This window comes from Balaenoptera ricei, chromosome 15 (genome assembly GCF_028023285.1).
Source record: "Balaenoptera ricei isolate mBalRic1 chromosome 15, mBalRic1.hap2, whole genome shotgun sequence".
NCBI lineage: Eukaryota > Metazoa > Chordata > Mammalia > Artiodactyla > Balaenopteridae > Balaenoptera > Balaenoptera ricei.
The window spans coordinates 44,912,304-45,055,747 of record NC_082653.1 but is presented as its reverse complement, the minus strand read 5'-3'; the positions used below and the strand labels follow the sequence as shown (position 1 = coordinate 45,055,747).

The window sequence follows — 143,444 nt, the reverse complement described above, 5'->3', positions numbered from 1 at the left end:
CCTGCCCTTTGGGGGTATTTGTCAAAATGGTCCAGAAACCAGAAGACTGGGTCTTCCAACCAGCAGTGTGAATCAGGGTCGTCGGACAGGCTGCAAGCCCAGCAAGGAAGCCTTACCTGCCGAGAGGAGAAAGTCTGACTACCCCCTTTCGCTTGTTTACTATTGTGCCAGGCGGGGAGCAGAGACCCCATCTGGACTCTTCACAGGTTTGCTGTCACCAAGGTTTTCCTTCTCTCAGTCACCAAGTGTGTCCGCCGACTGGCCGATCTTTCCCAGCAAAAGTACTGGAAATCATAGCCACATCCTAGGATGAAGAAATGGAGGCACAGAGAGGTTAAGCGACTTGTCCAGAGTCACACAGCTTGGATTTGAACCAAAGTCCCCTACTGCCTGTGGCTGAGGGTGCTTTCACAGGTTCCCTTTCCAGAATTCTGGCTTTCTCCCTGTGTTCGGGCGAAGTAAAGCCTCTGACTGGAAGGGAAGCGGCAGACAGGGCCCTCTCTCTGCCTTGCCCAGGGCACTTCCTCAGGAGTGGTTCTCCCCTCACTCGGGGCACTTCTGACCCTGCTGGAGACACACAGACGTGTCGTGTGGACCTGCTGTCCTGCTCTCTGACAGTTCCTATTTGGGCTGAACACCCCCGGTCACACCCCTTCCCCAGAGCTCACACGTACGCATCCTGCCCGTCTTGACAACCCTCACCTTCCCAGTCTCACTTCTCAGTGTCCCTTTCAAACTGTGGCAGCCAGGGCCATCCTGCTAAATGCATTCTTCTCAATTTGGGGCCAACTTCTGGCTTTTCAAGGCCATTTTTAATCCTGCAAGTTTGTACAGAAAATCAGCCATGCATTTCTGTCCTTCCACACCCAGAATGCGTGTTTGTGTCTAAATATACGTTTGCCTCGGGCCAGTCAGTGGAGACAGTGGACTCAGCAGAGCGAGGAACGAACCTGCGGCACAAGGACTAAGACCCTCCCGCCACCCCAGCCGTTCCCCCCGCTGCTTGCACACTCACACTCACACATATTCACACCACTCGTGGCGCTGTCCCCCCACCCGCTGCCCCTCCTCGACGCCCCTGCTCCTCAACCCTCTCGCACCTCTGCTCTGTCTGCCGTTCCAGATCCTCTGCCAGCTTCACTCAGATTTATCTTGAAAAATGTCCAACACATAACCCACTTTCCAAGGGCAGGTCTAGGAGGGAATAATTGCTGTTATATAGGGCGAGCCCCAGCGGCTCTCAGGAGATGCCCTGGTTTCCATAGAGCCCGTGCTCTGTTCACCCCCGGCCCCACCCCCACCCAGAACCCACAGTTAAGAACGTAGACAGAGACCCACTGTGGGAAGGGGCACCTACCCGGCTGGCGTCGGTGCTCAGAGGGCAAAGTCAGCGGACAGTGCTCATTGGTGATGGGGCCTGAGTGCAGAGATTCTTGGCAAGTCTTGAAAAGTGAAGAATTGTTGGAATTGGGTAGAGTGTATGATGAAGTAGCCTTGGATTGGTGGGTGCAGCAAAGGAAGGGTCTCAAAGGAGTCCCGAAAGCAGAGTATCTGCTGCGGCTCATCTTCCGGGACCAGGGCCCCAGGAGCAGGCAACCTGGCCGTCATTTTGTCTGCTGGTTTGTGTGCTTGGTCCCAGCACCATGTAACACGGGGGCAGGACATCCTGTTGGTTTCGGTGCTCAGTATTAATCAGAAGGAAGGCAAGCTTGAATCCATGCAAAAGGAAGTCTGTCTGCTTAGGAAGGGGTAGATGACAATGCGTATGTTCACGATGAAAGAAGGGACCAGGCAGAAGCAGCGTCCTTGCCGCTCTGAGTTAGCTACTAATTTTTATTTTAATGTTGAACCATTGCATGATTTATAATATAACTCAATCTATTAAGCACAGTTTAATGAATCAATCGGATATTTTTGCAACAAGTGAGACATATTAAGAATATGAATGTATTAGTGAATCAAATGATTTGTTCTAAATAATGCAACATGTTGGTGGTGCATCTAATTAGAAATTAAAATAAGGAACCTGATTAGAGACAATCGTAAAAGTATGTTGATTTTGTTAAATATGCAGAAGGTGGTGGGCTAGGAGAATACACACTGACTGTTTAGAACAGTGCTTCGCCAAGGGAGCAGAAAAAGCAGAGGTGAACCTGAGGCGGTGGTGGGCATCACCTCTGGGCATCCCATGTGGGCATCACCTCTGGGCATCCCATGTGGGCATCACCTGTAGGCATCGCCTGTGCCGCCACCAGAAAGCTCAGCTGTGATGCCACAGCTCCGAGGCTGACTGGGAAGATTTTAGTAAATGCTTTCTCCAAATCCAGCCACAACGACAGCTAACTAACCACCTCACTGAGTCTGGGCACCAAATCAAGTCTTGATTCAGTCCCTTACTCTGCATATTTGTGATGTAATAAGATAGAATCTTCTTTCTGGGAAAAACTTTTATATCATGAAAATATTTACATTGATCACAAAGCTACATGGGAATAAAATAAAACATTATGTCTGCAGGTATGCTTAGCTTTCAATTATTTTAGACCAAATGTTTAATAAAGTAGTTCTTGTGGGTAGACCATCGTCTGACCCCAGGGGCCTGAAAGGGCTGGCTGGGCCTGGGGCCACCCCACCGGTGGGAGGAGCATCAGACAGCATCCCTGTCTCGGCCCCCAGTCCTCTTGCTTGGCCTTTCCTTCATAGCATGCCTTTCTTTGCTCTGCACATTCTTGGTTCTGTCTCCCCGCCCCCAGCCTCCTAGATTATGAGCCTTCGCCAGGCAAAGGCTGTGCTGGAACCATCTCTGTATCCTCTGCGGCATCTAAGGAGACACCCTGAACCACGATGTGTGTGAGGGAACCACGTCACCCTCTGCCCGTTGACCTGGAGGAGGGACAGTTCTGTGGATTCAGACCCACCTCCTCCAGTCACAGCTCCATGGCCGCTCAGGGGTTCCTGCTGGTCAAGGCTGAGGACTCAGCTAGCCCTTCAGGAGGATGGCCTGGCTGGGGATGAAGAAAGAGACAGGAAAACGGAGTAGAAAAGAGCAGTTGTCCCGGCCAATTGAAATTCAACAGATCCCCTGGGGATTCATCTCCTAAATGGCTTCTAATTTCCCTAAGTGTTTTGTCCTTTTCTCTCTTATATTCGGGCATCCAGTGAGCAGGCACTGGTCATAAATTTCTGACAGCCCCTCCCTGGCAAAATCCGGACCACCGAGAGCCAAAAGGAAGAGTAAATGACATCACTTTTGTTTTACCACTGACTCCAAGGATGACTATCTTCTCATTCCCGCAGAGCAGAATCCTCCCTCCACCACGCTTTGCTGGCCAGTGCCTGGTGCCTGCGCTCGGCCCACAGCCCCTGAGGTGGGAGCCTGGAAGGGGCCCTGCACCTCCCGCGCCCGGTGACCCTTTGCAAAACGTCAGACAGTGTCCCCTGATGGGTGGGTCTCTCCACCTGCTCCCAGCCCCAGGCAGCGGGAGGGTGCTCCTCCCAGACACGGGTGCCCGCAGGGCTATGACCTAGGCAGGACAGGTATGAAGGACAGAGGGTTAAAGTGCATTGAATGCCACTGGGAGGCCCCATGCCAAACATGTTACGTGATATGGCATTTAATCCTCCCAACACAGTGAAGAGACCCTGTCACCACCCCCATTTTATAGATTAGACCTGAGGCCTGGAGAGATTAAGTGCTTGCCCAGGGTTTGTCTTTCTTTCTCTTTCACAGACACACGTGTGCACACAGACATGCAGACACACACATACACAGGCACATACACATACACATACACACACACATACACAGGCACACACATGCACATATATACGCACACATGCACATGCACACACAGGTGCATACACATAGATACACACATACACACACGCACACACACGCACATGCACATATACAGCCCTCATAGCATACACATATACCCCCTCATAGCAGCCTCCTTTCATGATCTTGGTTGCAGAGTCTCGGAAAGTTAAAACTGGTAGAAACTCTAGTTCAAGTGAGAAATCCAAGCCCAGGAGCTGGTGGACAGTGCACTGGAGGTCACTCAGGGAAGGTTTGACAGAGAAACTATCGGGAACGTGAGCAAGTCCTGAAACCCAGCGTCTCAGGCAGGGTCTCCCTGAATCGGCCCCGAGATGGGGACCCGCAGGCAAGTGGCTGATTACAGAACAAGTCCTAGTTGGGGGTCAGGAAGGAAGCAGGAGAAGGGACGGGAAGGGAGGCAGGATCTCAGGGGGATCCTACAGAGAGGAGCCTCAGCCGGACCCCCAAGGCTCTGGAGGGCGGGTGACACCTCTGACTTTGTCCTGCATGGAAGCAGGGGAGCTGGACTTTCAGGCCTCGTTCTGTCCTCACCGGCCTCCAGGCAGGACACCACCCAGCTCTCAGAGTTTGCAGGGCAATCAGCCCCTGTGGCCTGAGTCCTCTGAAGAAATTACAGTTGCTGGCTTTAGAAACTTGTTATGGCCATCTCAGTGGAGGGCCCTCAGTGCATCACTAAGCCTCCCTCCCCTCCGTGGGAACAGTGGCAGCGGCGCCAGGCCCTGCCGTGTGCGATCAGCGGCACAGACAGTCAGAGCCAGGAGCAAGCAACAGAGGATCCACCAGGATGACTTTAAATGAGAAGCACAGACCTGTGCCCAGGGAAGGCGGCACTCGCTGCTGCTCAGAGGAATTTCAACACTCGTCCGCTTGAGCAGAATTCATGTTGAGTCAACACAGCGCCATTAGGGGACACCCGAAGCATCCTGGGTATCAGCTCAACTGTTTCTATTTCTTCCAGTCATTCACGCGGCACCTCGCATCGCATCAGGGCTGTGTGGGACTCAGGCCCATCCGGCTTCCAGTGCCCCGGGGTGTGAGGCACAATCTGGGGACAAGCAGCCCCACTTTACAGACACAAACACCGAGAAAGGATGGAGTCACTGCTTCTTGAATCTGGAGCACGAGCAGGTTTTGTGTCTGTCCCTCGCCTCCCATCTCGCATTTCCGCTCTATGAGCAAAGCCTTCAAGGTACTTCATTCCTCTCCCTGCTCTGATTTTTTCCCCTCAGAGTCCTCCAGGGTCAGCGAGCCCAGGTGCAGGCCGCGGTCTGGAGAAAACCCAGACTCGGGAGACCCGGATGCAAGCATCAATTCTGCCACTTGGCAAATGTGACCTTGGGACCCTCAAGGCCATGGGGAGCTCCAAGGGCTGCCCATCCCCACTTCTAGGAATAGGGCCGTGACCCCAGCTGAGAGGGCTTTGCGGGCAGGCCGGTCAGGGTCTGGCCCCAGACCTGCAGGTGGGAAGGGCTGAGGTCTGAAACTGGAACATGGCTCAAAGGCCAAAGACCAAGGCAAAGGGAGGTAAGTAGTGGATGAGTTGCCAGGAAGGTGAAAAGCCAAATGAATCGAGGGCAAAACCGGGCCCGGGGGTGTGGTTCAGAGCCACGCCCCCTCATCTTCCCTCACACACGACAGCCCAGGAACCGCGTCTCTGCACGCGGGTTGTGATGCCTGTGAAGGACCCGGCCTGAGTGCGCAGTCCCGGAGTCCAGAGACCTGCCCAGTACCCAGTGCAGCCCAGCGCCTTCTCCCACCATGGACAGTAGACCCGCTCCTCCACGTGCCCAGTGCCGGGGCTCACCTGCGCCCCGCAACAATGCAGAGCCCGGGGAGGGAAGAGAAGGAGCTGTAGCCCAGCCGGCACTGCTCCCACCACCAGGCCGCCCACCTCAGCCAAGGTCCACCTGCCCCTGGGACAGGGATGTGATTGCAGCCTCCAGATGATGGCAGGAACTGTCGTGAGCATCTGCGTGGGAAGACACGGGGTAATTCTCAGGTCACTATTTTGGTTTGGCGAATAGGTTATTTATAGGACAGTGAGGGCTCATGGATCCGTAGCCCAGGATGGGCTGGAACTGAGGAAAGGCTGGGAAGCATCGCTGGCCTGGCTCTTAAACTCCCGTTGCGCTCGGCCGGGAGGTGAGGGCCAGCCTCCGTCACCGTGGACCCTGGAGGCACTGGACAGACCTGGCTTCTCCTGCTCCTTTCCCCTTGAGCTCCTCGGAAGGGAAGCGAGCTGAGCCGAGGTGACCTGGAGCGGCCGGGGCGGGAGGCACCAGAGCAAAAATAACCAGAGAGGAGATTCCGGAGGGAGACAGACAGGAACACACTGTCTCAGCACAAACGGCTGCTCGTTTTGGAAGGACAGGCAGGCCTGCCCCCCTGAAACGTGGGGAGCCCTCCTCGGCCTGATGCCACCCCCCACCTCTGGCCACCGAGATTGTGCTGGGGCTTCTGTCCCTGGGACCAGCGTGGGCACCAACCTGCCGCCTCCGCCCTGCACATCCCGTCCACCCACACGCTGTCCCAGGAGGACAGGCCCAAAGGATGGGGCGGTCCAGGGGAGGTGCTCACAGGGCCCCTCATCCTGGCTGCTTCTGCAGAACTTGCCTTTGTCTTGCGAATTAGGGGACAGGTGACATGCAAGAAAAAGACATGTTTCTATTGCAAATTGTGTTCTCAGTGTCTTCAGTGAAGCAATAAATTGTATTTTTCTACCTGTAGACTTTTGCAGGGGCATAAAGGGAACTTCCCGACAAGACAAAACACGTTATTGTCGGGTGCACCTGGTTTGCATGCGTCAGTAGGAGGCAGCGGGCAGACTCCCGCATCCCTGCTGAGGGTTCAGAGGCATCTCCAGCCGTGAGCAGGGCTAGTACCCGGTCAGTGGAAACCGCACGACCCAGGAGCCACTGCCAAAAGCCCACAGGGATGAAAACCTCCACAAAATGTTTTACAATTATTTTAATGGGTAATTTAAGTTTTTAATTATCAAATACTTTTGTGTAGGAAGGAAAAAGCCATATAATATACATAAATTCTAGGAAATAAGTAATTTTGCAACAAGAATGTCCCATAGTATTCAAAGTGTGTACATGCTGCTCTCTGATGCTTCTCCGCTCTTACCATGGACAGCGCAGGGGCAGCTGCTGCTGGGACCCTGGGGACGCGGCACAGAAGGTCGGAAGGAAGTGGAACACGTGAGGTGGATAAAGGACAGAACGGTGCTCCGGGCAGGAAGCGGTCCGGCCAACAGAGACAGAGGAAGGCGACGCCCTCCCTGAAGGGAGGATGGGCCCCCAAGGTGCTGTCCCGGGAGTGGGGATGTCGGAGACGGGCCTGCCTGTGAGCAGACGCAGTGCAGCGCGTGTGGGCCAGGCCAGGGGCAGGTGGAGACGCACGCCTGACCCAGAGCACAGGAAAAGCCACGGGAACTTGAGATGCTGCCCTGAACCGGGGGGTCATGGCACCTGGTCCAGAGAGGACTCTTTCCTTGTGCTGCCAGCCCCAAAGTGGGTTATCGCCGTGGCCACGCTTGGCCCCTGCTGTAGGAGGAGATCATCCTGTCCCCTGGTGTCCTGACATACAGCAAACCATGTCTAAGGCACCCTGGGCAGGACCAGCTGCTGATGTGCATGACAGTCGCCCAGGGAGCACAGCCGGGCACAGAGGGCAGGTTCTGGCACTTGCCCGAGGGAATTCCTTTATTCAAAGGCGTTCTTTTCTTGAAATGTGAGTGATAAACTGGGAATCATAAAAATGAAATTGCTTAATTTCGTGGGGTTTTCCCTCCAGTTCCACATCCTGCAAAATTACAGAAGTGGTTATTTTTGCCATAGAATTCTCTCTTTTTTTGCAGAAAAAAAGTGCATGCAGCAAAAAATATATTTTCCTGAGCCAAAAATGAGTTTGTAGGCTTTTTGGGAAATGCCAGAAATCATGCTAATAGTTAATGATGGTGTTTGCATGCTTAGTGTTGCACCAGCAATGTTTTCATGGGCCCCAGCCTCTCAGTTTCTCATTATGTTAGAGCCACACCGGTACACACAGTTCTTTTGTTCAGCAAGAAAAACACGGTCTTCTTTCGACTGAGTGAAGGAGGTGCACTGTCCACTTTGGTGCATGGATCAAAGTGGATTTATGAATCCATTTTTTGAGGCTAGTGTTTCTGAACACATGGTGCAAATTCTGGCCCCACAGTCCATCCTGAAAGCAAGGTTTTGTAAAGCTAAGCTTTTCCTAATTATTTTTCCCTCCAACAGTCCTGGAAATAATCCTATTTTCCTGCTTCCAGCTAAAATACAATTTCTTAAAGACACTGATTATTCTGGTACTGTCCTCTGTCATGATAATAGATATGGGTTATGGATCATTAACTGGATCATGGAAATTAGTCACCTGCCGAGGCAGGTCAGGGGGAGAACAGAGGACCAGCCCTGCTGGCAACAGAGGGGCCGGGTGCTGGAGGCTCTGGTGTGACAGTCTGTGTGGTCACCTGACATCACGTATCCAGGAGAACGTGAGGCCAAATCTGTGTTCAGGTCCAGGAAGAAGAAATAAATTGTCAAAATCGGGAGAGGGAATGGGTGAGGGTGGGAGACCCCCAGGGGAAAGGGTTCACGATAGCATGGAGAACAGGGAGGCCCTTGCACTTGATCTCTTTCCTGGTTGGTCCCGGACTGCCTGGCACGTGTGGGCTGTTTCCTGGGAAAGGGGTAGCGTCGATCCCAGCTGGACAGCATCACCACACCTGCCCGCTTCACTGTCGCAAGTGTGTCCCGTGTGTCCTGTATACGTCCCACGTGTGTCCCGTGGTCCTACACTCGCCGAGCCGTCTCTCCAGACTCTGACTTTAAAGTCTGGAGCAGGGTGGAGCAGGAGCCCACGTGTTCACGCTCCGATAAGAGAAATGAAGGCTGTCCCAGGATGAGAAACCAAGAAATGTGCAGGGGTGGGTCCTAAGCAGCAAGACCCATGGGAGCTGGGGCAGAGGGGACCAGACAGAAGGACCTGGAGGATCTGACAACTGACTTGGCCTCACTCAGCCTCGGCCCCCTTGAAACAAGAAGCACTTGGATGAACGAAAACATCAATCTCCCCTCTCGTGTGGCATCTGAAGGCCTTTCAGCACCAGCATGTTTTGTGCCAAGAATCCAGATTTTTGCCATTCCCCTCAACTTCCCTGCCAAAGGTCCCCAGCAGTCCCGCAGTCTTGCCAACTGTCTTTAAAACAATAACCCGCCGTCCCTGCTCAGGAAACACACCGCACGCATGGAGCACGTCTTCGTCTGTACACGGCCAGGCAGCAGCTACTATAACCATGTTCATTAGACAGGAGGACACCGGGCTCCCTGCATGAGGACAGGACACAGGAGTGGCAGACACCTACCCCCAGGCTCGCTGAGCCCTCACCGTGGTAAGCCTTCAGCCCGCCCCTGACGCACACCCTCTGTGAAGGTTGGCTGCTCGCCGAGCTGAAGACAAGCCGGATCTGCGCCCCTTCCTCACTCACTGGCGGTGAGACCACCGGGCCAAACACTCAACCTCCTCACCTCCTGGGGTCACTCCTGCCTCCCCACTGAGCTCAGATCCAGATTCAGAGAAGTCACGTGCATTAAGAACAAATCTTACTCTCAGCAGCAGCTGATTGCAAAAACAGCTCCAAATGCCTCCCACCCCCATGCATCCTGTCTCCAGCGGGACCTCATGACCCCACCTATCAAAAGCCGGAGGCTGTCTCCCACCTCCTGAACCTGGGCCATGCAACAGCTTTGGTAAAGGAGACCGCAGCCATGTGATGTGGGCTTGGAAAGCCGTGTGCACTGGGCCCACAGCGCTGGGCACCACCAGCTCTGTGAGGAGCCCTGGGCCAGCCCTGGGGGAGCAGCGGCCCATTCCCCCAGTCCACAGCCAACCACCCTGGACACATGAGGAAGGCTTAGGTGGGCAGCTGACCACGGATGCCCAAGGGAGCCCAGGTGACACCACCCAGCGGCTCAGCCCTCATCGCCACCCTCAGAGCCGTGAGCCAATAGAGGGCTGCCGTTTTCAGCCACAATGTCTGGGCTGGCTTGTTTGCAGCAGCGGGTAACTGGTCCACTGCACCACAGGGGTGGCTTACAATTTGTTAACTTCCTGCCGTCCTTGATTCATTCCAAAGTGATATGACAGATGCAGAGCCAGACTGCAAAGTCGGTAGCCCAGACCTGGGCTTCACTCCCCACTCAAGCCACCTGAGAATCAGAGGGCCGTACCAGGAGAGCACCAAGAATTCTTCCAGCTCTGATGATCTGGCGTGCTGGTGTGTCTTTTCCTATTCTAAACTCTCACTTCAACATTGCCTCAAAATTTTGTCTAGGTTTTGAATCTCTCTCCTTTTATTTCTGATACCAATTCACATTTTTCTTAGAGCCTCACCTATCATGTCTACACTGAACATCTGAGTGGTCATCTTTCTGTCCTTCTAAGTCCACAGGATTCTCCTGTGATAAGACATTGCAGCTTTTCAATTCCTGGATGTCATCAATCAAGACAATTTAATAACAGATCTGGGGAGGAGACAAGAAAAAACTGGATGAATGACATTGCCTTAAAATTGGGTACACCCTCTCCATTGTTAGTATTACAACCAACGCGTAACAAGGCTGAGCATTTCACACATTTGATCTAAAGGTGGTTTAGAAGGAGCCCCGCTGAGCTGCCGGCACCACGCAGGGCATGGCAGGGCACTTCATAAGCTCTGCCTGGTGTCTGGAACCTTTCAGTTCACAATGTGTTGAGGAACGTCTCCTACCTGAAGACCTCCAGTCCGTGCTTCCTCTCATCTGGTCACCTGCCTCTGGGAACCAATAGCTTCTCCTGAAAGTTGTCCAGAAGCCTGACAGCTGGCTGGTGACTGAGCGACAGTTCACAGCACAGGAACTGGCCCCAGAGACCTCTCTTAGCTCTGTCAGTTCTGTAATCTCTCCTAAGAGATAAGTCTTGTCGAGAAGGTTACCCAATACCCAGGAGATTTGGTGACTTCCGCTGTCTCCCTCTGCTCAGTACGTGACAGCCCCTTGTTTGCTTTCCTATTTCAGTGCGGCATCACAGCACAACAGTGATGACAACATTCCAAGCAACAACCAGGGATCCAGACTCAAGAGAAACCACCCTATACGTGCAGCTACCTACCATCCCAGACCAGCCAGGTGCCCACCAGGAGCCGTGGGTGCCTTCCCTGAACTGCCACATCTGCCACGAGCAGGAGACACCCTTCTCTTCATCTGAGATTCCTGGCCCTGTCGAGTTTCTTATGCAATGATCGGTAACACCCACTGGGATTGCGGAAACACTAAAAGTTGTGTGTGCATGTTCAGGGTCAGGGTCTAGAAAAGACAACATACTTCTGGAGACCTTGAAGCTATGTGAGTGGCATGGGAGAAATTAATAATAATAATAATAAACAACCTCCCACATCATGAACTTTTCCCTTTTCTTCCAAATTACCCTCTTTCCTCAAAGACATTTAATTGTACCCCTTCCCCCCATCTAATGCAGTCAGTCACTATTTGTTCAGTACCTGGGATGTGCCCAAGAGCTGTATGAGAATAAAACACAGTGACTTAAGGGGCCCACCATATTCATTCCACAATAGAAGACCATGGGAATGTTTAAAGGCTAAATTGAGTGAGGCGTGTTATGAAAACAAAGCCTTAGAAAATGTCAGGAAACGTACCCTCCCCCACCCCCCGCATGTACCCACGCTCCACACTTCACCTGGAAGAGCCGGGGTACTAAGTTCCAAAGCAGCAGCCTGGAACGTTCCAAAGTACCAAGGACACGACACAGAGGCAGGCCCCAGAACTCCACACAGGAGGCCACCGGGAAGGCATCCCCTTCCTTTCACTCTGCAACCCTCACTTTTGGGGGGAGCAGTGCACGGGTAGCCAGTGACAGCCAGGGGTCACGTGTTATGCTGCTCTCATGAGGGCCCACCTGGTATATCATGAAAAGTCCAACTGAAACTGCAAACCATGCCCTGGAGGCACAGGCAGGTCCAGCTGCGCCCCAGGCTGGTGTTCTCTCACGAAAACAAAACTGGCCCCGAAGCGAACCCAAAGCCTAGATACACAAGTGCTCTGAGAGGTGAGAACCCAGGTCAGGCTGCTCCCGAACTCTGGTGGCTGCGAAAACCCCAGGTGATATTTTTCAAAAAGCATCATCTTCTTCATCTGATAAACAGGAGTAAGGATTCTCCACCTCAAATGAGTCCAATGATATCTGCTCAGCTCAGTGGTTCAGATGAGAGAATGTTCTGATCCGGAAAGGATCCAGGGACAGTGGCAAGTTTACTAGGGTAAGATGGCATCTTCCTGCCATCTGAGAAGTTCTTCGAGCCGGGAGGAGTGGACCGTGGCCTTTTCTGAGTGTTCCAGACCACAGCCTGGCAGCTCTGGGATCTGGAGCCAGAAGCCTGGATGTGCTTTGCCACGCTACAGAGATGGAGGGGGGACGGCATTCAGGTGGATAAAGACAGAGCACAGATGGTGCCGGTTCCACTGACCTGCACCTCCACACACCTGCCCCCTTACAGGTGCACTGGGACTTGAGCTTTTTCTCTGGGCTGCTGAGGACCCACAGGAGCCAGTCCCACAAAGGGAACACGGGGAGGGACCTGCTGTTCTGGTCCCACCTCTGACCCCAGCCCTCTGGAAACTCCACCCCAGGAGCCCTGGCAGAGGAAGAGGTGCCTTCTCAGGGCCAAGGGGTTGGTGCCCAGGCAGGGAGAGGCCTCTGCACCAAGGAGGGTTTCCTGGGGCATAACAGACAATGAACACCAGGGTTCAGCCAGTGCCAGCCTGGCTGGGGTACCGGGCACTTCTGTGCCTGTGACAGAAGTGGGCTCACAGATTCTTTTCCTAAATCACTTTTGACTCCCTTCTGGTACTTCTTTCTTCCTCACTTCTTTCTCTATGAAATCCCTACTGAAAACATCACTTCCCCCGCCTCCCTCAACGTTGGAAATGCAGACTATCTTGGGAGGTGCCCTCCCTCGCTCCCTCCCCACTGCCCACTCTCCTCACCAGGCTTATGCCCACCCCCCTTCTCCCGACAACCTAGTTTTCCTCTCAATTCCCACTGCCCAGGGCCAGCCCTGCACGCACATCAGACCGGTGTGACACTGGGTCGAGGTCCCGGAGTCTGGGCCCCGCGCCTGGTTTCACGGGGTTGATTGGCTGGTCAGGATCCTAGGAGATTCAAGCCTATAAAGTGGGTCCTTGGGAACCTCAGAAAGAACGAACCAGAGCCTGGGGAGGCCTCTAGGACCGAGGGGAGCCATTTCTTCTCCGAACCAGGCGGCAAATCCGCCCTCCTAGTCCCCAGTGGATGCCCCCTTCCCCCAGCCTCTGTCACCCACATTCCCAGACACCGGGCCCGGGCCACCTGCCAGACGCGATCCCCCGCGGGGCCCGGCGGCCTGGGGCAAAGTTGGCGGCGCCTTCGCGCGGAGCCATTCCCTCCTCCTCCTCCTCCTCCTCCTTCCTGCCATCCCCAGAGCCCGTGGCCGCCGCCTCCGGCACGCGTGTCTCCAGGCTCGGGAGCCGAGACGAGCGGCGCGCCCCGGGCGCCCCTCGCCCACCCGCCGGCCGGGTGCGCGCCGCGGGAGTCTCCTCTCACCCTCCTCTCCTGGTGGCCGGAGGGTCGGGCTCCGCCCCGCCGCCGCCGCTAGCTCGCTCCAGCCGCCGGGCCGCCGCCGCTGCCCCGCGCCCGGCGCTCCAGTACGCGCGGGGCAGCCGGGGGCGCGGGCGGCGAGCGCAGGGCCGAGCGGCAGGGAGTGGGCGGAAGGGAGAAAGCCGGGCGGCGTGGGAGGGAGCCGGGAGCAGAGGCGGACGCAGCACACCCCGCGCCCCGCGCGCTCGCTGCCTCCGGAGACGCGCGGGCCGCCACCGGGCGCACTAGCGGGTCACCTTGTCCGGGAGGTGAGTCCCGACCGCCACGGCAGCGCGGGCAGCGGAGGGGCCGGCGGGAGCGGGGCGGGGGCCGCGGGCGGGCGGGCGGCAGGGAGGCGGCCCCCGCGCGGGAGGGCGTCCTGGCTCCGCCTCGGAGCGCGCAAACCGGCGGCGTCGCGGCTCCGGGGTGAGTTCGGGTGGTCCGGGCGGCGGGACCGGGGAGGCGCGGGGTCGCCAGGCGCCAGGGAGAGCGGAGCGGACGAGGAAGATGTGGAGGAAGGGGCCGGGCGCCGGCAGCCCGGGCTGCAGCTTGGCGCCTCGCCACCCCAGGCGCCCCGGCGGCGCGGAGGCGCCGCTGTGCAAAGTCGGAGGGAGCTGCTGAGACCAAAACCCGGGAGCGCGGCGGAGCGGGGCTGCCCGGGTCGTTGGAGGCGCGCGGCGGGCATTGGCTCTGAGGGTCCGGGAGACCCCCTCCAGCGACCCAAAGGAGACCGACTGGGGCTGGTGAGCGGGGCCGCCGCGGAGCTGGGGTCCGAGGTCCATCCGGGACAGGGAAGGGAAGCGGGCTTCGATTCGCCGAGCGGAGGGAAAAAGGAAGGCGAGGGTGCGAGCGCGCTGGGAATGGGGACTCCTGACCGACGACCGGGACGGAGACCGAGACGGAGGCCGGGACTCTGGGAGCCCCTCGGTTCCGCGCGCTGTCTGGTCCCTGGCAGCCGCGACAGCCCGCAGCCCTGGGAGCCGCCAGCCACAGCGCGGAGAGGGGAATGAGTGGATGCGTTTGGGGTTCAAGTTCTGGTCACAATTTCCCTGGGTATGATTTCTGCCTCTTAGTGCGCGCTCTCCAGGTGCGGGGAGAGGGAATTGGATTACAGGCAGAATGGGGCATTTTTCCGGGGAAAGGGGCTTTGATCGCGATGCGTTTTCTGCAAGCCTCCAGTGGAGTGGGCGCTTACAGCCCTGCTTTGGGGAGGCTGCCAGCGGGGTCACTTGGCTTTCCTGAAGGACTAGAGAAAGGGGTCTTCTCGTCGCCTTCGTCTGCTTGGGTGCCCCTTGCACGCAGGGGCGTGAGCGCCTATCACCCAGACTTCAGGTGCGCGCAGCCCATCTGCGGCATCAGATGCGCTGGCGCCGCCAGGCTCCTGGCCGGACTCCTGTCTGCGCCTTCCCGGGCCACCTCCCGGGTTCGGGTTTGGTGCAGCGGACACTGGCTGAGGGCTTGGCAGATTTAGGGGCTGGGGGTAGGTGGCTCCGATTTGCAGTTAGAATCAGGCTCAGGCAGTGGGGCGAGCACCTTGGTCAGTGTATCTGTGGGTCCCCCTCCTGCTGGCCAGTGTGTTTGGTCAGAGCCCAAAGGGAGCGGCTTCTGCCCTGCGCAGAACTGCAGCCTGTGGGGCGAGCGGCCTGTAACAAACCCCAGAGCCAGCCAACTTTTCCTTGCTGAGGAGAGATTGCTGGGCAGTTGGCGCTGGTGCTGGGATGTGGTCTCCTGAGGGGGTCTGGCTCCCTAAATGCTCACAGCAGCCAGAGTGGAGAGCCAGCCCGACGATGGGGGCTCATGTCCGTTCTGGCTAAGACAGGAAGTGGCTGGAGCAGATTTTCGGATGAATTATCGCATGCTGTGTGCCTGGTGGTTGCGTGGAGTGTCTTTCTGGAGATCAGACCACAGGTGTGGGTCTGTGAGACATTAGAGGGTGAGCCCTCCACCTCCCTCCCACCCTCTCTCCAACACCCCAGGGCCCCTTTGCCTAGAGCAAACGGTGGTTTGTCACTGATCTGGTGCCCTCTCCCACCCTGCCCCCACCTACTGCATGAAAATGGAATCGTCATAATCAAGAGGGCCTTGTTAAATAAAGGAAAAACTGGGGCAATCTATGTCTAAAGTATTTTACAGTGGAAAATGTCAGTGGTTCACAGAGGTGAGAAGAACAACGCACTGACCCTGCAGTGTGCCCTCATCCACTCTGCTGCCCTTCCCTCCTGTTTACCACCCTCCTGCGAGTTTGGGAGGCCCGTGTCTGAGGAAGGATTTGGAAACTTATTCCCAGCTCACTCACTTCACTGCTAAATGCGGCCCATGAATCTCCAGCTGATGACATTTCATTTCGTTTTCACATAACCATCAGCAGAAACAACTTCTTTGAATGATGCCATTAGAAATAGGTGATGTTAAAATAGAAACGAAGGTGCCCCCCTGTCCATCTGGGGGTAGAAAAGAAACCTGCTAACATTCCTGCAGGCACAAAGAGAGGGGTTGAAGGAGGAGAGGGAAATTCAGACCCTGAGAAAAGAGACATCTGAAACAATTGCATTTGACTCGTGCCAGCGGACGTGCAGGGGAGAAACAGATTCCAGCTGAACCGATACAAGCAAAAGAACATTTCTTTTTTGGTTAAAAAAAAAAACAAAAAGACTTTAAAACTCAATTCCTAAATCATAAGCAGTTCATTTCTTCCACATTTCGCATTGGCAGAAATTTAAAGTGCTGCACTGACTTGCATCCCTCTCTCATTAGCTCTAACGCGTATTTTCTCAGGAGTTATTACTATTAGAAGAGAATAAAAAGATATTTTCTTATGTAAGTTTTCTATGGGAGACACTAGTTGGTGCTATTCTGAGGCTCGTGAGAGTGCTGACATTTCATCTCTCAATGAGAGAACGTTTGATCATCACCTGGTCACATCTGGAGACTCTGCTCCCTCAGATGGGTTCCGAGTGTGGAGTTTCTTGGCTGGAGAAGGGAGCCTGGGACCGGCCTCCAGAGGCCGTGGGAGGGGACCCCCATCCCTACGTGCCCCCCCCCCCTCACTCTGCACACCTCCGCACATTCTTTTACAGAAAAGCTGCTCCTAAAAATTGTCAACGACGTGCTTGGAGGATTTGGCAAACTTCTGAATACCTTGATAAGGTGCACTCTTTAATGGCATCCTTGGCCAGCCTCTTGTGATATGAATAACCATCCTGTAGGCCAGCACCTTTATGTCCTCCTTCCCCCAAATAAAATCAGCGTGACCCCTAGCTCCTCCTTTTGGCCTCTGTGGGGCCCGTGCACATTGGGGATCCTCACGGCCAAACGGGCCGGTCGCAGGGCTGTGACCTATAGTCTCACCAGACTCACATCAGCAGCAGCACCCTCGGACTGAGGGGGCACAGGTGCAAAGATTGAAGCATGGGGTGTTGGGTTGTCAGCATAAGCACAGCCTGGGGCTAATGAGAAGCAGAAAGGCCTGGTCCTTCGGTGCGAAGTCACATGAGGCCGTTTGGGGGGAAAGGTGCTCATAGGGAGTGACGCTGGAACCACAGCTTTGGCCCAGCATCCCTGCACTGGAGGCGTTGTGCCAACATGTCAAAAAACAAAACGTGAAAGGTGTCCAAATATTAAATATTCTGAGCATTGACCGTAGGCTGACCTGGATCCTGCCCATGTCAGCAGAATTGGAGTAACGTAGGTAGTAGTTGGTAGTTTCAACAAATGTGATTTTTCTACATTCTCTGTGCAATTTCAGATTTTTCCTGAGAGCTTATAACCATGTTTTAAACAGGAAGAGCTGTAACTCTTTTAGGCACTGGGCTACAGTTCAGTGCCCTCAACATGGCTTAGTTTAGATCAGGCAGCCTGAGGACCAAGGCTGGGAGGGAGGAGGGAGGGGGCTGGGGGGAGAGAGGAGGGAGGAGGAGGGAGGAGGAGGGAGGAGGAGGGAGGAGGAGGAGTCTGGAGACACAAGTGGCTGCCCTGCCCCAGGACATCGTCTGGCATTCCCGTGCCAAGACAGGCCTCCATCTCCGGGCTCTTGCTGCTTACCTGTTGAATGATCTGAGATCACTTAACTTTTCTGAGATTCTCTTTCCTTCCATCCATGTTCCTTCCAGGATTTTGAAAACAAAATGTTTATGGTTGCCCCAGTTTTTAAAACGGGGATGACTCTGGTTTAGGAGCACTTTAGTTAGAGTCTTTGGATGTCTCCCTGGGTGAAGTTTGTGTCCTCATGGTTCTCAGGACACAGTGTGGGCCCCGGCCCATCCTTGCCCCTGCATCCCCCAACTTCTTGTTGGCAAGAGTCAGTGTAACGTCAGGGGCACCTGTCCACGTGGTTGTGTCCTCACGTAGGAGCCACCTGACTGGTGTCAGCATTCCCCTCGGGTGGGTTCAGACGGCATGTGTGGGAAAGGCTTATGAAAGATACCTCTAACACAATTTGATTTAGACTCACATCACATTATAAAAGTTACGTGATGCATGTTCTTTAGGATAAAACGTTTTAGAGCAGGTTCTCAACACACCACAAAGCACCACTTATAATGCATGACGTTTTAAGTTACAAACGTTGTTTCGATCAAAAGTCTGAGTCATCTTAAACCGTGTTATGATAAATAACCTATTAAATTGCACAAAATGAAATAAAATAAAATACTTAAGGAAAACAAAAACAAATAAGAGAACCGTTAGAACTAAGAATAACACAACCAGGAAACAGTATACATGTGTAGAAAATAATAAAAATAAAAGCTGCTTCCTAAAGATCAACCCAGGGGAGAACTCTGCATATTGGCTTGCATAAAAGAATTTACCGAGGAGTTCAATTAACATTATTCCAGAGAGGTGGAGGTTTTGCTCTTGCGGGTCAAATCAATGTTCAGTGTAAAACGTTTTGAGTTTTTAGTTCCCAGTTGGATCTTTTGGTCATCACAGGCATTTTTAAACATAGTTCCTGATAATGCTGTAGTGACATTTAGGGGCTGTGACTCTGAAGGAGGGAACATGAGTGTTTATTGATTGCAAGTTGAGTCTTTCTTGGAGGGCCTGCTTAGTTTAAATTCATAGTTTTAAAACGTATTACTTCTCACACATTTGACCTCATCGAGTAACCACTTTTCAAACGTGCTTCCCATCTGTTCCTTTCTTAATCTTTTCTGTTGGGAAATGTCAGTGTCCAAAACAAAAGCAAAAAGCAAACAAACATTTCAGGCAATTAGAAACACAAAAGTTTTATTCCATTGCCTCAACTTTAAACCAAAGATACTTCTGAAGGGGACAAAGAATCTTACCTCAAATATGTTGAGGCTTCACCCCTGCTCGGGGAAGCAGAAAAATGAGCATATGACATAAACTTCCCGTTCTGCCTCAGGTACAATATGCAGTTTTTAACTGATTCTCCTGACCCTGGTCCTCCCACCTCGGTGCCACGGGCTCTCAGCTGTGCAGTGTCTGAAATAAGAGGGTTTGCTTTTGAGGATTCCAACGTGATTAAGTCCTAGGTCAGGGCTGGGAAATACAGCCCTGAGGGCTGGGCTTAGGCTCTGTTTAGCATCAGAGGGACTCCACGGATGTCCAGGTCATGCCACCAAAGATTGCTAACAATACTTCTGTTTCTGCAGTGTCTCAGATTGCCTTTAAATAAAGTATGTGCATTTCTGCAGCCAACCTTAGTATCTGAAATCTCTGTCTCGGCCCTTTTCCAAGTGTTTCCCTTAGAGGGAACATATCTGTTCCAGTTGGGGTAAGGGTGCTGTGTCCTGTGGGGCAGCAGGAAAGGTGAAATGAGGCAGGTCAGCCGTGCGCTCTGGGTCTGAGACACCGTCTGAGCACAGGGTCTGGCCCGTGCCTGTGGCTCAGGCATTGGTAGATGTGTTTTAAGAGCCAGGCGTCTGCTCCAGACTGTGTCCCCCCGTGTGAACGCAGACAGTGGAAAGGGCCCCGTGCTGGGCAAGCCCACCCCTCCCAGCCCAGCCCCGAAATGCCTTCCAGGGCCTCTCGCCTGCACACGACCCCATCCCCACTTCTCTCTCCTACTCTCTTCCTCTCCCCTCGTGTCCTCCGTACAAGCAGCTTAAAAACACGGGCTCTGAGCGGATGAACTAACATGCTCACTGCCTCACAGCTTTGCTTTTCTACACTAAACCCAGAGACACAGAACACCCGGCTCCGTTCTCCGTGCAGGGTCGTAGCCCCACTCCATCACCAAGATGGATTTCTGTTAAAAGCCAATTTTAAGTAAAGGGAAGTCACCTCTTCTGTTATTTCTAAGTTCATTCTCTGCCTTTCACTCTTGATATTTCTAAAGCTGTGGATGGAATGTGCCACCTGACACGTGGGCACCCACTTCCGTGTTCCCTTTGCTCAGAATGAGATCTCAAGACTCTTGCCGGCATCTCTCCTAACATCCTTTGGACTCAGCACGTACCTCCCGAGCGACCCAGAACAGGAGGGCCCCTGATGTGACCGCATCCCAGACCTTCTGTCGTCCCCTTTAACCCCACTTGGCGAGTCCTCTGCACAATATTCTTGGCAGGATTGCTGATCTGAATGTTCTGGTTACAGGTGCATTATCTGTGAATAGGGACATTTGGGTATATTCGGGGACATCACAGTTTGTTCTAAAACCATGGAGGAAAAGGTATTGTGGACTCAAAGTGTGCAGAATAATGCCCTTTCCTTCCCTGTTGCTGGACTTGAGCAGTGATTTGCCAAGTCCCTGTCCAGGAAGAACACATACTTCAGGCTCTTGGGTCACAGACATGAGTTTCTTCCTGGATTCTGGTCGTCTCTGTGTGTGTGCGGGACAGTCCCGCCCGCTGGGCGAGAGGCTGCCGTGCAGCTGTGAACGCGGGGCTGTGCCCTCCGCCCGCAGGTGTTTGATCGTGGTCCAGAGCAGGGAGGTTTTCACGTGTTCACGTACCCAGCACCAGCACTCCATCAGAAAAGTGGACGCTTTGGCGGCACCTCCGCCCCCGCTTCTTGCTCACCTCTTTGCCCCCGGACTCAGAAGCTCCTCGGTGGGCGCAGGCTGCATCCCGCTGGCCCTGAGCTCATCCCCACTCGGAGCCGCTCTGCCTTCTCCGGCTGCTCTGTGTACCCAGGACTGCGGCAGCCAAGCTTCCAGACGTGCGAGCAAAGGGGCTTCCCGGTGACCTTGATGAGGGTGGGCTCCCGAGCTGTGGCCCACATAGAGCTGCCCACGTCTTGAGCTCCAGCTGCTCCAGGGCCCTGGGCTCCCACACAGGTGCCCGGTGGCCTTCAGATAGTCCATTACCTCGTCCAATTTAGAAGTGCAGCCACGTCCCACTATGGGCTGGAGAAACGCTGCCTGGTGGGAGGGACCCTGGTCTGTCTGTCATCAGCTCTTCTGTTCTGCTCGGGCGCTGGGACATGGGGTGGGGGAGGAGGAGGAGGAGGAGGAGGAGGAGGAGGAGGAAAGGGGCCAACAGCTTTTCCTCATTGGAGCTGTGGTTGTTCCCCTCTCTGCTGTCAGAGAGGCACCGGCAGATCCTTCCTCAGGGCCTTCCCAGGGCACAGCTCCCGCCTCCAGCCCAGGTGTCCCCACCAGCCTTGAGTGTCCCAGCTCTGTCTGCAGAATGGGAGTGCGGCCTCTGCTCCTGCAGCCACCCTGACCTCAGGATCCGTGCTCCTGGCTTATCCACTCAGCTTCCGGGAGAAATCGTATGACCTCTCGGAAACGTGTCCCCAGACCTGTGGGCGTCTCTCCATCCTTGGGGCGAGGGCCTGTGGGCATGTGGGTGCATGCATGCCAGAGGCTGGGGGCAGCATGGGGGTGACGTGGGCCTGCTTCAGGAGTGGGTGAGCACAAGAGGAGAGGGGCGCTTGGGGTGACCGGGAGTTTCTGGACCATGGACATGGCGGCGGCAGAGCCCTGACCGGCCAGGAGGGCAGGGACGGTGAGTCCCATGGGCTCCTGTCCTCCTGGCCGCAGTGGGTCCTGGGTGCCGGGGGAGCTGGCAGCTCTTCAATGGAAACGGGGCCTGTGGGATCAGAGGTGAGCGAGGCCGGGCCCAGGGAGGCCGAGAGCTGGCAGGAAGGACCCCTCCTGCATCACGGGTGGCAGGGGCTCCAGGCCCTTGGGGTCTGGACCCACCTGCAGGGACGCGGTCCTCAGCTTCCCTTCCCCGGGCAGTGGCCCAGCTCTCCACCCTCTCTCAGGTGGAGCTGCTGTGCCCATCTGAGCTGGTGCCTCACCCCAGGACTGGCCTGGCTGCACCAAGGGGACCCCACTCTCCAGTTTCCAGGTGAAACGAGGCGAATTCATGAACTTGGAGGAGTCGAGTCTGAAGGGCCGGACTGAAGCTTTCACAGGTCATCTGCAGCTTCTCCAGGGCTTATTCCGGGAAACCCACAGGAGCTTCTCCTGTTTGCCCCGTACTGCATCTCCCTCCCAGGCAGGAAGGGAGGATAATGGTGGGAAATGTGTATATCATTCCGTTTGATTGCGAGTCCCGATCAAACTTGATGGGGTGAACCCCGGGGGTTCCCAGCCTGATCTGCAGCCTCATGTCGCCAGAGGAAGGGCCCTGCACATGGACCCTTCAGGGATCTGTTCGTTTAGTGTTTGTCTCAAGGTCACGTTTGCCCACCCCCAACCTGGCACTGTGCTTGGTGTAAAACTCAGGACAGCTGCCCGTCCTGTGTCATCACTGGACAGACACGCAGATGCAGACGTTCCATTCTGCAATAGCGGCCAAGTGGGACAAACGTAGCTGGGTCATCTGTCCTTCTGTATTTTGTGGTGGTTTCCTGGGAGGAGAGCGTCCATGCAGGTCACCAAACAGTGACCCAGGGTGAGCAGAAAGCCAGCTGTGGCCCAGCTGGCAGGATGTGTGCCTGCAGCTGTCCAGGAGAATAGAAATCTCCTGCATGACACACCACGGTCAGAGGGGAAACTGTTTCCTCTAATGCCACAGGCCCCGGATGGCACAGAGAACATCCAGATATATTAAACAGGATGGCAAGCTGCCCAGCGAGACCTCCTTCCCGCTCTGGGCACAAGGCTTTTCCCAGAAGATAGAAATGTCCTTAGATACTGCCCAGAAATGCTGGTCTTCCTGGAATTTGTATTCGGAGCTTCAGATATTTCAAAAATATATTTCAGTGAGTTAGACTCTGCCCATTGCTTCCCTTTCTCCTTAAGACTAAACTGGTGCCTTTCTTGGAGAGTAAAGCCAAGATGAACTCAAGTTGTTTCTTGGGGGCACAAATCAGAGGTACCCTGTCTCTACTGGAGTTCAGCTCAGCCCTAGAAAACATCTTGGGAGCACAGTCCTGACCTGCACCTCTCTCTCCTCTGAATCCTTCTTCCCCACCCTGACCTCCTTGTATTCCCCACCCTCTTGGCCAGGATGCATGAGCCTGGCAGGAGCCCACTGTTTTCACCCTCCTCATACTCTGACCAGCTGAACTGTCCTGGAAGCATCACGGTTCTTGACTTCAAACTACATTACAAAGCTATAGTAATCAAAACAGTATGATACCAGCATAAAAACAGACACATAGATTGATGAGACAGAATAAAAAGCCCAGAAATAAACCCATATATATATGATCAATTAACATATGACAAAATAGTCAAGAAAATGCAAGGGAGAAAGGACAGTCTTTTCAATCAGTGGTGTTGGGAAAACTAAATGGTCACATGCAAAAGAATGAAACTGGACCGCTATATTACACCACACACAAAAGTTAACTCAAAATGAATCAAAGATTTGAATGTAAGACCCGAAACCACAAAATTCCTGGAAGAAAACATAGGTGGTAAGCTCCATGACATTGGTCTTGGCAATGATTTTTTGGATTTGACACCAAAAGCAAAGGCAACAAAAGCAAAAATAAACAAGTGAGAGTCCATCAAACTAAAAAACTTCTGCACAGCAAAGCAAACCATTAACAAAATGAAAGGGAACCAACCTACTGACTGGGAAAAAATATTTGCAGATTATATGTCTGATAAGGGGTTAATACCCCAAAATATATAAATGACTCATACTACTCAATAACAAAAAAAATCTTATTAAAAATGGGCAGAGGTTCTTGGGGGCTTCCCTGGTGGTGCAGTGGTTAAGAATCCGCCTGCCAATGCAGGGGACATGGGTTCAAGCCCTGGTCCAGGAAGATCCCACATGCCGCGGAGCAACTAAGCCCATGTGCCACAACTACTGAGCCTGTGCTCTAGAGCCTGCGAGCCACAACTACTGAGCCCACGTGCCACAATTACTGAAGCCTGCACACTCTAGGGCCCATGCTCCACAATGAGAAGCCACCGCAGTGAGAAGCCCGCGCACCATGACGAAGAGTAGCCCCTGCTCACCGCAACTAGAGAAAGCCCGCACGCAGCAACAAAGACCCAATGCAGCCAAAAATAAATAAATAAATAAATTTATTTTTAAATGGGCAGAGGATCTGAATAAAGATTTTTCCAAAGAAGACATACAGATGGCCAGCAAGTACCTGAAAAAGTTCTCAACTCACCAATCATTAGGGAAATGCAAATCAAAACCACAATGAGACATCACCTCACACCTGTCAGAATGGCTATTATCAAAAAGACAATAAATCAGGTGCTGTTGAAGATGTGGAGAAAAGGGAACTCTCGTGCACTGTTGGTGGGGATGTAAATTGGTGCAGTCGCTATGGAAAACAGTATGGAGATTCCTAAAAACATGAAAAATAGAACTACCATACACGATCCAGCAATTTCACTTTTGGGTTTATCCAAAGAAAATGAAAGCACTAACTCAAAAAGATATATGTACCCCGAATTCACTGCGGCATTATTTACAATAGCCAAGATATGGAAGCACTGATAAATGGACAAAGAAGATGTGATATATATAGCTGTACAAATATACACATATATACACAATGAAATACTATTCAGCCATAGAAAAGAAGGAAATCCTGCCATTTGCAACAACATGGATGGAACTTGAGGGCATTATGGTAAGTGAAATAAGACAGAGAAAGATAAATACCATAGGATCCCACTTGTATGTGGAATCTGAAAAAAACACAAACTTTGAACTCACAGATACAGAGAAGAGATTGGTGGTTGCCACAGACAGGTGGGGCTGGGGTGGGGAAAATGAGTGAAGGGGGTCAAGAGGTACAAATTCCAGTTACAAAATGAATGTCATGGGTTGTAATGTACAACATAGTGACTATAGTTAACAATACCGTATTGTATATTTGAAAGAGCCTAGATCTTAAAAGTTCTCGTCACAGGAAAAAAGTTGTAACTGCACCTGGTGATTGATAGGTGTTAGTTAGACCTATTGTGATCATTTCACAATATATACAAATATCGAATCATATGTTGCTCACCTGAAAGTAACAATGTTATATGTCAATTATACCTCAATAAAACAAAAACACAACTGTGGAAAGGATTGCTTTGCTGCTTCTGATGCTCAGGAGAACCCCACCTCTGGGCACGAGCTGTGGGGTGGGTACCAGACGACCCAGAAGCCTGCCATTCAAGAGCCCAGGGGACACGGGTGAGGCCACCCGACTCTGGTGCTTTCCCATCTGTAAAATGGAGAAGGCGCCTACCCACCTCTTTCTTGGAATTACTATGAAAATGCAAATAAAGGATGAAGTAGAGAGAGAACTTACGTAGGGAAAGCGGGGAGGTTCAGTCCTAAAAAAGAAATGAAGTTCTGGAGATCTGTTTCACAACAATGTGAATCTACTTAACAATACTGAACCGCACACTTGAAAATAGTCCATGTGGTAAATTTTATGTCGTGTAGTTTTACCACAATAAAAAAAAAAAGTATATTAATTGGAGCACTAAGGTTCTAATTACTAGCAAATAATTGACGTGGACTTTTTTTTTTCTTTCTTTTTTTTAGTTTATTTATTTAATTTACTTTTGGCTGCGTTGGGTGTTCGTTGCTGCGCGCAGGCTTTCTCTAGTTGAGGTGAGCGGGGGCTACTCTTCGTTGTGGTGCGCGGGCTTCTCCTTGTGGTGACTTCTCTTGTTGTAGAGCACGGACTCTAGGCACGCGGGCTTCAGTAGTTTGGCACGTGGGCTCAATAGTTGTGGCTTGCAGACTCTAGAGCGCAAGCTCAGTAGTTGTGGCGCACGGGCTTAGTTGCTCTGCGGCATGTGGGATCTTCCCCGACCAGGGCTCGAACCGGTGTCCCCTGCATTGGCAGGCAGATTCTTAAGCGCTGCGCCACCAGGGAAGCCCAACGTGGACTCTTCTGATGTAGCCTCAGGAGTAACTCCTGCCACATCCCATCAACTATGTGTGAGTCACAAGTCACATTGTTTCTCAAAAGTATATTCTGGAATGTGATGCTATCTTAGGGCCATAGTCAGAAACTGGGGCATAGGTTAATAGCGCCAATTTTGCACAACACGTGTGTACATTAGTTATTACGTGAGTGAATTCTAGGTCTTGGGAATTTTGTTCAATTCCATCATTCTCCAGTGTTTTCGCTGAAGAGATAAAAGGGACAACTGAGAAAAAATGGAGAAGTTTCATGTCCTCGCAGGTCTATTAACTTCTCCAGATTTACATAGAAATCAGTGGCAAAGCTGATTTGGATCTAACTTTTCTGCTTTTTCACTTCTTATTTTCTTCTTTTCCTTATTTATGTGCAAAATAAAAAGGCCTGTTTAAGTCTAGGTTAGAACACAGGTTCTAACCTATGAACCTAGAAATGAAACAGCAACAATGACAGAAAACCAGGGGCACGGGAGCTGAACTATGGGGGTTATTTTTCTGACATGATACGAGCCTGGAGGTGGGAGGTGCTGAGTTGGCACCTCAGTGGAGTCAGGGCTGCATCTCTACCACCTCCTGGTTCCCAGATGGCTGCTGCAGCCCTGGACATCACATCTGAGATCAAGGCAAGAGGTGGGAGGGGTGGACAGAGCCCCTCAGAAGACATTTGCCCACAGCAGTCTTTGGCCAGAGCTGTGTGTGTGACCACTCTTGGTTACAAGAAAGCCTGGGGTGAGGAGGAGGATTTAACTTTTCCAGCCTCCAGGTGAAGGTGGGCAAAGATGATATCCTGTGGTGGGTTCTCCACTCAGCCAGTGACTGTTGCCCACCTGTCAACGAGAGGAGTTGACAGGGATAGGGGTGGGATAGGAAGACCAGATCATGTGTACCTGTGAACACAAGAGAACACGGTGGTTTGCTCGTGATAAGTTGTGTGTAGTGTGTGTGGGATGGATGGCAGGCAGGTGGGTACAAGGGAGGTGGCAAACCTTGGACTTGAGCCAGGCAGCCAGGACTGAGGCCAAGCAGAGCCGCTCAGCTTGAGTGACCACACGCATCTCCTGGGGGCTGGTAAATGCAGGTTCTGGGACAGCGGATCACGGCAGGAGACCCTGCGTCCCCGCCAGGCACCAAGCTGTTGATGTTGCCTCACTTTGAGCGGCCCAGGTCCAGGTGCTTCTCAAAGTTGGCTGCACAGTAGATTCACCAGGGGATGTTGAAAATTGGTTTATACACAAATAACGTAAAGAATACAAATTGAGTTTAATAATGTTAAAGGAGCAGCTGAGTTGGCTTTTCTTACTGAAACACCTGTTAAAGCCATGCTTGCCAAACTCTAATGCACACAAAACACCTGGGGATTTGCAGATGTTCAGACCCGGGCTCAGCAGGTCTGGGTCGGAGCCTGAGCTCTGCATTTCTAACAAGTGTCCAGTGATGAGGATGCCGCTGGTCCCAGGTCACACTTTGGGCGGGCAGGTGATGAAGGGCTGAGGTGGTGGGAGAGGGTGGGGGCGTGGAAGAGGAGGACAGTACCCCTTGTCCCTGGTCTGAGCCGATGGAAGGTCCCCGCTGCTTAGTGGGAGATGCCAGCCTGCCGACGACAATTACCTGTCGGCTTACGCACCTTACGTAAACTTGCATAGCCTGCATTTGGGGTCAAGAAATAGAATGTGCTTAAAGTTTGTCTTATGTAATATTTGTTAAAAACCAAGTTCTTAGTGTCCCTTTAATTTACACTCTTAGAGGTAGAAAACAAATGCTAGAGTTGGCGACTGCTGTGCCTCTGGGTTTCCTGGGGTGAGGCTCAGAGGGGCCGTCCAGGCCATCCTGCCATCTCTTACATTTCTGCTCTGCTCTCTCCACTTCCAACTTCAGACCAGTGCTGTTTTCTCAAAGAAAGTGATAGAATGTCTCACAAAGGGTCCAGCGCACCTCTTAGCAGGCAGCGGGCATAATAAACACATGAATACATGTCCACATGTATAGACACACATAGTGTGCCTGTATCCATGTATGCATGTGTGCACACGCAGGAATCATGCATGTCTCCTTCCTTCCATAATATCTTGCCTGGTGGGAGGTACAGTAGCTTGTTTGCAAACATGGGCGACAAGGTTCCTCTCATCTCCCCACACCCCCCATTTGCACAGTGACACCCCACCCTCCCATCAAGAGGGGGAGTCTATTTCTCCACCCTTGGATGTGGCCTGGCCGCCTGCCTGACTTTGACCAACACAGTGAAGTGGGAAGGTGATGTGCTGGTTCTGAGAAGCCCAGGCTTCTTCTGGACTCGCTCTTCTGGACCTTGCCAGGCTTGTGAAGGAGCCCAGGTCAGCACATGGTCCAGCCAACAGCCACCAGGAGCCACCAGCCATGCCGGTGAGACTGTCCTGGGCTCCCCAGCCCCAGTGGAGCCCCAGTGACTGTAGCCTCATGAGTAACCCCCAGGAAAGGCCAGCCAAGAGCCAAGTGGCCAAGCTCAGCCCACCTGCTGACCCAGAGGACTGTTAGCAAATAAAACAGCTGCCATTTTAACCTGCTAACTTCTGGGGTGTTTGTTACATAGCAAGTAATAACTGACACGTGTGGCTAGAAAAGACGGGCTGAAAATATCTCCACATAAAAATATATGTTTGTACTGAATTCAACACTGCAGCCCTTGAGCAAACGTCGGATGGGAGTTCAGCAGGGCATTCGCTCCCCTGCAGAGAGGAAAGGTGGGAAGTGACTCAGCCGGGAACCCTGAGCCCCTGCAGGGGACCCTGCCCCACGTGAGCTGCTGCCTTCTCGGCACCAGACCTGGCAGCCGGGCAGACATCGCTCCTTCTTCACTCACACAAAGTGCTCAAAACAGTGCCTTGCTGAGCGACCTCCCCGTCGTCAGCTCTCCGTGTCCCTTGGTGACCTAATTGTGGCTCCACTGCCTGGAGCGGGTTGAGAACAGGTAGACCAGATGGATTAGCACTAGAGCGCGGTGGCAATAATCATCCAGGCTCCAGACCATCCCGCGGGCTCTGGGACCAGCTGAGGGAGGGGCCCGGCGTCCTCTGTGCTGCAACCCGTGGACATGGGTGCAGAGAGCCCACCCCGTGCGCACACTGGCTCTGCTTAGAGAGATGGATCCCTGCTGAGTCGGCCATCGCTGAGGGCGCTGTATTCTGGGCCCAGGTGCCTTATCGACCAGCTGAGTGGGACCAGATGTGAGGGTTTGCAGAACAGGAGTTAAATATGGAGGAAGACCCTCCACCAGGATTCTCAGCTAGAAGCACGGCTCCCGCGTTGGCCAGGGATGCACCAGGGTGCTGCCGGCTCTGGGACGAAAGGGCCAGCGTTTGATCCCCGGGTAACATGTAAAAAGCCTTTCCCTGTTAGTCATCGTTTCTCCTGCAGTGACTCAGCCCTGTTCATGGTTTTGGCAAGTCTGAGCTGTCTGTGGAGGCCGAGACCCCTGCAGGTGCCCTGACCTAGAACTGGAGATCTAGCTCCTCTTAGAAGACAATATTGTCGGCAGACGAATGTCACGTTCCTTCCCCATTCCTTCACACACACGCACGCACACACAGACGTATTCACATGGACAACACTCACATGCATACCAACACACACACACAGACATGCATATGCACACACAGACATAGACACACTCACATACATACCAACACACACACGGGTATATCCACTTACAGAAACACACACTCACACCCTGAACAGTAAACTCTGCCTCCATGAACGTCACTTCTGGAAGGAGCTGCTCCTGGGGGCACCCGGGGGGACAGCAAGCCAGAGGACATTTCTGGGGACACAGACAGCCACGTGCCTGGACTGTGTGAAGACACCTCGTGGAATGCTTTGTTCTTCGCTAGGCGGCCCTCCCTCTAGTGCACCGGAGGCCCCGATTCGTCCAGCTGGCAGATCTGAACGTGGTCCCCAGGGGTGGGTCCGCTGCCCCTGTGCCCACAGATAACAGCAGAGGGGTGGCAGGGTGGGAGGTGGGCAGCCAGGAGCCTGAGAGCACATGTTGGGCGAGGACGTGGGCAAATCTGGGGCCCAGGCTTTTAGGTAAGCGGATTCTTTCCGTTCTGCTCCCGTGATGACCAGTGGCAGGCGGAAGCAATGGGGTTTCTTCTGCTGTGCTTGGTCCTTCTGTGGTTTGGTCTGTTTCCACATGGGGGGAAGAGAACAGTTCCTGGAAGAGTTTATATAAGGCTTGTCTTTGCAGCTTCTTGATTTTTATTTATAGAGTTATTTTACCTAAAATAGCAGTTATGCTTTGCCTATGAGCCCTCGGGATGGGGTTTACTTGTGGCATTTGGGGAATGGAGAGAGGCTGGGCCGGAGGGATGGTGGCAGGGAGGTGGTGGTGCCAAGGGTCTGTGCTGGGGACTCCGTGGTCCGCCTGCCCGGGTCTGAGCCCTGGCCTACACCTGGCCCTTGGCAAAGTTATTCAACCTCTCTGTGCCTCGGTTTCCCTATGAATGAAGAGGAGGCACCAGTTGCCCCCGGTGTTGTCTTGACGATTACCTGAGCTGAGAGGGGGCAGCGCTCAGCAGTGTTAGCCGAAGTCGGGCCAGCTCCCGGAGGCTGGCGCTGCCTCTTATGGGGCCTTAACCTAGAGTGGGCTATGCACGGGGCAGCCAGGTGATGCTGGGAAGCTGGGCAGCCGGGGTTCAGGTGGGCACAGAGGAGGGGCAGGCAGATGCCAAGTCAGCAGCCCCACCGGACACTCTGTAAACTTGGACCCTCTGTGTGGGGCAGAGCCAGGGAGGAGACAGATCCCAGGGGACCCCGGACCACCTCCCTGGCCCAGCAGAGGGGGTCCAGTTCAGGCGGTCCTGGACTTCCTCAGGGCCTGACTGCCGTGTAGACGAGGGTGGCCGTCGAGGACAGGTGCCAGGAGAGGGCAGGTGGAGCCCTTTGTAACACAAGGCTATGGAAGCACAGAGGTGTCCTCACAAAAGTTAGGGAAACCCTGACTATTTTGCAAAAATCATCCTCTTTCCAGTTGCTGTGAAATCAGTTTTGTTGGAAGAATTAATTATACCAGTAAACCTGACCACGCGATCATCCCTGCTCTGAGAATTCGCACATTCATAATTATCTGTAAACCTTGTTAAAGGTTAAATGAACTCACTTCCTACGACGAGTTCCCTTTGGGGCATGAAACCCACGTGTGCACACACTGCCGTGAAAGTTGGTTCCTGGTTTAAGTGGATTTATTTTAACTGGATTTTCCCCAAAATCAAATATCCTTTGGAAACAGTAATCTCTTATATTAAAATAAGTTCTGGAGGTTTTCAGACGGCCTTTCCCTAGAGTGTCCGTGCAGGGCTGAGGTTGGTCTGACCTCCTTGGTCACTTCTGCTGAGCTGGCACTCTGTCCTGGTCCCCACTGAGTCTGCGGTCATGGACAAGGTGAAGCCAGGGCCCTGTAGCAGAGGCATGATGCCCACTCACAACCAGTCCAGGATGAGCAGTGACCAGTGCCTCCTTTCAGGCCCAGCAGTGGCTGGTCTGGTGGTGAATCGTGAACGAGCAGATTCAGGCTCAGGTGTGAAGTGATCGTGGATGTGAATCAGTCACCTGGGACAGTGTGGGCTGGAGCCTTCCAGAAAGACTGCTTTTTCATCCTGCCAAGAGCTGAGCGTTTTTATGAGCCAGGCTCTGATGTGAGTGACCTCACGTGGCCTCAGCTGTCAGGACGTGCATTCCTGGGTGGCGTGGGGACAGGCAGGCAGTCTAGACCGTGGAGGAAGCAGGCTCACGTGACAGGCACACGGGCCATTGGAACGATCTATGTGGTGGACACGGTTGGCATCTGTAAGAAAACGACTTCAGGGCTGAGATCCTAAGGACAGGAAGGATCCAGCCGAGCCAAGACGTGCGCAGAGGGTGTGGACACAGCAGCTGAGTCCCGATGGACCCACGCAGAGAGCCAGCCATGCTGAGGCAAAGGCGGGGCCGCAGGGCATCTCCAGGCGGAGGGGCCAGGGCCAGGCTGTGCTCTGAGTCCATCGGGACCCTCGCAGGTGGTTGGAGCAGGAGCGAGAGGCTCTGGTTCCTGAGGGGTCCGACTCTGCTGTGTCCGTGAAGGGGAAGCAGGCGGGCAGGACATGGCCAGGGACTCCTGGGAGGGACTGGACTGCTGGGGTCGCGACAGGAAGAGGCGAATGGAGGACGGCTCAGGTCTAGGACCACGTGGCTGAGGGGCTTGGACGCCCGTGAGGCAGGGCTCCTATTTGCTCACTGCTTGGTGTCCAGGGCCCAGAAGTCACCTGAATCCCAGCGGGCACTCTGAGCTGTGCAGAGCTGGGTGAGGGGTGGAGGGAGGGCGGGCTCTGCCTCGAGGCTCCGGGAGTCGGGGGCTTGGCCCCCCTGGGAGTGCCAGGCAGGCTGCCCGCTCAGAGGGGGCATGGTGGGTGCCAGTGTGGACACCACCAGCATGTGGCGGGTACTGAGCCTGAGGACTGGCTGAGCCCACCCAGGGGAGAGGCAAGAGAGGGAAGATGAAGGAAGGATCAGGAATCATCCTGGCTTGTGGAGTCTGGAAAGGAGACTCGGGATCAGCCCAGGAAACGGGAATAAGGAGCAACAGACACCGTCGGCTCGGCCCTGTGAGCTCTCAGGCCACGGAGGCCAAGGCTGGAGGGTCTCAACCACCCTCTTCACTTACCAGGTGTGGGATCAGGGAGGCTGGAGGCGGGCAGGGGCTTCGCCAAGAAAGCACAAGGGCAAGGGAATTGTGTGTGTGAGTGTGGGATTGTAACGATGCATCAGAGATCACACTGTGGGATTGGGGTGTGAGGTGATCAGACAGTGAGAGATGTCAAGGTCCGTGGGTTGGAGCTCAGTGCTGGGGGCAATGGTGGAGGCTTGATGCTCTGGCAGGTGAGTGAGGAGGGGAGGGAAGCCCTTGAGAAGCCGGGGAGCTGGGTGGACCCTGAAACCACAGAGCAGTGACATAAGAGGTGGCCGGTGGAGAGACGGTGGCAGGTGTGACATCGCCCATTTGTGAGCGGTTCCTGCAGGTGGCAGGAGGGAGTGGGCAGGGCAGGGCCTGCCAGGACTGGCCACGGGGAGGACCAGGGGCCCCAGGCTGGTCGCTGGCCCCTCTGCTGTACAGAAGCCCAGAGTGGCTGTGCAGGGGAGGGGACCCCAGCGTGGTACCACGTGGTTCTGGCTCTCTTGACACCCCTGGCTGGGGGCACGTGGCAGCGCTCCTCCCCCCCCCAAGCTGGACCCACAGATGCCCTTTATCCCACGGGCAGGTGGGAGGTCCCTCCCAGCGTGCTAAGTTTCTGTGTCTGTGTAGGTGCCCCTGTTAGGAATGGTGTACACTGCTCAAATCAAGGTCCCAGAAATGCCAGTTCTCATTTGCTACATAACACCGATCGGTTAGAAAGAGTTTCTATTTATTGGAACAGTCACTCATGCACCTACTATGATTGTGGTCATTGACATTGTACTGACTACACTTACACTGGATAAATTTAAACTAAGACAAGGATTTGACCTGGCAAAGGACCCATGTATCTGGGTCCTAGCAGCTCCCCTGCTAGGATGGGATTTGCCAACTCAACTCTTTGACCTGTGGAGAGGGAGAGGGGATCCCTCTGAGACGCTGCAGATGACAGGCCTGCGTCTGTGGGCAGGAAACGTCCTTCAGACCCACCCGCCTGCTGCCCAACTTGCTGGAGTTCAGCTACTTGACCGCCTTTTGGGGTTCCCCCCCATCACCTCCTTTTGGGGAGATACAAAGCACTCATCCTTTGTTTCCCCCACCTGCACTTATGTCCCAGGCATAACCCAGTTTATAATCTGAGCCCACATCTTTCCATTCCCCTCGGCTAACTGGTTCACTGAGACAGCAAGCCTGGGTGTCACCTGGGGTGGGACCAGGAGGCAGCTTGGATGAGACTCACCCCATTGACAATCCCAGCCTCAGACAGTGTCGGTCAGGTTGGAAGAAACACGGTAGAGAACTTTCCTTTCTGACAATCTAGTGGGGATTTACTCAGGCAGAACTAGGGCCAAATCCTAAAACCTGGCCCTCACTTTCTTCAGGCGTAAAATAGGAGCAATTCTGTGTAATCCTAAACTTTTGGGGGGATTGATCAAGATCACCTTGGTGAGGTATATGAACCCCTAGGCTAACAGTAACTGCCCGATAAATGGGATTGTTACTATTTTATATTCAGTAACCTTTAGGTTGACCTATGCTGCAGAAGCAACAGGAGAGGAACCCTGTCTCTTGCATTTCTGTGTGCATTTTAGGGTAAGCTTGTCACTTTCTGCCAAAAACCCAGCTTTGTGTTGATGGAGTTGCATGGAAACTGCAGGCTGACCTGAGGAGTGTGGCCATCACGACAGCGCTGTTTCCAATCTGTGAACGTGAAATGCCTCTGCCTTTACTTCGTTCTGTAATTTCTTTAATGGAGTCTGGTAGTTTTTGGTGTACACATTTCAGCTTCTTCTGTTAAATGTATTTTATTCTTCTTGATTCTAAGAGTGTGGTATTTTATGTGATGGAATGAGGGTGGGCTTCCAACAGATCTGGGTGTAAACTCTGCCTCTGTTCCTGACCAGGTGTGTAACCAGCTTCTCTGGCCATCTGCTTCCTCCTCCATAAAGTGGGCATCATGTCCCATGCTGGGGTCGGCGAGGTGATCACCTGTTAATGAACGTGAGAGAACTCAGCACAGTGCAAGTAAATACTAGTTTTACTCCTTCCTTTACTGAATCTGCAGTGAAAATGATGATTTTTTTCCACCTATGACATCTTGCCCCCATACACTAAGTTAAAATACCCCCAACAGAGTCGAGGAAAAAATGATCTGTCTGCTTTTGTACTTAAGATATTTAAAAATATTTTTCACTCTTTTTTTCTTTTTTTTGATTAAAATTATTAATGTGGTGGTTTACATTTTTTTAATTTTTCTTTTTTTTTTTTGGCTGCGTTGGGTCTTTGTTGTGGTGCGTGGGATTCTCATTGCGGTGGCTTCTCTTGTTGCGGAGCACGGGCTCTAGGCACACAGGCTTCAGTAGTTGTGGCACGTGATCTCAGTAGTTGTGGCTCACGGGCTCTAGAGCACAGTCTCAGTAGTTGTGGCGCACGGGCTTAGTTGCTCCCCAGCTTGTGGGATCTTCCCGGACCAGGGCCCGAACCCATGTCCCCTGCATTGGTAGGTGGATTCTTAACCACTGCGCCACCAGGGAAGCCCTCACTCTTTTTTTCTTTTGAGTGATATAATTTTTATCTATTTCTAATTTTCAATTTCTCCTTATCCCCTACCCCTGAAAAATCCCTTTGAGTTTTTTTTGCCCTAGATCCAGCTTTTATGGGCTTACTAAAGAGTCTTCTCTCTTCCAAGTAGCACTAATACAACTTTCGTCATTTACTATCTCATTGCTGGCTCATATTTTCTTAGAAGCATGGAATTTTTATAGGATGTAAGATCCAAGGCAGCATCCGTGTCCAGGCCCTGTGGGGCGTCATGCTTCAGACACGGCTTCACCGTCTGGCTCCGTGAGATGCTTGGGTAAGCACCGCTTTAAAGATGCTGACTCGTAACAGTGTGTCTATCTGAACATCAGTGCTGCCCCAGGAGGAGCACAGGACAGAGGACGTGGGATTTCTATTTAGAAGCCGCTGCTGGGGGAGATGCATTTCCCACAAAGCAGAATAAATTACACTCGTGATCTGCCGCTGCCAGTCGGGACATGCACTCAGGAACCCCGGGTGGGACCCACAGGAGCATTTTCTAACTAGTGAAGAAAATGGAAAGCAGAAACAGATGGCTTACCAACTCTACCACACAAACACTAAAAAACTGAAAAAGAATGAGATTTCCTCAAGCTAGCAAACATCTGGAACGATTTGGAGATTTTAGGAAGAGAAGTATATGTATCTACTGATCTAGGTACATAGTATATTTGCAGATTTCATATATTTAAGTATATTATACATTCTATTTTATACTTTATGGAGTACTATCTACGCTTTGCTTTGAATATGCTTTTATAGATAATATACTAAAACTCTTCAAAATTATTATTTAATCGTGTTAGGGGCTGAGTGTTTGTGTCCCCCAAAATTCATATGTCGAAATCCCAACCTCGATTGTGATGGTATTTGGAGGTGGGGCCTTTGGGAGGTGATTAGGGTGAGATGAACCCTCATGATGGAATTAGTAGCCTTAAAAGAGGAGGAGAGAGGTCTCCCTTCTGCAGTGCAGGCACCCAGGAAAGGCCGTGTGAGGAGGACACGGGGAGGAAGAGGCCGTTGCAGACCAGGCAGAGACCCTTGCCGGAAATACTGGCCCCTTGGTCTCGGATTCCAGCCTCCAGAACTGCGAGAGGATAAATGTCTGTTGTTTAAGCCGCCCTGTCTGTGGTACTTTGATGGCAGATCAGCTGACTTTGCATCATCCTCGGCACCGGCCCTGGGTGACAGCTAAGATGTCGTCTGTGTGATGCAGATTCCAGCCTTCAAGTTTGTTCCAGGCCCTGAGACAGGCTGTAAACAGCCCAGCCGTGTCCGTTTCTGTGCCCGACTGCCTTCCTAATGGGGAGCTGCACAGAGCAGAGGTTGGAGACGGGGCTCTGAGGCCAAATGGGCTGGGTTCAAAGTCCACTTCGCACTTATCAGCTGTCTGACCATCAGACTTTCTGCCTGTGCCCCTCAGTTCCCTCTCCTGAAGGGGGTGGTGGCAATAACAGCACCCACTTTACAGGATGGTGGGGACAGACCGATTGTGAGGAGCTTGCCCACCTTGCCCCCCTGTTACCACCCATCACACTTCGAGTGTACCCACGGAGGTAAACAAGACGGCCTCACGGTCTCGTCCAGGAGTCTCGTGTGCAGGTGCCTCTGCACCCTCACCTCTGGGAGCCCAAGCTCCTTACAGCAAACACCTGCCACTTGCTACCCGCCGCTCCTGTCCAGCAGTGGAAGCCCCATCAGCCTGCACCAGGGCCGGGGAGCGAGGGCCGGGAGCGACCCTTGACCAGTGGTGGATGTGGGTTGGTGTACAGAGGCCCCTCGGGTGGGATAACTCTGCCTGCGGGTTCCGCACGGTCCCCGGGCTCCCCTGCAGGATGGGGCCCAGCTGCCAGCATCAGAAGCGGCTTAATAGCACACACCTTCCTGGTGTGTGCCTTGCTCCCCACTACCTGCCCGGTGTTTCTGGAACCACCGCCCAAATAAACTGCTTACACTCCGGTCCTTGTTTCCAGCCTGCCCGGCAACCTTGGGCATCACCATAGATGTGGAGTCGCAGCCCCACTGAGACGGTGGCACTGCTGGGATTATGTGCTTGTCTCCTGCTCACGAGGTGAGCTCTGTCCCAGGCCGGCGAGGGCAGGGGCTGGGGTGTCACTGGGAGGCAGTGTCCCCTTGGGATGTGGTCTTGCTTGTGCATAATGTCGCTGCTGATTCACAGAGCATCACAGCCTCTCAGGAAGAATCATCTCCCAGGCACAGACGGCAGTGAATCTGGAGGAGACAGAACCTCTCCGGATGCTCACAAAGGAATCTTCTCCTGCAGAGCCAGCTGAGAAAGAATGTGACTTTGAAACAACTATTCACTGGCCTCGGCAGGTATTTTAGTGACTTTTAAGAGAAAGCGTCAATCCATGGACATCCCATCCAGAATCTCTTAAGGACATGTAACTTGCATTTCCAGATCAAACGTACATCCCCACGTACAGCACCACTTGGTCAGGAAGGCGTGAAGACCTGCCGGGCTGTCCTTGGCCATTAAAGGTGACAAAAATCAAAGGTCATAGAAGTAAGAAGAGCGTGCCAGCAATTGTATTACAAAGAAACATGCTTCTGGGGTGTCTGGAAAGCACCTCCAAGAATTTTATCAGTATTTATATTTACTCTGCTTTAAACTCTGACTAGTTAGGGTCTTCTCTGGATATTAAATTAACTCTGACAAAGCTTGTTCCATGCTTCTTCAGAAGTCAGGGCATTAAGCATGTCACACTTGTGCTCCAAGTTTCAAGGACCCTTTATACAGGATGCATGAACCATCCTTTGCCCCAGATTCATGGTCAGGGTCTCAGAAACTCTGTGGCCTTGAAGCAAAGCTGGTGAGCAAACCACACTGTCCCCTCCTCTGAGCTGCTCCTTCCTGCGGGCCGTGGAGCGGGGCTGGCTCCCCTGAAGGAGGAAGGGCTGCTGATGGCTGGGAATCTACAGGATGGGTTATGCGTAGCCTCAGTCACCCAGGGCGTGACAAGGACGCATGGCAGTTAACAAGACTGATTTGCCGACTATCCAGCCCATCCATAGGCGATACTAATGAGGCGAAGAGAAAAAATTAGGGAAAAAGTGAGACAGGACCAGGAGAGAGGTCAGTGCCCCAAATCCTATCACGGTGTCCAGAGCTGGCCGAGAGCTCACAGCAGCAGTGCAAAGAGGGAGACACCGTCAGCAGCATGACTCACGGTGTCCAAGCGGTAAAAATAGCCCAGGCTCATGCGCAGCTTGTCTATTTCTGCTCCTGAGATGAGATGCAAAGTTCTCCTGGAAGCAACAATGCACTGCCACGCGCAGTGTCCCACACACACCCCTGGGTGCCTCCCCACCCCGCTCCAAGGCCCCCTGCCCTGCTCCAGCCTGTCTACGGCTCCCACCCACGTCACTCACGTCTGCCTCCCACCCTCAGGTAGAGCGTGGGCTTCACGAGGACGTGGCTTCCTCGCGTGGCCACGACGTGTGTCCAGCACCAAGGACAGCGTCCAGCCGCCTGTGTTCCTGGCTGAGTGGATTGAAGAACTCTTCCTTTCAGCAGGTCTGATCCTTGCAAAGAAGAGACCGGCCTCCAGCCCAAGCAGCTCCTGCTACAGACATGCTTGGCCTGTGGGTCTCTGGTGGCCTGTTTAGTGCAATGCAGGCTGTGGCATTTCTAGTCCAAGGGTCAGATAAAGATGCCATGTATAAAGGGACCGTGTAAACAAAAAAAAAAATTGTTCAAGGAAGCCCATGGGAGGAAGCTAGGGAATAGAGGGAACTGAGACAAACTGAGGAAACCCATGCAGACCGCCTGTGAGCTGACCAGTCTCCACCTGGCCCCTAGGTCCCCACCTATGGCTGTGAGGCTATTAGGGGGCTGGTCCTCGGGGGGTTATTTTTCCCATTGTGAAGCATGGAAATTCTTAAGTTTGCAGTTTTCTTCAGAGTGGGTCAAGACCCAAACTTGAAATCTGTAGTTCATGAAGAGTAACTTTTACTCCAAGGAAGTGAATAAAGGCCAGTGGGGCTGGAGCACGGAAAGCTGGGTGTGGTTGGAGTTGAGGTGGAGAATTAGGGGTTGGCGTGTGCTGGGCCTCTCAGGCCTTGGTCTGCATCCGGGAGTGGTGTCACTGGCGGGACTTACACAGGGCGTCACCAGCAGCTGCCCTGGCCAGGAATGGGTATGGGAGGAGTTGGGAGGTGGCGGGGGTGGCCTGGGTCAGAGACGTAATTGCAGGACGGCTCAATGACTTGATTTTGACTCAGTGAGGAGCAGATGGCGGTAAAATAGACTCCCAGGTTTGGGGCTCGTACAGGTGGACAGATGGTGGCTGTTCACGGACGCAGGTGGGACGAGAGCCAACAGAGGGCTTGGTGTGCATTGAGTCTGATGCTCTTGAGCGGTCCTGGTGGGGATTCTAGGGGGTCTGGTGGGCAGTGGCACGTGGGTGAAGTTGACACCAGGGGCAACAGGGAGATTACAAAGGAGGAAGGACTTAAACCCAGCATTTAAGGGCTGGAAGGAGGAGGTCGGCCTGGCAATGGGGGTGGGGAGACCTGGGGGTGGGGGCAGAGCAGGAGAGGGGGCCGTCAGGGATATCTCGGGGAGATGGTCTGGAGGAGAAGAGGCTGTCGGGGGCTGTTTCTGGAGGTGGAGGTGATGAGGCATGAAAGCCGCTTCTTGGTCCATGGTTTGTGGGGGCAGGACCAGCTTAGTCCCTGCACATCCATGCCCCAGATCTGCCCCCTCGCTCAGTCTCCCAGCTGGATTCGGGTGGAGTTCAGGCGGCCAGATGTCACACCTTGGGCTTTGTTTTTTGGCAGTGCTGCAGCATCATTAACAAAAGCTGAGTTCAGCGGGATCCCAGGCGGCCCCCACCCATTTTGTTGTGTCGCCCTTTGCCTCACTGAGCTGGCTGGGGTGGAGTGCTGACTTGCAGGACTCTGCGTTCTCCTAAGGGGAGCAGGTCTGGACATGAGAGCAAAGTGGGCTGGGGCTTCTGAGGAGATCCAAAGGCCCAACATGGGAGCTAAGGGCAAGCCTTACCCGCAGCACCTGAAGCAAGGTTTTAGGCGTCTGTGGATGGTGACGTGTCATTCAAAGTTTCCCTCCTGCTAAATGCTATAGCACAGGGGGAGCCAGAGGCTGGGTCTAAAACAACGTGGCTAAAGGAGATGGCTTCCTTTATCGGTCCAGAGTATGTGTCCCAGGTTGGCAGAAATAAAAGAGGGGCTGTGACATAGTCTCAGTGCTGACTCTGAGGGGGTGTGATTAGTCCCACCTGTCGAGCCCTGGCCCCAATCTACCCGCATTGTTCAGCGTGACACACCAGGCTCCGCTGATGGAGCACCTCCGGGGGGAATCTTTCTAGGTGATGCAGCCGTGCTGGGGGCGGAGGGTGGGGTCTGTCAATCCAGGCAACTTGTAAGACCAAGGGCACGTGGGATGAGGTAAAGTTACACCTTTATCCTGAACGCCCAGTGTCCGAGGAGCAGCACTTCCACGGTGCAGGAAAGAAAAACACAAGCAGGGTCACAAGTCAAGTTGTCCGGAAACCGAGCCAGGTTTAGGAGAAACAAAGTCCCCGGAGACATGAAAGCATGACAGCAGCTCTCCCTGATGCCACCAGGGTTAAGGGGGCCAACGTCCTGGTGTAACATCACTTTTTCCCCTGAAAGCTGGAGAAATAAAATCTCAAACTTAAAACTTCCCAAAATTCGGCCCTTCCCTCGTGGCGCAGTGGTTGAGAATCTGCCTGCCAATGCAGGGGACACGGGTTTGAGCCCTGGTCTGGGAAGATCCCACATGCCGCGAAGCAACTAGGCCCGTGAGCCACAACTACTGAGCCTGTTCGTCTGGAGCCTGTGCTCCGCAACAAGAGAGGCCGCCATAGTGAGAGGCCCGCGCACCGCGATGAAGAGTGGCCCCTGCTTGCCACAACTGGAGAAAGCCCTTGCACAGAAATGAAGACCCAGCACAGCCATAAATAAATAAATAAATAAATAAATAAATAAATGAATGAATGTGGTCCTTTAAAAAAAAGAAAAAAAACTTCCCAAAATTCAAGTTTCTTGAAGTCGTGTAACATTAAGGGCTGGCAGGAAACGTCCTGATCCAGAAGCCCCAACGGGTCACAGCTGGAGAAGAGAGCAGTCCAGCCGTGGCCCTGCCTGCAGCAAAGGTGCCTGGTGACCTCACTTCCAGGGAGCGGCTCTCCCCAGACCCACCCAGCTCATTGTCAAGAGTCAGCCCACTGGCAACCAGGTCCAGTGTGCGGGGAGGTCACGGCACCTCGGTCCACGGAGCTGAGGCCACTCCTGGGCCACTGACTCCTTCCGCAGCCCACCAGACACCTGGACCAGAGGGTACCTTCTGCTGCTTGCCGTGATGAGCGCCGCGGGCACACGGGCAGGGGCCGTCGGCATCTGCAAATCCAGGAACGCAAGAACTTTTCCTGATTCTTCATCTTTATTTTCCGGTGGCTCCTGAGGGAGAAGCAAATAGAGGCAGGGTCAGTTTATCCCTGGCTGCTGAGAGCCGGGGCTTTTCTGAAAGACGTTGTTCAGAGTTCAGACCTTCGGCCCCCCCTTTGTATGAAGCCTGCTCCTAGCCTGGCCCTCTGCACCAACAGGAACCCAAACTCGCCACGATCGGAGGGCTGTGAGCATGGGAGCCCCAGGGGAGGGGGCCACGGGGCCCAGAGGAAGCCCCTCACTGCACCTGCTCAGCACACAGGGCAGGTGTCAGCGAGGTGGCAGGTCCCTCCTGTGGCTTCTGGGGACCCCTCTGCCGGAGAAAAGAAAGTGAGCCCCCGGCGGGTGTGAGCAGGGTGCCCACAGCCAGGCCAGCCTTCTCCACCAGGAGGGAAGCAGCCTGCGCTGGCCTCCTGCAGGCCGTCTGTCTCCTCCTGGTCTAGGATGCACTGTGGATGGTTTGCCCAGAACTCATGGATCCCAAGCAAGGAGCTCAGCGCCAAGAAGGGCGGAGGTTAGGCAGGAGGTGTGCTGTTCCCTCAAATCCAGGAAGCCCTAATCAGGAAGGTCAGCCAGCCGTGATCCCTCGTAAGAGCCGCGGCCCAAAGGGGCCGCTCAGGCATAACAAGAGAGAAGGGTCTGGGTCTCCCTGAGGCACATGTGGGCCTAAAAGCAAAGGCCAGTAAAGAAGGAAAGAAAACTGCCTGAGAAGAGGAGGGGATAAAACAGACTAGGGAGGTGAGAAGGAGGTTAAGAGGTGACCCAATGGTTAACAGTGGGGAAGTGGAAAGTTAGAATTAGGAATGATATTTAACTGTCAGATAACTTAACTCTCCAAGGAAGAAAAAAAGTCAATGAGATGAAAAAAATTGAAAATAAATGTTAAAACAAATAAAAAACATAGAGGCAACAAAATTAAGAGGAAATCCTAGAAGTTAAAGATTGAAATTTAAAATAAAAACAAAAACCAAATGAGCACACAAAGGTTAAAACAAGACTAGGAATTGGAAGCTAAATAGATAACAGTTCTTCAAAATGATTTAAAAAAAAAAAAGACATGATTGTTCCAACTCCCAACCCCACCTACCCACAGGCACGCTCTGGAATACTTGTGAGAATTGAAGGAAAAAGGAAATAAATAGAGGTAGAAGTAAGGAGCCTAAAGATTAACTTAAAGAGTATTGCCACCAGGCCAATAAGAAATAAAAACACAATTGCCGGGATGCCAAGTCCCAAAACAGAATGCATTCATTGTGACTTAAGAAAGTAACACGGCGTAAAAAGACCATAAATAAAATGTATGAAGGATTCCAAAGTCTTGCAGTGTAAATCTCTCTCCGGAGTATCTCTTTACTGTGTGATGTCCCTGGGTCCCTGTAATTTTTGCAGAAACCCCTGGCACAGATGCCAGTCGCTCAGAATTTATGACCAGCTGGGCTGCAGACATGTTTTATTCAGCCCCAGAGGGGTTCAGCGATTCAGTGCACACGTGCACACACACACGCACACACACACAACTTCAATTAGTTGTCATTTTAAAATAAATCTGGGTCTCTGGTTTCTTGTGAACTGTTTATTCTTTTTTTCTCCCTCAACTTATTTAAAGGTATAATTTTTATTCATATTGCTAGATACGACTCTTAAGATTTTAATGTGCATTCCTTAATGTACAAACTAGAGTCAGTGCTGTCATCGTCCTTTTCCTCAATGATATAAAGATCTTAGAATCCTCCTCGTGCCTTGCATGATTGTTCAGGATTTCTGTTCCTTTGTGACACCAGAATTCATCATTATTGCTGCATGGTTGCTGTCATCTTCTGTAGTCAATGCTTGTTAATGATTGGTCACATTTCTCCCTTCCTTACGTCTTCATCTCATTTCTGCATTCTGTGATCAATTTCCTTTGGTCTGGAAAACATGCTTCAGTAGCCTTTTCAGTGAAGGTCTGTTGGTGGTTTATTCTCAGTGAAGATCTGTTGGTGGTTTATTCTCAGTCTTTGGCCAAATGCAGTTTGTTCTCATTTGTGAAGAATAGTTTAGTTACTGAATTCTAGGTCCAGAGTGTTTTTGCACTTTCTCTGAGGTCTTTTTGATTTTTTTACGGTTTCTATAGCTGCTGTTGAGAAATCTACTCTTGGTTTGCCTATTTCCTAGAGACAATCTATATATTTTCCTCTTGTCAGGATCATATTTTTTGTATAGTTTTACTCTAAGATGTATAGGTGTGGAATCACCTGCACTATGTGCTTCTGAATCTGCAAATTTACATCTTTCACTAGTTCTGATAAAATCTCAAATCTCTTTAGATGTTGCCTCTTTCCTTCTCAACGTTCTCTGGAATCCCAGTCTCCTCCTGCAGTATTTCTATCAGGTGATTAAGGGACCTTCTCCTTTTATCTTCCTGCCTTCTCATCTGTGTTTCATGTTTCTCACCGTATGCTGAGTACAGGCAGTAACAGCACTGCCATATTACTGTTCCTTAATTCCCTCATCAGATAAGTCCCGTGTGCTCATTAACTCCTCCATCATGTTTTAAATTCAATACATATTTTTACTTTAGGAAATTCCAATTTGCCTCGACTCTTTTGATAGCGTGCTTTTGTCTGTGTGGGTTTACTGCCTCCTTGTACGCCTTGAACATCTTGAAAGCGACTTACTGTATCACCTCTTTCTTACTGTCCTTTATCCAAAGTTCGTGGGAGGCAGCTCCATCCGCTGACGCAGGCACATGGTGGGTTGTTTCTTGGTAAATTTTAGATGTTTATACTGTGATCCATCTCACTGGAACTCTGAAAATTCTGGCTGAGGATTTACTGAGGGGAAGGTGCGTCTGGCAGGTGCCCCGGGGATCCCTGACTCGAGACCATTTTTAAATGTGAGTTTCTCAGCTTGAGGGTTTTCCTGACCACGTGCATGATAACATTTCAGACCTCAGTGCTGCATGATGTGGAGTTTCCAGCAGAGAACGTGCCACAGTCTCAGGCCCTCACTGTACTGTTGGGCAGTGATTCTAGGCAGCGCTTTCACTGCACGTGTCATCCTTCGATGATCCCATCTTTATGTGGGGCCTCAGTCCCTACTCCTCCCGGAGGGACCACTACAACCCAAGCCTTGTTTACCGAGACGGGCCTCTCCCGAGAGAGGCAGCAGCATCAGCTTGTGTTTCAGACTCTGTATTTCACGTCTGTCTTTAACATTTCTGCCCCTGAATATTTCCCTTGCTCTCTTGTCAGCTCAGCTCTGCCTTTTGAAGCATCTGCTGCTATACAATGTGGTCAGATGCCCTGTTGCAGGAGGTTACACATTGCGTGCATAGTCTGCCTCAATGGAGAAAGCAGATTTCTCCCGAGAACTGAGATGATCTGGTGACACCAGGACTGAAATAGGCTAGAAATATGATCCAGCAATTCCACCTGTGGGTATTTACCCAAAAGAGAAATGGAGAAAGCAGATTTCTCAATGGAGAAAGCAGATTGCTCCTGAGAAATGAGATGATCTGGTGACACCAGGACTGAAATAGGCTAGAAATATGATCCAGCAATTCCACCTGTGGGTATTTACCCAAAAGAGAAATGGAGAAAGCAGATTTCTCAATGGAGAAAGCAGATTGCTCCTGAGAAATGAGATGATCTGGTGACACCAGGACTGAAATAGGCTAGAAACACGGGTGGGGCAAGTGCTCTGGGTTTAGCCTCTAATCTGTCACTTGGAATATTATCCTGGTCCCTGTGCTGGTTTGTGATCCAGCCTCATTCGGTGCCTATTTTTTCTAACTTTAAGGCTCACTGTGTCGAAGCCTGCCAGCTAAGACCAGCAGGAGCACAGCCTGGAATCAAATGAAATTGGCCGTATTCAGCCGCTGCCACAAGTCAAGGGGGGCTGCGTAGGCTCTCGAGAGCATCCTCAGAGGACGAGGGTCCTGAGGATCGGGGCTGGTGCTCAGTGCTTCTCAGGAGCAATTGGGGAGGGGGCAGTGATGGGGGTGACACTGCGGAGAAGCCCAGACAGGAACCTGTGTCCAAGCAGCGGGGCTGGGACAGCCGTTGGTGAGAGAGGGCATCACTCAGAAGCAAAGGCGGAGGCAGGTTTGTGGCTGCAGTGGGTTTCTTGTGCAGAAACAAGAATTTTTGATAGGAATTCTCCATGTCCTGGTGGAAACACTGTATCACCAGCAGGGCTGATTTTTCCCTTATCTCACGTCTTGGGACTTAACTAACCTTTCAGGGAAATGTCTTCGTCAAAGAGAAACCCCTTGTTCTGAAGGAAAGCTCGGCTCTTCTGAAGCTCCTGTCGGGGGAGCAGCTGCCCCCCCTGGCCCTGCCTGCGTCCCAGCCTCTGGTTCCTGCCGCGTCCCGTGTGTGACCCACCACATACACGACCTGAGCATCCCTGAACTCTGCATCTTCACTCGTAAAGCCCCGTCCACTGAACACTGAGGAATTCACCTGAGAAGTAGCCGGTTCCCGTCTGCTGCGAGGTAACAAAATTGATGAAGCAGCCGGTGACCTGCGATGAGGTCCCCACCCCGGCCTCCTAAGGCCTTTGCCCTCTGTCGTTGGTCCAGGCCGGCCCAGCAGGCTCCCTTACTCCAGTTGTGTTTGCTAGGTGTGTGGAAGCCGCCAGACTGGCAGAGGGACTGAAAATACACAGCGGGGAATAAGTCTGAGATGTCGCCCACACCTGGGCTGAAAGGTAACTTGCTCTCTCTAAGGCAGACCCTGGTGGATGCATTTCGGCTACTGATGTCGCACGTTTCTCAGGCCGAGCTGGCCCTGTGCTTCTCACACGAAGGTCCAGAAAGCAGCCTGAGCGTTTACTGTGTTAATTAATTAGAAGGTGGGCCGTGGACCCAGTGTGAGATTGTGCTTCCGTTTCTGAATCCTTGTAATAAAGAAAGTGTGTTTCTGGGTTAAAGAAGCCCTTCGTTACGGGGAAAATGTGAGGGAATGTCATTTTTTGGTTTTATGCTTTTAGTGTATTTTAGCAAATCTGAGGTTTAGTAATACCCCATTGCATGGGAAAAAGTAAACCCCTCTCCCAGTCTGTTCTTGTGGGTCCCTGAGATCTCGTGCTGCCCCTTAAGTGTCTTTTTGTAGACGGTTTACGATGTGAGTGAGGACCTGGCCGTGTTCTCTTTCTGGATTCATTTCTGTGAATTTGGGACGGTAAGAAGCATGTCATTCTTACAGCTTTCTTTTTACCCTTTTCCATGAAATGGATCCTAGCAACAGCCAATCCACAGCCCACTTCTGTTTGTGTCTTCTCTGTGGAAATGGAGGGGCCGCTGTGTGGCTCCTTTGATCCTTTGGTAACTTTATTCCTCATGAAACTCTGGTCTGCTGGGTGCACAGTCAAGTTCTCTCTCCCTCTGTCTCTCCCCTGCGCAGTCACGTGTGTGTGTGCGCACACACACACACACACACACACACACACATCCCTACCACCCCACAAAGCACAGGATATAACTACTGCAGGTGAAGCCCATCTAGTAACCAGCCCGCCCGCAAGGATTTTCTGGGTAGATGTTGCAGTCTGAGGTTCTCTTTAATATTGTATTTCTCCAGTTCTAACATGCATGGTCTTCACACTTTAATGTTTCTGAAATTTTGAAATAGGGATGCATCTTACTATCAATTGCTACTGAGACTTGTTGAAACATGACAAGGGTTTTCCCTGAGCATATCTTTATGTATGTGAGGAAATTTAAGCGAATATTGACAGCACAAAACAATAACGAAGTATTATAGCGTTTAAATATATATACTTAATATAATTATATATTTTTAAATAATATTTTGTATATATTATATATATATGATTTTAAATAAGGGCAATAATAGTACCAAATTGGGAGACTGTAATCTGAATTAACATGTTCTAAGGTTCTTGTATTTTCCAGAAAGTGGTAAAAGAACTAATTTATATTAAACTCAAATAGCTTCAAATTTACTGTACCTTATTGGCTTGGACGCCAAAGTCGTTGCTTCCTTTTTTGAAGAAAGTCATTTTTTTAATGTGGTTAAATGCACATTACATAAGATTTACCATTTTGACCATTTTTAGATATGCAGTTCAGTAATATTAAGTATATTCACATTGTTGTGCAATCATCACCCCCATCCATCTCCAGAACTTTTTCGTCATCCCAAATTTAACCTTATATCCATTAAATAATAATTCCCCTTCCCCATCCCCCAGCCCCTGGTAACCACCATCCTCCTTTCTATCTCTATGAATTTGACCAGGAGGTACCTCCTAGAAGTGGAATCATACAATATTTGTCCTTTTGTATCTGGCTTATTTCACTTAGCATCATGTTTTCAAGTTTCCTCCGTGTTGTAGCACATGTCAGAATTTCCTTCCTTTGTAAGGCTGAATAATATTCCATTGTATGAATGTATCACATTTTGCTTGTCCTTCATCTATTGATGGGCACGTGGGTTGCTTCCACCTTGTGCCTGTCGTGATTAATGCTCTTACGAACATAGTGTACAAATATCTCCTGGAGACCCTGCTCTCAGTTCTTTTGGGTAAATACCACAGGTGGAATTGCTGGATCATATGCTAGTTCTGTGTTTAATTTTTGAGGAACCACCAAACTGTTTTCCATGGTGGCTGTACCATTTTACACTCCCACCAGCAATGCACAAGGGTTCCAATTTCTCCACAATAAGTGATTTAAAAAATATTTTTGTGGTTATTTTGGCTAGGATAACAAAGACACAGTAAAATATTAAGTAGTAGACAAAAATAGCAATGAAAATTCCAGACCTCTTACCTTGAGTCTTAACACATCAGTCATACCCCCATCTTGCTCCCCAGATAGCCATCACCACACCTGTACTGCTGGGTGCATTTGGTTTTTTCTTGCTTTGTTAGCTTTAGATTCTGTCCAGTGGACTCCCTGCTTTGACAGGGGAGAATTTTGCTTACTGAAGGCTAGAATGAAGATCCCTAATATTACTGCCCATCTCCTTCCACCTCCCCCAACCTTTCTGGTGTGTAATTTTGAGTTCTTCTGTCTGTTACTATTGTATCTGTAAATGGATATGATTAAACCCCCATCTCCCATCTTCCTACCAGGCAAGAGGAGGCCGTGGGCGGCACGCTTGCCCACTCTCCTTCCCTCGTACCATGTGCCTTCCTGTGAGCTCGGCTGTGTCCTGAATTTACACTGGGATGAGTGCATCTCGCTTAGTGGCTGTGAGTCAGATCCTGAAATCAGGCTTCCTGGCTGTGACTCTGTCTCTGCTTGCAGGTGAGGGCAGGGTACTCAGCCTCTGGGTGCTTAGTTTCCACGTTGATGGAATGAGGATAACGGTAATACCTACCTCAAGGGGTTATTTTGAAAATTAAACAGGATAATCCTTATAAAGATTTTAGCGCAGTGCCTGGCATTTAGGAAATGCCCAGCACTTCTTGGCCAAAATGATGATGATGACAGCTTGGTCGGGACTGGTAACCTTTAAAATCTGTTTTTTAATTATGTAGATTCCAAATACTAAATTATTAAAGTTATCATCATGATTCTATAAATATTACTGACTGTAAGCTCAAGCTGTAGTGATAAAATACTATTTCCTCTGTACTAGTTGCCAGTATCAGACCTCCTGTACCAGAAGAAGAAATAGTCTTTAGTGTCCAGGTCAAAGGGGTTCTGCCCTTTTATGTTCCATAGCTGCCCAAAATAGTGAGAAATTTTGTTTTCTTCGTATTTAGACACATGGAACTCTTGCACAGTTTTTCTGGTTGTGTGTTTCTCCTGCAGTTTCTAAATAACCTTCTTTTAACATTGAGGGAAGAACCCTGTGCCTTCTTCCAGCATCACTGGTGTCTTCTAGCACCGTGTTTGTTCTGTCTTTCCTGTTGTTGAGGAAACAACACAACAAACATAACTTGCCTTTGTGAAGCCCACAGATGTTTGTTATAAATTAAACAGATTGCTGCAAGAAAGCTGCTATACAGGGATTTCTTTTTATTCATTTCTGGATATTCACTGTTTCTTTTATCCCTGATTACCCACTTCTTTGGTTTTCACGATCACTTTTTTTTCTGGAGTAAATGTGTGAGCAACTTATTTAGAGAGGGCATGTGTGAGGTAAATATTCTGAGTGCTGAAAATATTTACCGTTGTTGTTTGGTTTCCTTTTTGTTTTTGCTCACACTTGAATGATTGGCTTGCTGGGGTGCATAACTTAAAGTTTTTCTCCCGACTTTGAGGGCACGACCCCACTGTCTTTCCAGCCTGTGTTGTTCTAATGGAAAGTCAGGTGTCAGCCTGTGTGCCTGTCCCCTCAGCCACCACCCATGTCCCCTCGGATTCCAGGCTTCGGCCACCCCGTCCCTTCATTCTTTCAGCTCTACTGTGGCTTTTCAAAATTCTTTAAGTATTTGTTACTACTTTCTTTTCTAGTAAGACCTTTCTTATTCTTTTTTCTTTAATAGATCTTTATTGGAGTATAACTGCTTCACAATACTGTGTTAGTTTCTGTTGCACAACAAAGCAAATCAGCGATATGCATACCCATGTCCCCATATCCCCTCCCTCTTGAGCCTCCCTCCCATACTCCCTATCCCACCCCTCTAGGTCATTGCAAAGCACCGAGCCGATCTCCCTGTGCTATGCTGCTGCTTCCCACCAGCCAACTATTTTACATTTGGTAGTGTATATATGTCGATGCTACTCTCACTTCGCCCCAGCTTTGCCTTCCCACTCAATGTCCTCAAGTCCATTCTCTATGTCTACCTCTTTATTCCTGCCCTACAACTAGGTTCATCAGTACCATTTTTTTTTTTAGATTCCATATATATGCATTAGCATATATTTGTGGTATTTGTTTTTCTCTTTCTGACTTACTTCACTCTGTATGACAGACTCATACATATATGCATTAGCATATTTTTTTTCAGATTCTGTATATATGCATTAGCATATATTTGTGGTATTTGTTTTTCTCCTTCTGACTTACTTCACTCGGTATGACAGACTCTAGGTCCATCCACCTCACTACAAATAACTCAATTTCGTTTCTTTTTATGACTGAGTAATATTCCATTGTATATATGTGCCACATCTTCTTTATCCATTCATCTGTCGATGGACATTTAGGTTGCTTCCATGTCCTGGCTATTGTAAATAGTGCTGCAATGAACATTGTGGCACATGACTCCTTTTGAATTATGGTTTTCTCAGGGTATATACCCAGTAGTGGGATTGCTAAGTCATATGGTAGTTCTATTTTTAGTTTTTTAAGGAACCTCCATACTGTTTTCCATAGTGGTTGTATCCATTTACATTCCCACCAACAGTGCAGGAGGGTTCCCTTTTCACCACACCCTTTCCAGCATTTATTGTTTCTAGATTTTTTGATAATGGCCATTCTGACCAGCGTGAGGTGATACCTCATTGTAGTTTTGATTTGCATTTCTCTAGTAATTAGTGATGTTGAGCATCTTTTCATGTGCCTCTTGGCCATCTGTATGTCTTCCTTGGTGAAATGTCTGTTTAGGTCTTCTGCACATTTTTTAACTGGATTGTTTGTTTTGTTGATATTGAGCTCCACGAGCTGTTTGTATATTTTGGAGATTAATCCTTTGTCTGTTGTTTCATTTGCAAATATTTTCTCCCATTCTGAGGGTTGTCTTTTCATCTTGTTTATGGTTTCCTTTGCTGTGCAAAAGCTTTTAAGTTTAATTAAGTCCCATTTTTTTATTTTTGGTTTTATTTCCGTTAGTCTAGGAGGTGGGTCAAAAAAGATCTTGCTGTGGTTTATGTCAGAGTGTTTTTCCTATGTTTTCCTCTAAGAGTTTTATAATGTCTGGTCTTACATTTAAGTCTTTAACCCATTTGGAGTTTATTTTTGTGTATGGTGTTAGGTACTGTTCTAATTTCATTCTTTTACATGTAGCTGTCCAGTTTTCCCAGCACCACTTATTGAAGAGGCTATCTTTTCTCCATTGTATGTTCTTGCCTCCTTTGTCATAAATTAGGTGCCCATATGTGTGTGGGCTTATCTCTAGGCATTCTATCCTGTACCATTGATCTGTATTTCTGTTTTTGTGCCAGTAATACTGTCTTAATTACTGTAGCTTTGTGGTATACTGCGAAGTCGGGGAGCCTGATTCCTCCAGCTCCGTTTTTCTTTCTCGAGATTGCTTTGGCTATTCGGGGTCTTTTGTGTTTCCATACGAATTGTAAGATTTTTTGTTCTAATTCTGTGAAGAATGCCATTGGTAGTTTCATAGGGGTTGCATTGAATCTGTAGATTGCTTTGGGTAGTATAGTCATTTTCACAATATTGATTCTTCCAATCCAAGAACATGGTATATTTCTCCATCTGTTTATGTCATCTTTGAGTTCTTTCATCAGTGTTTTAGAGTTTTCTGAGTACAACTCTTTTGCCTCCTTAGGCAGCTTTATTCCTAGGTATTTTATTCTTTTTGTTGCAATGGTAAATGGGAGTGTTTCCTTAATTTCTCTTTCTGACTTTTCGTTGTTGGTGTATAGGAATGCCAGAGATTTCTGTGCATTAATTTTGTATCCTGCAAACTTACCAGATTCATTGATTAGTTCTAGTAGTTTTCTGGTGGCATCTTTAGGATTTTCTATGTATAGTATCATGTCATCGGCAAACAGTGACAGTTTTACTTCTTTTCCAACTTGTATTGATTTTATTTCTTTTTCTTCTCTGATTTTGTGGCTAGGACTTCCAGAACTGTGTTGAATAAGAGTGGCAAGAGTGGACATCCTTGTCTTGTTCCTGATCTTAGTGGAAATGCTTTCAGTTTTTCACCATTGAGTATGATGCTTGCTATGGGTTTGCCATATATGGCCTTTATTATGTTTAGGTAGGTTCCCTCTATGCCCATTTGCTGGGGAGTTTTTATCATAAATGGGTGTTGAATTTTGTCCAAAGCTTTTTCTGCATCTATTGAGATGATCATATGGTTTTTATTCCTTAATATGTTAATGTGGTGTATCACATTGATTGATTTGCACATATTGAAGAATTCTTGCATCCCTGGGATAAATCCCACTTGATCATGGTGTATGATCCTTTTAATGTGCTGTTGGATTCTGTTTGCTAGTATTTTGTTCAGGATTTTTGCATCTATGTTCATCAGTGATATTGGTCTATAATTTTCTTTTTTGTGATATCTTTTTCTGGTTTTGGTATGAGGGTGATGGTGGCTTCATAGAATGAATTTGGGAGTGTTTCTCTCTCTGCAACTTTTTGGAAGAGTTTGAGAAGGATCAGTGTTAGCTCTTCTCTAAATGTTTGATAGAATTTGCCTGTGAAGCCATCTGGTCCTGGACTTTTGTTTGTTGGTAGATTTTTAACTACACTTTCAATTTCATTACTTGTGATAGCTCTGTTTATTGTTTCTAATTTTTTCTGGTTCAGTCTTGGAAAATTGTACCTTTCCAAGAATTTGTCCATTTCTTTGTGGTTGTCCATTTTATTGGCATATAATTGTTTGTAGTAGTCTCTTATAATCCTTTGTATTTCTGCAGTGTCAGTTGTGATTTCTCCTTTTTCATTTCTAATTATATTGATTTGCATTTTCTCCCTTTTTTTCTTGATGAGTCTGGCTAAGGGTTTATCAATTTTGTTTATCTTCTCAAAGAACCAGCTTTTAGTTTTATTGATCTTTGCTATTGTTTTCTTCATTTCTATTTCATTTATTTCTGCTCTGATCTTTATGATATCTTTGCTTCTGCTGACTTTGGGTTTTCTTTGTTCTTCTTTCTCTAGTTGCTTTAAGTGTAGGGTTAGATTGTTTGAGATTTTTCTTGTTTCTTGAGGTGAGACTGAATTGCTATAAACGTCCCTCTTAGAACTGCTTTTGCTGCATCCCATAGGTTTTGGGTCGTCATGTTTTCATTGTCATTTGTTTCTATGTATTTTTTTATTTCTTCAGTGATCTCTTTATTTAATAGCGCACTCTTTAGCCTCCATGTATTTGTGCTTTTTACAGTTTTTTTTTTCCTGTAATTGATTTCCAATCTCATAATGTTGTGGTCAGAAAAGATGCTTGATACGATTTCAATTTTCTTAAACTTTCCAAGGCTTGATTTGTAACCCAAGATGTGATCTATCCTGGAGAATGTTCCGTGTGCACTTGAGAAGAAAGTGTATTCTGCCACTTTTGGGTAGAATCTTCTATAAATATCAATTAGATCTATCTGGTCTATTGTGTCATTTAAAGCTTGTGTTTCCTTATTTATTTTCTGTTTGGATAATCTGTCCACTGGTGTAAGTGGGATGTTAAAGTCCCCTATTATTATTGTGTTACTGTCAATTTCTCCTTTCATGGTTGTTAGCATTTGCCTTATGTATTGTGGTGCTCCTTTTTTGGGTGCATAAACATTTATAATTGTTATATCTTCTTCTTGGATTGACCCTTTGATCATTATGTAGTCCCTCCTTATCTCTTGTAACAGTCTTTATTTTAAAGTCTCTTTTATCTGATATGAGTATTGCTGCTCCAGCTTTCTTTTGATTTCCATTTGCATGGAATATCTTTTTCCATCCCCTCACTTTCAGTCTGTATGTGCCCCTAGGTCTGAAGTGGGTCTCTTGCAGACAGCATATATATGGATCTTGTTTTTGTATCCATTCAGCCAGTCTGTGTCTTTTGGTTGGAGCATTTAATCCCTTTACATTCAAGGTTATTATCAATATGTATGTTCCTATTACCATTTTCTTAATTGTTTTGGGTTTGTTTTTGTGGGTCCTTTTCTTCTCTTGTGTTTCCCACTTAGAGAAGTTTCTTTAGCATTTGTTATAAAGCTGGTTTGGTGGTGCTGAATTCTCTTAGCTTTTGCTTGTCTGAAAAGCTGTTGACATCTCCATCGAATCTGAATGAGATCCTTGCTGGGTAGAGTAATCTTGGTTGTAGGTTTTTCTCTTTCATCACTTTAAGTATATCCTTCCACTCCCTTCTGGCCTTCAGAATTTCCACTGAAAAATCAGCTGATAAGCTTATGGGGATTCCTTTGTATGTTATTTTTTGTTTTTCCCTTGCTGCTTTTAATTTTTTTTCTTTGAATTTAATTTTTGTTAGTTTGATTAATATGTGTCTTGGTGTGTTTTTCCTAGGGTTTATCCTGTATGGGGCCCTCTGTGCTTCCTGGACTTGAATGACTATTTCCTTTCCCAGGTTAGGGAAGTTTTCAACTATAACCTCTTCAAATATTTTCTCAGACCCTTTCTTTTTCTCTTCTTCTGGGACCCCTATAATTCGAATGTTGGTGTGTTTAGTGTTGTCCCAGAGGTCTCTGAGATTATCTTCAATCCTTTTCATTCTTTTTGCTTTATTCTGCTCCTCGGCAGTTATTTCCACCATTTTGTCTTCCAGCTCACTTATTCATTCTTCTGCCTCAGTTATTCTGTTATTGATTCCTTCTAGTGTATTTTTCATTTCAGTTATTGTGTTGTTCATCTCTGTTTGTTTGTTCTTTAGTTCTTCTAGATATTTGTTAAACATTTCTTGTATTTTCTCAAAACGTGCTTCCATTCTATTTCCAAGATTCTGAATCATCTTTACTATCATTACTCTGAATTCTTTTTCAGGTAGATTGCCTATTTCCTCTTCATTTATTTAGTCTTGTACGTTTTTACCTTGCTCCTTCATCTGTGACATATTTTTTTGCCGTCTCTTTTTTTTTTTTTTTTTTTAAATCGGTGGGATTGTGTTCCTGTTTTACTGGTTGTTTGGTCTGAGGCTTCCAACATTGGAGTTTGTAGGCTATTGGGTAGAACTGGGCCTTGGTGCTGAGATGAGGAACTCTATGAGACCTCACTCCAATGGATATTCCCTTGGGTCTGAGGTTCTCTGTTAGTCCAGTGGTTCCGACTCGGAGCTCCCACCACAGGAATTTTGGCCCAACCCCAGGCTCAAGAACTAAGATCCCACAAGCTGTGTGGGGCAGCAAAAAAAAAAAAAAAGAACAGTAACAAAGTAAAAAATAAAATTAGACTAGGAGACTATAAGATATGTTAAAAGAATGTAAAAATAAAAATATAGATGAATAAACTGGAAGGTACATCAGTACCACAATAGTAAAAAAGAGGAGGAGGGAAAAGAAAAACAAAGGAGGGGGAAAGGCCGTGACTGTGGATGGCAGGGCCTAAGCAACGGCAAGATTTGGGCAGTGGGCAGGGCCAATTCTCAGGACCCATAGCGCTGGAAAAGCCCCTGGGGGCTGTAGGGGGTTGGGCTTGGGCTCAAGGAACAGATGGGGCCCAGGTGTGTCCCCCACCCCTGGTCTCAGAGGGCAGGGGACCTCACCTGGGAGCGCAGCAGGCTTCCTCGGCTCGAGTGGGTGGGGCAATCACCCTTGGGTCCTCTCCCACTCCTCCCAGAGGGCCCCCTCCTGCCTCTCCTGATCTCCCCAGCCTCTCTCCTATGCCCCCAGGACTGACACGACCTGGATGGGGCTTTGGAGGTGGGGTACCAGCTTGGGAGCTCAGCAGGCTCCCTGACCCCAGTGGGCCAGGGGATTGCCCTCTGCTCCTCTCCCACTTTTCCCATAGAGTCCCTCCTGCCTGCCTCTCCTGATCCTGTCTGGCCTCCACTTCTCCTCCCCCCTCAGTCCCGCTACATCCTACCAGTTCACTTTGGGGTTCCTCCTGTCTCCTTGGGCATCAGAGACCCCCACCAGTGGCCAGCAGGCACCCTAGTTGTGGGGAGAGGCTAACTCCATGTCTTCCCACACCACCATCTTGACTCTGCCTCTCTTATTCTTTCAGTAGTATTTTAATGAGATCTCCATCCAGGGTCAGAAGCCTGGCTTGGTCACGGGCACCCAGCCTCTCATCAGGGCCACCAGAGGGTTTTCCAAAGAACAGACTTTGGCTTTGCTGGTTCCCTGTGTTGTGCCTCTGCTTTCTATTTCACTATTTCTGCTCTTATCTTTATTACTACCTGTCACATGTATTCTTTCCCTTTATTATTATTTTGGCTAATTTATTATTTGGATGTTGACTCATTATGTTTCAGCCTTTATTTTCCCAATATATGCATTTAAGGCTATCTCTTTTCCTCTAAGTATCTCTTCACCTGCATCGCTAGGTTTTGATATGTAGTTTGTTTTATTTATTTATTTATTTTTATTTATTATTATTTTTTGGCTGTGTTGGGTCTTCGTTGCTGCGCATGGGCTTTCTCTGATTGCAGTGAGCAGGGGCTACTCTTCGTTGAGGTGCACAGGCTTCTCACTGTCATGGCTTCTCTTGTTGCAGAGCACAGGCTCTAGGCTGCGCGGGCTTCAGTAGTTGTGGCACATGGGCTCAGTAGTTATGGCATGCAGGCTCTAGAGCACAGGCTCAGTAGTTGTGGCACACGGGCTTAGTTGCTCTGCGGCATGTGGGATATCCCACTTCTGGGGCCAGGGATCGAACCCGCGTCCCCTGCATTTGCAAGCGGATTCTTAACCACTGCGCCACCAGGGAAGCCCCCATGTTTGTTTTAATATGTAGTTTTTTCACTGTGATTCAGTTCTAAATAAATTTATATTTTGTTATGATTCTTCTTTGGTCCAATGGTTCTTAAGAAAGTGTTTCTTTTTTCTTCACTACCAAATGAGAGTGGTTTTTACTAAATGTATTGACTGCTATATCAACGGTGCTGTGGTTAGAGAACATCATCTATAAGATACTAATTATGTGAAATGTGTTGGTACTTCATGGCTTAGTACTTGATCTACTTTTGAAAGGGAGGGAGGAATGGACGGAGGGAGGGAAGGAAGGGAAACTAAGGAGAAACAGAGAAAAAAAAATACATGTGCCTAGAAGAATCTATTCTTTAATTGCTGGATGCAGAGTTTTATATATGCTCATTGCTTAAAATTGCTACTGTTGCTTTTTGAATATTCCATGTCTTTTTTATTTTTGGTCTATTTCTTAACATAATTTAGAGAGTGTTTTGAAGTCTCTTGTTCTGGTGGTGAAGATATCCCATTATCTCTGTAATTCTACCAATTTCGCTTTGTAGATTATGATATGAATTGATTGTGTGCACAGAAGTTGATCATTGAGCCTGGTGAGTTGAACCTCTTACTATGTATTATCTATGTTGCTATGTAGTGGCATTTCCTACTCCTTGGTGTCTACTTTGTTTTAGATTCACTAAACTGTGCCAGGTTTATTTTCTGCTTAGGATTTTTCTCGTATACATGTTTTTCATCCTTTTGCTTTCAATACTTCCACGTCCTTATGCTTTAGGTGTGTCTCTTATAAATAACATATGTCTGGATACTGTTTTGTATATTTATTTATTTTTAGAGAGACAAGTTTACTTCTTTCTTTCCATTCTTTTTTTTTTTTTTTTTTTTGGTTGCATTGGGTCTTCATTGCTGCGCACGGGCTTTCTCTAGCAGCGGTGAGCAGGGGCTACTCTTAGTTGCAGTGTGTGGGCCTCTCATTGCAGTGGCTTCTCTTGCTGTGGAACACAGGCTCTAGGCGCGTGGGCTTCAGTAGTTGTGGCACGTGGGCTCCGTAGTTGTGGCACACAGACTTAGTTGCTCCATGGCATATGGGATCTTCCCGGACCAGGGCTCAAACCCATGTCCCCTGCATTGGCAGGCGGACTCCTAACCACTGTGCCACCAGGGAAGCCCTGGATACTGTTTTAAACCCTGAGTAAAAATCCATTTTAACTGGCATTTTCAACTAATTAATGCCTATTGTGAATGCTGATATATTTTCACTAGTTACCTCAATTTTTTATTTTTATTTTTGTCCTGCTCTATTTTTTTCAGTCTTACTCACTTTTTCTCTCTCCTGATTTGAAATGTGTATACTATTTTTATTCATTTCGTAGTTATCCTTGAAATTTACCCAGGCATATTTAACCTAAGTCTAAAACTGAATAATTTAAGACATTTCTGCAACATTGAAAGGATCTTAGTATCACCCACCTCCTGATTTACATACTATTGTTTTCCAGTGTTTAAATTTTTTAGATGAACCTCACAGTTTAGGGGCAGGGGTCGTATATCCTCATTATTTGTTTGGATTCACGAATGTGGTGTTGGTTTCTCTGTTCACCAGTCCTTGCCTCCCAAGCTACCTGCCGGCATCGTTTCTCTTCCTCCTGAAGTGCATCCTTTAGAATTCTTTTTGGCTTAAGTCTCTTCTTTTCTTGATCTGTCTTATCTCACTTTGTTCTTGAAAGACGATTTTATTGCATACAGTTAAAGTTGGCAGCTACTTTTGATACACTGAAGCTCTCAGCCCATCTCTGTTACCTGATGTCGGTTGTCATTCTGATGTTTGTTGCTGAGTAAATTATCTGCCCTTTTCCTGTGACTGCTGTTAAGGTCTCCTTGAAGTTCACGTTTATCAGTTTGACTACAGCATGTCCGTGTGGCATTTCCTGTGTTTATCTGCCCTTTCTTCTCTCTTTCTGGAACTTCTACTAGAAGTAGTTGAACCTTCTTATTCTGTACTCCACACTCTTAACCAATATTTTCTCTTTTCTATCATCTCTTTTTCTTTTAATGATGCATTCTGGGTATTTTCTCAGATGCATCTTCTTGTTGGTTTTTTTTTCATCTGCGTCTATTTTGCTATTTTAATTCTTCTGTTGTGTTTTTCTAACACAGTAAATATTTTCACTTTTTAAAATTCAAACTATTTTTATTTTTTCTGTTTATTTCTGATAGTCTCTTGTGACTTGCTCATCTTTAAATATTTCTATTTCTTTCATAAATATTTCACAAATTATTTCAATAATTTTATAACTCTACATGTCTACAAATATTTCTGTAAATATTTTATAAACAATTGTTCTATCTTCCTACTATTCCAATATCTGAAGTCCTTGATTGTCCAAAGTGTTTGGTTTTTTTTTTCTATTGATTCTCACTCACAGGGGCATGCAGTCTTTGTGTACAGGGAACTTTAATTGTCAGCTCATTGCTTGATCTTATTATGTGCTTAAATTTGGGGGGCTTTCCACCCTAGAGTTTTGATTCTATTTCTGCCTGTGGCTAGGGGTCATCACTTACTTGATGCTATGTCAGAATCTATAGAACAGTGGGTCTCAAAGTGTGGTCCATGGATCTGCATCCCCATCCCACTGAATAAGAAACTCTGCTGGGGCCCTGGGAATCTATGCTTGGACAAGGCCTCCAGGTGACTGTAGTGTGTGCTTGCACTGAGACCACTTCCATCAAGAGTCTTAGCCGAGAATAGGGGTCCAGTATCAACTTCATCATCTTGTTTCTCTACCAAGGCTGCATAACTCACTGTCACTGTTGCATTTGTCTTCCTAAATCAGTGCAACCCTGCCCATTCCAGTAGTTCTTTATGGAATGGCAGCGATCTTTGGTGATTTTGCTTCACAACCAGCACGCCTCCAAGTGTGTTCTAATCCTGGGTTTTATTTTGTAGTAAGAGAATCCCTTGGAGCAGCTCGTCAACTTTAATGCCAGAGCGGACAGTCTGTCCATTGAGGTTTTAATTTCAAAAAATGTAATTTTTTTTACTTTTAAAGTTCTAAGTCCTGCATTTTCAAACACAGTAAGCATTTTTATTCTATACCTTGTATCTGATGTCAATACCTGCAGCCAGTGTGATCCTGGTCGTGCAACGTTTGCTTGCCCCTGCTGACTGGGGCTTATTTCCTCAAGTGCTTCATCCCAGACTCAGGTTCCAGAGCATGATCTGTGAACATTTTCTGAGACCCGTCTTTAGCACATTCTTCCAGAAGGGATTTTCATTTGCTTCTGCCAAGAATTGGGGCAGGCTGGGGAGGAAGTTTCCAGCCCGAGACACTCCAAGCTGAGTGTTCAAGGCACACGGAGGGTGAGGACTCGGGGTGTGAGTTTAGGCTTGTGGCTGCAGGTTCACCCACAAGATCTCAGGGACAAGAATACTTACTTGCAAGGCTTCTGTCTCTCTCACTCACTGGTGGGGAAGAATATTCTTGCTTGATTCTGTGTCCTCATTCACAGCCTTTTCACGGGATTCTTTGACCACGTGGGTGGCCTCCACACCTTCGAACCATAAAGTGGTATGGGGGGCGGGGGTGGAGTGTCATTGCTGTTGATGGTGATGGTAGTGGCAACATCACTTGTGCTGATGGTGGTGGTGTTAGCAGTGGTGGTGGTGTTGGCATGGGAGGGGTTGTGGTCAGGAATCAGTCAGCTTTTCCTGTGAAGAGCCAGATAGTAAATACTTTAGGCTTTGCAGACCATATGGCCTCTTATTAAAGGTGCTCAACTCTTCTCTTTTAGTGCAGAACAGCCAGAGGCATATGTGAATTAATGGACGTGGATAGGGTTCAATAAAACTGTATTTATGGACACTGACTTTTGAATTTCTTAGTTTTCATGTATCATGGAATATAATTCTTACCTTCAATCATTTAAAATGTAAAAATTTTTCTTAGCTTGCAGGCTGGATTAGTCCTGTGGGCTATAGTTTGCCATTTCCTGGTGGTGGTAGTGATGTGATGATGAAGAATGTGATGATGAGGGTAGAGATGTTGATGATGAGAATGTTGATGATGAGGGTGCTGGTGGTGATGGTGGAGACTATGGAGATGGTGGTGATGGTGGTGATGGTGGAGATGGTTGTGATGGTGGAGATGGTGGTGATGGTGGTGATGGTGGAGATGGTTGTGATGGTGGAGATGGTGGTGATGGTGATGGTGGTGATGGTGGAGATGGTGGAGATGGTGGAGATGGTGGTGATGGTGGTGATGGTGGTGGTGATGAAAACCTGGAGGTTGTGAAGGTGGGCATGGAGGTGCTATTGGAGTGGAAGGCTCTTCTCAGGACATCTTTAAGACTGAGATGGAGACCCATAAAGCTAAAGGAAGTTGACACAACTTTCACAGGCAGCAGAGGCCCTGATACGCAGGTTTTCTCACTTCCGATATCACAGCATTTCCTCTTCACGTTCATGAATCAGACTCAGATTCCTGTGCTCTTCCCAGAGGTGCTGTGACAGAGACTGGCTCCTGGCAGGAGTCTGGATCTGCTGTGTGAGCAGGAAGTTCCAGGCCACCAGAAGTGATGAGTTGGGGTGATACAGCATTTTGCAATTGTTACATGCCATTTAAACGTTAAATAACAGTAACTGATCTGGTTCTGAATGCTTCATTAACTGTCTCCAGTGCCAAATCACAGGCTTTTCTGTGTGTTTGTGTTAAAGGCAAATTTTAATTGTTTTAATAAGGATTCACAAGCAGATCTCTTCTCTCGACACTTGGGCATTGGTGGGAATGCATCTATTATTTGCTTAGCAGGAGGGAAGTATTGCTGTTGACACAAAAGGCGTCTGACAGTGTTGGGGTTTAGGGAAGACCCCGCATCTGGGGCCCTCCTGACGTTTGCTGATTGAGCTGCATGAGGGCGGATTGTGTGAGGAACAATCCAGGCCTGTCACGTGTCCCAAGTGTCGCGCTAAACGAATCTGCTAATTAGTTTCATTTTCCCCATCAGCTGCCTAGCTACTTTGCTCTATTCTCTTTTGCCTCAGAGATGCTGCTCTAAAGGTGGTTTTATGTGTTAAATGTGACTGTTGCTGCACAAGATCTTTGGCACATAAGGGTCTTAATTAGCCACCGAAGCACGACATCAGGTACTACTTTGTGAAATTCCTCCCCCTCAACACACACACACATAAACAAGCCCAGCAGTGCAGGGCCTCATGTCTTCCTGTGGAGGTGAGGGTGGGATGAGTGAGGGGGTGGGGCAGGAGACACAGATTTTTTTCAAAATCTAGCATTGTTCACAGGCTCAGAGAAAAGGACAACTCATAGGAAGAAGGTGTTGTTCTTCATTTGTCTTTACTTCATTGCTCATACCTGTGTTTGGAAATTATTACACTTACAACGCTGCTTCCCAAAACTTTCTTTTGATTATTTCCTAGTTATTTCCTCAGAGCAGAGCATCTATGAAACATTAGAAACAAGGTTGAGAAAAATACAACCTGGAATGTATAATCCCAGTTTCTACACAGAGAGGTCCATGTATAATTCTGCCGTGTTCATAATAGAGGATGCTGGTGGAGCATGTGTGTAGCGGGGCGAGATGCAGATGGAGCTCAGTATCGCTCAGACCCTGTTTCTGGTGTGAGAGATGGGGCTGAGGCTGCAGCCTGGGCTGCCTTGTTCTGAAGCACCTGCTGCATTTCTGCATCTGAAGCATGTTCTGTTCTGAAGCACCTGCTGCATTTCTGCATCTCCGACAGAAAGTCAGAGCTTTCTGTCCAGCGAGGAGACAGGCCCAGCCCGTGGTGTTCCCTCCATCAGCAGGTTGCGTGGCCTGCCTGCCTGTGGGCTTTCTCTGGTCCAGCTGATGCAGGGGAGACCCCGCCTCTGCTCGCTGCACACCTGTGGCATCTGTCACTCTGTGTTCTGGGCTGTATGTGAAATGCCGTTCCCATACTCCAGAGGCACAGACTGAGGGTTTGTTTTGCTTTCTTCTGTTTTGAAGACAGTTTTATTCTATGTATTTGCCAGAAAAAGAAAGCTGAATTTTATCAACCACTCAACAAGAGAGATGCAGTCATAATTAGTCCAGTATTACACAGTATCTCAGTGAGAACACCCCCCATCCCCGAACAAAATGCCATACAGCCACACAATGGATGACCGCTCGGCCATGGAAGGAAGGAAGCACTGACACGTACACACATGATACACCTTGAACACATGCCACTCAGTGAGAGAAGCCCGTCAAGGAGACCACGTGTGTGATTCTGTTTATGTGAAATGTCCACAGTCATCAAATCATAGACACAGGACTTCCCTGGTGGCACAGTGGTTAAGAATCCACCTGCCAATGCAGGGGACCCGGGTTCGAGCCCTGGTCTGGGAAGATCCCACATACCGTGGAGCAACTAAGCCCATGCACCACAAATACTGAGCCTGCGCTCTAGAGCCCTCGAGCCACAACTACTGAGCCCATGTGCTACAACTACTGAAGCCCGTGTGCCTAGAGCCTGTGCTCTACAACAAAAGAAGCCACTGCAATGAGAAGCTCGAGCACCGCAACGAAGAATAACCCCTGCTCACCACAACTAGAGACAGCCTGAGCGCAGCAACGAAGACCCAACACAGCCAAAAGTAAATTAAAAAGAAAAAAAAATCCGTAGACACAGCAGGCAGACTGGTAGTTGCCAGGGGCCGGGAAAGGGGGCAGTGGCTGCTTGCTGTGTAGGAAGTGATGAAAATATTCTGGAATTAGATAGGCGTGAAGGTTGCACAACTCTGCGGATATGCTGCAGCCCTTGGAATTGTACACTTTAAAAGTCAGGTGAATTTTATGGTGTGTGAATTATATCTCAATAATGCTGTTATTTTTTTCAAATGAACAAAATTACTAATTAAAACAAGAGAGAGCAACAGAACCTCTTCAAACACCACACGCCCCTCAGATGTGAGGGCTGACGATGGAGTCCACAGTCTCACGAGCTTCCCCAACTTTCTGGGTGACACGTGGGTGTCACTCCAGCTGAGCAAGGAGACAGTACACCTTGGAGTCAGACGCACCTGGTTCAAATCTCACCTGTTCCTCTTCCTGGCTGGAGCATCTTTTCCGTTTGTATTTAGATCAGCAGCCGTGATGACTTTGGACCTTGTAGAATTTGAAAGCCACCACCTGAGACATGGCCCCAGGCTGAATCTCTGAGGCCGCTGGGGGCGTTCATTTTCTTGGCGAAGAGTCGGTGAGTCCGGGTCTCGCTCTGGGCCTCAGAGGTCAGGAAGCCTAATCGTTTCCCAGCTCATTGTGAGAGAATCTTTTAGGGTCAACTTAAATGATCCCGCCTTCTGAGACTGTCCTACGGAACCGACCGCCAGTTTATCAGTTGGCAGTCCATCCGCGCCCCGTCCTGAGGTCCAGCTGCCCGGACCGCGGCCGGGATCCCTGCCTCCAGCTTCTCAGATGCCCACCTGGGCCCCTCCTCTCCAGCCTGCCCCTCGCTGCACCCCAGGGCTGTCAGGACGCACTTCCCACACTCTCGTCTCCCCAGCCCTGTCTCCATCCAGCAGCTTGTTCCCTGCCTCCTTGTTCTCCCAGCCTGTCCCCTCAGCCTGGAACACGTCCCCTCGGCCTTGGCCCCCAACTCCGGCCCCAGCTTCACGTCTACCCTAAGTGACATCTGCACAGGAGGCTCTTTCTGAATCCCCAGACCCAGGTACTGTGTTCATTCCCTCCAGGCCTGGCTTCTCCTGGTCTGGAGCCCCAGGCTTACTTCCATGCTTGTTCAAAGACCATCTTCCCCTGTGCTGTGTGCAGCGCCCAGACCAGATGGCCTTCTGGCCCCCCCTCTCCACCCCCCGTGCCCAGCACACTGCCCGCTCACCGTCGGTGCCCACCAAGAGCCTCTCGGTGGACGCACGGAAGTGCCCCCGCATGCTCGCCTCGCCAGGTACTAGGTGCTAGATTCCTGCCGACTTGCTTCTTCCCCTGGTTTGGGGGGCAGGAGTTCAAAGTCCATATTTTGGAACTTTTATAGGTGATGTTGCATTGGGGATTAAGGCCACCTCTGCTCAGGCCGCCGTCCACTCTGGACAGCTGGCTTTTGTCCCTTGGGAGCCTGACTCCCCACCCCTGGGGTGGTTTCCACTTGTACTGAGAGGGGATCGTCACTGGGGTTGGAGGGCGTTTGCTGGTTCAGGTTTAGAAAGCCTTCGACGGGCAGAGTCATAGGAAAACAGTGCTTCTATTATCTTTAGGCATTATTATCTCTAATTAAAATAGGAATGAGGTGGGAGTCATTGCCTGGATTAAGCCGGATCATAGACATTTGCTGCTCTTTCCCACTGACATCTGTGTGGACACCTGGGTGGGAACAGAATGGTAGATCTTTATGCCAAAGGAAGTTCCAGGAAGTTGCTTGATGAACGTCCAACCCTCACACCAAAAGTGTAGGAATATGCTTTCCCCTTATGACACAGAATTTCCAGCTGGAATGGCTTCTTCCTAAGAGAAAAGTTTATTTATAAATCAAGAAAAGCCACTAGCATTCAGTAACTTGGTCTAAGGTCGGAGAGCTTTTAGGTTACCTGTCTTTCCAAGTTAGTGACCAAGCAAATAATTTCTCCTGATTGAGGAAGAAGGATGATTTTTGTCTTCATCAGTGAGGTTCTTGTCACCGTATTTGAGCATCCGGTTGTGGCCTATGTTGGCAAACAGCCCTGGTTACTCATCAAGCGTTTGTGGGGACCATGAGTGACCCAGGCCTCGCCATCAGAATTGCAAGTGGGTGGAACTGGTCTCTGACACGAAGGAGCTCCAGGCCTTGGAGGCAGGGTCCTGTCCAAAGTGCATCTCAGGGCAGCGTGGCTGGTGGTGTCAGAGGCCTGGCCAGACTCTGCTCCACAGGGGAGGTGACATCCAAGCCAAGGCCGTTTGTGGAGTCAGGGCAGCTTTTGGGGGGTGCGGGGAGGGGTGGCGGTGGTGGGAGAGGTGGGCCCAGCATCTGCAGAGGCCAGTTCAGAGCAGACAGCTGGGCATCTTGAGTCTCGGTGTGTGGGGTTAGGGGGTGGGAGGTGAGCTTGGACGGGGCAGTCGCAGCCGGGGCCCCAACCCGAGGCCTGGAATGTGGGAGCGGGCACAGGAGAGCCTCTTGGGGTGGGGACGGGCTCAGAAACCCCAGCATAATCCGGACCCTCCTGCCAGCAGCCCTGGGGAGGGATTTGCCAAGCAAATCTCATGGACTCAAGGAGCACCGTTCATAATTTTTGAACAAAAATGAGTGAACAGGAGTAAATTTGGGAGATTTTTCATAAAATCTCCATTTTCAGCATCTTTTAAAAAATGAGACATGGCAACATGGAAACTGGGTGAGGCATAGGCAAAGCAGGGGTAGGCTAGCGGCCATGTACCCAGTCACTATGCGGGGCCCAGGCCTGGCCTTGAGACCCCCTGCCCGACCACCCGCCGAGGGGGCTTTCTGGTCACAGGATCCAAGGGGCATCTCTGAGGAAAATCAACAGAATCGGTGACTGGGCGGAATGGAGGGGGAGGAATAAAGGGCTTTTGAACTTGGGGGACCAAACGGATGAGCCGTGTGGAGAGCGATTTTGAAACCAAGTTTAACACAACAGAAGCACCAAGAGTCAAACACCAAACAAAGCAAAAAACCAATCAAAAATGGATGGGGGTACTAGCTCCACGCCCAGCTCCTCCCAGCCCCCCACCCCATCTTTCTCCTTCCTGTTCGACTGATTCCTCTCCCTGGGCGGCTCCTCAGCCTTGCAGGCTGCTCACAACTATTTTCTGTGAATTGTTCAGAAATGCTCTCAGGTGGGTCGTCCTGTCTGGCCTGAGCAGCCATAGGAGTCCGGCCACTCTGTCGCCTTTACCTCCTCCTGCGTGAGCCCCGCTCACCCCACCAGTGACCCTGGGCTCCCAGGAAGATGCTGCACTGAGCAGGCAGCGTAATGCGATGCTCGGAGGCCCGGGCTTGGCCGCCCCTCCCCTCAGGGGGACGTGGCCCCCGCGTCCAGGTCAGGGCTGTGCGGGGAGCACGTACACCCGCCCAGGACCCTCCCCGGGCCTGTGTCCACGGCTTCGGGCCACACAGCCACTCAGCTCTAGAAACACACAGAGATCCTCGCCAGGTGACCCTCTTGGAGTACAGCCTTGTGGACACTGGGGACCACCCACAGCCTGGAAGGGTGAATAAGTGAGGGGACGGATGCGTCAGTTACCCGGGAAGGATCGTGTGTCTCCCGGGTGTCCCCGCAGGCTCTCCAGGCCCCTGTGTCCCCCAGGAAGCCCTCTTGTCTGGTGGCAGCAGCACAGGGGCTGCCGGTTGTGGAATCCCCCGGCCACTGCCCAGGCTACTCAAATAGCCTCTTTACAACCCATTTGTCAGAGGCAAAATCGCAACCACGCTCTCCTGGTTCGTGCCACCCTGAGGTCCCTGCAGTCATCGGCCTCTGGCTGCCCTGGAGCAGCTGAGCGGAGAGGGGTGCCTGCTGCATCACAGCCACGTCCCCGTGGTCCCCTGGGCCCACTCCCCACGCTGCCCACAGACCCCCGCTGCCCGAGCAGCCTCCGTGATACCACATCCACTCAGGAGCTGATCTTCAACAACGCCCAGAGTTTATCACAGTAAATGTTTCATGTGCAGATGACATTCAAGACCCTCCAATCAAAGCCCCTGCCCTCCTCCCACTTGACCCCTGGCCCCTCTGCTAGGTGTCCCTGCCTCTTGGCTTTTGTTTCATGCTGTTCCCTCTGCATGGAACATCTTTCTTACACATCTTCATCTGTTGATTTTTTAAAAACTCTTTGTTATAGAAAATTTCAAACATACGTGAAAGTAGAGAGACTTGGATAATGGACCCCATGTACCCAACACCCAACTTCACTGATTATCAACCCAGAGCCGACCTTGTGTTCTCTGTACCCTACCCAGCTCTTCCCTTTCTAGATGATGTTTAAACAAATCCCAGACATTGAATCATTTATTTCATCTGTGAATACTTCAGTATGAATCTCTAAAAGTAGGTAGCTCTTTTTTAATCTTCATCATACACCTTCCAAAAATTCACAATACCTAAAAAAATTACAAGAACTCCAGCCAGTGTACTCATTTCTCCAATGTCTCAATACATAAACATATATAAATGTGTGTATAAACGTAGAGAGTCATTTAGTATGAATATGTATGTGTAAGTATATGCATGTGTTTGTGTGTACATACATGGGCACGTGTGCATATATACATGTACATATATATATACATACAAAAAATTGAATCAGATCCAAATTAAATTAATACATGCAATTAATTCTTCTAAGTCTCTTTAATCCATAGACTCTTTCTCTCTCTCTCTGTTTGACAATCCTTACAATTCCTGGGTTATTTTTCCTGTAGAGTTGTCCACATTCCAGATTTTGCTGGTTTCATACACCCATGATGTCATTTGACATGTTCCTCTGTTGTCTGAATTTCCTAATTGGTAGCTAGATGTAGAGATTTGATGAAAATAAAGCTGTGTTGTGTTGTGCTGTGTTTGTTTGGCAAGAAGGCTTCATGGGTGATGACACGTGTTCCCATGAGAGGCGTGTAAAGCCCGTCGTCTTTGTCTTTGTCCTGCTTGTAGCCCCTGACCCCTGCCAGCCCTCACACCCGCCCCTCTGGTCGTCCGTTGTAGCTCATAGCATCTGGATTCCACAGGAAGGCCTCGTGAGACCCACACTCCTCCCGTCCGCTCACCCACTGGCTTTAAGCTCAGGGTCAGTTTGAGTCGATGTAAAACCTTTGACTCAAGTCTCCCTGCCTCTGCATCTTCAGTGTGTTACTCCATTGGCTTCTGTTCTAAAGCATTTTGTGGACCAGCCTGATGACAATCTGATTTTCTTATCCTTTTGAATGACCCAGGTTTTTTTTTTTTCCTGGATAACCAAAGGTGTTATGTTTGTTTGTTTTTCTTTAACATTTAGTAGATTGACTGTAACTTACGTTGGGATTAGTCATTCTTGGTCTGTTTCTCTGGGTGCTGACTGAACCCGTTCAACATTCACTTCGGGAACATTTTCTTAAATCATAGTTTTAGTGTTTGCTGCTTTCCATTGTTTATTTTCTTCTCCGAGATTTCCTTTTATATGCATGTTGTACTTTCTTTGCCTTTATTCTGCATTTATTGCTGTTTTTCACAATAGTGTCAGCACTTTAAATGCACACAGTGAAATGCCCGTCTTTGGTGTTACACTTTGATTAGCTTTGGCAAATGCAAACGTCCGCCGTAACCCCTGCCCTACCAGGATACTGAGTCATTGTATTGACTTAGATACTGCCCTGTGCCCTTTGCACGAAATCGTCCTTCCAATCCTGATTCAAACAATGTTTTGATTGCTTCCACAACACAACACTCTGCTAGAATTTCATATAAATTGAAGTATTCATTTTTTTAAATTTAAAACATTTTTCTGTTTTCCATGTTCTGTTTCTTTTAAGGGACGATCCACTGTGTTTATTCGCTCCTGTTTCCCTTCTGGCTTAGCCTTGATTTCTGAAATTACTTTCTCTTTTATTTCTAATTCTTTCCTGGGTTCTTTTCATGTCTCTTTCTAGTCTCAAATTCTTTTGCTTTTGATTATTTTCCCAATCCTGATTTATGTTGTTCTTCACAATGTCTACCATTCTCTCCGTTCCTTGTAGCTCATTCTGAAACATTAGATTTCAGTTTCATGTTGATGTGACTTTCCGACACGTTCGTTGTGTAACCACTGTTACACTGGTTTATGTAATTGTTGTTCGCTGATTCGGCTTTTAATATTGAGAAGTTATCTTTCTGTCTTCAGTGATCACCTAACACAGTGCCTTGCAACAGTAAGCAGTTGACAAATATACATCTTATTGAACTGAAGCCTAGCCTGTTGTGGTCAGTGTGAGGTTTTTCACCACCTTGTGGAAAAGCTCCATCTGACCCCATAAAACCCCAAGACTCATGGGCCATGAGGTACAAATCATAGAGCGGAAGGGACCTTAAAGCTTTTCTCGCTCAACTGCGTTATCAGTAATTCCTCTTCCACGAGCAGCTTGCTAAAGATCATAGACAGGAAGTAGCAAAACTGAGGGCAAATCCCTGGTTTCCTGACTCTTAGTTTCGTCCTCTTATATCCTGACAGCCTCAAAGTAAAGAAAAGTGTGTTTCTGTACAACGCAGAATTTGTACAGCTGTTGCCTGTCTGCTTGCTGTCTGTTTTCTTTCACAGCCCCCATCAGTTTCCTTACCTGCCTGGTGTTCACCCAAACCCGTGGCGGGGAGGGCTCTCTGGGCTGTGGTTCTGAGAGAGAGAACGAGGGAAGGAGGAGAAAGGGGATGAAGCTCAAGCACCAGGAGACCCCTGTTCATCCTCTCCCCTCCCCCGACCACCGGCATCAGTAACGCAGCAGCTGTAGCACGAGTGACCGGCTTCCTCTGCCAGACTCGTAAAAGCAGACTGCAGGGCCTCACCCGGAGGACAAAATTGGGAGCACTTGATGCAGCCCAGGAAGATCTCTGTTCACAGAAGGCAGGCAGCATCCTCGACAGAGCGGAGGCTGTTCAAGCAGAAATAAAGATCGAGTCAAAGGGTTTCCTCTTTGCAGCTGCTGGTTCTGAATATCATGGACTGAGAAAAAAATGAAGTATCATTTGTTATATAATATAACCGATTATATTATATAATTTTATGTCTGTTATAAAGAGCCTTGGAGGAATGGCACCATCATGGGTAAGACCCCAGTGAGCATTGTGAGGATGCTGGAGGAGACCCCAGGCTCTGGCACGGGACGTTTTATCTCAGAGCCGCTAAACTCGGGCTCGGGAACGGCTGTCGTCGGGGAGGAGTGGGTGGAAGTAAACACAGAGGAAATGAACAAATAGGAATTAGGGGTTAGAGACAATGACAAGCCAGTCTGTGTTAGAAGAAATAGTATTGAAGGATGCTGAAGTGATAAAAATAAAATTCCACTCATTTCAGCCCCTTTACCTCAGGTGTAATCATAATTTATCATACTCAATGTTGGAAAAATTCACTCCCAGAAGAAAAAAAAGTTCTTTAAGAATGTAACTTGCTGGGGAATTCCCTGGCGGTCGAGTGGTTAGGACTCCGCGCTTTCATTGCCGAGGGCACAAGTCCAATCCCTGGTCGGGGAACTAAGATCCCACAAGCTATGCAGTGCGGCCAAAAAAACCAAAAGGTGAAGAATGTAAATTGTTGGATATATTTGTTTTAATACTAAAAGAAAGGATAGTAAATAGCTGTAAAATCGAGCCAACAGCCAGAACTCACACTATTCACTACAGAGCAGGGCCCCTCCCTTCAAGGTGCAAAATAACCCTTGTGGTCATGTTAATGTGGATTCTGACTCAGTAGCTCCAGGTGATCAAGACCGTGCCTTCCTGACAGAATCCCAGGTGGTGCTAATGCTGCAAGTTCTAAGCCGACTCTAGGTGGAGACTTAAGCTTCGCCTGCCTCAAAATGCCATGATTTCGACCCACTTTGAGGCTGGTGCAGCTCAAGGAGATCCCTACGTAGCGTTATTCCAATCCCATAACCCTTGAGACTGTTCATTGTGCACCTGCTGCGTACCAGGACCAGAGGGGCGAAGGAACCGTGGTTCTTTGGTCTCAGGCTCTGGGAAGGGCAGGGGCTGAGGAGGAGGTGACATGAGTAGCTGTCACACTGGCAGAGAAGGACGCACAAGGAGGTATAGGAGAAACCGGAGCCCAGCTGCCGGGAACACACCAGAGAAGGGAAGGTCACTCTGGCTGAGCTGCAACAGGAAGCTCCGTCCAGGAGGAGGAATTTGAATAAATGTAACCAAATGTCTTTTGTAAGATACTCAATTTGGATCCAGGCAAGAACTGAGTCTGAGGAGCCTGAGTTTCAAGAAGGTTATTCTGGTCTTGTTGGTACATCCAGCCCTGCATGAGGGGCCCAGCAGCTTTGTTGTGGAAGGATGAAGATCAGAGAAGCTGGGTATTTGCACCAGAAACGCCTGGATGAGCTTGGAAGGTGACTGGGTACCGAGGCGACGCGCACACATAGGACATGCTACGCAGGTGCTCAGAATCAGTGGTTTTAGCTCTCGGATTGTGACTGGCCCCCAGGGCCGAGGGCTTCTTAGAACCACAGCAGCAGAGCCCATACTGTGTCCTGCTCTCGGACACGTGACACAGTGTCACAATGGTGACACCCAAACCTCCCAGTGCATATACTGCCCTCGACCAGTCAATTGTCGACTCAATTAAACTGCTATTTTCCAATTAGTCGCAAGGGTGCCTTCTCTCTCTCCTCCTCTGCTCAGTCTGAAATTTTGGATTCCTGTAGCTACCACCAAACCCAGCAGTTATAATGTAAGAAAATTCTTAAATCTCATAGAAAGCCAGAGCACCCGAAAGCCCCAAGAGGGAATGTTTTCCTACACATTAGTTATTAATTTGCAAAGAGGAAAAGCTGTCTCCCAAAATCTTAAGCTTGGGTATCTTTTCTTTTTTAACATTTGAAACCCTAGAAAGGAACATGATCTAGGGAGAAACAGTTTAGAAGACTTCTTAATTGTATCCCAGATACACTGATGTTTCTCTAAGCCGAGCACCACTGAAGCAAGGAAATTTCCAGTCTGCTTCCTGGGACCCTGCTGAAGGCCAGTGGCAAGTGTGAGTGTTGAGATAATTCTAACACAAGGAAAGAACATACTAGAATGTGTGTGTGAGATTTCCTCAGCTGGGGAACTTAGTCCCTGTACAGCACTAACATGTAGGTCTTCCTATCACTTCTAAATCTGTGTGGGGCATTTTTTTTGTTTTTTGTCTTCTGTTTTTATCACACAGAGGTATTTTATTGTAAGTTATATACAAAAGCAACTTAGTTCTTTGGAAAAAAACTTTTAAATAAAATAGATCAATATTTAAGATATACTGGACCAAAAAAAAACTGAATGAAGATGATAAAGATAAAAATATATTACTCAAAAAACTCCTTGAATTTATTAGAATATAAAACTTTAATGTCTCTCTAGTCAAAATTTTATTCACAAGAGGTCATAGGTTGGTTGTTTGTTGGAAATCTATTTGAAAAGTTCAAAAATTAAAATAGTTGCTTTATTTCTTTGTTCCATTAGTACTAAGTCACAAGATCTTTGTAAGTCAACCCTCTCTTCTTTGGCGTGAGTTTTCTGCTGGGATGAGGAGCCATGGGCCTGGGAGAGTTGGACGAACTGTCCCACTTCCCCTGTGGTCGAGGCTGGTGAGGGTAGGCTTGCCTGTGGGTTTCAGGAGGTCGGCTGAAATCATGAGTTTCTCTAGAGCGGCAGTGGTTCCAATTCCTGCAGAGTCGCCTTCATTTGGAGCAGAGACTAGAGTATAGAGATGCAAGGAGTCCGTCTCTGGCTCCCTCTGGCCGCTGCCCCCATGGGGCCTGTCTAAATCGGCAGAGTAGGTGGGCTCGGAGCAGCGGCTGTGCACCCCGGCGACCGAGAAACGCTGAGACAACCAGGGTCTGGCTGATGAGCAGCTTTTCAGGCGTGATTTTCTTGTCTCATCTCTGTTTCTTCCTCCCCCAGGAGAAATGGGCCCCGTGAGGCAAGCGTGACCCTCAAGTCCAGCCCGCCAGCCCGACGCCCTGCCGGGAGGACAGCGCCATGGCTGGAGTCGTGGAGCAGAAGAGCGGGCTGGTGCGCAGCAAGCTTGGCGAGGCCGGCAAGAGGAATGGCCTGATCAACACCCGAAGCCTCGTGGCTGAGAGCAGGGATGGCCTGGTGTCCGTGTACCCGGCGCCCCAGTACCAGAGCTGCCGGGTGGTGGGCAACGCGGCACCGGCCGCCCCGGACGGCAGCAGGAACAAGCCGGTCCAGCAGCTGCTGGACCCCAACACCCTCCAGCAGTCGGTGGAGTCCCTCTACCGGCCCAACATCATCCTCTACTCGGAGGGCGTGCTGCACCCCTGGGGGGACAGCGTGGCAGCCGACTGCTGTGAGACCACCTTCATCGAGGACCGGTCGCCCGCCAAGGAGAGCCTGGAGTACCCCGACGGCAAGTTCCTCGACCTCTCGCCCGAAGACATCAAGATCCACACGCTCTCCTACGACGTGGAGGAGGAGGAGGAGGAGTTCCAGGAGCTGGAGGTCAGAGCGTGTGTTTGTCATGGGCCTTCGGGAGCAGGGTGTGGGGCTCTGGGGGGGATACGAGTGCCAGGCAGAAGTCGGGGCGTGAAGCCAATGGGCGAAAGTGCAGGGCAACCGAAGCCTTCTGGGTGCCCTTCACTCAGAACTTTTGTGGAAGATGCGGGGACGGAGAAAGAGGTGAGGACCAGGACCCGGGGGGCTTCAGCAGAGATGCTGGTCAGAGAGGGCACAAGGTCACAGCCGTCGGGACAGGGCTAAGATGGATTTAACAGTTGAAAATGCTGGCAGGGGGTGGGGCTCTGCTGACACCCCGCCCACAGGGGAGACCGGTCACTGGCAAAAGCGAGCAGAGGAGGGGGGCTCATGGTCCTAGGGCCACACAAGGCTGGAAGTACACGTGTGGGGACAATTTGGGATGTTTTTGCTGCTATGTGTGGTTTCCTTAATTTGACATTCCAGGGTGTCTACTAAGGATCATTGGAATAGCTGAAACCTGCTGGAAGAAACAGTTGAAATTGATAACATAGGGGGCAGACAAGCTGAATTATTGCAGGGTCCCGTCTCCCGTAGGGCAGGCACAGGTGTCGGATCACACGCCCAGAAACGTGCGTGTTGGCCAGGGTGTGACGCACAGCCGCCCCCATGGAGGGCGAGGGTGAGGCTGCAGGGGTCTGAGCCCAGGAGGCCAGCGCCCAAGCAGGGGGACAGTCATTTTGCTGCTGTGAGGCTAGAGGGGGTTCCTCCAGGACATGCATGGCAGGGAGAGAAGGGCCGGTTTCTGTCAGTTGGGAGGGAAAGACCTTTAGGAGGAAGCGTGTGGTCAGAGGGAAAGGAAGTTTGTTTCCTACTTTGATAGGTGAGAACGTTTTGTGGGTGGAGGGAAACGTCCAGGGCAGAGGATGCCGGGGGGCGCGGTGGGGGCAGGAGTTGACGTCCAGGCAGAAGTCTGGTCTTTCTCAAGCAGTCCGCACAAGGCTTGTCTGAGAAGGTTAACAAGTCCAAGTGCTCTGGGTGGAAGAGGATGGGATGAGGGCCCACGTGGGGGAGGGTCATGGAGCTGGGTGAGGGTGAGGACCCTCAGGGCAGTGACTAAGGAAAGTGACCATCCTAGAAGAGACAGCCAGCGTCGGGGGCGGGGGGGGTGGTCCGTGTGCAGGTGTGGTCAGGCCTGAGCACTGTGACCTTCCCCGTGACGGATGGCCGCCCTTCAGCAGGGGAGGCTCAGGGCAAAGCAAGCTCGGGGCTTCCTGCCTGCAAGCTGGGAGAGGCAGGAGAGAGCAAGGGAGGGTGTCTGGAGTAGACTCAGCCCCACCACGGGGGCCCAGACTGGGGAGAAGGTCAGTGAGGTCACAGGGAACTGATGGGCCCAGGAGACCAGGGGCGTCAGGACCGGAGGTAAAACGAGAACCAGAAGCATCTGGAGAGATGGTTTTAGTTCAAACAGATATTCAGAAACGGAAAACAAAGCGTGCTTTTGTAGCAAACCCTGTGAACAGAGCCCCTGAAACCAGCTGATGGGGAGTGGAGTGGAGGGTAGCTGTCGGAGGCCGTCGGGAAGACCAGCACACCCCGGGGACCCCGTCAAGGGGCAGAGCAGGGGTGAGCTTGGGCCGAGCTGAAATTTGAGAAAGTTGGGCAAGTGCTTTAGCTGCCATTCAGGAGCCTCTGTTTAGTGTCCGCTTTTACCAAGGTCTGGGTTTTTGCCTAAAGCCAAAGTGTAAATGCTGCGTGGAGTTTAGGAAGCAGACATACAAAGATGCAATTTCAGCGAAACGCGGGAGTTATGGTGATGGAAACCCGCTGCTCCGAGAGCCTCCGAAGGAGAGGCTGAGCCCCCGAGCTCAACATGGGGCTCAGGGGTGGCTGCAGAGGAGGCAACCGGTTGCACCTGGCCGGGGAGAGAGAGACCCTCCGGCAAGAAGTTTCGTGGGGATAGGGGGTGAGAATCAAAGGGACGTCGTGAACAGATGACACACAGAGGTGTCCAACCTAGATCTGCGGGGACAGCGAGGGGTTAGACCTGGTGGGGCCGGGAAGGCAGGACCAAGAGGACGTGGGATCCTGTCCCTGAGGACCTCACTGCCGTCTCGGGGAGACTGGATTTCAGGCGGGGACACAAACCCAGAGGCTTGGAGACAGGAGGGACAGTAATAGGGTCAAGAGGAGCCCCATGGAGGGGAGGGGCCGAGACTGGGAGCCCAGCCTATCTGAAGCTCCAGGGGTGCCGCCTTGCAGGCTCGTGTGTAGGGGATCCCAGGGGGATGGGGGCGTTTCAGGTGGGGGTGCATCGTCAGAGCTGCTCTGGCTGCAGAGCAGGACGAGGGGCCTGTCATAGAAGAGGATGAGAGAATCAGGGCAGCATTACAAGTGAACAGATGCTCAGGAAGTGGTACCTGCCATTGTCTGGAGAAGATAGGAAGGAAGGGTCGGGGCCTCTCCGTGCACAGAGGGTCCCAAGCCCCCCATTGGCCAGGCTGGCTGGCACAGGATTTTCAGCTTTGTCACAAGTTCTTAGAAATCAGCTCCAACACGTAACATCCCCAGCAGTGAAAAGTGTGGGACACTTAGTAGACTGAAAATGTAGAGGTAGCTCTTGCCTACACTGTTCCTTTGTCACTCATGTGGGCTTCAGGCCTCCCCTCTCTCTGGTCACATCCTACATGCAGGAAGTGTTCTGTTTTCCCATTCCATGAAAAAATAATGGGCATGTACGCATTAGCATTTGCTGTGTAACAAATCTCCCCCAAATTGGTGGCTTCTAACAGCCCTGTGAGCTCGTGATTCTGGGGGTCAGCATTCTGCAGGGGTCTCAGCTGGACGGAGGCTGCTCTGCTGGGCTTGCCGGGTTCCCCCACTGGCCTGAGCCTGAGAATGTGGGCTGGGCTATTGGCCCGGGTGACAGAGGTGACAGGACCACATGCCTCTCATCATGTGGCGGCCGTGGTGGGGATTCCGGGAGCAGAGAGCGGGGTGAGCAGGGAGCCAGGGCTTTTCAAGTCTCTGCCGTGGAGCACACGTTATACATCTTATCTTCCAAAGCAAGGCACATGGCCAAGACCAAAGTCGGTGTGGGAGGGGCTGCTCAGGGTGACAGGATAGGAACATGCCAACCACAGGGCCCGGACTGCAGCAGCTCCCACAGAGCAGGCATCACTTTTTAAGATCATCGAATTGAACAGAATGAGAACAGTCATGGTCGTATTGTAACTCAAATAAAAAAAACATGGTCCGTATTGATGTGGGGCTCTTCCCAGAAGGCAGCTCTACTTCCGATAAAAGGGAAAATGTGGTTTCGACTCCTTGGGGAGTTCCATGGCTTCACTCAGTCTACAGCAGATCGATTCTGTTTCCTGGAAATCACAGTTTTCAGAGAGCTTTGCCCTGGTAGGAGCAGGGCCTTGTCACCAGAGCCTTTCCTCTGCCCCCATCTCTGCCCGGACAGGCTTGCCCAGCACTCGGAGTGGAGATGGCCTGGTCCAGACGGGTCCACTCACCGGGCGCACATCTGTAGGAGGCCCTGCAGCTTCATTTGTCTCTGGGGCGGTGGTGCTGGCGTGAGCGGATCTGCAGCTGATTGAAAGCATCTCGTGGAGAGGCCTCGGCCACGGCATTTGCTGTGCGCTGCCCGGAGAGTGGGAGCCCGTCACAGCGGAGAGTCGGCCTGGGGAGTTCCAGGGGTGCGTGGGGATGGAGGGTGACGGGGCAGGCCTCCTCGGGGGCCCTCGGGATGCTCTGGGTGCACGACCCGGGGCCTCCTCCTGGTTCCCGACCGCAGCTAAAACCACAGCTCATGGGACCCCAACCGCAGGAAATCACACCTCCTTTTCACACAAACAAATTCAAGCAGAGAGATTTCAGTCACAAGTAATAAAGCAGTTCTGCAAAATATAAAATTTGAGCTTAAAGTTATGAAATGAAGTGGGTGCAGGTCAGGGCTGGAGGGGCCTCATTGTATGTTGAAAGGCTGATTGTCACCCTTTTGTGACAAAGCCAAGCCTCCAGCATCCGTTGGAAAGTACATGGGATGTCATCACTGGGATATAGTGACAAGGGAAGAAAGCGGAAGGTGACGCATGTTTCTGGAGCATCTTCCTGTGCCAGCCCCTCTGCGCACCCTGCCGTCTGATCCCGGCAGCCACGCTGGGCGACAGGCTCTGTCCCTAACGCTGCACATGAGAGGTGGAAGCTTGGAGGGGTCCCAGGTGGCTCTCCTGGCGTCAGACTCCTGTGTCCTGATGGCGATACTCTGTGGTCCCTGAACGGCTCTTTCACACACAGCCACCTCCTCACATCTGAGCCCTCACCTGGACTGTCCAAGCCCTGAGACTGCCCTCCCATGAAAAACCGGAAACCTATTGGGAGAGACAGGGTTTCACATTCAGGGTAGCACCTTGCAGAGGCCTCCTTCACACACAGGAACAAAGCAGGGAGGACTCGCAAACATTTGATGAAAACCCCAAAGTGTGAATGAGGCAGAAGAACAAAAATAGAAGAGTGGACCCAGAGGAAACTGAAATCACTCAGAAAATCATAGGCAGTGTTTTAAACACAATCTTAGTGTCCTATGAGGATGTGAGAGGCTGCTCTGGGGTGGGGCGGGGAGGCCGGGTTGGGTTTGGTTTGTTTGCCTTGCTACCTGGGCTGGACTCTCACGTGCGCTGGTGACAGAGGTGGGGAGTGGGGGTCCTCGCCTCGCTCCTGGTTCGGGGTCAGTGCTCAGACTCAGATTAAGGACCAAGTTCTTGAGGCTCTTAAGCAGGTGCAGGGAGCAGCCTTTGTCAAGACTTGGTCAAACAGGAGTTTTTTTAATATAAAAAATGGGTGTTTAACTTTGCCAAATGCTGGGAATTTTTGTCCTTTATTGTATTTATGTGACCTATTATATTAACTGATTTTCATATATTAAACTATCCTTACATTTGGGGATAAATCCCCCATGGTCATGGTGTTTACTCCTCTTTAAATATTGCTGGATTTAATGTGCTAACAACTTGGTAAAGATGTTTATTGCTGTGTCCATGAGGGGTCTTGGTCCTTGACAACTACAGCTTTCTTTTCTTGTCTTTTTCTGGCTTTGGTGTCAGGGTGACCCTGGCCTCATAGGATGAGTTGGGAAGTGTTCCCTCCTCTTCTCTCTGAAAGACTGTGCCCAGCATTGGTACTTTTTCTTCTCAGGTATTCGTTCATATTCACAGTGAAGCCATCTGGGCCTGGGCTCTTCTCTGTGGGAAGATTTTTGATTACTGATCAGACCTGATTTCTCTATGATTTTAAAGAAAATCTTTAGGTTTTCCTTTCTTCTTGACTCAGCTTTAGTAATTTGTGTCATTCTAGGGATTTGCCCATTTTATCCAAGTTACCTAATTTGTCAGCATGACATTGTCCATAATATTCCATTTAAATCTTCTCACTTTCTATACAGTTGGTGATGTCTCCTCTTTTCATGCCTAATTTTGGTGATTTTCCATTTCTGCCTTGCTCAGTCTAGCCAAAGGTTTATACATTTCCTTGATCTTTTCAAATATCTGTCATCTGTTTCCATTGGTTTGTCCTTGCTTCTCGGTTTTCCATTTCAATGATTTTCACTCAGATATTTATGATATTTTCCTCTCGTTTCCTATGGCCTAAATTTGCTCTTCTTTACCTAGTTTCTTAGTTATTGATTTGAGATTTTTCTTCCTTCGTAATATATGTATTTAAAGCTGTAACTTTCAAACACTGTTTTAACTGCCTCCTATAAATTTTGATACGTTGTGTTTTCATTTTCGATTTAGTTCAAAATATTATCTAATATGCATTGTGATTTATTTATTTTACTAATGGGTTATTTATAAAAGTGTTGTTTAATTCCCAAATTTCAGGGATTTCCCACGCTTTTCCTATCATTTACTCCTAATTTAATTTCATATGGTTGAAGAACATAGTTTGTATAATTTCTCTTCTAAGTTTATTGAGATGTGATGTGTGGCCTAACGTACAGTGTGTTCTGGGAAATGTGCCTTGTGCATTTGTGAAGGAACTTGTATTTGTCGTTGTGTGAAGAACCCATGAATGTTTGTTGAGTTGAGTTGGCCATGCTGTTCACGTTTTCTGGTTTGTTGCTCATCTTCCTGGTCGTTTCATCAGTGTTGTCAGTTTTTGCCTCACGTATTTTGGGTTCTATTGGTTGGTGCATGTACATTTATAATTGTTATACCTTGCTGGAATATTGACCATTTTATCATTATAAAATGCTAGTGTTTGTGTCTAATAATGTTTTTTGTCTTCAGGTCTATTTTGTGTGACATTAGTATAGCTGCTACAGCTTTCTTATTATTACAGTTTGCACGAGGTATCTTTTTCCATCATTTTGCTTTGAGTTTATTTTTGTCTCAGAATTTATAGTGTGTCTCTATAGAAAACACATAGGTGGGTCTTGTTTTTTTAATCTGTCTTACAGATTGTCTTACAATCTCTGTCTTTTGATTGGAGTATTTAATCCATTTGCATTAACTGTAATTTTTTATATGGTTGGATTTATGTCTGCCATTTTGATTTTTGTTTTCTACATGTTTTTTGGTTTTGTTATTGTTGTTTCTCTTTTTCTTCTTACTGCCTTTTGGTGGCAAATATGCATTTGCATAGCCTCACATCAGCCTGGGATGTGAGGAGAGCTCCCTAGGCCCCTGTGGTCCTCTCCTTTCCAGGAGCTCCTTGTTAAATTCTTGAGTTATCCTGCTGTCTGCCACTTGGCCCAACCAGAACTAGAGCCATAGTTTGGGAGAGCTGCAAGATTTCCAATTTGTATCTGGGACTGGAGTTTCCACCCTGTGCTCCCCAATCAATTCAGCTCCTTCTAGCAGTGAAGCTTCTGGTCTCCAAGGGTAGCCCCACCCTAGCAGAAATGCTTCATGGCCAAGCTGGTGGTGGATTTGGATCAGCCCAGAGCAGGAACACCCCAGACTCACACTATTCTGACTCAGAATTTAGCAGTGGTTGGTAAGCACACACCCCTCAGTTTATCATTGGCCCTGGGCCAGTGCAGAGTGCCCTGACAAGGCTGTTTTGACAATTCTGTTCAGTCATTTATCAGGGACAGGATTTGCCTGCCTCCTGGCTCTGTTATACCAGAAGTTTTGCAGGATATTATTTGAAGTGCTAGATGCATTTTCCAGCAGGCACTAGACATGGACAAGAATATGTTCAAATGCCCACAGATGGCTTGTGGTTAGGTTAAGAATTTTAATCGAATTAATTATCTTTAAATAATATGACATATATCCACTTACAGCATTAGGAAATTAAATTACTCATTTTCCTCCCTTGAGACAGTCTGTAAATAAAGAAATGTATTTAGATATTCCAGTTTTTTTTGGATCTATGCGTGGATCATTCACACAGGAAATCTGTTTTATTTCCTTATAGTCACATCTTATCTAGCACTGTTCAAACTGCAGCAAACACCTCGTCCTGTAAAGAGGCCTGTGGGAATAACTTCTCATCTGGAAATTAAATTTACCTTTCCGAAGTAAACATTTTGAGGGCGTCCTACATACTTATGATTTCCAAAGACAAATTCAAAAAGATTGTGTGAAATATAAACATGATTGGAACAGCAGTGTGCTATTTACCGGTTTAATTTTCTATGTCAAGGAAAACTCTCATATAAATGTGGGACTTGCAGCATGTTTCTTACAAAATAAAAATCAATAGCTTTATATTCTCATCTCACATGTGCCAGGAAAAGGCACTGGAGCATGTAATTATAGCCGTTTGATGAGGAGAGAATCTCTGAAGTAATAAATCCATCTGTCATAAGAACACAAGGGGATCATTCGTCACATTTCCCTGAAACACTTTCCGATAAGCAGAAGGGTTGGGACATCAAACCAAATTTGTATGCCAAGGAAATAAAAGCCTTTTTACTTGTTCAAGCTCACACTGATCTCTCGGCTGCGGCTTCTGAGCCCCTGCTCAGAATTGCAAGTGGGAGAGAGCCGTCTGTGTATCTGTGGCCACCTGGAACTGGAATCTTTCATCGTTGTAAGACTACAATTATTGTAATGAAATCAGCTTTTACATATTTACAGGTAGCTGTGAGCTGAATGCGCTAACACGGTAAATGCGGTTTGAATAACAGTGAAAGGCGGGCCCATGACTTTGGTGAATCTCTTCCATACTCAGTTTTGAACAAATACCAGTAAAATTTGGTTCTAAACCAAATTGTGGTTTAATAAAGTTTCCCCAAGCTTAGCCAAAGGTCCACCTATTTCAAGCAATACTCATGTGAACAAAACCCAGTACCAAGAGGATCCTTTGGAGTCCCCGAGGGGCAAATTTGCTCGACGGTGCATGAAACGTGTCTCCTCACGGGCCTGCCGCTAACTCCTGCGTTCAGTGACCTCCACGCGTGCAGAAAACGCTCTTCTTGGCCTGGAGCCCAGGGAATGCCATTTAACCTTGGCCCATGGTAACAAAAACCATCTCCCACCTACCACATCATAATGTCATCAGAAAGTGACCATCAGCATTCAAGTTTGTTAGAAGAAGCACATCCTTTGAATTCAAAGTATTGGTGATGACCACATCCTTTTTAAGGGAATCGTGGGAAGTGTCGCCCCCATATTATGGTCTGTTCAGCTTTCTGTCCGTCCTGCTGCTGGGGAACAATGGCAAAATAACCACAGAAATCCAGGATGAGCCCAACTTCATGACTGCCAATATTTTCCATTTTTTCCCTAACAAACCATTTCACAGCATTTCCTAAAAACAGAAGGAAAAGCTCGCAGGACTGACACACAGGTCAGGTAGTTTGGGTGCATTGTGAATTCTGAGATGCAAAAAGAAACTAACACGGGGGAGGCGGTGCAGGTGGCTGGCACTCGTGGGCTGAGGTTAAGCTAGATTTTTGTAACAAGAGGCATTTGGCTGGTGTGAGGATCATCAGATCGCTCAGACCGTTAGCAGGTGAGGGAGACTCCATCATTCCGGATGGAGAGCCTGCACGTCTTCCTCGTGGCCCCGGGCAGTGGGTGTTTGGTGCTGATACTCACCTGGAGGAAACAGACACGGAGGAGGCCAGAAAGAGGTCTCACTGTGCAAAGTGCTGAGGATTCCTGTCGGGCTTGTCTCCAGGGAGGGTGCTGTCCCCCTTCACAGGTGGGAGGAAGCAGGATGGTCCCACCTGGCCTGGCCTGGGTGTCGGCAAGGGTCCCAGAAGGAAGACTGTCTCCTCCTGGATAATGAAAACCACACTGCGCACCACAGCCCCGTCACCGGAGAAACACGAGGCCAAGTTAGGAAAACAGCCTTTGTCCAGTTAAAGAATAAATCCACACAGCAGGACATGCGTGCTGTTGACAGCAGTGATAGCTGGAAAATGTTCCCTTTGCACGGTTCACCTGAGGCAGCTGTAAGTCTTCATGTCGTATGGAGCAAAACGTACGCCAGCCTGCAGTGGTGCCGTGTGGACAAGTCTGGAAAGGTGAGAACCGCCAGGGTGTCTGGGGGACGTCTGTGTAATCATCAAACAGGTAAAACTGAGAAGTCAGGGAACATTCCTCAGAGTGGAAAGAAGTATATTTAGAAACAGAACATGTTGCTTGGAGTCATAACCTTACATAAGACGTTACCCAGAGAGGTCTACACTGTAAAATGCAGATTCAGGAAGGATTTAGCGGAGAAAGCAGTGGTGTTTCAGGGAGGCTTGGTGGTGGAGGGTCAGGGATGCAGTGGGGGGACAGCTGTAACTTGAGGTCAGATCCCAGAGGATACCTGTCTCTACAGCAAACCATCCCGTACTCTGCTGGCCCAGGCTGGGTGAAATCTGGACGTGGTTCAATATGGTAGATTGTATGGGATTTTCCCCTCGTGTTTCTTCTAGAAAATAGGGAGATTTTCAAGCCTTTGGTAAGCTAGTCAATTACTGTTGTCTCCTCTTCTAGTACTTTTGCTTTGATCCCTTTGATACATCGTTAGGTAGCAGATCACCCAAACTGAGTTAAATAAAATGCAGACACACGGGGGCCCCGTGAGCAGTCACCCACCCCTGTCGCCTCGCCTCTCGCTCTGTTCCCACCACCTCCAGCCTCCTGGTCCCCCTCAATTTCCCAGCCCCCAGGCGGCTTTGCAGCCCCCCCTGGACCCAGAGTGTTCTCTCCTCCCCTTCACTTGGCTGCCTTCTCGCCAGCATCCAGGTCGCAGTGCTGAGATGCCGTTGTTTATGTGTGTGTGTGTTTACTTGATTTTCTGTCGTGTCGGACACGGCCGAGCCATTTTAGGCTGAGTTTCCCAGAAGCAGACGCAATGCGAGGATTCATGAGCACGTGATTTACTAGGAAACGTCCCCTGGGAGACCAGCCGGTCAGCGGGGGAGCAAGGGGCAGGGTGTCGAGAAAGGAGGGGGTTTCAGACAAAGCACAGAGGGGGCCCAGCCTGGCCTCGGGACCTGAGGTATGGGCGGTGCCCCCATGGCCCCGGGGGCTGTGGATGAGTGGATTTTAGCCTCCTGGGAAAGGAGCAGAGACAGAAGCTCCTGGATACACCCCCAAGCTCAGCACCGAGTGGGCACCTAATGGTCCTTTGTGCTGATTGGATTCTTAGTAAATAAATGACTGTCAGAAGAGCCCTCCTGGTCAGTGTCATGCTTTTCTCAATAGAAATGAAGCCAGACACTCTACCTGTGTGAGCACCCAGGCTCCTTGAGGTCTTCCTGGTGAGCATTTATGTGACCTTGACTTTGTTTAATGAGGTGCTTTAAAAAGTCTCCCACGTCAAGTGCACGGAGCAGACGCGGGACCCGGGCCTCTGGTACTTGGCGCCCCGTAGGCCCAGCGGCAGCCCCAGGGCCTCCGTGCGGGACATCCTGGCAGCAGCTGACTCTGTGCTGAAACACAAGAGCAGACCATGTTTCCCACAAACCACAAAAACAAAGACAGGCTCCAAATAAGGACTAAGGAGAAAGCACGACATGAAGACTGTTATGACCACAGGGCCATTGGCGTTTCATTAGAAAAGAGAGAAATCGTGAGGTCATTCTAGCCGGACAGAACTGCCCCATAACTACAGGGGGAAGGAAGGAGAGGGGCTGGTGCCCTGACAGCCCTGCTCAGCCCCCGGCCGGTCCTCAGTGTGTCCGTGGGGTCGAGCGAGAGCGAAGCGCCCAGTGACAGCCGCGCCATCCCTCTGGGGAGGACCAGCATCGTGTCACAGGGACGTAGTCAGAGGTGCTTCTTATGGACGAGGACAGAGAACAGAGGGAGTGACAGTCAGTTTGTCATCGTTGTTGTTTACTTGCTGAAGTGGACGCTTGTCCAGAGGTAGGTAGCAGGGCAGATAACCGGGGACGTTCCTGACACACGACGGTGGAGAGACACCCCCCCGCACCCCAGCGATGGAGCATCCCCCGTGACTCCCCGTCCAAACACCCTCTCCTGAGCCTGGCAGCCTCCGTGTGGGCAGGTCCCGGCTGGCTGGGGTGGGGCCTGGGCATCTGAATTCCTGACGGCTCCCAGCAAGGCCGACACTGCAGCCCCTGGACCACACTGTGTGAGCCGTGAGGACAGAGAGTTCCGCTGACCAGTGGTCCAGGCGGCTTCTAACCCACTTCACAGACAGAGAAGGTACAAGACTCACCCTTTCTGGAAACGTTTCCGTCTCTAGAGATGGGCCGCCTCTTGTACCCCTTTGGATGCCCGAGGACCCATCTCTCCTTCTTCTAAGGATGGCCTTTAACACATGGAGACAATGCTCACCCCCAACCCTGCCCTCCCCGGGGTCCCCCCTCTTCCCGGTAGGGCATCGCTTTACTCTCCTCGCCATCCTGGTCGCTCTGAATCCCTCTTGAAATGAGTCGAGAAATGGATAATCCAGAGGTGATCTGCCCCCTGTGAAGCAGACTGGAGCTCCCTGACCCCCTCTCTGGACCCTCCCTCCCCGAGGCCGGCCAGCGCTGCCAGGCGGCACCTGCACCACTGGCTGCCTCTCTCCGGCCCCCTCCCCCGGCCAGTCTCTTTCCATGAGTCCTCACTGCCTCACGCTTAGCCTCAGGGTGGCGGGGGGTAGATGAGAATGGCTTGAGATCCTCTACACCTATCTTCTAGAAATGCAGCAACTGGTGCAGCTTCACAGAGGAGGCAGGTGAGCTCCTTTCTGGGTAGCTGCTGGAGGCTTGGGCTATGTCCTGGCTTCGGGCCGTGTGCACAGGAGGTCAGTGTGCTCCTACGGGCTCACAGCTCTGTCCTTTGTTCCAGCTGGAACTGTCCCCCCGTAACAGCCCCATCTGCTGTCCTTAGCACGGGCTGCGTGCCCACAGGAGGCCAACCACTGATCTGCCAGCTTTGAATCCCTTCTCGTAACCCCTGGAGTCCATGTGGCGGGCAGAGCGTCTACATTTGGGAGGCGGAGCTAAGGTAAGGGCGACAGGGACTTGCGGGAGAATTTGGATGGAGCCAGCTGCCACGTGATGGAGAGAACCGGCACTTCACCAAGTAGGAGATACAAATGGCAAATAAGCACACGGAGATGTTCAACATCACTACCTTCAGAGAAATGCAGACTAAAGCCAAGATGAAAGAGCACCGCACAGCCCTTAGGATGGCGGAAAGCCAAGACCTGACACCACCAAGTGCTGGTGAGGAGGCAGAAGTGGGAAGGCCTCCCTGGAAAGCAACTGGTCATTTTCCTGTAAAAAAGAACCAACACCAAACAACCCAGCAACCCCATTCCTGGGTATTTAAAGAAATGAAAACCTATGTTCACACAGAAACCTGCACGAATGCGTCACAGCCTTTATTAGTAAGAATCAAAAACTGGAATGAAACGCCCTTCAGTGGACAAACGGACAAACACACAGCGGCACCTCCCTATCGTGGAAAATCACTCAGGAACAAAACAGAGTGAACTGCTGATGCCCCCAGCAGCCTGGTGACCCTCGGGACCTCATGCTGAGGGGGCTGGTCGGGGGTCTTGCACTGGACAGAGTCGGTGTCCTGATTTAGGTGCTGGGTCGTGCTTATGTAAGAGGTGACGGTCAAGGATATGGAACTCTGTTCTGTCTTTGCAGCCCCTACAGGAACTCTGCTCTATTTTTGAAACTTTTATGTGAGTCTAAAATTGTTTCAAAGGGTGTGTGTGTGTGTGTGTGTGTGTGTATGTATACACATATACATCTCTGTGACCTAGACTTAGTTGAAGAGTTTTTAGATGTGACATCACATCTCACACACACACACACACAGAGTGAAATAATCTATATGTATACATACATACACATATTGTGTAAGGCCATCTTTAGTGAATTTTAATACTCTATAATCTTCAAACTAACTAATATATAATTTAAATACGTGCTTTCCTTTAAATAAAGCAGAATATTTCAGAACAGTAAAGAAAATTGGGAAATTAGTGATTTTTAAAAACACGGCTGGTATCTGATGACCTAGAACAGCCCAGCCAGTGCCTTGACATACAGCCAGAGGTTTTCTGTAATGGGATCTTGCACAGAGGCAGCCCTTGGTTTAGAAGATATTCTCATTCTTACAAACTAGGGAGCCCACCTGGGCCATAGGCGCATGCAAATGTGCAGGGCAGTGGCCATGGTCAGTGGCGAGGGGCTGAAGGGTGACGGGCTCTGGGGTCCCTGCTCCCAAGTGTCTGGCAGACGGCTTTCTCCTCGCTGCAGAGATGGGAGACGTAGCTCCAAGGGCCTCACACTGTACAGGGGCTGGTGCCTTTGGCCAGTACCTGATGCTATGAGAAGGTGAAGAGACGTCAGACAAGCCAGACGGGGGGATCCACAGTCTGCCCTCACCGGAGCAGCACAGACGTGACTCCCACTCAAGCCAGAGAGGCTTCTGGAGCCTAGGGTGGAGGGCAGGTGAGGGTCCGTGGAGGGAGGTGGCCGCCAGCCTCTCAGAGGAAGGCACGTGGTTCCCACCTGCCCCTCCCGTGGCACCAAGTAGCTCCTGCACTTCCTCGGGAATCAGGGCCTTTCTGGTGGGTGGACGGATGGGTGAGGACGGGTGGGTGGATGTTGTATCCCCATAGCTTGTTCCTAGGAGGTGTATGCTCCACTGGGCCCTCCACCCTCCTCGCCTCTCAGCCGAGGGCAGCATCCCTGTGGGCCCTAGTGAGCCACCCGCTGCCAGGTTCGCCCGGGAGCCCTTTGCCACCTGGGCCCCGGTGGTGGGCACGCGCAGCCTTCTGACTGCTCAATGCCCCAGCTTTGTTCCAGAAGTCGCCTTTGGCTCTGCAGGTCTCTGAGCTCCTGAGGGCAAGTGTGTGACATCCAACACTACTAAGTAGCTTCTCTGTGGAAACATAAAAAGGACAAACGTGATGAAATACCAGTGTAAAATGAATTATTCATGTGTCATGAAAAGAGTGAATTTGATATTTTTTTCATTTTTCCCTGCAACGCTCACAGTGTTTCCATTAAAGCATAATGAAAAAACAGGGAAAAGTGTATGCAATTTTTAATCCCCAAAAGAAAAAAATTCAATTTAAAGTATAATTTTTTTCCTCCTAAAATGGCACATGTGTGAGGGGTTGTTTGACTTTTTATTTTCGAGATAATTTCAGACAGAAGAATTGCAAGAACGGTACAGAGAATCCCTATATGGTTGTCACCCAGTTTCCTTCAGTCTTGACAGTTTACCATGGATGCGTTACCATTCTGTCAATGTACATATGTTTGCCTGAGCTCTTCGCAAGAAAGTGTCAGACAAGATGTCCTTTTACCCCTAAATGAGCCAGTTGTATTTTCTAAAAACAAGTTCAATTATAAAAGTTGGGAAATTAAAATCGTTACAATACTGTGATCTCATTTATAGACCTTATGTACATTTTCCCAGTTCTTTCAATATTGTCCTTTATAGCAAAAGGAAAAACAGTCAGGCCCAGAATCCAGTTCAGGAGCCCATCTTGCATTTTCTTGCTGTGCCTCTTTAGTCCTCTGTAATCTGGAAGCTTCTCTGTCACCACCCTCATTCCCTCAACATGCTTGGACAGTACAGGTCAGTTATTTCACAGGGGAGCCCTCCCTCTGGGTCGTCTGGTGATCCTGCTGCTTGGATTCAGGTGACGGCACTCTGGGCAGGACCGCTGCGGAGGAGACGCTTGCCTCCCCATGTCGTGTCGCTGGCGTGTCCCTGGTGCACGTGCCCGTGACCGGTGGTGACTCCATCCTGTGTTGCAGGCGGTGCCTGCCAAGTGTCTCCTGGCTGAGCCACGTTTCTCTGGAATTGATCAGTGTCTTGCAGGAGGTGCTGTGTGAGGATGGGCCATCCTGCTTGTCACTGGTTGTTCACCTACTGGTCTTAACGTCCTTCACAAGCTCCTAACCCCACCGTTCCTTCTGTATTTATTAGCTGGCATTCAGCTGTGGGGAAGAGTTTTCCCTTCCCCCGTATTTATTTGTAGGCATTTATTACTTCATTTCAGGCTGGACCATTGATTCTTACTTTATGTGTTCCTGTCCATCCATTATGGTGTTTACTGTGTGTTTATTCTCACTTTGTTACAGATTTGACAGCAGACACCCCTTCTGGTTGGCTCTGTGTCCTTTTGACACAGCTTGTCATCCATTAGCCATTTTATCATTATTTCCTGTGCAGAGAGCTGTCCCAGGTCTGTCTCGGATGTTGACGGCCCTGACCCTGAAATCAGCCTTTTCTCCAAAGCGCCCTGGCTCCTTGTGTTGGAGAGCCGTGTCTAGAATCCAACGTCCGGGCGCTGGGTCTTCTCCTCTCCTTGGGGGTGGGCGCGTTGTTCCCAGGCCCTCCGACAGACCGAGCCAGGACAAACATGTAGCACATTGGTACATAAACACATCTGTGTAACCATGTGTGTGTACACAGACATACTTATTTTTTATCTACTTATAGATAGATAGAAACTAACATCCTCAATCCAACCCAAACAGCTCGCACCACGACCACACACTCTTTTTTCACCTGTGCTTTATCCCATGCGGTAGATGCCTCATAGTTTATGTAACCACTCTCCTTCGAATGGGCATTTAGGTCGTTTCCAATATTTTGCAATTACATACTAGGTTGCCATGAATAACCTTGAGCATATGTATTTTTCTATTATTGGAGGTGAATCTTCAGAATAATACCTAGAATTGAGATTACTGAACCAAAAACTCAGCACGTATTTAATTGTGTTGCATGTCGACAGATCTGCTTCCTAAGGTGTCACCAGTTTGCATCCAGCCAGCCTGTGTGCCCACAGCCTAACTGACAGGATGGCTGGTTGTGCTTTTTCATCGTTGACAACTCGATAGGTGAAACATAGTATCTTAGTGTGGTTTTCATTCTCCTTTCTCAAGTGAGGATGAACATCATTCCACCTGGACCAGGTGAGGCCAGCAGAGCACCCAGGCCACGAAAGTTCAGATGCTGACCCTGCACTCACGTGACTCTGAGAGTCAAGTCCTAGTTCAAACCAATCCAAACCCATGGTGCCAAAATTATCAATAACTTGGACTTTCCATCTGCAAACCGTAGGTTACCCTCTGGCAAACGTAACATAAAGGGGAAGCAAGAAGATCTAAAGAAGCGACCATCACCTTATAGAGTTGTACATGTAGCTCTTAGGTGCAGAATATCACACGTGGAAATAATGCAGGTTTGAAGCAGGGATTCACATTTAGAAACTGGATCCGCAGGTGATAAATCAACATGCCAGGGCTGGTCTCGATTGTGACACCCACACCTGTGGTTGGTCCTAGAGGACTGTGTCTGTGTGTATTTCCTGGTTTCTTGTCTGATGTGGGATAAGCCCTGGTCGCAGCAGTGGAAAGCGGCCCGCACTCCACACGGTCTGCTGGGGGCCCCTCTCCCACACCAAGTCCGCTCACTCCCTATAGCTCTGCGTGTGTACAGTGCTCATTCCCGGCCCAGGGCCTTTGCACATGCTACCCCCACGTCCTTACTGAGCAAGGGGCCTTCAGAGGGGAATCACAATTTCTTGGACAAAATCTGAAGTCCAGTGAACAACCTGAATATATCCACACTGTGAAAACAAAAACATGAGAGTGAAAAAATAATATAATTTCCAACATAGGTTGATTGCTTGCTACATGCAGGTTGGTTTTCCCTGATGCGTGTAGTGTTATTTTAAACGAGGTCTTCTGTCTTTGAAAACGCACGATGTGTATTTGTTCTTTGTGCCTGTTTATTTGGAGGTAGATGGGATTCATCATCCTGGATGTCCACGTTCCTGTGTGTCCCCATCTTCTCACCCTCCCAGACGTGCGCTGAGTGTGGTGGTCTTGCCCTGACTGAAGTTTTAGGGTGCCTTAACCCCCCAGTTCTTCCACAGCCTCTGCAGCAGATGCTCTCAGCCCACCCCCAGGTATCACCCCTGCAGGAGAAGCCCCTGGCCTGGCCTCTGCCCACCTGAGGACCTTCTCTGGGCCCTGAAGCCTTCCCTGCAATGTGGGAGAAGCTCTTCCCCCAGGCACTCACCGAAACTGCCAGGAGGCGGTTCCCCGGGGGTTCCCTCTACCACATGGCCCCCAAGGTCCCAGAGGGACCAGGCTCCAGGCACCCACAAAGGACCTGCCTTGGTAACACGCCCTTTATTGGCTCTGGTCCGGCCACGTCCCACATTCCCTCTTCCCTGCCAGCATTTCCCGTGGTCCTCTACCAAGAAAACAAGTGCACACAGTCCTTGACTCAAGATCTGCTTCTGGGGGAACTAAACTAAGACGGGTCCTGAGAACGTTTTGTAGGATTGTGTCCTCAGGACCCCTGAGCACTTCCAGATCACAAGAAGGGCAAGTCTTAGAGGGAGCCTGTCATCGTAACCCAACCATCGGATTGAAGACCATAGCTGGTGAGAAAGCGGTGTTTAAATTAATTCAGGAAAGTTGAATAACAGTCCCCCGGTAGAATTTAGGGCACAGCGTGTTTAGATACTAAAATATGTCCCCCAGGTTCCATGTTGTTGAGCCCCCAGACCCCTGCACATCTTTGCATCTGTGACCCTGTGTGAAATACACAGAGTGGGTCCCCAGCAGAGTCTGGTTTTGATTGATCTGATTCCGGGTAAAGGAGAGGCCAGTGGGCCTGAGGTGCCAGGGGAGCCTGGGTCAGAGGATTCTGCCGAGTGCTGAGGGATCTGGGCTTCCATAGCTCACCTGCCCATGGAAGACTCCCAAGTGGACACAAGTGTACCAGTGGGGTTACCTCGACAGTGCAGGTGAGGGAGTATGGCCCAGTGCCCTCCCTGCAAGGACTCAGGGCTCACAACCCAGACAGTGGTCAGGAGAGGCACTTCCGTCTGTGGCTGTGGAAGCTCCAGGTGTCAGCAAAACTCACCCACACTCCTCACTCCTCCGACGTGGATGGGATGTTGCACCCCCAGAACATCTGGAGGGTCTGTGACCGACACGAGGAGGATGGGGGGCTGTGTCCACCTGCCTTTGTCCTCGGTTCTGTTCATCAGCTGCCCTGGGTGAGACAGCCTTGAACCTGACCGAGTCACCATCCTCCCACTGTGGTCCCACCTGAATGGACGGTTAGGACCCTAGGGCTCACAGGAAGGAGAGGAGCCTGGGGCAGCGGGGCTGGCTGCCCACGTGGAATGAGGGCCCGGTTCCTCCCATGCGCTCGGGGCAAACCCTGGAGGCTGGCTGCTTCTCAGGTGCTGTCCGTGTCGGCTAAGGGCACTTGGGAATTCTTCATGCATTCAACACGTGTGCTGTTGGTACCTGCTATGTGCAGTCTGTGTGCTGTCCCGTGTGATGGGCACTGGCCACCTGTGCCACCTGAGCCCCTGGCAGGTGGTAGCGTGGCTGAGGAACTACATGGGGCATCTTTGATTCGGGTAATTTAAGTAGCTCCGTGGGGCAGTGGTGCCTTGCTGGTCAACACAGACGTGGGCTCCGTGGGCTGAGGCCTCTGATCTTGACCCTCAGTGACCTGGTGGGTCTGACCTGCATCTCAGGGAGCTTGGGTGCTGTGCTGAGTTCCTATCCTGCTCCGCCAGCTGCTTCTTGGGCCCCCGACGCAATGTCTCCAAGCAGGGCCTCAGGGAAGCCCTGAGGGATCCCACTCCACGGGAGGATGAAGGGTGGGGGGACCCCCCCACCTGTCAGCATGTCTGCGTCTTGGTGAGTTTCATTGCCCAATAACCTTGCTTATTGTAGATAAACTATACCCCAGAAATGCAAAAAGAAAAAAAAAAACAAAAACAAAAACACTGATATGCCCGCCATCCACAAGCATCTTAATTTCTGACTTTCTGGAGGAAATATGACTTCTTCCACTTTCTACCCTGGTTTTTCCCTCGGTTATTACACGCATCTTTCCAGGGCAATGAATAAACATTTACGTCGTCATTTTCCATGACCACGTAGAGTCCTCTGTGATGTTGCATTTTTGAAGCGGTGTTTTCGGGAGCACCATGCAGGCTCCACAGGGAATCCCGTGGAGGTCATGGACAAGGGCGGGCTGTGTGGGCAGTGGGGGGCTGGGGGAGGAGGACGGCAGCCCCTGTGCTGCTCTGCCCCCTCGTAGCATCTGTTCCTTCGACCACGTGAACTGTGAACGTCTCTGGAAGCGTCCGCCCTGCCTTGCAGATATTCTAAGCTAATGCCCCACGAAGAGGATTTTCAGAAACAGCTGCTGTGCCTGGTGTGTTTTCTCTACTTGGTTCGATGGTGTCTCCGTTGCCACCCGCCCCCAGGGTCCTCCTCTCCTCTCCTCCATCTGGTGGTGTGATGCCCATGGCCACTTGCACCCACAGCACTGCCGTGGATGGGAGGGAGATGGTACAGAGAGCTGGGCTGCTTTTGTCTGCCCTGTCATTTGTCTGAATTTTTCAAAACCTATTTTAATGAAAATTGACTAGTTATTTTGGTGCCATGTAGCCACAGCTTTGCAGTTTACAGATGTGGTTCCCTTAGGCACTAAAGAAAAATCTGTGACGATTTTGGGGGGGAACCTTTGCTTCACAGGCATGGTGGTGTCATTTGAAGCTGTTTCCAAAGATGGGGGTCGACGCCCAGGCAGCCCTGTGTGGTTTGTGGCCTCAGCTCACACCACGCTGCTCTCTGATTGGGGAACTTTCCACTGACCACTCTGGCCACTGGCCACCAACAGACCAGTCGAGAGGTGGTTATCAAAATCCCGGGGCCAAGGGGTACAGAGAGGACACCCCAGCTTTAGGCAAGAAGGAACTAAGGCCAGTGGGGTTGATTGGTGGCCAGACGCTGGTGTCCAGACAGCTGACAGCACAGAAGTCTGGGGTAAGCGACCACTGGCCAGACGGTTCTGCGGTCTGGGGACACTGTAACCGCCCAGATCCCAGCAGTGTCCTTTGTAAAATAGAAATAACACGAGAAACAGCCACAGCAGCTATTTACAGATGTGGAGTCAGAGTCCAGCCAGTCCAGGTATTTAAGCCCTTAGGAAACTAAAACAAAACCAAAAAACCACAGAAGCCAAAAGCCTGAACAAGTACCCACAGACAGAGCTGTCGCTTGGGTGCAGCCAGACCCATCGCATGACGCACATCTGCTGGGGGGTCTGTCCTTCGGCCCCGTCCTCCGTGTCTCTCGGGGGCCTCGGATCCTGCCCTGCAACTGTCGCTTCAGGGTCCCCTCCCCAGACCCCGTGCAGAGGGCCATCAAGGGCAGCTCGGCTGTTCCGGCCCAGCCATGAGGCTCCGAGCGCTGTGCTCCCAGGGTGGACACCGTGGGCTTCCTGGGCAGCTCGTCCTGGCGACCCTGCCTGGCCCCCTTCACCCGGATTGAAGGTTCTGGCCTCCCTGATGGGCATTTCCTTTTCCCTTTATTGTTTGGGAGGTGATGCTGCAGAGGAAAGACAGGAATTCCGCAGACCTGGCCCAGCGGACGGGAGGCTGCAGGGTTCTGGAAAGATGACCTCAGGGACGGTGACCAACCAGGGCAAGAGCCTGCCCTGCAGGAAGGAGCTGGTCCTCACTGGGAAGGGATGCCTGGGAGCTTGGGACCCATGGGGTGCATGCATGTGTGTGTCTCTGTGTGTGTGTGTCTGTGTGTGTTTGTGTGTGTGTGTCTGTGTGTGTGTGTGTCTGTGTCTATGTGTGTACGTGTGTGTGTGTATCTGTGTGTGTCTGTGTGTGTATGTGTGTGAGTCTGTGTGTCTCTGTGTGTGTTTGTGTGTCTGTGTGTGTGTCTGTGTGTGTTTGTGTATCTGTGTGTGTGCGTGTGTGTGTCCATGCATGTGTATCTGTGTGTGTGTCTGTGTGTATGTGTGTGAGTCTGTGGGTGTGTCTGTGTGTGTTTGTATGTCCGTGTGTGTGTGTATCTGTGTGTGTGTCTGTGTGTACGTGTGTGTCTGTGTGTGTATCTGTGTTTGTGTCTGTGTGTGTCTGTGTCTATGTGTGTACGTGTGTGTGTGTATCTGTGTGTGTCTGTGTGTGTATGTGTGTGAGTCTGTGTGTCTCTGTGTGTGTTTGTGTGTCTGTGTGTGTGTCTGTGTGTGTTTGTGTATCTGTGTGTGTGCGTGTGTGTGTCCATGCATGTGTATCTGTGTGTGTGTCTGTGTGTATGTGTGTGAGTCTGTGGGTGTGTCTGTGTGTGTTTGTATGTCCGTGTGTGTGTGTATCTGTGTGTGTGTCTGTGTGTACGTGTGTGTCTGTGTGTGTATCTGTGTTTGTGTCTGTGTGTGTTTGTGTGTCTGTGTGTGTATCTGTGTATGTGTGTGTCTGTGTGTGTGTGTGTGTGTGTGTGTGCCCACACATGCGGAGGGCGGCTGGGTACTGTGTGGACAGTGCATCACCCACTTCCATCCTGGGCCCCTGGAGAAAGTTGCTGTTTGCGATTGGGGTGAGCCCCTCCAAATTCACCTGTTTTCTCTCAGACGAGACACAAACAGTCCAGCAGGAAGCTTCCAGCACAGGCTGAGTAGAGGCTCTGATTGGCAGTTTTACACATGTTTGATTAACCAAAACAGGAGGGACACCCAGGCTTGAGACCAGGCCCAGTGACGTCCTTACTCAGATCAGAGTCTAAGGCAAGAAGGGGGTTCAGGGCAGGTGCTGGCCCCGACACCTGCCCTGCCTCGTCCTGAAACCAGCTTGAAGTCTTGGAACAAAGAGTGAGCTCCAACTCTGCCTGTGCGCTTCCCACCCAGCCCCGTCCTCCGACGGTCAACCCTTCACCCAGCTGTCCGCACCCCATCCCAGAGATCCGCGGGGTCTGTGAGGTTTAATCTCCCGTGGAACTACCCAGAGCCCATCCTCGGGGTTTTTCTCTTCCTGTGGGGGACACACACTTGCCAGGAGGGCTTGCCAGGCCTGACCCCCCGCTTCGGGGGATGATGGAGAGACCCCTGGTAACCCCGCTCTCCCTCCCCATCTCTCCGGCAGAGCGACTACTCCAGTGACACAGAGAGCGAGGACAACTTCCTCGTGATGCCCCCGCGGGACCACCTGGGCCTTAGCGTCTTCTCCATGCTCTGCTGCTTCTGGCCCCTGGGCATCGCCGCCTTCTACCTGTCCCACGAGGTAAGGCCTCCCCGTGGATCACGCGCACGCGGCTGGCGCACCCAGGCCATCGAGGAGAGCCCGCTCGGGGGCGGAGGGCCACCTGGGGGGACCGGGCAGGGGGGGCCCAGCCTCACCCCATCAGGCCTGGGACGCATCCTCTGACAGCGGCCACTGGGAAAGCAGTAGGTTGGCAGCCCGCCCTCCACGCCAGCGGGACTGACCCCGTGTTGGGCGCGGACTTGGTACATACTGGGAACGGAGGCAAAGCAGGTTTGGTTTTCTTTGTGAAAGGCTCACACGTAAAATAGAGTCCAGTCTTGCAGCACATGTGTGCTTATCCCAAACTAAGGTCCTGGAGGAAACGGCCTGTCTTGGTGGGTAACTGTGCCCTCTGTGCTTTAAGAGGGTCGATTCCCAGGCCTTTTTCACAGCAAACGTCCTCCATGTGCCTTCACGGAGCCCAGGTTTTGAAAGATTTCCTCTAGCAAATGGGGAACCTTCATTCAGAAATCATCTACATTCTCGTTTTTATTAATCAAAGGAAGATGTGTACTTGCCAATTAAAGCATGAGTTTCAGCATCACCCGTCATCCCCACCAGACGGGAGGGAAAGGCAGCCCCTTCCGCTGGCCCCAGAGCCCTCCGCATCCTCAGGACACTGGGCTCCCTCTCCAGCGTCCAGGGCTCTCGGGCCTACCGGCCAGGTCTCATGCTTGAAGCACTGATTCCTCTGGGCTTGAGAACAGACCCCTGGCCTCTCACTGCTGCTTGACGCTGTCTGTACTGATTCGGTTTGTTGGGTGAGTGGAGAGTCCCTTTATGCGTGTTCCTGTGTCCCCTGCCCCCCCTTTTCCGACCCCACGAGGAGCAGGGGGAGAAGAGGACCCACTGGTGGCCCCCTGAGGGCAGGCACCTCTTCACAGGGACACTGAGAGGCCCCAGAGGCCCTTCCAGGGGGACATGGCGGGGCCGCTGCTCTGAGGTCCCGTCTCTGGAGGATGGATGGGTACGGGGAGGGATGATGGGGACTGTCCTGAACCGCTGGGGTTGGGTCAGGTGGCTGTTCCACGTCCAGCTTTGACCTGGAGGATCTGTCTGAGCTTCTCTTTTGTGACCTTGTCCCACACGTGCCAGAGGCCTCTGCTCTGGGGGCACAAGCCGAGGCTGCAGAGCAAGACTCCGGGCTGTCAGGGGCCTGAGCAGCTGTGGGTAGAGCGAGGCCAGGATCTCCCAGACCCAAGCAGTGGCCGTGGTCGCTGCGTGCACCAAGGATTGGGGCGCACAGCGGGACCCAGACTAAAGCGCATGGGCAGATGCCCTCGATGTGCAGACGGTGTCCCCAGAAGACCCCAGGCCCAGAGCCCAGAGCCCCGTCTCAGCTGCGCCCTGAGCCTGGGTTAACGCGCTGCCAACAGGCAAGAGGTTTTCACCAGGAGAAGGAAGCTCAGGAGGATAGAGCCCAGAGGAACCAGGGCCCAAGTGTCACATCAGCCTCCCCCTGCATCCCAGTCTTGACACATCGAGGGGTGAAGGGGCCGGCCCACCCCCAGCCTCCCAGCCTGGCCTGCTGACAAACCCCATCACCCCCAGGGGGTGCCCTCCAAGCCAGAGCTCTGTTCTGATTGCCAAGTTGTAGAATGAGACTAATATTTTTACCGTGGATTCCACAGGGCAGATGCTCCCTGTTCAGAGAGATGCAAGTGGACATGGGTGTCACTTGTCACCTGCCGGCAGAGGCCAGGTGAGCCCTGGATAAGCGGGGGCTGGAGGGGGGGCACCCAGGAAAGGTTGTCTACGTGCCGGGATGCAGCAGTCACCCCTGGTCTCGGCTGCACCACGTACCCTGGGGGAGGCCTCTCTCTGGAGCAGGGCAAGCCGTGTGCTGCATCCTTGTCTAAAAGGTGGTAAATATAATAAAAATCCAGCCACAGTCGAGGAGACTGGCATTGAGATCCTCCTTCTCAGAAAGTAACGTTACCCTTCACACCTTAAGAACCTCCTAGACCTGGGCCTGCTGAGTCAGGATGTTTAATACCTTTGATGGGAAAGGATTCTGATCATCTGTTAACAGCAAATGAAACAGTCTCCGTGGAGGCCACTGGTCACATTCTCAGGGGTGAAGAGCCAGCGTTTTGAGGCCTGCGGGGTTGCCTTTGCTGTTGGAATTAGAGAAGGGGCTCTGGGGTCCCCGGCTCTCAGTCCCTCTTTTTCTCGTGCTGTGAGCGTGGACTTCCCCTTGGTGGGCACATCTCCACGGGAACTCGCGGCTGAGACCATGGCACGCGGGTCCCTTCAGGGTCAGCGTGGTTCTGGGCTGTACTGCAGGCCCAGGAGGCTGGCAGCCCCTGGCACATGGCACTTCAGCCCAGCCTTGAGCCTGCCAGACCTTCTGTTCGTGCCTCTTCAGCCTGACTGTAGACGCAGGAAATCGGAATTGTCGGCACACACGTGGGTCCCCAGGTCAAGGGACGCCTGGAAGGAGACATGGGATCTTTTCTCCAACAGATTTTATGATTCGAAAAAGGCCTCAAGTAGCAGTAACAGTGGTGGTAAAAGTGTCAGTGAGGTGGGCAGCACCTGCACCTCTGGGCCCTGGCCTGCGTTGAACACCGCACACCTGCCTTCTTGGGTGGTCCTGGCCAGCAGTGTCGACACCCCCAGCTAGGTTAGAAAGGCGTGTTGTCTGGCCCACCAACCCGCTACATCAGAGCCACTTGGTGGGGGGGGGAGAGGGGGCGTGGAAACGGCTTTTGAACAAGCCCTCCCCCTGCTCCTGATGCTGCCGTAGTCTGAGCAGTTGCACACGCGTGATCTCATGGGAAGTCCGTGACAGGGCACTGCCATCGCGTCACTTTGTGGCCATTGGATCAGGGGTCAGTGAAGGTGATGGCGTCCTAAGGCCAGACCTGCTGGCGGTGGGCCTGGCCCCAGGCGTCAGTGTGGAGGCCTCAGTGCAGCGTTTGTCCACAGCTTCATTTTACTCCAGTGCTAATCATTTGGTCCAGCTCCCAATGCAGGCAAGTTTTATACACTTCTTATAGAGGAAAGTGTTGTGTGTAGTTTTGGTGGGTCCACCCAGGAAACAATGCTCTCAATGATGTGGAGGACAGAAAGGAACCCAGATTTGCTGCGCGATGGCTGTGAGCTAGTTGATGTGCCCACTTTATCTTATTTAATCTTGGCAATGAGTCTGAAAGGTGGGAATTTATTATCCCCATTTTATGGATGAAAAGACTGACGTTTCAAGGGATTAAATAACACAGAAATCAGAGAGGTAGCAAGTATGGATACATGATGCAAATATCAATACTTGTAACACTTCAAATCAAATTTCCTGCAATATAACTTTGACTTTTATCTGCAAACAAAAATAGAAGCACAGTTCTCGCTTCTAAGTCTTCTGTCCCCACCTGCTTGGAGCGTGTTGCAGTGAGGAAGAGAAGCCTTCTAGATGGGATTGGGTGCTTACCTGGGCACCTTCACCAGCGGGGCAGGTGTGAGCTTGAGACTGGAGCTGGAAGACCCTCTCCGACTCCCCAGCCCACCCCCGCTGCCCCGAGGCCCTGGGTCTGGAGCTCGCGCTGGCGCGGGAGGCCTGAGGGCTCCGTGCACTGCGTCGGCCTCAGGCATCTTCTACATTTGAGCATCTATTATGTCTTGATTTCATTTCCTAAAATGTTTCTTTCCTTTCTTAACTGCACTCTTATAACTATAATTAAATGAGAAAAGGGAATTAAGAGTCAGATTATGAATTTTATGAATAGCATCAGCGTTTCAAAGTATTAATATTTCCTAAAGAATCTGTAGCTGTCTTCTGCAGAAGGGTCACTAGTGGTATCATCAGAAGCAGAAATCTATATTTCTTCTACAGAGACTGTGTTCCTCTTACAACAGAAATGTTTTTTAATCAGAAAATTGAAGGCTGGGTTGAGGAACTTAGATTTTCTGTCACTTGAATTCCCGTTCCTTCCAGCGCTGAGAGGAACTTGCCCTGGCTCTTTGCGTGAGTGGCCTAGTGCAATGGGACAAACAGAACAAAGCCCATGGGAGCCTTATTCAGACTCAGAACTGGCATCGCCGTGTGAATAAAGGATGGAAAGCCCCGGGCCTGGCCCTTCGAGGGGCTCGCCGAGTCCCGGCTGCATGTGTGTCTGACGCAGAGACCTGCACACCCGTGTTCTGTTCAGTCATTTCGTAAAGATGAACCATGTGGCTTATAAACGTGGCATCTCCTGAGGGTGTCCAGACCCAGCTGGGAGGAGTCACCATGACTCAAGATCAAGTCAAGCTGCTAAACGCTCTGGGCACGCGCCCTACTCAGGGCTGTGAGCGGCCAGCACGAACCCCTTCTCCTCTGGGCTCCCTGGAGACAGTGCCGATCTCCCTCCTCTGAGATGCCCACCAAGGAGGGGCTGCCACCAGTCGTAGGCTGAGGGCTCCCCCCAGGAGGAAGCAACAGAGACAGAGGTGACCTGAGGGGCCAGGGAAGGCAGGGCAGGGCCGGAGAGTCTTGAACGCAAACTGGAGTCGGTCTATTAACTGAGCGTTTTAAGCCAGAGAAGAAGGGTGGGAAATACAACAGCATAAAGGGTGGTCAGAAGACACGGCACGGAAACAGCATGCTCTGCAATAGAGTCAACTGAGGGCAGAAAATCCTTTCACAAGGAAGCAAGCAGACACGTGTGTCAGGCACTGCGGGGCCTCTGTGGATTTCTGCTGCGCAGCCTCGGGGTCGCATGAGACAGATGGAGCAAGACGGGCCCGTTCACCTCCCTCCGCCCTCCCATCCGCCAGGAGCTTAGTTACAACAAAGCCTTGCCTGGCAGATGCCTCAGATGTTTTTAGGAGTCGTCACCTGTCCATCTCTAACCATTCATCTCACCAGAGAGACCGGCATTTCCACGTTCTCCTAGCTAAACCTCGTCACAAACAAAGACAGATATTTGAAATGCTCATTTTTTTTTTCAAAGTTGTGTGCTTAGAACAGGTGCATTACATAAAACTGGACCCCGTGTCCTCCACACACTGAGTGGTGTGGTTTATAATCATCCATAGGTCTGGAGGAAATGTTGTATGTATGTCACCATGTACCTCTTTTGTCCTCAAGTTCATTATTCTCGGACGCCCCGTGATTTATAGTAAGTTGAGTACCGCCCGGTGACTGCGTCTGTAAGCACTAGCAGATTCAGAATTAGCACAAGACCCAACTTCACACATGAGAGTCACGGGTCCTGTAACAGGTGGAGTTATCATCCGGTTTAGCAGGGTCACTAAGTACTAAAGCCATGAACTCTGCTGGAGTCACAGAGGAGGACCTGGCAAAGCCCGTTCCAGCCCCAGGGGGTGTGGAGAAGCAGGAGCGATGGGACCACCTGGGAAGAAAGATTCTACCAAGGGGGAGAGGGGGTGGGAAGGATTTGGACCAGGACTACCTCTCCCCCCCAGGGTTATGGTGAGGGGACGGCTAGGCTGCAGGAGCCCCACCAGGCGCGGGAATGGCACTGACTTTGCAGAAATGGGGTATAAACATGACTAGAAGGATGGCCCAATATATCAGATGGATATATTTTAACCTGTATCAGGAACACATGCAACGCAGCTTAATGGTCATGGGGTGACCACCCTCCCCCTCCCCTCAGCCTTCTCCCTCCTCCCCCTTCTCTCTCCCTCCCTCCCTCCCTTCCTTCCTCCTCCCTCGCTCTCTCCTGCCCCATCTCTATCTCCCTCTCCATATGTGTATTTGATATGCTGATTGTAGTTTCTGAGAGCTGTTTTGCAACTTCTGGATCTAAACAATTCTGTATAAATATTAATGATCCGGTGCAGCCAAGACAAATCAGATTTCTGATCTATTTTTCTTCCTCCGGAATGCATGCTGGAGTTGAGTCACTGATCTCAGCTTGTTTTGGTGGATAGATGAACAAATGCATCATATCTGTTCTGTTCCCTGGAGTGTATTAGATGGATTTTTTGCAGTTATAGTTTATGCATTGTCTCAGTAATTAGTATCTTGATTTTGTGATTATTTGTCTGGAGCAGAGAAACCCGTGCGTTGATCGTCCAAAGGCAGAGCCCACACGGTGCCTGGGAATCCAGAGTTAAAATCCCAGCACGTGTTACATTCTTCCCTCTGGCCTCATGCTCACCTCGAATTACGTTTGCAAATGCGTGATCTTTTTGCTTTTAGATGACGTATCTAAAGCTCTGAGGACATAGCCCCTAAAAGCCTGGTTGGTCTTTTCTTTCACATCTCTTCTGAGATTGAGGCTTTGCACAGGTCCTATGACATCCCGAGGACCAAACAAAAGGTGCAGTCCCAGGAGCTCCTGCTTCTGCGCAGTGGCCCCGTGGCTTCCGTGGCTGTGCCTCTGAAGGCTGAGTCCAGCCTGCCCAGAGCCTAGACACACTTAGCTGAACATGCCCTGGTCCATGACAGACACCAGTCTCACCACAGGCGTCCCTGGATGCGGCCACGGGGAAGGCCAGGCCACTGATCCATCTCACTGTCTGTAGCACGAAGCATCACCTCACAGGCAGGACAGCACCTCCTGTGTCTGGACTCACAAGTATAGTGATGCCAACAGAACATAGAAATTCAGGAACAGTTGTGATGAGTCACTGGATGATGAGCACATCATAGATTCTCGTGGGAATTAGGGCCATTTGGGGTACATCTCTGATGTTTTGATGTTGACAATAATGGAATTTAGTCTTTCTCACTGAGAGACCCCTCACTGGACTACCTCACCCATGGGGCCAGCTAGCTATACGTGGGAGTTAAAAGTACTGATGACGTTACACCTGCACCTTGGCTGTAAAAACTGGTGCAGCGAGAGGACGGGACCCTGGCTCAAGACTCTGGGTGGGCTGCTCTCAGCAGGGCCCCTCTTTTCTTGCTTCCTTGATGAGCTTTGGCATTTTCTGGCACTTGAGGGTTGCATGAATCCCAGACATAGAGCCTAGAAGATGCTGAAATTAGAGCTGGAAAATTACCTTGAGCACAGCATGTACTGTGACCTGCAGAGCATGTGTGTAAAGCTCCTCATTCTTATTTTTCCTTCTCTCCTTTTAGACAGGGGATTCTTCATTTCTAACCTTTGATTTTATTTAAATGATTGATACATATAAATAGGAAGGAGTCCTTGAAACACAACTGCAGCACGTGTTTACTTTGATCTGAGCTTTGCGTTGTGGTGATGTCCACACACACACAAGGGCAGGGTCGAAGGAGCCCCACGTGTTCAGCATGAGCTGGTTGGGGAGAGCTGCCTCAAAAGTAATTCAAAGATAAATGATGAAGCAGCGAGTTCTTAGATGACATGACGCAGATTGCTTAGGGGATGCAGGAAACAGCAAGACGTGTAGGCGGAAAGTATCCTTTAGAACTGGCCCTGAGCTGGGAGACAGCAACATGCAGGTGGTGAATTTGGCCCTGGACCCTTCCCATCCCCCATCCCCCATCCCGGCACATCCATGGTTCTCCAGGAAGTGCCACAGTTTGGGTCCACTTTTGCCCATCTCAGTCCCACATGGACAACATCACCCCTCAAGGCCCCAGCACTGCCTGCTTCATCCAAACTGCATGGGGGTTTCAAAGCCAGCCTGAACCCCAGAGCTTCCCCATTACCCCCATTCTGCCATCACCCCAGCTTCCTGCCACTCCTGCCTCCCTCCAAGACCACCGCCCCCATCCCAGGCCCGCACTGCCCACCACCACCAGACTGGGTGTCTGGGGGTCCCTTCTTGGTCACCGAGAGCCACAAGAGCGTCCAAGGTGTCCGGGATGGTTTACAGGCACAGAAAGTACCAAGAACAGACTGGCAGTACTTTGTGGTCCTCCCGGGAATCTAAACACAGTGGAGATGTGGTAAGTCCCTCTTGAGACCCTGCCCCTAGAGCTCGATTCTAAAATGATTCTCTGCATTCCTGAGATGATTTTGCATCATTTTGCCTGGTCCTTAGAGGTGTATAAAGTGCCTTGCATTCCTCTGGAAATGACATGCAGGGTTTGAAAACCAAAATGGAGCTTGTAAGTGAACAAATCTTCATCCAGAACCATCTGTGTCCACGTAAGGATTCCTGGGCCTTGCCCATCAGGGGCGCTGGGAGTGCGTTTGTGCCTGTCCCATCGCACAGGGGGCAAGTGCTGATCAGACCTGGGAGCCTGAGTCCGCAGCAGGGAGCCTGAGTCACGCTCTGCCCACAGAGGGTACACCTGATCGCTCTGGCTCTCAGGCTGATTTTCAGGTAATTGGCAGGGTGTCTTGCAAGGACCGATCACAGTGAGGTTTGATTTATTATGCGTGAATGTTGGGGGGGGGAGGTGATTTATTATGCGTGAATGTTGGATGGGGGGTGGGGCACAGAGTTCGGCTGACGCTCTGGAGTCTGAAGGAGGCCGGAGCCCCGAGGGTTGCAGGTCCCCTCAGTACATGTGGCCACTCTTCCCGAAGCTGTCCTGTGGCATCCCCGGAGGCCGGAGGCCGGAGCCCGAGGTGCAGGGAAGTACCCTCTGCAGCCTTGCCTCCCAGAAGTGTGTCTGTCCTGCGGCTGCAGCTGCAGCAGGGGCAGGAGCTGGCAGCTCAGCTCCGTGGTCAAAGGGCTGCTTCTGTCCTGGGCCGGCTCTCAGGCACGGTTCCTGGAGGAGTGTCTGGAATCTGCTCCCGGGCCTGGACCTGGAGATGCTCAGGGTCTTCTGGGCACCTCCATTCTTGGCCAGAGAGCCTGTCATGAGAAAGGCCAATTCTTTCTGAAAATTCTTTGGTACTCCTTGTCACCACCTATGACCAGGGAGGCCCGGAATAACCGGGTTCATTTCCCCAGAGGGCAGCCCTTCCCCAGCAGACAGGAGCCATCTGACCCCAGCTAAGGACTTGGGGGTGTGGGTGTGCTGTCTTTACTCAGGAGAGAGGACTTAGCCCTTTGGCACCAGGACAGAATCAGATGTGCCCCCAAACACCCCGCCATCTAATCGGGAAGACTGTGACTCTCTGCTGGGGCCCACCTGCTGCCCTGGTCTCCCCACAGGAGCGGGAGGAGATGGGACGCCCCGGGCCCGACACGGGCTCCCCGCGAGCTGTAAAACCGAAGAAAGGCCTGGGCAGCAGGACATAAAAGTGCTCTTGACGTAGCCTTCACTAACCTGCAAGATGATTAACTTTATTTCCCAGTAACTTAACAGAATGCAAAAACCAGGGGAAAGGCTTAAAGCAGAATCAGCTTTAGCTATATTTCTAAATATATCTAAACTCAGAGCTCTTCCCCCTCAGCTCCCAGCATAGGATTATAATAATCATTTGTCATGGTCAGAAAGCTTGGCTGAAGGGTTTCAGCTCATGGTGGTCTGTGGATGGAGCACGTTGGCCATGGGGGTGCTGCAGTCTGGGTGCATTTCCAGGATGTGGTGTTCGTGGTGTGTGGCCTGAACAGGAGTTTAGTAAACACACTCTGTCTGCTTGGTTGGCATAAAGACAGAGACAGGGAAGCAGGTCCAGGAACCAGAGGCCTGGCCAAGAGAGCTCTTCCCCAAACCGCCCGTTCTTGGCTGAAAAGAGGCGCTGTGAGAGGGGCTCATCCAAGTTCCTAGGCTGAGATTCTGTGGTGATCAGGGCAACGAGTCCACTGAGACCTCGGGAAGCAACGGGGAAATGGGATGAGGAAGGGCTGCTGGCCTTCGGGAAACAGTCAACCCTCCTCGGTCCTTCTTGGAGGTGGTCAGGGAATAAATACGACAGACCCACGGTTAAAGTCCTAACTGACAAGCTGCTGTCGAGGAGGAGTCCTGCTTCACCCATTTAAATGCTCAGAATAGAGTTCTTTATTACACTGAGATTAATGTAACCTAACGGGCATGTCGGGGAAAGCAATGAACAGAAGGTAACAATAGCTTAGAGTTTGAACCGTGGGGAAAAGTCCTAAAGAGCGTGGATCCTCAGATATTTACACTGCAGCAGTATTGCTCCCAAGGACTTCTGTCCCCTAGAAGTTAGTGGTTTATTTTCAAAGGAGTTCTTTCAGTGGCCTCCTTTAATAAACAAAAGCATATAGTCGAAATTAGCCAATGAGCTGTACGCATTTATCAAATTCTTAACGATGTTAGTATCTTAAGTGGGTGAGGCAACTTCCTCGCTGACGTTTTAGCATCTGTTTAATCGGCCACACCTCAACACCCTAACTCCGAGGGACAGAGCTGGGAGGACACCTCCGTGGGGACAGAGCACCAGGAACCCCAATGAGCCCGCACGTACTGCTCGTGGACCCGCCGAGCCGATTCCTCCCCTCCAGGGTCTCCCCTCCCGGCGGCTGCAAGGCGACACAGGACACAGTCACTCCCACACGCCGTTCCTGAGATAGGCACCCACTTCCACCCACCTTCACCCCCGCCTCCTCCTGTCCCCAGAGTCCTGGACGTCCTTTCAGCCCAGGGAGCTCAGACACCTGGATCGTCTTCCCCTCCCTGCCCCCCTCCTCTGGGGGGATTGCCTAGACCCCACAAGGGCAGGCAGGCCGTCCGGGACATCCACGGGCTTGGTGGGAAACAGGTTCATCATGATTTTCACCAACTTCTCACTGAAATTTAGCATTTCTCCTGATTGTGAATGTGGCCACCAGCCCCAGGGGAAGACTGTTTATCTCAGGGGAACCAAAAGGGTGGTCCCAAGGGAGCCAGAGAGGTGGTCCCGGGGGAGCCGGAGGGGTGGTCCTGGAGTGGGGCTGGAAAGGTGGTCCTGCAGTGTCTCTGCAGGTCAGAACGCTGGGACTCTCTGGCACCAAGGACTCAGCCTGTCTCCTTCTCTTTCTGGGGTCATTTCTGACCCACAAATTATGCTCCTACCAGCCCGTATCTCTGCCAACCCACAAAGCCCCAAGGAGAAAAAGATATCATCCCAACAGCAGTTTCATTACCTTTATGTTTTACTCTCATCTTTGAAGCTGGAAAAAGATGCCCTGTATTAAAATGTTCCTTCCCGCTGTGCGTAATGCTAATGTCCTCCACATAATAAAGCTAAGGGAATATTTTACACGCTGAAAGTAGCCGCAGTGACCTTTCTTCTTCGTGAAAGAGTCTCTTCTTTCCCTCTTGCTCCTTCCCCTCCTCCTTCGCTCTTTTTTTCCCCCTTTGCACGTCAGCTCTCAGTCCCCTGTAGCCAAGTGACTGGGGCGTCTTCCGGAAACAACAGCAAAGAAAATTATCAAATGACGCGGAGGAAAGAGACACACTTCTTTCCTCCAGTTATGGCCTCTGCAAAGTCCTAGATTCTTGCAGGAGGAGACTGAGACCTTGGGACGTAGCTGGGAGTGCAGGTCATACCCCAGCCCAGGGCCCTTGTCTGAAGTCCCCTGTTACTTAGAACTGCCAGAAGGTCTAGAGGGAGGCTGTGGTCTTGAGTTTATCATTTTTTCCAGGTTTATTGAGGTATAATTGGCAAATAAAACTACATATTACACTTCTAGGAGGTGATGAGAGAAATAAGACAGAGGTTGGCCTGCTTGTACCTGACCCGAAGGTGGGACCCACCAAAAGGAATTGTATGGAAGGGGTGGGAAATACGGAAGAGCAAAGTTCAGACTAGTCTGTTGTTTCTGACTCCCCGGCCAGAAAGGCACTTTTCTCCTAGAGATTTTGCTTGTTTCTTACAATGGAGAAGAAGGTGGCAAGAATATTGAGGCTTCCAAAAGGGACAGACACGCACAAAAAGAAGACCAGAGAGAAAGTGTGTCGGCCCAAGACAGCTCTCCCCTTCCCTTCTCTGTCTGCCCTCCATGTGTTCCCATCCACAGACGATCTCATGGGAGCTGGTCTTTACGCAGCATAAACAGGCCATGCATGTGTGTGCACACACATGCACACACACACAATTTAAGGACCTTACCCATACCTTGTACTTATTTTCAGTGTTTGTAAGTCAGATAGATATCGTGTTGTCATTGTATAATAGTATAGCCCTTACTGGCTACAATACTTTCATTAGCTTATCAGACTACAAATCTCCAGGGATAGAAGGATCGTCTCCTAGACAGTGACCAGAACACACCTTATGCCAAATCGCACGCTATGTGACCCAGCCTCACTTTCTTGTCTAACTTCACAGAGGGTAGATTTTCCAGTTGAGCAACACCGAGGTAGAGAAGGAGTGAACCCAAGCCTTCTTCATTCAGACCCTGCAGAGGCCAAGGAACACCGTCAAGGTCTACACATGAGGAAACTCAGGCCCTGTGTCTAAGTGGACTCGTTAAAAGTATACCAAGAAATAAGAGGTACAAACCCCAGCCTCCCCAGAGAAATGCCCTCAGACTTTTACAGAAGGGGTGAATCCTGCTGCCTTGGGGAGAAAACTCTCACAATCTCCCCATACTTCCTCCTGCTTCTGCAGTGAAAGTGTTTTGCACACCACACCTGCTCCTGGTTTTCTGATAAACCTCTGCATTTTATTTTGGGTGCTGATCCAGTTATTCCTGCAAAGAAAACTGCCCTGTACCTAGTGGCATGAAATGACCTTTTCATTGTGCTCATGGTTTCTTGGGTTGGGATCCGGGAGGCGCCATGGGGAAGGCCTGTCTCTGCTCCTCGATGTCTGGGGTCACTCGAGCCTGGAACATCTGCAGCATCTTCACACCCATGTCTGGTAATTGATGCTGGCTGTTAGCTCGGACTTTACCCAGAGTGAGCACAGGGGCACCCGTTACCTGGCCTTTCCAAGTGGTCCCTCCACATGGGCTAATTTGCGCTTCCTCACAGCATGGCAGTTGGGCTCCCAAAGCAAGTGTCCCAAAAATACCAGGGCAGATCATGAGACCTTGTTATGACCCAACCTCTGAAGCCATGCAGCATCACCTCCGCCAGACCCTGCTGGCTGAGGCCTTGGTAAAGGTCTACCCAGACCCATGGGAGGAAACATAGAGGTCAAGGCTCTAGAAGAATATGAGGGATGGAAAACACTGCAGCAGCCATTTCAGGGAAAGTATAATCTGCCACAGCTGCGTTTACAGGGATGAAAGGAAAGTATACACATAACATGTTTATATTATTAGGTTCATTGGAAAATGAATAATGAGAGAAAAACTTTCTTACCTAAATACTATATTCAGAAAGAATATATCAAATTAACAAAACCTCTGAGACCTAAAATGCCTTCTAATAGTTTATGAGGTCATGACATTATTATAGTAAAAAGTAAAGGGCATTTTTACTCCAAAGCTATTATACTTATCAAATACACACTGGCACACATGACAGTGATGATAAAGACATTGTCTAGTGAAGACAGAAGGGCTGAGAGTCTTGCGAATCTTCAGTTAGCAAAGCAAACAGCATTGTGATGGTAAGGCTAAATGACAGCATTAAATATTCTAAATGATTTTTAAAATAAGCTAAGTTAATATATTTCTTCAAATATCTACAGCCTTACAGTATGTGTGCGTACAGGAGAGGAACAGAAACTACCTCAACAAAAGAGACCCACCTTAAAGCATTTGTTAATCTTCAACATGCATCTCATTTGTTATCCTAAAAGCAAAGTGCTGCAGGGTGGTCTCTGGCAGGCTTTTGATGGGGGCCGGGGGAGCAACCCTACTCTGGAGGAGAGACGGAAAGACCATGGAGTTCATCCCTCTTTGTGGAGTGCACCCCTGGCCCACTGTGCACTCCCGTTACAAGACTTAGAGGGTCACAGAGTTTCCCCTCCCCCATACCCTTCCACCATGTTAGTATAAGCTTCCAGTATGATAACAATGGATGTGAGCTGGGGGGCATGAGATGTATACTCTGTTTGAGGCACAGTACACAGGGAAGCCCCAAAGCCAATAGGAAAGACAAAAATAAAGACATTCGAAGAGGTACCTAAAGTTACAACAAACTTCAAACATGCTCCACTTCTTGCCAGCTTAACATAAACATGCTCCACTTCTTGCCAGCTTAACATAAATTTTCACACTAAAGGCCTATTTACTTTAATATCTACTGCCCTATAAAGATGTCTTTATCGCAAGACATGCCAGAAGTCAAGAAAAGTCTGAAGAGACAAAGCAATCATTAGAACCAAACTTGATTATGACTCAGATGTTGGAATTATCAAACAGAGGATTTAAAACAACTGTGTCCAATATGTTAAAAGCTCTAAAGGAAAAGGTAGACAACATGCATGAACATCTGGGTAATGTCAGCAGAAAGATAAAAACTGTAAAAGAAATGCTAGAAGTAAAAAACAGTAACAGAAATGAAGAATATTTTGTTGGTAGACTTGACACAGCTGAGAAAAGCATCAGTGAACTTGAAGATGGGCCAAAAGAAATTACCCAAACTGAAACACAAATTGAAAAAAGTGAAAAAAAAAAAAAAAAAGAACACATCATCCAAGAACTGTGGACTGCAAGACCATAGGAAATGGTGTAACGTGTAATTGGCATACCAAAAGAAGAAGAAATATTTTAAGAAATAATATCCAAGGGTTTTCCAATATTAGTGACAGATGCCAAATCACTGTTCCAAGAAGCAGAGAGACCATCAAGCAGAATTAAACAAAAAAACAAAAACAACAAGACCTAGATGTATTATATTTAAACTGTAGGAAACAAAAAGAAAATTTTGAAGATTCCCCAAGGAGAATAAAACACCTTACCTACAGAGAAACAAGGATAAAAATTGTGGCCAACTTCTCATCAGAAACCACACAACAAAGAATGCAGTTCAACTCAATATTGAAAGTGTTGAAAGAATAAAACAAATAAACAAAAACCTGCCAACCTGTGTGTATATCCAGGGACAATATCCTGAAAAAGTCAAGGATAAATAAAAACAATCTCAAACAAACAACTGGGGGAATTCACTGCCAGCACACCTGAGGTCTAGAAAAATATTAAAGTTCTTCAGGCAGCAGGAAAACGATATGGGTCAGCAAACTGGATCTACATTGATAAAAAAGAAGAGCAGCAAAAAATGAATAAATAAAAATGAGATGTAATCTTTTATTTTTCTTATTCTCTAAAAGATCGCTGTCTGTTTAAAGCACGAATAGTAACAGTGCATTGGGCGATTAAGGAATATGTAAAAGTGAAAAGTGACAACAGTGTTGAAGAGGTGAGAGGGAGGATTTGGGAATATTCCATCATAAAGTACCAGCACTACGCTTGAGACAATATGGTGCTATTTGAAAGTAGGCTTAGCAACTGAGATATATATTTTAAATGGAAGTATAAATGATAAGGCAATAGAGGAGATAAAATGGAATCACATAAAATGCTCGATTAAAACCAGAGAAGACGGGGACTTCCCTGGTGGTCCAGTGGTTAAGACTTTGCCTTCCAATTCAGGGGGTGCGGGTTCCATCCCTGGTCAGGGATCTAAGATCCCACATGCCTCGTGGCCAAAAAACCAAAACATAAAACAGAAGAAATATTGTAACAAATTCAATAAAGACCCTAAAAATGGTCCACATTTAAAAAAAAAAAACAGAGAAGGCTGAAAAGAAAGAAAATAGAAACAAATACAACAATGTACAAAGATGGTAAATATTAATCTGATTATATTAATAATCATTTATATGTCAGTGGTCTGAACACACCAGCTAAAACACAGAGATTGTCAGACTGATTTTTAAAAAAAGGAGACCCCACTATATGTTGTCTACTTATAAACTGTATACTGTCTACATTTAAAGAAACCTGTATATAAAGCCCAGACAGATTAAAAGTAAATATTAAAAGTAAAGATATGGAAAAAGATATACTATGCTAACACAAATCAAGGTAAAGCTGGGGTATCTTATGTTAATGTCATACAAAGCTGACCTTAGAGTAAGGCATATTATGGGAGATAAAGAGGTGTGTTGCATAATGATAAAGGGGTTAATTCTCCGAGAACAAATAATCGTAAACGTAAAGTGAATGCACTAACCACAGAGTTGAGATATGAGGCAAAACTACAGAATTGAGAGAAGAAATAGATAACAGTTACAGCTGGAGACTTCAGCCACCTCTGTCAGTACTTGATAGCTCAAGCAGACAGAAAATCAGTAAATATATAGATGACCTGAACAGCACTGTTAATCAGCCAACACTGCAGAATACACATTCTTCTGAAGAGCACAGGGGGCATTCACCAGGATAGGCTGTATTCTGGGCCAAAAAAACAATCCTTAAAAATTTTAAAGAAAAAATACAAAGTACATTCTAGACCACACAAGAATTAAAATAGAAGGCAGTAACAGAAAGATAGCTGGGGATTTCCCAAATATTTGGCACTTTAAAAATGTACTTCTCGGGCTTCCCAGGTGGCACAGTGGTTGAGAATCTGCCTGCTAATGCAGGGGACACGGGTTCGAGCCCTGGTCTGGGAAGATTCCACGTGCCGCGGAGCAACTAGGCCCGTGAGCCACAACTACTGAGCCTGCGCGTCTGGAGCCTGTGCTCCGCAACAAGAGAGGCCACGATAGTGAGAGGCCCGTGCACCGCGATGAAGAGTGGCCCCCGCTTGCCACAACTAGAGAAAGCCCTCACACAGAAACGAAGACCCAACACAGCCATAAATTAAAAATAAATAAATAAATAAATAAAAATGTACTTCTCAATAACCCATGGGTCAAAAATGTCTCATGGGAAATTTAAAAATATTCTGAACTAAATGAAAATGAAAATAAAACATCAAAATTTGTGGGATGTAGCTAAAGTGGTGCTTAGAGGGAAAATTGTAGCATCAAATGCATATATTAGAAAAAGAGCCTAACATATGCATTTGATGGAACCTAAGCAGCCACCTTAAGAAAATAGAGAAACAAGAATAAATTAAAGCAAAAAGAATGAAAGGAATAGTTAAAATTAGAGAAGAAATCAGCTAACACTGAAAATAGGAAAACAGTAGAGAAAATCAACAAAATCAAAAGCCAGCTATTTGAAAAGATTTGAAAAGACAAAAAACCAATAAAACTTGAAAAATCAATAAAATTAATAAACCTCTAGCCAGGCTAACCAATAGAGAGAGAATGAGATCACCTATACCAGGAAAGAAAGGGTCATCTCTCCTGATGCCCTGGATGTTAAGAGAAGAATAAGAGAATTCAACAGTGTGAAGAGCTCTGTGCCCGTAAACTCAATAACCCAGATGAAATGGACCAATTCCTTGAAAGCAAGGAGACTTGACTCCCCCGGAATTGCCATCTCTCTGTGCAATCAATGGTTCTCTCCTTGGCTGCATGTTGGAATCACCTGGAGACCTTGAACAGCTCTTATTGCCTGGGCCCCCTCATAAGCATCTTTCTGTAATCGGGGTGGGGTCTGCACGGGGCCAGGACTCAGGTGTCTCCACGTTCTGACATCCTTTGAGCAAAATGGTGTTCCCTGCTCTTATGAAGCCTTTCTCTTGGTGGATCTTCCAACAGCTAAAAGCATGACATCTCCCCAATCCCAGTGCCTGGAGCTGACACTGGTTTTCATCTCCAGGCTTAGAAATGGAAAACCTTAGATTCTCAACAGCAAGATGCTTTGCTCCCAAAGTGGAAGGGACCTTTGTGAGCCTGTGTTTGATGCCGAGGTGAAGGAATCCTAAGGAAGGGGCCCCTCAGGACTCTAGGCCCACCCCAGAAGCAGGACACCCCTGTAGACAGTATAAAGGCTCACAAAGGATAAAGTGTTCACGTCACTGGGCACGGAGATCCTCGGGGCCTGAGAGCAGAGGTAGTGATAAAAAATGGAAGAATGGTGCTCTCGGCTGTGGCGTATCTTTAGATCTTTTATTCATATCGTGGGTGTACATTGTGGACATTAAGCCATTTTTGATGGTTTGTACTTACACCCGCGAGTGAGAGGGGAGTGGTCCCCGCTGGGAACCAGGCAACTGAGTGAGAACAGCTGAAACGGGTGAGTCGTGGGTACAGCTTGCCTGTTCCAGCTCCCAGGCCGTCCTTAGCGGCTCAGCCCCCATCCTACGTAAAAATCCCTTGGAAGGAAAGAGGAGAGGAATTAGCCCCGGCTTCCATGGCACGTGGGAAGCTTTCCAGGGCAGCCAGGGCTCTTCTGAAGCAAACACGGGCCATGAACCCAGAGTCTGGGTGGAGTGGAGCGTCTTCCACTCGGAGCCCTGTGTGGCTCTTCCTCCTGGCCTGTGTGTTGGTGGGGGGCCATCAGTGGGGGTCACCCCCTCAAGGCCCATCGATTTATAGCAGAGGGAACAGAAGCCATCCACGTAAAGGTTGTAGTCAGTGCACAAAGGGCACGTGGAAGTGCATGGACCTGGTAGGGTGTCCGTGCCTTGTAACTGCACGATGCTTTCCTCTGAGCTCTGGCATCCGGAGCCTGGGGTTTCAGAGGTTTTAGGTGTTCTACCTCCAAGCAAAGGAGGACAATGGTGTGCGCGCAGAGAGACCAGTAGAATCCGTCGGAAAGGGGATGACCCACCGTGGCCAAGTTTGCTGTGCCCACGGGGAGACAGCCAGCCCCTCACCCGCCCTTGTTCTGCCTGACGCACCCCTGTGCAGCCCTGGCCCTCATCTGAAGCTGATCCCCAGCCCAGTGCTCCAGGGACAGCTGCCCGAACGCCCCACGTCTCCACCCCCCATTTTATTCACCTGCTGGTGGGGACCCCTTTATAAAAACAGTGACATGGAGACCCTATAAAGAATGGCAACAAATCAATAATGAAACAGAGACCTTTGTCGTTCGTGCACAAAGGAAGGTGCACGAAGGAACAGGGAGCCCAGGAGATGGGCTTTTGATCATTCATCTTCAAGAGAGCACAAATGAAAATCAATGGCACACACAGCACCAAGTTCACGTTGGAATCACTGAGTCCACGGGCTGGGACCCTCCCCCACTGTTGGGAGTGGAAAATGCTGTGATACTTTCTTATAAGTGTAAACATCCATCTCCCTATTTTGCACCTAGACATCTGCCCAAGAGAAATGCACCCACGTGGCCACAGAGGTTGTTCACGGCAGCATCCTTGGTCACAGCCCCAAACTGGAACAACCCAGGAAAGCCGGAAGCAGCCAGGGTTGATCTCAGGGCTCCTGTGAATGGAAGATGGTTTACCAGGCGGGTCAGCTTGGTTGGGGCAGCCTGAGCCCCTCGGTTTCAAGGTCAGCAGAACCCCCTCTGTAGCTGCAGTGGCACCCACGCCCCTGAGATGTCAGTTCCTGGAAGCCCCTGTGCTGACCCTTCAGAACCAGTTCCCTTCATACTCTCTGGGCCACCCACGCTGCGAGCACTACCTCTCTCCCATTGCTTCTAGAACCCCCGAGTTGTGGAATCTCCTGGCCGGAAGGGTAAGTGGTTCTGAAGCAACCAGTTGCAGTGATATTAACACCAGACAAACAGAATTCAAGGGAAAAGCCATAAAGAGTGACAAAGAATAACTACAAAGATAAGAGGACAGCAAGAAAGAGCCGTGATTAAGGTACAGAAGAGTAACTAGCGTGGCTGCTGATATGAAGGGAGAAGGGTTTACCGGGGGACGTCACAGACCCGCGCCCCGTGTCATCCACAGGGTGATGCTGAGAATTAAATATGCCCCTAAAGGCCAGCCCGGGGAGCCTCTGTCTGTGAAGTCAAGGAAGGCTGGAAATCCAGGAAGAGATGTGGGGTAGGTGGCTTTAAATCGACATTTGGGGAAATCAGAGAACAGACTCAGAATTTCCGGGCAGTGGGCCCAGGTCAGGTTGCAACCATGACCTGGCATCGGCCCACAGCTCAGCCATGAGGGGGAGAAGTTAAGCTGCAGTGGGTCTGGAGCTGAAATCTCCCCGGGGGTGCAGGCCATGAGGGCAGAGGTCCAGCAGGGGGTCACTGGGCCTCGCAGCTACCCGCACTTGCAGACGTGGCCTCCTGGTCTCATCCAGAAAGCAGCACCATCGTTCACCGGCCCCCAGGACTATCAGCCTCAACTTCAACATTCCTTGGTCTCGAAAGAATTTACCAAAACAGTTATTTTCAAAGAAAGGAGGTGTTTTTGCCTCACAGACGAGGAGGAACACAGTGAGTTTGGTTAGAATTATGCTGGACAGACCTCAGAGCACCAGTCACGGTGTAAGGTCTTCTGGGGTGTCTGGACGTTGGGGGTCCCACCTGCAAAGTTGCAAAAATGGCATGAAAAGCCCTGGTGCTTCCTGGTGTCTCCGGCGCCTCCCCCGGTAGACAACACGCAGAACCCTGTCCGGAGAGGTCAGCGTTGCTTTCAGGGGCCCTTGGAAGAGTTGTAATGACGCTAACCTGTACCCCACCGTCGCCTGTCTTTGATGGCAGCGTGCGGTGTTGACGGTTTCTGAAACCCAGGACCCAACGTTCTGATAAGAGCTTAGATTTCTAGAAGTTTCACCAACCAGGACCCTGACCACCCAACACATCCCTGTGGTCTTATCCTGTGCGCTCAGACCAGACCAGAAGAGCCCTTCATTTTCCAAATGTGTGCTGGGGTGGCGCTGCCAGCCTGGGTGGGGAGGGGTGGGCAGTGAGGAGATCACTGGAAATCAGTTCGTTTTAAACCTTTCCAGTCAAGTGGAGCCCCTGCTGCCTGGACGAAGCACCTAACTTAATGACATTATCACACAGGGACAGTGTGCAGATCACTAACAGCGTCTTCTCAGTGAGATTTTATCAGAACCGTCCCAGGGACTCGGGTCCCCTCTCTTGTGCTTTGTAAGGAGTCCAGGCAACAAGAGGGTAGTTCGGCCGCTGGTGAGGTGAGCTGGGGAGAACAGCAGGACGCTGCCCTTTCTTTTGGATATTTTGTGAGTGTTTGGGGGAAAGAGGGCAGCAAACAGCTGTGCCTTCACAAGGAAGCAGGTCTCCTGTAGCCAAGAGGACGAGAGTGTGGGAGACACGCCCGGGCTTTGGGAGACAGGGCCTCACAACTGTCTCCTCACTTCTGGAATAAATGTGTCAGAAGCCATAGCACGTTAGAAGGCCCTGGAGCATACACCGTGGCTCCTGTGAAGTTTCTTATTTTCTTCTTGGTCAATAAAGTTGCCATCGCCTTCCACAGCTCAGAATAATCTTCCCCATCATTTCTGGTGGTTCTTCGTGTTCTGCTCTGGTCCTCATCCCCTCCAGAAACTCAGGAGCAAAGGATGGATCACGGTTAATGTGAACGTGATGTGCTTGGTGGCCTGCAGCAAGCTCCTTGCCATTATAAAAATTCGGTGAATAGGCAGGCCTGGAAGTTGTCTCCCCCTGGTCGAGTTCACCTCCAGACCCAGCATACCTTTCCTCTCGGGTCTAGGCAGATGTCATCACAGCCCGACGTGCAAACGAGGGATCTTGGCTCTTCACCGTCTGTGGGTCCACCAGTGGCTGCCCCCCAACCGGGCTCTGCCACCCAACTGGCAGCCCCTACTCCACTGCCACCTGCCTTCCTCCTGACGCCACCCCTGGCATCCCCTTGTTCCCAACCCTAAGTACCTCAGCCAGAGGCAGAACCTGCCCTCGCTTCCCCTCCCATGACTGAGAGGTGGGAGCCAATTGCCAAGGCTTGTCAAAGGGCTTGAGAGACACACCCTCCTGACCCGCCTTGGGAAGACAGGCCCTAAAAGGGAACAGAGATCACGGCGGAGCTGCAGAACTGCCCTGCCGCCCACGGCCAAGGACTCTGCCCTCAAGGCCTTGGGAGCCTGCTGGTGGCCCTCACCTGCTGCTGCAGGTGCGAAAGTGGATTTTTTAAAGGAATGACAATCACTGACAAACGTGCAAATACGTTAAGAGCAGCGATATGGTGGAAGGTAAAAGCAGAAGTGTATGTTTTTTAAATTCTCCACTGCATGAATATCTGCAGGTGCGATTGCTGCCGAAACAAACCAACCAACAGACTAGCCGAGGGAACTGCGGGACGGGGGCAGCTGTCAAGATAAACGGTGGATTAAGTGTGAAGCCAGAACTCCCGGTCTGATGAGAAAGGCTCCCCTGGGGCGTATGACCCTTCCTTTCCCAAGTCCACTGAGCGAACACACTGGGTTATTTATGAGAGACGCTCAGGGCAGCCCAGAAATGTCAAAGGTCAAAGGCCACATTCTCAGGCTTGGCACTGAGAAGCTCTGAACCCAGCCGGAGGGCCACCTGCCCTCGTTCTAGGCCTGCTCCCACCAGGGGCTCCAGGGCCCAAGAAGCAGAGGTGGAGCAGGCGGGGTCCCCACGCCAGCCCGACCCAGGCCACGCGGGAAGGACAGCACAGCGTCCCACGTCTGAACCTGGAGCAGCACAAACGGCGTCTCTGTGCGGGCGCCGTGGCCGCGAGGCTGGGGCAGGTTCAGGAGGGGCTGAAAGGCAGCCAGCGAGAGCCTCATCTCCAACGGGGCCCGGACCAGGCCCCAGCCGGTGGCCTCCAGCCCCAAACTCAGCAACCGTGTGGGTTTATCAGCCATCAGGGGCTGCAGATCAGGCCTGAGAGCAAGTCTGGGGCAGAGAGATTCACCCCCAGACCCAGGCACCAGGCATCAGGCTCAGGGGGTCCCAGCACCTGCTGTGTTGAGGGGAGCTTGGGTGTCACTGCCCTGGGGGGCTTCCTCCCCACGACCAACACTGACTCCCCAGGCTGCACACACTGGGAAGGGTAAATCGAGGCATCGGCCTGATGGGAAATGACACCTGTGGGATCAACACGTTTTTCCTGTTTACCGGCACTGAAATTCTGGACAGCGAATTAAACTATGAAGAAACAGGGGGAAACTCAGCATTTACATTTAAGACTTTGGTCTGTTCCATCCAATCCTTTTTGTGTGCATTATTCTCTGTATAGTCAAGATTAGGGTTTAAAATATGCCTTTTTGTAACCAATATCATGAGTACTTGTCATGTAATTAGTGATGTTTGTGGTGACCTGATGTCTCACCATAGGGATACAACACGGTTATTTAATTATTCATCTTTTAAAGCATTCAGATTTTCTCCCAAATTTCCAGTCTACTAGGTAACACTGAATTTTTTTCATTCTTTACTTAGATCTTTGCTAGTCTTTGCTTCTTAAGAAACAAGCTTTTCTTATTTTCATTGGAGCAACATAATTCGTGATTATCTAGTGGCTCTGTCATGGGAAGACTTTTTAAAACAAGGGTGTTTTGTTTGCTGTGCGATTGGTTTTCTGTGACATGAACTGGCAGGAAAATAGAAGGACCATCACGTCACCCGTCATGTAACAATTTGAGGAAGCTTGTTGTGCAGAAGACAAAGCCCAGTCATGGGGGCTCTTCTGCAGGGAACATGGGGCGCCCACAGATTCTGCAGAGGCACCGACCCAGCACCTGACAGGTTTACTCTGGCACAGACCAGCCACCACACATGTGCCCAGGGGTGTCACACACATGGTGAAAGCGGCCACACACATGGGGCAAACATCGGCCAGCCTGCGTCCACTGTTGGGTCCAAAGGGCCCAAACCTTCATTTTTGTTCCTAAAAATTTTTTCTCGTCCCCAAGGGGTATTTAAAGAGAAAGGTCTGATTTTTTCCTCTCCTGGGTTTTAAAATCTTTAATCTCCTCCTTATTTGTTTCCAGAAAGGAAGCAGGACTTTTGCGTAAAGAATGAAATGATGGCGTAGTTTCCGTTCGTGGGCACCTGTTAGGATCCAGGAGGCAGGTGCTCTGTCACTCGACACCGAACCTGAATTCCCCATCTCTCATTCTCCATCAATGGAGTCATGTGCAGACGTGCTTAGCAGGGAGTGTCTGCAACTTACCCTGACATGCATCCAAAAGAAAAAAGATGGGTTGATGGATGGATAGAGAGCTGAATAGATGAACCTAAACTGAAGGGGTTGATATGTTCACTGCAGGTTCTTTTACCTTTTCTGTGTGTTTGAACATCTTCCTAACACATTGTTATATTAAGGGTACGTTTATGGAAACCAGTATTAACAACAGTCATTCTCTGTGGTGTCAGGAAGGAGGAAGTAAGACCAGGCAAGTAAATTGTTGGCATGGAGCGCGACGTGGAGCAGTAAGTCAGGGTGTCCTGTGCTGACATTGTCACAACACCCACTAGACACTAACACTGCTTTAGGGAGGAAAGTAAAATCGGACACTCAGCATTAGCGAGTAAGTAGTTCAAGGGCCGAGCGAGTTCCCATCAGTGCTGGGTTTGAGCAGGTGTTGGGGGCCCCTCCCCCCGCCTCCCTCCAGGTTCTCAGGGACGGAGCCCGGGAACGTGCCCCTGCACCAGACAGGGCTCTCACCTGCCCCATCCACACCCTGCCTTTTAAATAAACGGCTTGTCTCAGACCAGTTTAGCTCTGCAGAAAATGGACAAAGGGGCGCAGAGCTGGCGGCTTCCCTGAGTCCAGTCACCCACCAACCCCCATCAGCATCTCACGTTGGGCTCGTCTGTTCCAGGTAAAGACTGCACCATTGTATTCTAAGTGCTGCTGCACCATTGTATTCTCAGTGCTCTGTCCAGATCGCCTTAGCGGTTGCCTGATGCCCTCTTTCTGCCCCTGGGTCCCATCCAGGATCCACGCAGCACCTGGCGGTCAGGCCTCCTCGGGATCCTCTGGGCTGTGACAACGTCTCAGGCTTCCCTTGTCTCTGATGACTTTGACAGCTGTGAGGAGACCTGGTGGGGTACAATGTGGGATGTCCCTCTGTCGGGACTTGTCTGATGCTTTCCTCCTGCTTAGACTGGGGTTATGGGTTTGTGGAGGAGGAGCATGGAGGTGAAGGTCAGTGCTGCATCCCATCAACGTGACCTGTCACTGCGGATGCTGACCCTGGTCGCCTGGCTGTGGTCGTGTTTGTCGGGGTTTCTTCACGGCAAGGTCACTCTTCCTCCCGCCGTCCATTCCGTCCTCTGTCCTAGGAAGTCACTGCGCAGCCCACCCTCAAAGGGTGGGACTTGTGCTTTACTTCCCTGAGGGCGGAGGACATACATAGATTATTTGGAATTTGTCTATATGGGAGATTTGTCTATTCTCCCCAGTGAACTGATTCATCCAATCATTTATTTACATCAGTATGGACCCTTGGATGTTTATTTTACACTTTGGCTTATAATCCAATACTACATTATTTATTTGTCACTTTGGCCATAGGGAGCATTTCCTGTGTCCCCCTGACATGCCCCCATCCTTTTGATCTCAGAGTATTTTCCCTTTTTTGTACTATAGAATGCCGCCCCAGGCTCATCTTGTATATTAGCTGCCTGAGTCCTAAAATCAGCCACTTCCCCATGGAGTTCTGGCCCCTTTTATTGGAAAATGGTTTTAGAAACCACTATCTGGGCACTGAGTGTGCTTGTTGCTACTGGGGTGTCATTGATTCTGGGTTTGCTCAGTAACAGAGCTAGGAAATAGGAAATACACGTGTGTGTACTTGCATTTTATTAGTTAGTTCTATATGTAGAAATACATGTGTCTACATCTTTATATATAGAAATATTTCCATACGTATAATTATTTTTGCATTATCCATCTGTGCCTGTATGAAGCTAAACGTGAGTTCATACTGATTAGTCACAGGGGAAAACCAAGGCAGGCTTCTCTCCAACAGAGCCCCGTGGCCAGCATAGGGGGGAGGCCTGAACTGTGGGAAGGGGAGCCCTGGGCGGGGCCTCTCAGGAACTGCGAGGCCTGGGGCTCCTCTAACCTCAGCTGGAGGATGGAGTCAAGGTCACTCAGGCTTCTGCGCAGGATGGCACAGGGGCCGTTGCTCCTGTTGATGTTTTTGTTGTGTTCCCTACAAAATGACCTTGATGACAGGGACCCTCAGACACCATCACGGGTAACTACCCCCCCTGCAGTGACCCAGGCCAAGGCCAGGTGAGGGGGCTTGGTGCTAGCACCCAGGGGAGCCTGTGTTCCCATCAGGTTTTACCGAAGCACAGGGGGTACGTTTGTTTCATAGCTGATCTCTCTGCCATTCAGACCTAACTCACAAGGTTTATTTTTTTTTCATGGCTTAAAATAGAAGGGTTGCTTTAAAAGGGGGAGGGGAGGTCATAAAAATGCTCCTGGAGCTAAACCACGTAAGGAAAGAAGCGTGCATGTGGGTCTGAGTGAGCCGTGGCCTGAGAGGCTTTCCCTCCTCCCCATGAAGCCTGCTAAACCACCACATGGCCCCTCCTCCAGCGCAGCCCCGCGTACCCGTCAGCATACAGCAAGCCGTAGACAGTCATAAATAAGGGAAATAAGCTTTGCAATGATGCAAAGAAATGTAATCCAGCCCGACAGATATTGGTGCAGGAGGAAAAATGAGCCATAAGATACCCAGAGTGCTATAAATTTCCAGAGAGATGGTTGTGGAGGTAGAGAGGGTGTCTGTCACACTCCTCAGAGGCGGGGGTCTGGCGCCAGCCTTTGTGTTCTGCCGAGGCCATCCCGGCTGTGCCGGGACCCAGCTCCTCGACCAGAGCGGAACCACGTGTCTGTGGAAGACGTGGATGTGGACTCCTCCGACCTTAGCGATTCCTGCACCTAAAATAAGCGACCGTAAGAAAAACAAAGCAAGGGGAATTCCCTGGCCGTCCAGTAGTTAGGATTCAGCGCTTTCACTGCCGGGGCCCAGGTTCGATTTCTAGTCGGGGAGTTAAGATCCCACAAGCCACGCGGCTAAAAAAAAGAAAAGAAAAACAAAGGAGGGATATATTGCAGAGAAAGTCATGTTTTTCCTAAAACTCAAACAACAGTGGGTGTTTTACAGCCCAAGGAAATGAGGACTTTGGCAAAAGCTTGTGGTAAACTCAGTCCAGGACCAGACCCTGGGAGCATCGTCTCCCAGGGGCCGGGGGAGGTGTCCCCCAGCAGGGATGGAGCACAGGACCTTGCCACATGTCACGGAGGCCTGGGGCCCAGCATCAGCCCCTGATAGGTTCCATCTGCGATGGATGCCAGTGGACCCCAGACCAGGACGCCCACTCCACACCCCGGGTCCAAAGGCCACCCCTTCATCTGCAGATTTCATGGGCCTTGCCTTCTCACAGGGTCACCCCCACCTCCTTCATCTCCACCTGACACTGAGCTACCAAAATAAATTCACAGGTAAACGCACAGAGGCAGGTGTGTGTGGAGCAGTTTCCCGGGCGCGGGGAAACCCCCCGCCCCCGAGCACTGATGCCTGAATCGCCCTGCAGGGTTTCCACCTCCTCTGGGTTCATCCCGCCCACCACACCCCAGGCTTCTTCTCCCCCCGCTCCCCGTGGGACTCTCTGCCCGTTTCTCCTGGATCTGTGCTGCCCACCATGGTGGCCCCTAACGTTTGGCTACTTATGTTTAAATTAATTAAAATTAAATGATATTAAAACTCACAGTCACACTCGCCACATCCCAAGTGCTGAGTAGCCATAGGTGGCTCGTGGCCACCACGCGGGGCAGCACAGGTTAACTGTGCTCTCCTGCCCGGCAGACACCGGCCACCCTCCTGGCTGCTCTCTCTCCTCCCTCCTGGACTCCCGAGGACTGCGGACCCCTCCCCTCCATCATGCAGGCACCACGTCCTGCCCAAACTGGCCTCCAGGTCCTTGAGGGTACCTGGCAGAGCCACCCCAGCAAGGAGCTGTGGTTGTAAACGCTTCCTTCTCGGCTACGCCTGACGCATATCCTCCTAATCAGCTCGTAGACTCTGCATAAGACGCGCGATTATCAGCCGAGGGCTTCCTGGACATGCAGATGTTTCTGACCAAAGCGTGTTGCCCTCGAGAGCTGGAAGGAAAGGCCGCTGGGCCTCGGTCATTAGTTCACTGAGTGGTCCTGCGCGGAGCCCGTGAACCTGCAGTTGCAATGCTCCGTGGTGAGCCTGGGATGGAGACTTGGGGGCCCCCCGGGGGCCTCCCCACCTCAGGGGGCAGGGACAGCCCCATGGACATATAATAGATGAGTTAGGGGTGAAAATGGTGTGAAGGACGATCAAAAAGGCCCAGCAAATGCAGAGGCAGAGAGCAGCGTGGAGAGCAAGCCGGCTCTCGCTCACTGAATCTCACCTGCATCCGTGTCTGTAGGGAATCAGCATCTTCCTTTCCTTTTCTCTTACTTTCCTTCTCTGGTTCTGATATCAAGATTTTACTAGTTTCACGAAATGGGTTTCTCTTTTCTTTATAGATGGTTCCTATTTGTTCATTTAACTCTTGGTAGAATCATTTCCAAAATCATCTTAGGGTGTAAAAGTAGATTTTTTTTAACTGTGTTTTCTTCCAGTTGCTGACCCTCCCCAAGGACACCACCAATCTGGCTCCTTTGCCAACAGTGTAGATGACTTTGGCCTGTTTTGTACTCTATGCAATAGACTCCTGTGTCTGGCTTCTTCTGTTCAACATCATGTTCCTGAGATTTATTTCATTACCGTATTGGGTACCATTGTCATTTATCCTTTTACTGTGGTTAGATGTTGGGATGACTTCCAGGTCAGGGCTCTGATGGTCGGTATGGCTACGGACATGCTTGTAGGTGTCCTTGGTGCACAAATGCATCATTTCTGTTGAGCATTTGCCGGGAGTAGAACACTTGTATCGTGTGTGTGTCTATATGTCCAGCTGTAAGCAGTGTTGCGTTTCCCAAGTAGTAACAGGATTTCACACTCTCAGCAGGACCAGATGAGAGTGTGGATTTCCACTGTGTCTCTCTTCCCTTTGAGCCATTCTTGGGTGGCATATAGCACTGTTCTTTTACAATGTACTGGGTGGGGTATGCCTGAGCCGTTCCTGGGAATGAGGGGTGTGGTCTCTCCCCACCCCCAGGCTGCCACCATGGGATCTGCCACTTTGGGGTGAGGCATGGCCAGTGGAGACAGATGGGGGTAGAAAATTCTCACCCACTCACATCATCATGGGGGCCCCATGCCTGCAAAGCGTGTGCAGCTCTCTTCCTCATCCAGGCATTTGGCGGGTTCTCTGCAGACCCCCCACACACACTCGCACACTCTGCATCCTCGAATAGAGTTTGGAATTTTCCTCGGGGGTCTGCGTGCCCCTCCATTGGGCTCCATCGGACACGGTATACGACAGCTTGGGCAGCCTGCGTCTGCCCCAAGAAGTACCCACTCCTCCTCCCCTGACCGACGGGAGGGCCGGCCCGTCCCCCCACCCCGAGAGCGCTGACCCCGGCTCCCACCCTGACGCTGCTGCCCAGCCCACCCCCGCCTTCTGGATTGTCCAGGCGGGAATGGTCTCCTGCCCTCCATGCAGGGGGCACACGTCAAGACAGACGCCCAGTGTCCCGTCGGAGCTGCTCTCAGTGGGACTGAAGGGGGAGGCGGTGCCTATGCCCCTCGTGGAGAGAACCCGGACTCGCATTCTGGTCCCTCAGATCCCCTCCCTGCCTTCACACACCCGGACCTTTGTCCCCTCGGGGCAGACGGATGGAGGGCTTCAGAACCTCTAATTCGGTTCTGCTCTCGTTTTGGAAATTAGCAAACGCGGCTGTGCGGCCCTGTCGCCATCCTGGGCCGTTGTCTGTCGTGATGTCAAACCTCTAGCTGTTGCAGGTGAGCAAAGGAAGGAAGGAAGGAAAGGGCTGAGGGAGGAGTAAGGACCTGGGCCCCCGAGCCGAGGGCCAGACAAACCTCTCAGGTGAGCCAGGCCTCAGGTGGGAGGGAGGGGCGCGCACTGGGAAGGGGGTGAGGATGGCCGCAGGTTGGGGCCAGACTGGACGCACCAAAAGCACCAGAAGAAAGGGGGCCTGGCATCTGTCAGACCAGGAGACGACCCTGCTATGAAACCAGCCCCTAAATGCTCCCAATCGCCACAGAGGGAGGAAGTGTCAGAGGATAAGGGCAGCCGAGGATGTGAATTTGACTCATTCCCCAGCAAACTGGTCATTTCTCACCCTAGAAACCTGCCCAAAATGAGCTTGAAATGTGTCTGAGGACCTTCCCGACTTCTGATGGCCGGCTCCTCTGCGTGGGTGCTTGACCTAGTGGCCGTCCCAGCCTCAGAGGCTGACGGGGGCAGCACCTGGGACGGACCTCACGCTGTATCTGGATCACGGCTCTGATGGTCAGTTCTGGCCTAAGCACATTGGTCCCAGCTGTGCGTTCTCTGTTTATATGATTTTTATTTCCTCCATTTAAATAACACTTCATTTAAAGGAGGGAGTCAGTGTTTCCATGAGTTTTAGCACCAATATTTTACTTTTGCTCTTGAATTTAAAGTTGGGTTTTCTTATTTTTTTTTTAAAGATTGATTGATTGATTGATTGATTGCTATGTTGGGTCTTCGTTTCTGTGCGAGGGCTTTCTCCAGTTGCGGCAAGCGGGGGCCGCTCTTCATCACGGTGCGCAGGCCTCTCACTATCGTGGCCTCTCTTGTTGCGGAGCACAGGCTCCAGACGCGCAGGCTCAGTAGTTGTGGCTCACGGGCCTAGTTGCTCCGCGGCACGTGGGATCTTCCCAGACCAGGGCTGGAACCCATGTCCCCTGTATTAGCAGGTAGATTCTCAACCACTGCGTCACTAGGGAAGCCCTAAAGTTGGGTTTTCTACATAGCTTTAAAACCAGGTGAGTGAGGGTAGTTATTTACCTAAAGAACCAGAGTGCATGTTTGCATGTGGAATATCCCAGTGGGCTATGTGGGAGCTCAGCGCGTCCTGGGTGGGTTGGAGGACGTTTCCCCAGGTCAGGGCGGTGGCAGCACCCAGTGCCCAGTGAGCGGTGTCTCGGGGGGCCAGGCACTCCCTGACCCTGACCTCCAGCTCTTCGACCTGAGTTAAGACTCTCTCCCTCGCCTGTGACTTATACTCCAAGCGGCGTCCATGAGGGTGGACGGCACACTCTCTGGGTCCCTCTGAGCCCCTGGCGCACAGAAGATGCTACTCAGAAACAGGCCAGTCACCTGCACTTTGTTTTCTGAGCAAAAGACTTCAAAAAAGAAAGGAACGAACTTCACTTGGTGATCTCTGGCCAAAAGGGCAGGGAAGGAAAACCAGCCGCGGGGACATTCCCAGCCTGGGGGGAGTGGGACGGCCGTTTGCAGACAGGGCCCGAGGGGCTGTCCAGTGACACACACCGTGCCCCTCCCTCTGCCCAATGTGGCAGCCCTGGGGTCGGCCTCTGGGGTCACAGAGGCCACACGGACAGAAAGCTGCCCATGGGGACCCCCTCAGGATGAGCTTCAGCGGGACCCCCATCTGTCACCGCCCCAAGGCTGCACCCCCCGGGATTCTGCTCTTTCTGGAAGGAGGGGCCACCCACTGTGTCGTCCTGTGTGTGCGTCCTTCTTCACAAGAGTTTCCTTTCAGCTGTGCAAACGTCAGCCAACCCCCAGCCACAGCCCCGCTTCTGTGCAGGGGCCCCAGGAGCTGGTTCCCAGAGACCGTGAGGCCAGGCCGCCGCCTGGGAGGGGACCCTAGGTGGACCCGAGGGCTGCGGGGCCGCAAGGAAGGAACGGGCGGGTCCCGGTAGGGGGACGCTGTGAGCTCCTGCCTCAGCCCACAACGCAGCCAGGACGTCAAGAGAATGCAGCCCAGGCCCCTCCAGGCCCAGGCAGAGTCACCCACCGAGGGGCTCCCAAACCCCTAACGCCGGAACCTGGGAGAGGTTAGCGGCTTGTTCTTGATTTAAGCTGCCCGGCTGGGGGTGATGTAGGTCAGCAGAGGACAGTGAGCCCACCTGTCAGGAGAGAGGACGGAGCGCCCGGATTCGGTCCCACGCCCGCAGGTCAGGCCGCCCAGGGCGGGCCTTGGGGAGCCCAGCCGATGCAGGCATTATAAGCAGCTCACTGGGGCTTCCAGCCACTGAGGGTCCCAAGTGCGTGCATGGACCCAGATGAGACGGGCAGCCCTCGGAGTCGGGAGCTCCCCGCGTGGTCCGAGTGCCCGGCCCGGCCTCCCGGTCGGTCGGTCTGTCTGTCTGTGCGTGGCTCCTGCAGCAGAGCCCCGGCCGGGCTGGGGTTGGGGGGCCCACCCTGACAGAGGCCGGGGGCCGGCAGGGAGGGTCCTGGAGAGTTTGGGGTGAACTCAGCTGAGACGTAGCTACTGTTGTCCTGGGAGCTTCCTGCTCACGTTCTCTTCACTCCGCTTCATCAAAGATCGTCCACAGGGAACCCCCAGGCTCACTTCCAAGCCCAAAAATTGGGGAAGAGGACATAAAACTGGCCCTCAAGAACCAGAAGTTAGAGGAAAAAATAAAAGGACACGAGCGGACCGGAGGCCCTTCTCCACCCGACGTCTCATCAGGTCAGGGGCAGAGCTGCGGAGGACGGAAAGTCATCTCCTGGTGACCTCTGAGTCTGGGACCTCGGTGTCTGAGTAAACAGGATGCCACCTCCCATCCTGCCCACAAAAGTAGAAATACACTCAACACGCATGGAAACGGGATCCGGTGAGAGTCCGGTTTCTGGAGATGGGTCCTGAGGGGGTCAGGACGTCCCACACGGGGAGTGAGCTCTGCCTTTGCCCTGACGAGGAGCACCCCGCCCTGCCGGGGGTCAGCCCTCCTCAGCGCCCCATGATGCTCCGGGGGCACCTGCCCTGCTGGCCTCCACCCTCATCTGCCATCCCTCGGGGGGCATCAGCCGTGATGTCACAGCTGGATCACACGATGGTCCCCACAGCCCAGGGCCTCCCTTGTCGAGGGGACAAGGAGGAGGGGGCTGGCCGTGGTGGAGGTGGGCTCCACCACAAAACGCCAAATCTGACACAACACTCGAAACCTCCACGTTCCCATCTGCTTCATGACCCCGAGGTCATGACCCCGAATCTCACTAAACTAACACCTCGCTATGCAATCGGGTGACCAGAAATAGAGGCGCTGGTCTCACCTCGAGTTATTTCAGTGGTGGATGAATTTCCGGCCCCGCCATGGCAGGGAGGGGGCATCGGGCACGCAGATTCCCGCGCCACCGGCTGGGGAGTAGAGTCTCGGTATCCGCAGTCCACTGAAGGAGCTTACGCCTCGGGCTCCTCTCCGGGTAACGAGAACTCCCGTTTCCTTCCCCACACCGCCGTACGCTCTAAGGATCAGAGGAGGTAAGTGTGAACACACTTTAGAAAACTGTTCACGTATCTTTACCGGGCAGAAGGGGGCCGCTGAGGTGTGACGTCCCCACCCTCGCATCCTGGTGCCCGAGACCCGGGACTCCTGTGGCTGGTGCTCAGCTGACAACTGCCGGCCTGGGTATCCCTGGGGCTTCGCTTTCTTTCCTTTAAGCTTTGACCGCCTTGCAGGGCAGGGGGGAGCAGTGGTGAGCGACAGCCCCCCCGCCTTCCCTGCACAACTCCCCCTCAGTGAGTCCCCTCTCGGTTTGCCTTGCTCATCTTGACCCCCTTTTTCCTCTCCCTCCTCCCGCTGCAGACGAACAAAGCCGTGGCCAAGGGGGACTTTCACCAGGCCAGCACCAGCTCCCGGCGGGCCCTCTTCCTGGCCGTGCTCTCCATCACCATTGGGACCGGCATCTACGTGGGCGTGGCTGTGGCCCTCATCGCCTACCTCTCCAAGAGCAACCACCTATGAGCCTCCCCGGGCGCATCGCATGAGGAGCCTGGGCCAGTTGTGTGCGGGTGCAGAGGAGCGGGGCTGGCAAGGGTGGACACACAGGTAGACACACCTGTGTGATGCTGTACAGTGTAAGTCATCGCCAATGACGCCATAAAGCCCTGGGATCTTCTGCCCATGGATTCCTTTTGTTTTCACCCTTTCATATCGTTTTCACAGCACTGTGCAGAGCATGGGACAGATGGGCACTGCTAACCCTTCCAAACGGACACTCCAAAGATCCCGACCCTCGCGGCTGTCTCTGGATGGATTCTGGTGGATTAACGCTGGTGCCAGTGCCTGGAATGCCATAGCATTAGCAATAGACAAACAGGAACATGTGTTTACTTTTATGGAATATGGTGCAACAGGCAGAGGGCAGGGGACACGTGCTCTTCTGTCTGTGGCCCCACCTGACTCCTCTGGCACTGCTCCCCAGTCCACGTGCCTTCCCCCACAGAAGGCAATGGGCTGGGCGGCAAGAGAGACAGAGCAGCTGCTGGCAGGACCCCCAGGTGTCACGGCTCTCCAGAGGGGTCCAGCCCTGAGAATGCAGAGCCAGAGTCGTTCCCAGGCCCAGAGTGTCACTCCCTCCACGCTGTCCCCAGCCTAGGAACATCAGGCCTCCTCTGGAATGTGTCCATACTCCACAGCCACCATGCGGCAATATGCAATCCTGGGGCCTCGTTGACCTGGGGCCCGGGGCAGGCCAGCCCCTCCCCAGACTCCTCCCAGAAGGACCAAGGTTTTCTCCAGGAACTCCAGGCCAAGGAGCCAAGACGCCCCCTCAGTGTAAGGACGAGCGCAGGGGGATGCTTCTACCCGCCTGCGCTGACATTCTCCTTGGTGATGACAGTGACACTAGTGATCTTACAGAGGACATGAACCTTCTCTGTCAACTAAATGAATAGCTATTTTCTTGTCATTTTTTTTTAAGTGCAACTATTGTTTCATGCTGCTTCAGTTATCAGATGAATGCTGAGAAATACGTAATCACAGACATTTTAATACCATTTCATTGCTGTTTCACGAGTGTTCATTATTTAACAAAAGTTATCTTTTAGCTTTTTTGCTTAAGACTTTTCTTTCTGATTAATATCAACCCTTGGGTTTCACTAATACCTTTTCCTTGTTGTTAAAGTAGCTGCAGAGCTGCCAGGGCTCAGCTGCTGAAGCAATAGCAGGGTGTCCTGAGATGAGAATCACAGCATCCCCAGCTTCTGACGTTCCCACTTGAACACATTAGTAAATATTATTATCCCGATACCCTCAGTGGACACAGAGGCCGTCTCTCTAGGGCAGTGGGTGGTTCCACCCACAGCACTTATAACATCCCTGCTGCCTGGGTCCCAGCCCCAGAAATCTTATGTGATTGATCAGGGGTGCAGCCTGGTGATTACAAAGTGCAGCAGAAATTAAGAACCACTGTCCTGGAATAAGGACTCAGGTTTGATCCCCTCACTTGCCTCTCTTCTCCTCGACCTTAAACATCTAATATTCTGAAAATTATTAGCACTGCTTTCCTGGGTCAAACCCGAGATCCATCAGGCACTTGCACCTATGGATGCTCCAAAAACACGCTCTAAGCAGGACACAGGGAAGATGCCCAGACATCCCAGGATGAGTCAGAGGAACCTGGTGAGAGAGGGCGGATTTGGAACCAAACCAATCTGGGTTTTAGCTGTGTGATCCTGGGCAGGTGGGCGCACTTCTCTGGACCTCATCTCTAGGGGAGGGTGACTAGTTAGGCCGCCTCCTTGGACAGCCGGTGAGTGCAGCCGGGAGGCCAGGCCCGGCCGCGGGCATGCAGAGATGGGTGGTCACGGTCACTCAGGCCCTGAGGGTACGTCCACTGGCTGGTTTGTGCCCTCCCGTCTATTCAGCCCAATCTCTTGGGTTTATTCATCGTGAGCCATTGTGTGAAATGGTCTTTGTATGTGTCCTAAATTGTCCATTTTTAGTTCAAGAGGTGCCCAAAGTTGCCTATCTTTGGATTTGATTATGTCCTCTCCCCCATCTCCTCCACCACCAGCAGGGGGCTCTACGCCAGCCCCTCTGGGCTCCTGCTGGACCCCCTTCCTGTCTCCCCCCAGCCTCCGTTTAAAAGTTTTAGCCCTACCCATATCCTCTCGGCTCCTCCAGGCCTCCCCAGGACCCGCACCACGACCACACGTGGTGCCTTGTGGCCATGAGTGTGCAGGGGGCGGGGTCCAGCCTGTCCGAGGACAACTGACCGGCCACGTGCAGCCCCGCAGCTCACTTGACAGGTGGACACAGAGCGGCCCAGCGCCGCCACCAGCTCGGCCTCGTCGGGGCAGTGGCTCTGTGGGTGGCCACTGCCCACACGGCATCTTCTACGTGTTTTGGGGCCACCGTGCGCCCCCCCTAGGACCACGTTGTCCCACTGTCACTGCAGCCGCCGCAGACGAGGCACCACCTAGGCAGGCCCTGCCCCAGGCCCTGGGCCCAGTTTTCCCACAAAGTCCCGAGAGCCCCAGCAGGTGGGAGTCAGAGCTGAGGGTGAGAGCAGGTAACTCGCCCGGCACCACCTGTCATCTGGAGAGTGAGGACAGGCCCCGCCCGGCACCCACCCCCCAGGCCACAAGGTGCCTGGCGGAACCACAGGCACAGCGTCCACGCTGCGCCCGTTGCATTCTCGTCAAAACACTTTCTGCAGCGGAGACCCAGCGCCTGTAATTTCCCCAAAGTCATGCTCCCCGGAAACAGCAAAGTCAGCTGCCACCCAGATGGTCAGACCCTAACCCATCACCCCCCCTTACAGCACGTGGCCTCAGTCGTGGTTTACCAAAAATGTGAGGAATCACATCTGTGCCCAGACGTTAGTGGGTCAGGACTCTGAGGGACCCGAAAGGACTTTGGTTTATGTTCGCAGCCCGTCTTTGCCAGTGGGTGGTGGGGCGAGTGGGGAGGGGGCCTGAGGCAACCTCCATGGAAGTGTCGTCTTGGCAAAGGTGGGTGTCTGATTCCTCTGCACAGCAGAGGTCCGCCCACATCCTTGCAGACGCCACAGGCTGCCGGGTCCTGCCGCCCCGAGGCCCCTCTCTGCCCCTGCTTCCCTGGGCATCCTGCCCCACCGGGTGTCGCCCCCCACCAGGTGTCCCCACCTCACCAGGTGTCCCCCCACCAGGTGTCCCCACCTCACCAGGTGTCCCCCCCACCAGGTGTCCCCGCTTGCCCAGCTATTCCAACTCTCCCCAGGGAACTACCCCAGGTCCCGAGGAGAACCTGTCGGGGAGGCCACATCCCTCGGTCACTGTGCCATCAGCGGCTGCCAGAGATGCCACAGACAGTGGGGCCACACAGCTGCCTGGGAACGGGGTCCCACTGACACCTAAATCCAGGGCAGGGTGTCCCTCACCCCTGCCAGTCACCCTGTGCCTCTCCGGATGCTGGAGGCCACCTCTCATTCAGGGCAGCATCTGGGTTTAAAATCATCCATGAGCTGCCTTCCCGTAGGCCAACAGCTGCTACCACTTCCGGACACGAATGCCCAGTGGTCATGGCACTGAGCTGCCTTTCCAGGGCCCCTGAGGCTTTATAGGGCCTCCCAGGGGCCCCTGTGGATTGGCTTCAGCCCCAGCCCTGAGGACAATCTTGTGTTGTCCCCTCAAAGTCCACCTGCCTTTGTTGCCATGGGTGTTGACATCTGTTGACCCAATTTGCCAATAAAGAGTTAAGTGTAGATTCAGACCCTGAGCTGACACTGACCTCTCGGAAACACACCTGTCCCGTCTCTAACCAACTAGAGGCCAGGCTCACGTCTGTGCTCTGCTGTCAATGACCTTGGGAGCATTGGGTGGAGCCGAAAGTGGTGTGAGGCTGTGGCTGTGATGTCGCCCCCTTGACCTCTTGAAAGCCCCTCCCTGGTCTTCAGGATGAGCTGAGCTGCCCGGAGGGGGACAGAGGGCGGGGCCTCAGCCCCTGGGAATCTCACCTGAAGATTCTGTGCCTGGTAGCAAACCAAGGATGGACGGCAAACCCGCAGACAGCCGGGGCCTGCGGACGGCTGGCTCCCCGCCAGAGAAGCATGAATTTGTCATCTCCCTGACCCACGGGAAGGGGTCAGAGCTCCACGTGGGTGAGGATGGACAGGGCATTTAAGGAGCTGCGGGAATGACAGGTGGGGCCCACGGCAGCCTTGGAACAGGCTCCAGGGTCAATGACAAGCGCACGTACAGCTGTCCCACACGGCAGGGCATGGTGACCCCTGGGAGCGGGGCTCCCTGTGGGTCTTCGTAGCAGAGAGGGTGTCTTGAGTGAGTCACAGGGCAGGGGAATCACAGGGGTCTAAAGATTTTCCCACTTCTGCTGGATGGAAAAGACACACGGCAGGATCAGGAAGGGTGGTTGGGGTGACGGGGGCAGAATGTGGGGGCCTCCAGAGAGAAGCCCCAGGTGGACACACCCCAAGGGTGAGGGGGCCCGGGCTCTCCAGGGGGGAGCCGTGAGTGGCCTGAAACGGCTCAGGCTTCCCGCCTCCACCAAGCCCAGCAGCAGCGTCGGGATGGCTCTGGCCTTTGGCCGAGGTTCCTGTTCGCCGCTGCCCCAGGCCCTGCCGTGCAGGGACACCAAGATGACTGTCCCTTTAGCTGAGAACTGCCCAGTGTCCTTGCCACACAGAGGTACACTCCCCTCCAGCAACCAGTGAGCTGGGGCCACACTTACCTGCCAGAGAGACAGGTTCACGTGTCTGAATGCAGCCTCCACTGGGCACTCGACAGACCAGCAGAGATTGATTGAATTCACGGTGCTCTGTAGGGGCCAGTTAAGTGCCAGGGTGGGTATCCATTGCCCCTATGGCCTCTAGGGGACTGGGCTTGTGTTTTCACTGGAATCAGGTCATTTGAGGTCAGTTTGAAGATGATAGGTAGGTAGGTTGGTAGATAGATAGATAGATAGATAGATAGATAGATAGATAGATAGATAGATAGAGATGGACAATAGATAAAATACCTGCACATCTTGGGTGGGAGGCAGGGGGTGTCTCACAAAATCCCAGCACAACACTCAGCTGCTGTCCATTCCCTCGGGCCTTCGGTTGTAACACCTCAGGTCACCAAAGTCCAACTCGTGACTCAGCTGAAGAATAAACACTGACTTGGGCTGCTGTCTGTCTACACCAGAGAATCCATATGTGGACTCAAACTATTTGTAGGTGGGACAAGTTGGGGAAGAGTGGGCATCTTCTCAGTCACCTACTGTAATGTCTTCGTTCCCTGGATGTGGTCCCAGCAAGTTTTGTAAGACACGCGTATTCTGTTGGTCTTGGGGATGGAGCTCTTGCCACGGGACTGAATTGGGTGAAGGGCTGTGAAATTTTTGTGTCTGGTGGACGTTCGTCCTGGGAAAGGTCATGGACAGGAAAAAGCTGAGGGAATGGACAGGACACGGCCAAGGCAGAGAGCAGGAAGAGTTCCTGGACTTTGTGAATGACCACTTTCAGGGCCCCACCTAGGAATGCCGAGATCCGGTGACTCAGGAGCTCACCAGGGGGCCTGGGTGTGGGCAGCTCAGTCCCCCCTCTGGGCAGGGGGCCTCCTCTGATGGTGGAGGTGGTGGGGGCAGCAGTGTCTGCAGGGACTGAAGTCCTGCTTCCGCCCCAGGAGTCCCGAACCCCCTCCCTGCCCTTGCTGATGCCCTGGCATTGTGCCCTGTCTGGCTGGAGTCCCTGGCTGCCTCCTGACCCATGCAGGCACCCAGCAGAGTCAGGCCCATCCTCAAAGGTCCAGGGTGTGCAGCTGTCACCAAGCCTGGCTTTCAGGCTCCTGCGAGCCCAGGACTCCCCCCTCCTCCTCTGCCGGGCACGCGGGGTCTTTACCCCCACACCCACTGCCTTCACTCAGCAGCATTCATGGACCCACTGCCATCAGCCCTGCCCTGGAGGGAACGTCAACTGTCTGAATCTCAAGACAGCAGCAAGCAGAAAACACACGTCTTAGAAGATGCCTGTCGTGGTCCATTTAGATCTGGTTCAAAGGAGGAGAATCCAAACTGTAGTGATGCTTCCTTAGGTGATGAAAGATGATGGGAAGAAAGTAGAGAGGGGGTGCAGTCAGCAGAGGGGAGCTCGGGCTGGGGGGCCATGGTTCTCAAACTGTTATACACATCACTGTGTGTATGGTATGTTACATGGTTAAGAAAACTCAGAGACTGACCTTGTGCCAGGCACTCTGCTGGGCTTGAGGCACAAGGAGGTCCAGAAGACACAGTGCCTGCTCCCAAGGGTCACCATCTCCAGTCCCAGCAGAACAGGCTGGGTCCTGCCGCCCCCTTGCAGGCATGTGATGGACCCTCATCACTAAAGTGGGGGCAAGGCGGGTAGCAGGCCTGCCATGGAGACGGGGTCCCGGGACTGTGATTGCCTCGTGATCACTAGTTCAGCCCTGCATCCTGGTTGTTGACATAACTGTACCTTCCTCTGAATTTTACGATTTTTTCGAGGACGGACATCTTATTTTATGAGTTTGTTTATTCCCTCAGCATCAGTCATTTGGGAAGCAGTAAGTGTTGTAAATAGATTGTTGACTCTGATTAAATCTGATCCTCTCGAGAAAGGCCCTGTGATGCAGGAGGGTGGGAATTAGTTCTCTGATTCACAAACAGGGAAACTGAGGTTCAGAGGCCAAACAGAACTCCTCTCAGCAGACAGGGCGCTTCTTCTTCCTACAAAGGAAAATGCAACACAGGACAGGTTCCGAACCAAGAGTGTGGATTTTCTCTGCATCTGAGAATCCACCTGCCCACCTAAAAAGGAACAATCAAAGTGTTCTGTGACGGAGGCCCTGGCCGTCCTCCCCCACTGAGGTCGGACCTGCCAGCATCCTCCGAGAACCCAGAGCTGCAGACACCTGCTCTGCTTGGAAAAAAGTGCACTTAAAATTAAAGAGAGAGGGGTGCCTTCAAGATGGCAGAGGAGTAAGACGTGGAGATCACCTTCTTCCCCACAAATACATCAAAACTACATCTATATGTGACACAACTCCTACAGAACACCTACTGATCGCTGGCAGAGGACCTCAGACTTCCCAAAAGACGCCCTCAGGCGACCTACACGCAGAGGCTGGGCCATATCCAAAGCTGAACCCCAGGAGCTGTGTGAACAAAGAAGAGAAAGGGAAATTTCTCCCATCAGCCTCAGGAGCAGTGGAGTAAATCTCCACAATCAACTTGATGTACCCTGCATCTGTGGAATACCTGAATAGACAACGAGTCATCCCAAAATTGAGGCGGTGGACTTTGGGAGCAGCTGTAGACTGGGGGTTTGCTTTCTGCATCTAACTTCTTTCTCGTTTTATATTTATCTTAGTTTGGTGTTTAGAGCTTATTATCATTGGTAGATTTGTTTGTTGATTTGGTTGTTCTCTTCCTTTTTTATTTTTTTAGATATACATATTTTTCTTTTTTCTCCTTTTGTGAGTGTGTATGTGTATGCTTCTTTGTGTGATTTTGTCTGTATAGCTTTCCTTTTGCCATTTGTCCTAGCGTTCTGACTGCCCATTTTTTGTTTTGTTCTGTTTTGTTTTTTTAGTATAGTTTTTTGCACTCGTTATCATTGGTGGATTTGTTTTCTGGCTTGGTTGCTCTCTTCCTTCTTTCTCTCTTTCTTTTTTTTTTAATTACTTTTTTATTTTTAATAATTTTTTTCTATTTTAATAACTTTATATTATTTTATTTTATTTTATTTATTTATTTATTTTCTTTCTTGCTTTCTTTCTTTCTTTTTCTCCCTTTTCTTCTGAGCCATGTGACTGACAGGGTCTTGGTGCTCTCACCAGGCCTGAGCACTCTGAGGTGCGAGAGCCGAGTTCAGGACATTGGTCCACAAGAGACCTCCCGGCCCTACATAATATCAAACAGCAAAAGCTCTCCATCTCAACGCTAAGACCCAGCTCCACTCAATGACCAGCAAGCTACAGTGCTGGACACCCTATGCCAAATAACTAGCAAGACAGGAACACAAACCCACCCATTAGCAGAGAGGCTGCCTAAAATCATAATAAGTTCACAGACACCCCAAAACACACCACTGGATGTGGTTCTGCCCACCAGAAAGACAAGATTCAGCCTAATCCACCAGAACACAGACACCAGTTCCCTCCACCAGGAAGCCTACACAACCCACTGAACCAACTTTACCCACTGGGAGCAGACACCAAAAACAACAGGAACTACAAACCTGCAGCCTGAGAAACGGAGACCCCAAACACAGTAAGTTAAGCAAAATGAGAAGACACAGAAATACACCGCAGATGAAGGAGCAAGGTAAAAACCCACCAGACCAAACAAATGAAGAGGAAATAGGCAGTCTACCTGAAAAAGAATTCAGAGTAATGATAGTAAAGATGATTCAAAATCTTGGAAATAGAATGGAGAAAATACAAGAAACATTTAACAAGGACCTAGAAGAACTAAAGAGCAAACAAACAATGATGAACAACACAATAAATGAAATTTAAAATTCTCTAGAAGGAATCAATAGCAGAATAACTGAGGCAAAAGAACGGATAAGTGACCTGGAAGATAAAATAATGGAAATAACTACCGCAGAGCAGAATAAAGAAAAAAGAATGAAAAGAATTGAGGACAATCTCAGAGACATCTGGGACAACATTAAATGCACCAACATTCAAATTATAGGGGTCCCAGAAGAAGAAGAGAAAAAAAAAGGGACTGAGAAAATATTTGAAGAGATTATAGTTGAAAACTTCCCTAACATGGGTAAGGAAATAGACAGTCAAGTCCAGGAAGCTCAGAGAGTCCCATACAGGATAAATCCAAGGAGAAACATGCCAAGACACATATTAATCAAACTATCAAAAATTAAGTACAAAGAAAAAATATTAAAAGCAACAAAGGAAAAGCAACAATTAACATACAAGGGAATCCCCATAAGGTTAACAACTGATCTTTCAGCAGAAACTCTGCAAGCCAGAAGGGAGTGGCAGGACATATTTAAAGTGATGAAAGGGAAAAACCTTCAACCAAGATTACTCTACCCAGCAAGAATCTCATTCAGATTTGACAGAGAAATTAAAACCTTCACAGATAAGCAAAAGCTAAGAGAATTCAGCACCACTGAACCAGCTCTACAACAAATGCTAAAGGAACTTCTCAAGGCAGGAAACACAAGAGAAGGAAAAGACTTACAATAACAAACCCAAAACAATTAAGAAAATGGTAATAGGAACATACATATCAATAACTACCTTAAATGTAAATGGATTAAATGCTCCAACCAAAAGACATAGACTGGCTGAATGGATACAAAAACAAGACTCATACATATGCTGTCTACAAGAGACCCACTTCAGACCTAGGGACACATACAGACTGAAAGTGAGGGGATGGAAAAAGATATTCCATGTAAATGGAAATCAAAAGAAAGCTGGAGTAGCAATTCTCATATTAGACAAAATAGACTTTAAAATAAAGACTATAACAAGAGACAAAGAAGGACACTATATAGTGATCAAGGGATCAATCCAAGAAGAAGATATAACAACTGTAAATATTTATGCACCCAACATAGGAGCACCTCAATATATAAGGCAAATACTAACAGCCATAAAAGGGGAAATCGACAGTAACACAATCATAGTAGGGGACTTTAACACCCCACTTTCACCAATGGACAGATCATCCAAAATGAAAATAAATAAGAAAACACAAGCTTTAAATGATACATTAAACAAGATGGACTTAATTGATATTTACAGGACATTCCATCCAAAAACAGCAGATTACACTTTCTTCTCAAGTGCTCATGGAACATTCTCCAGGATAGATCATATCTTGTGTCACAAATCAAGCCTTGGTAAATTTAAGAAAATTGAAATCGTATCAAGTATCTTTTCTGACCACAATGCTATGAGACTAGACATCAATTACAGGAAAAAATCTGTAAAAAATACAAACACATGGAGGCTAAACAATACACTACTAAATAACCAAGAGATCACTGAAGAAATCAAAGAGGAAATCAAAAAATACCTAGAAACAAATGACAATGAAAACATGACAACCCAAAACCTATGGGATGCAGCAAAAGCAGTTCTAAGAGGGAAGTTTATAGCCATACAATGCTACCTCAAGAAACAAGAAACATCTCAAATAAACAACCTAACCTTACACCTAAAGCAATTAGAGAAAGAAGAACAAAAAAAACCCAAAGTTAGCATAAGGAAAGAAATCATAAAGATCAGATCAGAAATAAATGAAAAAGAAATGAAGGAAACGATAGCAAAGATCAATAAAACTAAAAGCTGGTTCTTTGAGAAGATAAACAAAATTGATAAACCATTAGCCAGACTCATCACGAAAAAAAGGGAGAAGACTCAAATCAATAGAATTAGAAATGAAAAAGGAGAAGTAACAACTGACACTGCAGAAATACAAAGGATCATGAGAGATTACTACAAGCAACTATATGCCAATAAAATGGACAACCTGGAAGAAATGGACAAATTCTTAGAAAAGCACCACCTTCCGAGACTGAACCAGGAAGAACAGACCAATCACAAGCACTGAAATTGAAATTGTGATTAAAAATCTTTCAACAAACAAAAAGCCCAGGACCAGATGGCTTCACATTCACATTCACCAGGCGAATTCTATCAAACATTTAGAGAAGAGCTAACACCTATCCTTCTCAAACTCTTCCAAAATATAGCAGGGGGAGGAACACTCCCAAACTCATTCTATGAGGCCACCATCACCCTGATACCAAAACCAGACAAAGATGCCACAAAAAAAGAATACTACAGGCCAATATCACTGATGAACATAGATGCAAAAATCCTTAACAGGGTCTTCCCTGGTGGCACAGTGGTTGAGAATCTGCCTGCCAATGCAGAGGACATGAGTTCTGAGCCCTGGTCTGGGAAGATCCCACATACTGCAGAGCAACTAGGCCCGTGAGCCACAACTACTGAGCCTGCGCGTCTGGAGCCTGTGCTCCGCAACAAGAGAGGCCGCGACAGTGAGAGGCACGCGCACCGCGATGAAGAGTGGCCCCCGCTTGCCGCAACTAGAGAAAGCCCTCGCACAGAAACGAAGACCCAACACAGCCAAAAATAAATTAATTAATTAATTAATTTTTTAAAAAATCCTTAACAAAATACTAGCAAACAGAATCCAACAGCACATTAAAAGGATCATACACCATGATCAAGTGGGGTTCATCCCAGGAATGCAAGGATTCTTCAATATATGCAAATCAATCCATGTGACAAACCATATTAACAAACTGAAGGAGAAAAACCATATGATCATCTCAATAGATGCAGAAAAACTTTTGACAAAATTCAACACCCATTTATGATAAAAGCCCTCCAGAAAGTAGGCATAGAGGGAACTTACCTCAACATAATAAAGGCTATATATGACAAACCCACAGCCAACATCATTCTCAATGGTGAAACACTGAAACAATTTCCACTAAGATCAGGAACAAGACAATGTTGCCCACTCTCACCACTATTATTCAACATAGTTTTGGAAGTTTTAGACACAGCAGTCAGAGAAGAAAAAGAAATAAATGGACTCCAAATCGGAAAAGAAGAAGTAAAACTGTCACTGTTTGCAGATGACATGATACTATACATAGAGAATCCTAAAGATGTTACCAGAAAACTACTAGAGCTAACCAATGAATTTGGTAAAGTAGCAAGACACAAAATTAATGTACAGAAATCTCTTGCATTCCTATATACTAATGATGAAAAATCTGAAAGAGAAATTAAGGAAACACTCCCATTTACCATTGCAACAAAAAGAATAAAATACCTAGGAATAAACCTACCTAAGGAGACAAAAGACCTGTTTGCAGAAAATTATAAGACACTGATGAAAGAAATTAAAGATGATACAAACAGATGGAGAGATATATCATGTTCTTGGATTGGAAGAATCAACATTTTGAAAATGACTATACTACCCAAAGCAATCTACAGATTCAATGCAATCCCTATCAAACTACCAATGGCATTTTTCACAGAACTAGAACATAAAATTTCACAATTTGTATGGAAACACAAAAGACCCCGAATAGCCAAAGCAATCTTGAGAAAGAAAAACGGAGCTGGAGGAATCAGGCTCCCTGACTTCAGACTATACTACAAAGCTACAGTAATCAAGACAGTATGGTACTGGCACAAAAACAGAAATATAGATCAATGGAACAGGATAGAAAGCCCAGAGATAAATCCACGCACCTATGGTCACCTTATCTTTGATAAAGGAGGCAAGAATATACAGTGAAGAAAAGACAGCCTCTTCAATAAGTGGTGCTGGGAAAACTGGACAGCTACATGTAAAAGAATGAAATTAGAACACTCCCTAAAACCATACACAAAAATAAACTCAAAATGGATTAAAGACCTAAATGTAAGGCCAGACACTACCAAACTCTTAGAGGAAAACATAGGCAGAACACTCCATGACATAAATCACAGCAAGATCCTTTTTGACCCACCTCCTAGAGAAATGAAAATAAAAACAAAAATAAACAAATGGGACCTAATGAAACTTAAAAGCCTTTGCACAGCAAAGGAAACCATAAACAAGATGAAAAGACAACCCTCAGAATGGGTGAAAATATTTGCCAACGAAGCAACTGACAAAGGATTAATCTCCAAAATATATAAGCAGCTCATGCAGCTCAATATCAAAAAAACAAACAACCCAATCCAAAAATGGGCAAAAGACCTAAAGAGACATTTCTCCAAACAAGATATACAGATTGCCAACAAACACATGAAAGGATGTTCAACATCACCAATCATTAGAGAAATGCAAATCAAAATTACAGTGAGGTATCACCTCACACAGGTCAGAATGGCGATCGTCAAAAAATCTACAAACAATAAATGCTGGAGAGGGTGTGGAGAAAAGGGAACCCTCTTGCACTGTTGGTGGGAATGTAAACTGATACAGTCACTATGGAGAACAGTATGGCGGTTTCTCAAAAAACTAAAAATAGAACTACCATACGACCCAGCAATCCCACTACTGGGCATATACCCTGAGGAAACTATAATTCAAAAAGAGTCACATACCACAATGTTCATTGCAGCTCTATTTACAATAGCCAGGACATGGAATCAACCTAAGTGTCCATCAACAGATGAATGGATAAAGAAGATATATACACACACACATATATATACAATGGAATATGTATGCAGTGGAATGGCACATATATACAATGGAATATTACTTAGCCATAAAAAGAAACAAAATTTAGTTATTTGTAGTGATGTGGATTGACCTAGAGACTGTCATACAGAGTGAAGTAAGTCAGAAAGAGAAAAACAAATACCGTATGCTAACACATATATATGGAATCTAAAAAAAAAAAAAAAAAGGTTCTAATGAACCTAGGGGCAGGACAGGAGTAAAAATGCAGACATAGAGAATGGAATTGAGCTCACAGGGAGGGGGAAGGGTAAGATGGGATGAAGTGAGAGAGTGGCATGGACATATATACACTA

At 50.1% G+C, this 143,444-nt stretch overlaps 1 protein-coding gene across 1 annotated transcript; it reads left to right on the top strand.

Annotated features, from left to right (window-relative positions):
* Positions 1–73,624: 73,624 nt before the first annotated feature.
* On the top strand, positions 73,625–130,563 carry SYNDIG1 (synapse differentiation inducing 1). The gene is made up of 3 exons (XM_059897900.1): positions 73,625–74,107; positions 96,452–96,589; positions 129,754–130,563. Exons 1-3 carry the CDS (start codon positions 73,625–73,627, stop codon positions 129,910–129,912), a joined length of 780 nt encoding a protein of 259 aa, XP_059753883.1. The 3' UTR covers positions 129,913–130,563.
* The last annotated feature ends 12,881 nt before the right edge of the window (positions 130,564–143,444 follow it).

Excerpts from the sequence above, each read along its gene's own strand:
- SYNDIG1 (XM_059897900.1), top strand. The coding sequence starts at position 73,625 with ATGGCTGGAGTCGTGGAGCAGAAGAGCGGGCTGGTGCGCAGCAAGCTT. Across the intron at positions 74,108-96,451 it reads AGGAGTTCCAGGAGCTGGAG|AGCGACTACTCCAGTGACAC; the intron begins GTCAGAGCGTGT and ends TCTCTCCGGCAG. Across the intron at positions 96,590-129,753 it reads CCTTCTACCTGTCCCACGAG|ACGAACAAAGCCGTGGCCAA; the intron begins GTAAGGCCTCCC and ends CTCCCGCTGCAG.